The 102,218-nt window shown below is 36.4% G+C and overlaps 8 protein-coding genes and 2 long non-coding RNA genes across 19 annotated transcripts; 8 read left to right on the top strand and 2 right to left on the bottom strand.

Moving 5' to 3' along the window:
• The first annotated feature begins 28,227 nt into the window (after positions 1–28,227).
• On the top strand, positions 28,228–57,116 carry LOC119071570. Of its 2 annotated transcripts, none has more exons than XM_037176509.1 (5): positions 28,228–28,677; positions 30,423–30,730; positions 44,269–44,730; positions 49,530–49,757; positions 56,922–57,116. In XM_037176509.1, the coding sequence occupies exons 2-5, from the start codon at positions 30,444–30,446 to the stop codon at positions 57,112–57,114; spliced, it is 1,170 nt and encodes a 389-aa protein (XP_037032404.1). In that variant the 5' UTR covers positions 28,228–28,677; positions 30,423–30,443; the 3' UTR covers positions 57,115–57,116. The 2 variants fall into 2 exon arrangements, with proteins under 2 accessions (XP_037032404.1, XP_037032405.1); XM_037176510.1 differs by lacking the exon at positions 49,530–49,757 and adding an exon at positions 48,675–48,896 and having other exon boundaries at positions 28,236–28,677.
• LOC119071576 (radical S-adenosyl methionine domain-containing protein 2-like) lies at positions 42,487–43,875 on the top strand. Its single transcript, XM_037176518.1, has 2 exons — positions 42,487–43,026; positions 43,083–43,875. The coding sequence occupies exons 1-2, from the start codon at positions 42,570–42,572 to the stop codon at positions 43,592–43,594; spliced, it is 969 nt and encodes a 322-aa protein (XP_037032413.1). The 5' UTR covers positions 42,487–42,569; the 3' UTR covers positions 43,595–43,875.
• A 731-nt stretch (positions 57,117–57,847) lies between the features above and the next one.
• LOC119071603 lies at positions 57,848–59,111 on the top strand. Its single transcript, XR_005086686.1, has 3 exons — positions 57,848–58,397; positions 58,446–58,745; positions 59,099–59,111. It is a non-coding gene; the product is annotated as an uncharacterized LOC119071603 (long non-coding RNA).
• A 1,303-nt stretch (positions 59,112–60,414) lies between these two features.
• On the top strand, positions 60,415–62,929 carry LOC119071561. 2 transcript variants are annotated; one of them, XM_037176489.1, is made up of 3 exons: positions 60,415–60,707; positions 61,353–62,454; positions 62,559–62,929. In XM_037176489.1, the coding sequence occupies exons 1-3, from the start codon at positions 60,551–60,553 to the stop codon at positions 62,614–62,616; spliced, it is 1,317 nt and encodes a 438-aa protein (XP_037032384.1). In that variant the 5' UTR covers positions 60,415–60,550; the 3' UTR covers positions 62,617–62,929. The 2 variants fall into 2 exon arrangements, with proteins under 2 accessions (XP_037032384.1, XP_037032383.1); XM_037176488.1 differs by having other exon boundaries at positions 60,425–60,707; positions 61,353–62,929.
• Positions 62,930–63,143: 214 nt separating this feature from the next.
• Positions 63,144–64,917, top strand: LOC119071564. 3 transcript variants are annotated; one of them, XM_037176497.1, is made up of 3 exons: positions 63,144–64,368; positions 64,420–64,434; positions 64,539–64,917. In XM_037176497.1, the coding sequence occupies exons 1-3, from the start codon at positions 63,360–63,362 to the stop codon at positions 64,595–64,597; spliced, it is 1,083 nt and encodes a 360-aa protein (XP_037032392.1). In that variant the 5' UTR covers positions 63,144–63,359; the 3' UTR covers positions 64,598–64,917. The 3 variants fall into 3 exon arrangements, with proteins under 3 accessions (XP_037032392.1, XP_037032391.1, XP_037032390.1); XM_037176496.1 differs by having other exon boundaries at positions 63,144–64,435; positions 64,540–64,917; XM_037176495.1 differs by having other exon boundaries at positions 64,420–64,917.
• A 129-nt stretch (positions 64,918–65,046) lies between these two features.
• On the top strand, positions 65,047–66,820 carry LOC119071565. Of its 3 annotated transcripts, XM_037176500.1 has the most exons (3): positions 65,047–66,271; positions 66,323–66,337; positions 66,442–66,820. In XM_037176500.1, exons 1-3 carry the CDS (start codon positions 65,263–65,265, stop codon positions 66,498–66,500), a joined length of 1,083 nt encoding a protein of 360 aa, XP_037032395.1. In that variant the 5' UTR covers positions 65,047–65,262; the 3' UTR covers positions 66,501–66,820. The 3 variants fall into 3 exon arrangements, with proteins under 3 accessions (XP_037032395.1, XP_037032394.1, XP_037032393.1); XM_037176499.1 differs by having other exon boundaries at positions 65,047–66,338; positions 66,443–66,820; XM_037176498.1 differs by having other exon boundaries at positions 66,323–66,820.
• Positions 66,821–66,880: 60 nt separating this feature from the next.
• Positions 66,881–68,661, top strand: LOC119071567. 3 transcript variants are annotated; one of them, XM_037176504.1, is made up of 3 exons: positions 66,881–68,105; positions 68,157–68,171; positions 68,276–68,661. In XM_037176504.1, exons 1-3 carry the CDS (start codon positions 67,097–67,099, stop codon positions 68,332–68,334), a joined length of 1,083 nt encoding a protein of 360 aa, XP_037032399.1. In that variant the 5' UTR covers positions 66,881–67,096; the 3' UTR covers positions 68,335–68,661. The 3 variants fall into 3 exon arrangements, with proteins under 3 accessions (XP_037032399.1, XP_037032398.1, XP_037032397.1); XM_037176503.1 differs by having other exon boundaries at positions 66,881–68,172; positions 68,277–68,661; XM_037176502.1 differs by having other exon boundaries at positions 68,157–68,661.
• Positions 68,662–69,763: 1,102 nt separating this feature from the next.
• Positions 69,764–90,252, top strand: LOC119071599. Its single transcript, XR_005086683.1, has 3 exons — positions 69,764–70,557; positions 79,968–79,971; positions 90,241–90,252. It is a non-coding gene; the product is annotated as an uncharacterized LOC119071599 (long non-coding RNA).
• LOC119071553 (protein HID1) lies at positions 77,689–81,409 on the bottom strand. Its single transcript, XM_037176476.1, has 13 exons — positions 81,201–81,409; positions 80,804–80,981; positions 80,695–80,730; positions 80,471–80,622; positions 79,656–80,415; positions 79,363–79,593; positions 79,140–79,304; positions 78,777–79,082; positions 78,581–78,711; positions 78,461–78,514; positions 78,240–78,403; positions 78,011–78,169; positions 77,689–77,944 (listed from the first exon to the last, which is right to left on the bottom strand). The coding sequence occupies exons 1-13, from the start codon at positions 81,264–81,266 to the stop codon at positions 77,881–77,883; spliced, it is 2,466 nt and encodes an 821-aa protein (XP_037032371.1). The 5' UTR covers positions 81,267–81,409; the 3' UTR covers positions 77,689–77,880.
• LOC119071546 (dynamin-like 120 kDa protein, mitochondrial) lies at positions 85,522–92,160 on the bottom strand. Of its 2 annotated transcripts, XM_037176445.1 has the most exons (18): positions 91,993–92,160; positions 91,650–91,829; positions 91,515–91,590; positions 91,323–91,458; positions 91,143–91,259; positions 90,665–90,709; positions 90,446–90,523; positions 90,221–90,381; positions 89,845–90,143; positions 89,283–89,786; positions 88,934–89,095; positions 88,688–88,875; positions 88,162–88,376; positions 87,841–88,098; positions 87,662–87,780; positions 87,503–87,584; positions 87,232–87,436; positions 85,522–85,914 (listed from the first exon to the last, which is right to left on the bottom strand). In XM_037176445.1, exons 1-18 carry the CDS (start codon positions 92,019–92,021, stop codon positions 85,850–85,852), a joined length of 2,919 nt encoding a protein of 972 aa, XP_037032340.1. In that variant the 5' UTR covers positions 92,022–92,160; the 3' UTR covers positions 85,522–85,849. The 2 variants fall into 2 exon arrangements, with proteins under 2 accessions (XP_037032340.1, XP_037032341.1); XM_037176446.1 differs by lacking the exon at positions 90,665–90,709.
• Between the last annotated feature and the right edge of the window lie 10,058 nt (positions 92,161–102,218).

The following is a 102,218-nucleotide window of genomic DNA, read 5'->3' on the forward strand; positions in this document are numbered from 1 at the left end:
TTGTTTATCGATCTTTCCAAGGCGTTTGACATAGTTGTCCACGTGTCAAAGTGTCTCGGCTTGACTCTTGATCAATTCCTGAGTTGGGATGATCACATTTCCTCTTTGTGCTCGATCATATCTCGACGAGTTGGAGTCCTCAACTGCCATTTGACCTATTGCGTTGGAGTTTGGGGTTCCGCCAGGAAATCATTGATCGAACAGCTTCATGTGTTATACAACCACCGGTTGCCATTGAGGTACCCGACCGAGCAACTGTTTAGTACGCAGTTCCCGAAGATGCTGACCGTGCCGCGTATGTATGAATTTGCAGTTTGTAAATTCGTTTTTTGTTGTGTAAATGAACTGAAACATCACTCGTTGCAGTTCTCTTGCAACCTCAATCGATTTTTTTTTTTAGTATCTGTTTTGGACGATTCATTTTAGGCACTTTCGCACTCGCGAAATTGCCTAAAATCAATCGTCCAAAACAGATACACAAATAACTATAAATGAGTTTTCATGCCTTGCGCATAAATTACGGAATTTTTCTCGTAACTTAGGCCCTCAGCATGAAAAGTTGTATACGCATCTGTGTGGCAATCCTCGAAATTGCCTAAAATATACCGTCCACAACAGATGCGTAAATAACTATTATTAGATGAAACGAAACAGAAAGTAATTTCTATTAGTACTTTCTAGTTTTTCCAGGTAATGAAGTGAGTATTTCCCTTAGGAAATTTTCATATTCATATTCATGGAGACAATATGAAATAATAGACGATAACATTTTTTTTAACCTTTTTACTCGCAACAGCATTTTTTTTGCAGTGCCGAACGATTTGAAAATATGTTACAACATTTCACTGAGATGGGCTTGGATTTAGACACAACTGAAATTAGAAAATTTAATGATACGAATCCGAATAAATAAACAACAACTGTGTGCTACTCATATAGTTTGGATTTTATTAATGTTTCAGTGCAACTAGTTGCTTCTAGAGGGAGCAATCGCCACTGTGTTCACTAATATTACATATACCGACCGACATGTGATGTGTATAGATCAAGGCGCATAATATACAGAGTTAAAACTGAAGAAGCAACTGAAAGGCGTTTATTAAATAAATTCTGTGTTAATAAGTCACTAGGTTCCATTTTTTGGGCGGGTCAGGTACCTTGACTGACAATTTTCGCAATGTTTCACCAATTTTTTTTTTGGGCTGGACATTTTTTTTGTGTACTTAGAAATATTTAAATGTCGGGTAGCTGTGAAATTTTGGTCACTTTCAGGGTATTATTTTTTTTAAATTTTCTCTCTAATTTTTTGTCAACATCTCTGCCAAAGGACCTACATCAGTCGGCGTTCGGCTGACGAAGAGTAAACGTCTCTGCCAAAACAAGGACATGCTTAAGTCGGTAATTGGCTGTCAAAGAGTAAACATCTCTGCCAAAACAAAGATATGCTTTAGTCGGCGTTCAGCTGTCAAACAGTAAACATTTCTGCCAAAACAAGGAAATACTTTAGTCGGTGATTGGCTGTCAAAGAGTAAACATCTCCGGGTGCTGTGGGAATTGGTCCACTTAGAACTTAGAAACGATGGAAATTATTTTGTGAGTGTTATTCCAAGCATACTCCGTTCCATGGCTCTTTGTGTCACTCTCAATTTATCTTCGGATGCTTTCGTTAAAGTCAACGTTTCCGCTCCATAAGTGAGCACTGGAAGGACACAAGTTTCGAAAACTTTGCGTTTCAGACTATTATTCATTTTGCTTTTGAAAATGAGTCTGAGTTTTCCGAACGCTGCCCATGCAAGACCAATCCTACGTCTTATTTCTCCAGTCTGGTTGTCCAGACCTAACTTCAGTTTATGTCCTAGATATACGTAGCTGTCGACTCGTTCAATGACAGTGTCACCAATTTTGATTTCTCTATCGTCCCCGATGTTGGTCATGACTTTTGTTTTCGATAAGTGAGCACTGGAGCGGAAACGTTAACTTTAACGAAAGCATCCGAAGATAAATTGAGAGTGACACAAAGAGCCATGGAACGCAGTATGCTTGGAATAACACTTAGAGACAGAATGACGAATCAATGGATTCGACAACAAACCAGGGTCGTTGATTTCATGGAAAGAATAGCATCTCTGAAATGGAGCTGGGCAGGACATATTGCAAGAAGGACAGACGAACGTTGGACCAAAAAGATCATGAACTGGCGACCATTTAAAAGACGAGCTATAGGTAGACCACCAGAGAGATGGACAAACGGAATTAAGAATATTGCAGGTACAAACTGGCAGCAAATGGCAATGGATCGTACGAAATGGAAAGAAGAATGGATTTAGTGTCTGAAGTGGTTTATTAGCTAAGAAGAGAATTGTTGAGCTGGTGTGTTTGGTGGTTCTGATATCGTTTGCTATGCTAGTTGAGATTTGTTGTGTGCATACTTAATAATGCGCTTAAGGTTTTAATGTGGCTAAATACCATGCGTCATGTCACATGTTATTTAACGGTCCCAAGCCCGTGAAAACGCAGAGGGGTGGGGTTTAGTTGGGTATAGTTAGTTTAACTAACTTAGTTATGAATTAGGCAAGGATAGATAGGACACATAGTTACGGAAATTGTCACCCATCCGTGTATTACAGCTAATTTTGCAAAAGAATTCGACTGTAATGTGAATTTTCCACTGGTAACATAGATGTCCTTACTTGATCCATTTGCATAGCACATACATGTGTAGGGAATGTGAATTGTTTTACCACTCATTGCCGCCCGTATACGTTGTTGTATATAGGTCGCACTAGTTTTGAATTTCTTTCGGGTATGCGATCACTTAACTCCTTGTAAGACCATGAGAACCGTTGATACGAGATCATTGTTTATCCGTTATAAGTAAACTCTCCTTGAAATTGCCACATTAGGTTGAGGATGGATGCTACGCCACATTAGGGAAATTGTCACCCATCGATGTGTAACAGCTAAGTTTACAAAGAAATTCGAATCTAATGTGAACTTTCCACTGGTAACGTAGATGTACTTTCTTGATCCATTTGCATAGCACATACATGTGTGTAGGAAATGTGCATTGTTTTACCACTCATTGCCGCCCATATACGTTGTAGTATATAGGTCGCACTAGTTTTGAATTTCTTTCGGGTATGCGATCACTTAACTCCTTGTAAGACCATGAGAACCGTTGATACGAGATCATTGTTTATCCGTTATAAGTAAACTCTCCTTGAAATTGCCACATTAGGTTGAGGATGGATGCTACGCCACATTAGGGAAATTGTCACCCATCGATGTGTAACAGCTAAGTTTACAAAGAAATTCGAATCTAATGTGAACTTTCCACTCCACTGGTAAGATAGGTGTCCTTACTTCTTTCGGGTTAGCGATCATTTGACAGGTGATCAATTAACTTAACTCCTTGTAAGGCAATGAGAAACCGTTGATACGATCATTGTGTATCCGTTATAAGCAAACTCTCCTTAAAATTGCCGCATTTCGGACCTAACTCGTCGCCGATTCCTACGGGAAGAAAAGAGGGCACATGCGGGCCTTGGGGCAACTCCTTGTGCCGCTTATGCCGCAACACCTTGTGTTTTAACTTATAAAATAACTCATATCTCTTGGGGTGACGCATTCTGCGTATGATATACATAACGTTAGAAAAAATTGGGACTAAAAGTGTCACTTGTTACGCATTTTATTTTTGTTGATGTTTATTGATCTTAGAAGTAACAGTAGTTCCGGAAAGGACAAATTGAGAACCAATTTTATGTGAAGTTGAAAATGATTTATTCTTTTCTTCTTGAAATTTTATTTTACCAAAAATTAGTTTACAAATAACTTTGAATGATTTAAATATTAGGCGTCGAAAAGGGATTTATAATTAAGGACAATTGATTGAAAGAAGAATTAGTGATTAAACACCAAAACCACATTTTTCTCCGCCATATTTTCTGGCGTAAGACCCTTACTTTCGGTCAAGGCAATTATGAATCAATTACTTACAATCATTAGCCCCGTACGAAGTACGAAGGGGCTTATAGGATTACGATGCCGTGTGTAATTGATGGAATTCGAAGCAGACGGCAGTGTTTGCCTATGTTCATAGATGACGAATCCGCAATAAAAATTTGGGCCGTCTGTCCGTCTGTCCGTCACGGCGATATCTTGAGTAAATCAAATCCGATTTCAAAAAAAAAAAATCTCCTGAAAGATAGTCAAAATAGTGAGGCTGAGTTCGAAGATGGGCATATTCGGGTCGGCCCTTCGTGAGTTAGGGCCGACCTAAGTGATTTAAGGTCTTTTGGTGATATTTATGGCAAAATAAACGATGGAAATGTAAATGACACGGCAAATGATAGGTATTGTCAATACCAATCCAGGAAAAAAAAGTTTTTTAAAATCGGGTGAGTGAACCGTGAGTTAGGGCCTTAGAAGTGAAAAGCTACTAGGGCCCTATGCGTATTTTACATAGAACTCAAGTAAATTTCATTCGTTTTTCGTAATTTTTGTGTCATTTGGAAGGTAATCAAAGGCCGAATAGAATGTTGTTGAAAAAAAGAAAATAAATTTGGGTCCTCGGACTAAGGCCGCTACTAGTGCCCTATGCGTATTTTACATACAACTCGAGTAAATTTCATCCGTTTTTCGTAATTTTTGTTTCATTTGAAAGATAATCGAACACCGAATAGAATGTTGTTGAAAAAAAAAAATTGGGTCCTTGGACTAAGGCCGCTACTAGGGCCCTATGTGTATTTTACATATAACTCGAGCAAATTTCATCCGTTTTCCGTATTTTTTGTTTCATTTGGATGGTAATCAAAGGCCGAATAGAATGTAGTTGAAAAAAAAAATTAAATTTGGATCCTCGGACTGAGGCCGATACTAGGCCCTATGTGTCTTTATACTCAATAAATTAAAATTTTAGGGCTATTTGAAATTTTTGTTTTATTTGAAAGGAACGTCGTACGGGGCTTCGTAATTGCGCTATGCGCAATTTCTAAGATGTACACATTACATAATAATTTTACTTTAACTACTTTAACCGGCGCATAGGCTTACGGTCAAAATAGGGTGACAGACGCACTAGGGTCACGTACGCAATAGATAGGTTTGTACAGGGCTCAGTCGCAGCAAACGCTCCGACTGTTCTGATGGCTCGTTTATAAGTGTGATTGATCAATACTATTATACAAATAAGAATTCAATAAAACTACTAATGGAATTTCTTCTTATGTGAGGTACTGTGAGATTGAGATATAGATATTCTATAACCGATAATGAGGCAATGAGTACAAAAAAAATTCAAGTTAAATAAGGAAATTAGCTGAAGAAAAAAAGAACTTATGGGAGTAAATTTGTCGCGTCACCCATTGATGGCAATACAAGAAAAGCGCCATAAAACACAGCACTTCATATCTGCTTTCTATGGATTTTAAATTCGTTGCCGTAGACCCTTTACGTGTAAAATGTGAAAAGAAGAAAAACTTTTGCAAAACTTTTTTTTTTCATCGTCTACGCCGAATAGGTTATTCAATCGCCGAAATGGTATAATATATTTAATCGTACAGTCATTATCAGATCAGAAATTTTATAAATAATTGCATGTCTGCTGCACTGGAGTAGCACACATTCTCTCTCTCATGGACACAAGCCTCCAACTATGCGAATAAAAACGATAATACCTTCAACTCGATCATTTTAAACAGAAAATAGTTGTGCATCCTTGCGGCTAGTAAATGTGTCATTACTATCTTGCAGGCATTTAACATTTGCAGACACGAAATAATGCACATTGCCTCCATACTTGTTTTCTGTTTGGGTGTATTCTTCTCCAATTAATCGATGATGTGATCTTAGCTAGAGACAAATTGAAATCAGCTCTAACAAATCGGTAATCTACTATTATTTATGTGTGTACAACATAGGTTACGGTGTAGTTTTGAAGTCATTTTTAGCCCCGTACGAAGTACTGGGGGCTTATAAGATTAATATGCCGCTTGTAACACGTCGAATTGGAAGCAGACAGTAAGGGCAAAGCATTTGGTTATGTTCATAGATGACGAATCCGCAATAAAAAAATGTCCGTCCGTCCGTGACCCCACTAGCTTGAGTAAATCACAACCTTTTTTCAAAATTCTTTTTTTCCCCGATTGGTATCGACAAAAGTAAGGTCAAGTTCGAAAATGGGCATGGTAGGGCCGGCCCTTCCAGAGCTAGGGCCTTATAGGTGTTTTTCAGTCTTTCGACGATATCTACCGAAATACGCAGGCAATAGCTGCTTGTGATATATCAAATGGAAGGTATTGACGAGTAGAACATTGTTTTTGGGTAAGATGTAACGTGGGCTTGTTGGGAAGGCTCAAAGGTCGTTACTCGGCCCTAAGTGTTTTTTGCACATAAATCGAGTAAATTTCATCCGATTTTGCTAGTTTTTGTTTCGTTTGAGAGATAATTGAATACCGAAAAGAACGTGGCAAAAAAAGTTTCAAATTTGGGCCCTTGGACTGAGGCTACTACTCGGCCCTAAGTATATTTTGCACAAAAATCGAATAAATCTGAGAGATAATTGAATGCCGAATAGAATGATGGCAAAAAAAGTTTCAAATTTGGGCTCTAGTGCTTTTTGCACATAAGTCGAGTAAATATCAACCTATTTTGCTAGTTTTTGTTTCATTTGAGAGGTAATTGAATACCCAATGGAAAGTTGGCAAAAAATTTTGGGTTTCTAAAATAATGTCGTAAATTGTTGGTTTTATTTGAGAGGTACTTCGTACGGGCTTTCGTAATTGCGCAATTTTAAAAATGAACACTTTCAGTAAATTTGACCATGCCCAACTTGACTTGCATTTTGGTAACAGACGCATTAGAGGGTTGTAGACGTATTAGGGTTCCGGGCGTATTACGCGCGGTTACGGACGTATTATGGTTACGGACGAAATAGGATTACGGGTCGTACGGGGCTAAGTCGCAGCAAACGCTCCGACTGTTCTGATGCCTTGTTTTTTCTTGAAATTATATTGATTGATTAACGATCCGATTGGCTGAAAATTGTGGCGTGACTATGACATCAGAAGTATGCAGCATCTTAAGAAATGACGTGACTTTTAAGAGTTGTAATTTAGAAAGAGTTGAGTGTATTGCAGTTTGAAAGTAGTTGTAAATGAAATGAAACCGATCTTGATGATAATTAAATGTAAGTCACTGCAGAATTATGATGTCCATTCAATGAAAAGACTGCTGACAACGTTTAATTTGTCAATTTATTAGTTAGCGACGAATAAGAACGTAAAATATTTGTCCACAGTTTTTATGATGATTGAAAACCTGATTCGATCGATCGTTCCATAACATATTTGCAGTAGAATGTGCGTTTGGACGGAGGAAAATAATTTCTTCGAATTTAACCAAAGAGAATTTCAAAGAAGAGTGGCTTTGTGTATTATACTGCGTATGAAAGTATATTATATTCCTGCTACGTGTGAGATGATTTATAAAATTTACCTGCAAGATAAAAGGCATTTTTAAAACAGCGAATCAAATTTGCAATCTTTATTGTTTATGCCACACATAATTTTCGTAAGGAAGATACACCAGACCGTGAATATGAGACTTGACAACAGTAATTGACTAATAAATCTCATAAATATAAATTCCCACCAAATTTTGATGTATACAGTCGTTAACGTTAACACAAATTTCGAATTGACCTAAAATTAAGTAAGTATCATTTTCACCGATTTATATTGATTTTACAAAAATCCAAAATGGCGGCCGACGGCCATTTTGTTAGGAGGTGGAAAGTAGTACGGCTGCTTTACATTCGTTAGTACCTTTCAAACAAAAAAAAATTTGAAATTCGGTCAAAGTTTACTCGAGATATTAACAAAAAACACCACCTTCACTGTACGGCCGAGTAGCCACATATAAGCTCACTCCAAGAGACCTAGCTCACGCTCCGGTGAATCGAATTTCATAAACTTTTTTTTCCCTGATTGGTACGGTCAATACCTATCTAATAAAGCAAAATCCATCTAAATATTTTCAAATTTGGCCAACCTACAAGCAAAAACGGCTTGCCGCCCTGTACCTAGTTCACACCAAGGGGTCTAACTCACGAGTCGGTCATCCAATTTTCATCAACTTATTTTTGTCGATCGGTATTGTAAATACCTTTCATTTGACGTTTCACTTACAAGTGTAGTGCTTAAATGTCTGGAGATATCGTCGAAAAACAGTTAGGCACTTATTGGGCCCCAGCTCCGGAAGGGTCGACCCAAAATCGCCCATCTTCGAACTTAGCCTCACTATTTTGACTATCTTTCAGGGGAAAAAAAATTTGAAATCGGATTTGATTTACTCAAGATATCGACGTGACAGACGGACGGACAGACGGACGGACGGACAAAATTTTTATTGCGGATTCGTTATCTATGAACATAGGCAAACACTTTGCCCTTACCGTCTGCTTCGAATTCCATCAATTACACACGGCATCGTAATCCTATAAGCCCCTTCGTACTTCGTACGGGGCTAAAAACTACAAAACTACGAAAAGAAAAATAATTTTTAATTTCAATCCAAATATTAATTGTCCAGAATGCTCACAAAACCATTTTGATATTTAGAGGTATGCGACCAACTTTCATGTAAGACAAATATATCGTTACATGTTCCTGTCTTCTTTTGCTATGCACAAAAATGCGTATGAATCCAAGGCTGTAAACTTTGGGTAAGTTACGCAGACCGCCATTTTATTGTCACCACATAAAGAACATAAAGAGTATAAAGAGTTGAAAAAAAACGGTTATTTTAGCTCGTTTGTATTAAGAGTTTAAAAACGGCTTTAGATTTATCAAAGTTTTAAATGTCATCGATGTTTCCAGCCAATTAAATGTTTCCCAGTCTATGATATTTTGGCGTTAAATTTGAATTCACTAAAGGATTTTTAAATGTTGTGCCCAAATATAATAGCCTAGAAACACTTTATTGACTGGGAACTTCGATGACTTTCAAAACTCTAAAAAATCTCAAATATGTAGCGAACTAAAAAAAGCACTGTAGATCAAATGAAGTAGTAGACTCGATAATTGTATTTATATCATCTTACCATCTGTGAAATAGTAAAATATGTTCCGTTCATTGTTGTAATAAGTACTCTGACAAAACTAGATCTTGTTTATCTCACACTTTACTGGATCGTATGATTTTCGTTTCATTAATTGACTCATGATAAAATCGCGTAATTTTACTTCTTTCGAAATGGCAAAAAACATAAATTTGATGACGAGATAAAGTGATAACAGTTGATATTAGCCGGAAGTTTCGGAATTGATAAGCAATTTAAATGACGCATTTCTTTAGTAGGGAACTTCCCTTATGCGAGTGGTGATGATTGTTGTTTTTCGAAATAGTTGGGCCGATATCACCAAAGTCGTTATTAAGACTCTGTTACTTCTTTTGATCTATTTTCAAGAGTTTATAACAATAGTACATAACCAGGCTTTAAGTACTTTTAAGGAAACATATACGTATACGAGTATTAGTGCTCGTTAAGCATAAGCTCTCCTTTGTCATCTTTGATTGGTTCAAGCTCTTTCACGTAAGGCCAATGACATTGTTTGATAGACTTGCTTAATCTCTTTTCTATTCTATTCTATCGGCACTTCCATTTATTAATAACTATAGCAATAAATAAATTCACTTAGTGTTTGATGCCAAATATTTTACTTCGGTAACTTTAACATGTATTTCTAACAACAGATGATCGCCGTTTCTAATAGGTTAAACGGGCTACAATTTACCTAGAATGTGTACCTCAATTTAATTTGATTTCATGTCACTTTTTCGGTGTTCGTTTGTTTGTTTCGGCATTTAAAATATTTGTGAAAAAATAACAAAAGCAAGTAGCCAAAGTCCTTAGTAAATAAAACACACAGAATGTTTGTAGAAGATAGGTAGAATTTAAAAAAATTTAATGATAAATACACAAACCAATCCAAACAAAATTATGGAATTCTAGAATATAATTTTATGATACTCGGAGTGTGGTTTATTACTTGAGAGCTGAGATGTAGTAATATTCTCTCGTGGCAAGGCAATTAATACAATAAAATACCGGAGCTTTTTAGCACCATAACTTAAGAGGAATCTTTGCTTCGCTAATGTGTTGCCTACATTTGGGCGAAAAGATACGACTGTCCCATTTTTCCAGGAACGACGACTATTTAAACTCAAAAATGTTATATTTTTTATGATCATTTTGCACTCACACTCTCTTTTGAAAAAGCAAAACCATCGATTGGTGTTTAAATGTGAATAGAAAGTAGAACTGTTTGTGATGATGTAACCTAAGTCGGAGACAGACTGGAGAGCCGCCAAATTTCAGCCGCCGAAAAACGGCGGCTGTCCCAAAACGACCCGCCGCCGCCGTCGGAGATTTTGGTCAGCTAATTGCAGCTAGCCGCCGTTAGCCGCCGCCAGAGGTTTAGGTCGGCTAACTCGGCAGCTCGTGCATATTTTATCCATAAAAGACAAAAAGATGACACAAACCAACAAAATTAAATTAATTTTTTGGGACAATACCGTTACTTGAGAATACACCCGTACTTTTAATGTCCCTTGCGATGCCTATCTTTAAGATATTTTCTACTTTGATTTTCGTATTTTTTTTTATTTTTTCTTCTTCCAAGCAAATTGAGAAATTTAAGAAAATTTTCAAGAATTTGTAGAAAATCTTGTTTATGGACATGGTCATTTGTTTGTGAAAATCCCAAATTTTATGAAAATCGTAGGAGATGTGAAATTTCATGAAAAGCGCAAAAATTCGTTAAAACCGCGAAAACTTGTGAACAGAGCGAAAATTCGTAAAAAGCTAGAAAATTCGTAAAAAATCGCAAAAATTCGTGAAAATTACAAAAATTTGACATCCAGCCGCCGCCAGCCGACCTTTTTGGTCGGCGGCTAGGCCCAGTCGCCGCCTGAACTTTTTTAACGGCTAAGCCGTACTTAGCCGCCGCCGCCACTGCTTTTTTGGAAAAATAGACGCCGCCGGCGTATATTTTTCGGCTCTCCACTCTGGTCGGAGAAAACTAAAAACGTGTGTCAATTTTCGTGAACTATTGAATCTTCTCTGACATAGGTTACATCACCACAAACATTTCTACATTTTTTCAAACATTTCCACACCAAACGATTTTTTGACATTTACCAAAAAGTTTGCGAGTGCAATATGAAAATGATGATCAAAATTGCCAAATTGCCAAGGATCATGAAAATTTCGATCGACAAATATTATTATGAAGAATTTCGCAGATCATGTACGGCAGATACTTTCTCTTAGTCGATCAACGAATGACTTGTATCACTTGCACCAGGTTGACTTTATGGAAATGGCTAGTCGTATGCTATCGAGAATAGACATGTGAATTTTTGATAAAAGTGAAGTGATGGAATTTGCATCAATCATAAGATGTACATTACACATTAGAAGTAGTAGATGTAATATTTTGTTAGGGTCATCTTAAGTTGACTGAAGAACATTAGTAACTTATTTGTTTCCATTGGCTTTAATATGAACGCTTTTTAGATCAGTCCGTCTGTTTGTCTGCACAATGACTTGAATAAAACACATCCGATTTCTAAAATTCTTTTTTTTCCCGTTTGGTGATGTCAAAAGACAGGCTAAGTTCGAAGATGGGTGATTTCGAGTCGACCCCTGCCGAGTGCCGAGCTTGGGCCCATTAAGTGCTTTTTAGTTTTTCAAAGATATCTCCCGATATTTAAACGCGACACCTGTAAGTGATACGTCAAATGAAGGGTATTCACAATACCAATCGGCAAAAAAAACATAGCTAACGCCGACCCGTACGAAACACCTATTCGTATCAAGAGCCTTTAATGTGAAACTCTTCATTTCTCTTACTTCATTTTCTTCTCTGCTGAAAAACTATTCTCCCTTTAAAATCAGTTACATTATCCACTCTTTGCCTTGTTATCATATACAACTAAATTGCCGGAGGCAATATAGACAGCCCCGTACGAAGTCAAATTTCAAAAATTCCTATTTAAACAGCTATGTACCGCTATATTTAACTATATTTCACTATAAATAAACATTTCACAGATAAGTATATGCTATTATATAGCTCTATATGCCTGTATATAGCTCAATATAGCTGTATATAGGTATATATAGATGTCTATATATGGAATCCCTGAAACCCCACACACATAACTAATTATTTCCATGTTAACAGAAACTATCTAAGTACAAATTTTCCCACTTTATATCGTTTTTACTAAAATCCAATATGGCCGCCGGCAGCCATTTTGTTAGGAGACCGGAAATAGTACCGACGCTTTACATTCGTTAATACCTTTCAAACAAAAAAAAATTCATGAAATTCGGTCAAAATTTACTCGAGACTCAAAATACACCACGTTCACTGTACTTCCGAGTAGCCAGATAAGAGCTCACTTCAAGAGACCTAGCTCACGCTCCGGAGAACATAATTTCATGAACTTTTTTTTCCCTGATTGGTACGGTCAATACCTATCTAATAAAGTGAAAACAGACGAAATATGTTCAAATTTGGCCGACCTACAAGCAAAAACTGCTTCCCGCCCTGTGCCTGTTTCACACGAAGGGGTCTAACTCACGAGTCGGACATCCGATTTCCATAAACTTTTTTTTTGTCGATCGGTATTGTAAATACCTTTTATTTGACGTATCACTTACAAGTTTAACGTTTAAATGTCCGGAGATATCTTCGAAAAACCGTAAAGCACTTATTGGGCCACAGCTCGGGAGGGGTCGATCCAAAATCACTCATCTTCGAACTTAGCCTGTCTTTTGACATTACCAAACGGGGAAAAAAATAATTTTCAAAATCGGATACGTTTTACTCAAGTTATCGTGCAGACAGACGGACGGACAGACGGACAGACGGACATTTTTTTTTCGCGGATTTGGCATCTCTAGACAACCACAATAGGTTTCCCCTTACTCAGGGAGTCCAATTCGACGTGTTACAAACGTATGCGTAAACCTATAAGACCCCAGTACTTCGTACGGGTCTAAAAATGTTTATAGAAATCGTAGGACCGACTCATGAGTTATTTTCCTTGGTGTGAACCAGGTACAGGACGCCAAGCAGTTTTTCCTTGTAGGTCGGCAAAATTTGAACATATTTGAACTACTTTAGCTTTATTAGATAGGTATTGACCGTACCAATTAGGAAAAAAATGGTTTATGAAATTAGGTTCACCGGAGCGTGAGCTAGGTGTCTTGGAGTGAGCTCTTATCCGGCAACTCGGCCGTACAGCGAACGTGGAGTATTTTGTCAATATCTCGAGTAAATTTTGACAGAATTTCATGATTTTTTTGTTTGTTTGAAAGGTTTTAAGGAATGTAAAGCGTCAGTATGATTTCCGGTCTTTTAACAAAATGGCTGCCGGCGGTCATATTGGATTTTAGTAAAAGTGATATATCTTGGGGAAAATGGTTCTTAGAGAGTTTCTGTTAACAGAGAAGTAATCGGTTATGTGTGTGGGATGTTTCAGGCATTCCATATATGGACATCTATATATAACTATATACAGCTATATTGAGCTATATACAGCTATACTGAGCTATATACAGGTATATAGAGCTATATAATAGCATATTCATCTTTGAAATGTTTATTTATAGGTAAATATAGCAGTATATAGCTGTTTAAATAGTAATTTATGATAGACTTCGTACGGGGCTGTCGATATTGTCTCCGGCAATTTATTTGTTTATTTTTACAAGGCAAATAGGTTTTTAGCAGAGCAGAGAATGAAGGTAGATAGATGATGAGTTTCACTGTACAAGCTTTTGATACGAATAGGTGCTTCGTACGGGTCGGCGTTAGCTATGTTTTATCTCTGACCACCGTCAAAAAAAAAAACGAAAAAATGTACGTAAGTTCATTGCACGTTGAAATTTAAACTAACAGACACTCATGATGTCGAAGCGGTGAATTCAATTCAAATTTAAAATCGATTTGATTTCGATAAGCATGGTTTTTTCTTCATTTAATTAAAATGTCATCATCAAGTTTCGATCATGCGTTTCCCAGTGCTCCGATTTCGACACAGTGCTTTGCATATATATATATACAACACTGGTATGGTAACAACATAACACATGTTTGATAAAAACGAATTTATTTGAAATGGTTTAAGCGTTTATCGAACAAATTAACTTTAATTAATTTCAATAAATGTCTCAATATTATTATTTCGGTTCGATAAAAGTCAATGGGTTTTCAGTTCGATTGTGTGTATTCATAAGAAATAGCAAGCAAATTAGCTAAGATGTGCATGTATGGTACGACTGACTGCCACTTAATTGCTCTTTTGAAAATGAATGGGAAATTTATTTTCAAGTATTGACCGATGATTAGCAATTTAATCAATTGTTGATATGAAACAGAAATTTAAAAAAAACTAGAGATCAACGAAGGGGAAACGACTCGGGTAACGTATTGGCAGAAGGTGAAGTAAATGTCGAGGAAATTGTTAGGAAATATGGGTAAATAAAACTCGTATTATTAAGCGAATTTGCCGATAAATGACGAAGAAAAACAAACTGTAATCTCAGTGGATTTCGATGCAGCGCATCGGGAATTCTTAGGAATTGTAAGATCTTTTTGAGATTTTTTTACAAAAATATGAAGATTGCAGACATAAAATGGAATTTAAAAAATTTGTAGGACTTTTTAGTGACATTCGAGAATTTTTAGGAATTTTTAAGAATTTTTAGGATTTTTTAGAACGTTTAAGAAATTTTTGGGTTTTTAGTACATTTTAGAAATTTTTCAAAAATTTTTAAGAATGTTTTTTGTAATTCTTTAGTAGTTTTCCAGAAATTTTGGGAATTTAGAAGTTTTGGTAATTTCCAAAATTTTTGGAAATTTTTAAGAATTTTTTGGATGTCTTAGGAATTGAAGCTCTAAATAATAAGCCCTGTGTCGCGATGTATAGTAAATGTCTATCAAAATATATCTAAATGTTGTGTCATGTTTGTATAAAATCGTCTCCCCTCGAGACTCGAGATCAGCTTTGGAGTTCATATATTTACCAAATCAATCAAACCGAATTTCAGCCTAAACGATCCGAGAATGGCATTCATTTCCATATACCTATCTAATAACTCAATCCTATACCATCCACGGAGTGCCATGAATACCAGCACAATTAACCTGGTGAGTTTTTCTGTAATATGCTGAAATTCGTACAGTAATTAATGTGTTTTGTTTGTTGTCTTACTTAAATTCCAAGCGATGATAAATTTGATACCATTGTCTGTGTTCAATCCGTAAATAATGCACCTTTGCAACTCTTGTGCCCTTTTAACTTTTTACGAACAACAAATAAATGTAAAAAGTTTTGTTTCTTCAGCATGAAATAGCAAAACAAATAGACTTTATAACACAATGCAGATCATTTCGAAAAAGCGTTTTGTTAATAAGGTGAGGAGTGTCGTGTTTGTGAAAGGGAAATGATTTTTTTTTTCGTTAAAGAACCTTACATGTAATTGTAATATAATACATTGTTCCATTTCCCCATTATGTTATGACATGAAAACCTATTCCACATTCCACATGCTTCTACATAATACCTAGCTACGACATATTACATTCGCAAGTCGTCGTATAAATCAACCAAATCAACGAGAAAAGGATATCGTAAAAATGCTCATTGCTCATGTTTTCAACGGCGATACATACCGCACATCAAGGCGCTTGAATGCCTCTCTATATTATGTGCTTTCAAATTGCAACAATTTGATTGGATAAAAATGCATCAGAAAATACGAAAAAGAAATGTTATATTTTGCGTTACGGTTCTGTTACGCATGTGCTAGAAATTTCAGTTTTTCCTATGAAAACTCTCATGTAGGAAATTTGCGCTTTAACTGGCATGCAAATAATTAGTTTTCCGTTCAGTGAAGGAATTTAATTTTTTTTGTTATTTTTACCAATAATTGAATATGTACATGATATGAGGGTACTTCTAACTTGTGTACCTTTTACGGATGACTTGACTTTGCCACTTGTTATCAACAATGAAAAGAACAAAACCCAGCAAACGATCTCCTGCTTATTAATCGTTCTTATGTAGCAAACTATGTGTTGTACTAATGAAGTAGAAGATTTGACACCAAGTAATATGAGACGAAAATTATCTTAAAATGATTTAAGATTCAAGAAGATCTCTAATCTATTACACCTCCATTACAACTGTCCAAGAAACTGTTATAGACCGTGCCAATGGAATATTAGAGTGTTTCATCATACTCGCGCTATGTTGTGACATCACAGTTATTTATCTAGACGAATAAATCGACTGTCTAGATGGATAAATCGAAATTATTGAAAAGTCCAACTGTTGTTGTCTCGTTTTCGCTCATAAGATAAAATAGGATATCGATACATGAAAGGTCATCTCGGCAAGCCTCGATTGTCCGTCTCATGCATCGATAATCTTACATCACGGTCATAGCAAATTGCTTGATCAAGCCAATGAAGTAAAAGATTTACTGTCAGTCTTTTCAAACGTCTGCTGTTAAAAAGAAGTAATAGACTCTAGAACTGGTGATATGCATGACCTCTGTAACAGGCTAACAAAGATATTCATGAACTGGATTTGGATACCACCTGTTGCGCTGTATGCATTCAAAAAAAATTATAATCCCAGTCTGATAAACAGATTTTGGCAGCTCAAAGTTGGTTAAAAACCATAAAAAATTGATTTTATATAAAAAGAGAACCGAAAAACGACTGACTTCATGCTGGGAATAACTTAATTTTTTTTCACCGAGTTTGTGAATTTCAATTAAACGATTGTGCACTTTTCTTCGATGATCATAAAATATGTTCGTTTATAACGTAACATGCACCACATACACACATAAAAAATTGCGGAGAAGTTAATCTTTCAATCTCTCTGGTTAACCTGATTTAGGAGGTGTGAATTCAATTATCAATTAATCGCGAATGTCGTGTAATAACAAATTATTATCCGATGATTGTTGTGGTGTAAACATGTAACGCATTAACATGTTTCGAAAATGAAAGCAATGGAAATTTTCCGTTTAAAAAAAAATCTTTTTCTAACTTTCTGGGTAAGGGGCCGTTCATAAATTACGTAACGCAAAAGAGGGGGGAGGGGGTATCAGTCTAGCGTTACACAGCGTTACAGGGGGAGGGAGGGGTCTGACAGTAACGTTACGTTACGCAACATATTCAGGGGCGCCGACTTGTGTTTTGGTTGTTGGGTGCGAGATCTCTGTACAGTGATTTTCACGATAGCGAATCTAGCAACTTAATTTAATATCAAGAGAAAGTGCAAGACCTGGTTCTCAGTGATTTGTAAATCTAACAGAGAAATATGTATTCTCCCATCGTAGTAATAATATAGTCGAGAAATCTAAAGCTAAGAACAAATTATAACAAAAGGGCGCATGAGTGCGTACAGAGGTTTTCCTTTAAGAAATTGCCTGTCTAAACCGAACCAAAAACTCTAGTTTTCCAGCAGAACGTCATAAAATAAGGCTACATTCGTCCAAATAGATAGTTGTCTCAATTTTGTTTTGCTTGCATCTAGCCAAATGAAAACACAGAGTTCACTGACTTGGTTTTATTGTTGTTCCATGCATTCGGTCTCTTTCAAGACCATTTTCAAGGCTAAAACAATAAAATTATGAACCGAGTGTTCCACTTTAACATTAGAAGAAAGCTCTTCTGAAACTTACAATTAATTACGTATCGAATATCACAGCAGTAAATCGTTTAAACTTAATTTCTGTTCCTTAAATTGTATCTTGTTTTTGTGTTGCGATTTCGATTGTTATTGTTGACACCACCAGTGTCAACCGCCAAAACATCTGTTGCATTTGCCATTCCACTTGTTCCATACGAAGGTTGTAACGGAGGGTTTATCGTGGCAGGTTTTGAATTCGATTTAATGATGTTGTAGAAAACCGGGCTGATGTGTGCTGCATCGGATTTGAAATTGACCGTTTGATTGCCGTGTAAAATGATTTGATTAGCTTCATGAACCTTGAGAGCGCCTTTCTTCCTTACTTTCTTCAAGATTTCTTTTCGAATGAAATCAAATTCGTGGTGATTCGGACCAGTGTCAACCACATGCTTAACCAATGCCGTTTTCTTTGGATATTTTTCACCATGTCGTTTCTCCAATGTAGAACTTTCCGCATATTTTGCATTGCACTCTGTACACTACGAACGACTGTTGGTCTGTGGTGAGTTTCTGCTTCAAATCCGTGAACATTTCACCAACTTTAGCCATTGGACGCGGAGCTACCACTACGTTGGGTGCTATTCTGGTGATCTTTTTCGACAGTTTTTCCGATAGCTCTGCAACATACGTCATGCCAACGAATTGTTTCGGTTTTGCAGTTACAAAGGCTGTCGAATTGGCATTCGGCTCAGTAGCGGTATTGTCCAGTTGGGAAATATCAGGCGATTCATTAACAACGATGATCGCCGATTCATTCGCCACTCTGCTTTGGGCGGTAGTTGTGTGATTAATGAATAACTCACCATGTTGCTGGAGCCGTTGCGTTGCACTGAGCTGTATACTTTTCCGATCAAGTCATCAATGGTTTTCCCCGGAAAATTGTTCTTTTTCAGAATTCGGTGGATGGTCTCTTTGTTTTCTTTGTGAAACGATGAATGACTGAAGCTAAATACACGTCTCACCAAGGCCATTGCCGTATTCAGGATCATATTTCTCGGGTGTTTGGAATAGTAATTCAGAAGCCGGTTTGATGCGATGGGTTTGTGGAACCATTTTGTTTTGATTTTACTGCCACAGTTGTAGACAGTTGTGTCCAAAAATTCGATAGATTTGTCGTCTTTCTGAATTTCGACAGTGAATTGCACCAATGGATCGAACGAGTTCAGCTTATCTTGGACCATTTGAATGGATTCTCTTTTTATGGCGGTCAGATGATCATCGACGTAGGTAAACCAGAAATCGTGTTGGACATCCAAATCCTGCAATGTTAGTTCCACAATGTGTTCGACAACTCTCTCCACAAGAATCGGTGCAAGTGACGACCCCATAAACATGCCACGTTTCTGTCTGTAGAATTTGTCTTCGTAAACAAAGTAGTTGGCTTCGTTCAAACATAGTCTCAGCATTTTCATATAGATAGGGTTCGCCAAAAAACTAAAATGAAGTGATCGTATTGCAATCCAGATTGAGTCAATAATGTCTAAGTCGTACTTGTAGAACATACTTCTTCATGAAAATATTACGGAATAACTACATTCACTTACTTTTGTTCAAGCCTTCTTTTGACAATCTAACTTCATTTTATATAATATTTTGGTGGAAAATTTGAGTTGAAATTTCCGGTTTTTCATCTCTATTCTGGACATGTATATCGACATTAGAGAAAAATTGCTCGAATGCATGTTTTCCATTTTTTATGCAACTGTCGTCTAATGGTCGGAGTGGTTCAGGTAAAGTAAAACTTGAATCGGAATCTCATTTACCTGATCTTGACAGGGTGGCTTCCGGTTAAAGAAAATGAAACTGGCCTGAAAAATCAGGTTGGCTCGAAAGTAGTTTCAGGTTGACTTCCATTTTGACAACAAGTCAAAAAGTTAACATTTCAGGTTTCAGCTTATACTTACAAGTCGTACTCGTACCCAATCCAGGTCGCCCTCGCCCTGACCAAAAGTCCTGACATACTATTTCTTTTTCATGCTTGCTATGGGAACCGAAAGTAAAAATGTCAATTTTGAGGGGCGAAAGTAAACATTTTTCTACTTTCGGTTCGGTTTTCGGTACTTTCGGACCTTTGTCCTTGTGACGTAAATGACTATTTCTACAAAAGTATTCTTCATAGCCTTTGTCATATTCCTCGTATGATTTTATTTTTAAACATATCGTCTGTAATATAGATGACTATTTCTGCACGTTTCTTCTCGGTTCTACATTAGGAAAGTGCTGAAGTTGGTGTTCCACTAAAGCTAAGACAAAACTAATACAAAAACTACAATTCCAGACAACTCACACAGAAACGTTATTATTATTGCTTGTGAAGGTTCGAAAAATGTCTGAAGGCTTTTTTTGTTTCAATTCAGAAACAGTGGCAATAATGTTAGTTTATTTAATTAAGAAAAATATCAAATATCTGTTGGGTGCTACGCACCCAACGAATCTTGGTGTCGGGTGCTTGAGCACCCAACGCCACCTAGAAGTCGGCGCCCCTGAACATATTTCGTACTAAAAAGTCTGTGCAGCGAATCGAGTTTCAAATACATGGTTTGTAACATAAAAAAATCAAATTAAAACATTTTCATTTAAAATAAATTAAAATGTGCTTAAAAACTTGCACATTGCAACATTATTTTTCAGTAGGTGACGCCCGAAACTTATCACCATGGACATGTCTGTCTAAATTGTAAAAAAAAGATCCGAAGCAATCGTATACATACAATTCGTGTAGTTTTTTTGTAATTACTGTAAGAAAAATATCAATTTTTTCATGAGTTGTGTTACGTAACAAACCGGGGGAGGGGGGGGGGGGGGGGGGGGGGGTATGACCTTGCGTTACACTAGCGTTACAGGAGGGGGGGAGGGGGTCTTGAAAATGTCAATTTTTGCGTTACGTAATTTATGAACGGCCCCAACTGGTAACATTGTGGAATAAGTACAGTTAGAGGAAGGGAAATTTCAGCATTAGTTTCTTTCAGCTGTTTTTAGCTAATTCACAAACAATAAAAACTGTTTATAGGGTTTTACCACTACCACGTGAGTGCGTGAAGCAGCTTCAACCGTATGAACAAGTATAAAAGATAGCTAACGCCGACCCGTACGAAACACCTATTCGTATCAAAAGCCTTTAATGTGAAACTCTTTATTTCTCTTACTTCATACTCTTCTCTACTGAAAAGCTATTCGCCCTTTGAATTCACTTACATTATCTTTCTTTGCCTTGTTATCATATACAAATAAATTGCCGGAGGCAATATAGACAACCCCGTACGAAGCCAACTTTCATAAATTCCTATTTAAACAGCTATATACCGCTATATTTACCTATATTTTACTATAAATAAACATTTCACAGATGAATATGCTACTATATAGCTCTATAAGCCTGTATATAGCTCAATATAGCTGTATATAATTATATGTTGATGTCTATATATGGAATGCCTGAAACACACCACACACATAACCATTTACTTCTATGTTAACAGAAACTCTCTAAGTACAATTTTCCCCACTTTATATCACTTTTCCTAAAATCCAATATGGCCGCTGGCAGCCATTTTGTTAGGATACCGGATATCGTACTTTCAAATAAACAAAAATTCATGAAATTCGGTCAAAATTTACTCGAGATATTGACAAAATACTCCACGTTCACTGTACGGTTGAGTTGCCGGATAAGAGCTCACTCCAAGAGACCCAGCTCACGCTCAGGTGAATTTCATAAACTTTTTTGTCCCTGATTGGTACAGTCAATACCTATCTAATAAAGCGAAAGTAGACGAAATATGTTCAAATTTGGGCGCTCTACAAGCAAAAACTGCCCGAAAGGGATCGACCCAAAATCACCCATCTTCGAACTTAGCCTGTCTTTAGACATTACCAAACCGGAAACAAAAAGAATTTTCAAAATCGGATGCGTTTTACTCTAGTTAGAGAACGGACAGACAGACATTTTTAGGTAGCCAAATTCAAAGTGTTACAAACGTATTCCTAAACCTATAAGACCCCAGTACTTCGTACTGTATTCCAAGTTTGTGAATTTTATATTTTCTTTTTTTGGCGATTTAAACTTTATTTTCAAAAGGTAAATATAAATTTGCCCGGTACACCCAGTACACCATTCTATTAAAATGTTCATTTTAAATTGCTATTATCCATTTAACACCTCGCCAGTGATTATAGTGCATTTCATTATCGTCGTTAACAAGGAGACAACACAAGAAACGGAAAACAATAATAAAAGAAGGCCAGCAACCATACACGGTGAATTATACTACACAGCAAAATAAATACGAATTTTTACTTGAAATTTTTTATGTTGCATGTTTTAAGATGGCATGTCATACTTTTCTCTCCTGTTGATGTACGGGTATACCGTGCCGACTCAGCCGAAGGGAGAGAATTAATGATGTGTGCAATAAAGATAACTGCAAATCAGTTAGTTCTGCGCTTATATTTACGACTATTACTTTTGATTTTTATGGTAAATAATCTCATTTATTACCATTTCTTCGATAAAAGTACGATCATACAAGCAAATGGAATGTTATAAATGTTCCTTATACCATCCGACCTCTTCTGTTGTTATTTTTCTTTTCTTTTTTGAATTTAAATCAATATTGACGGTATGATCTATGCGAAGTTCATTTCAATGATGCGATGTATGCTGGCCAATCGAGCTTTAGATTCATACATCACGTACAACGAGGCCAGTATAGACCTAAAACAAGAATAGACCGCCTAAAGCCTGGTGAGGTCTTTTTTCTAATTTCTGTTTGGAACTACCAACTACCAACTATTTGACCTACCAAAACTACCACATTTTCGAATTGCAATGTTAACTGTGAGCTATCGGTGACCAGATAACAAATAATTATTATTTGCCTGGTGTCGATATGCTCATGGTGGCTTTGCAATTTTGAATGTCAATCCATCTCGCAACTACCAACTACCAAAGCTACCGACTACCAAATTTCCGATTTATAAATAGTCGAGCATGTAGAATAATTTCGTCAGTCGGTGCGTAGTTCTCGAATAGTAAACATCTCTTCCCCAAAAATTACGTTTGGTAGTCAATTATAGCCTTGGTAGTCCAACTACCAACTACCAAATTTTCGAATTGCAATGTTAACTGTGAGCTATCGGTGATCAGATAACAAATAATTATTATTTGCCTGGTGTCGATATGCTCATGGTAGCTTTGCAATTTTGAATGTCAATCCATCTCGCAACTACCAACTACCAAAGCTACCGACTACCAAATTTCCGATTTATAAATAGTCGAGCATGTAGAATAATTTCATCAGTCGGTGCGTAGTTCTCGAATAGTAAACATCTCTTCCCCAAAAATTACGTTTGGTAGTCAATTATAGCCTTGGTAGTCCAACTACCAACTACCAAATTTTCGAATTGCAATGTTAACTGTGATCTATCGGTGATCAGATAACAAATAATTATTATTTGCCTGGTGTCGATATGCTCATGGTAGCTTTGCAATTTTGAATGTCAATCCATCTCGCAACTACCAACTACCAAAGCTACCGACTACCAAATTTCCGATTTATAAATAGTCGAGCATGTAGAATAATTTCGTCAGTCGGTGCGTAGTTCTCGAATAGTAAACATCTCTTCCCCAAAAATTACGTTTGGAAGTCAATTATAGCCTTGGTAGTCCAACTACCAACTACCAAATTTTCGAATTGCAATGTTAACTGTGAGCTATCGGTGATCAGATAACAAATAATTATTATTTGCCTGGTGTCGATATGCTCATGGTGGCTTTGCAATTTTGAATGTTAATCCAGCTCGAAACTACCAACCACCAAAAATACCAACTACCGACTGAGAGCTACCAAAAGTACCAAATTTGTGGAACAGACAGACGGACAGACAGACAGACAGACAGACAAACAAACCGGCCATAATAGGGTATTTTTTCTAGAAGAAAAAAGACCTAAAAAGCTCTGTACCTATTGAGCGTCGAGGTTCCACTAGTTTGCAATGTAGCGATCAGAGCTGGTTTTTAATGAAAAGATTCATACTGCCCTGGGGACCACTCGAGAAACTTGCACTTATATGTCATAGTATTTCACTAACTAACTAACAACTGTCGCGCCAATCAGTCTTGCCTAGACATAACCCAAATACGATGAATTTTTGTTCATAGTCTAGGCGAGATATCAAAACGAATTTTACAATCTACATCATCAATGCTGTCGAACGTTCGTTTAACTTTAATGTTTTCCTGGCTGTATTTCTGGGTGTTCTGTAGTGTTAATGTTAGTGAAACCTATTGGCAGAGATTTACGTTGCGACGTAATACAAATGTTAAAACTGGTGAAGTAAAAGATTTTGTTTCATTTCATTTCATTTATTTCAGTTTCAGGTGATTACAAATACAAAAACATCTGCGTAGCTCTAGTGTGACGAAGTCAATTCGAAAGAGCTACGAAAAGATTTTGTTTCTGAAATTTCTTTAGTCAAACGAAGCAGTAGACTGAAAATTACGCCAGTGAAATGGCCGTCGTCTGTGAAACGTTATAATCTCTTTCACTATTTTATTCGAACAAAATTTAGCCAGCAAATTATGCAGTCGAACTATTTATGACAAGCCCAGATCCATGAATAATATTGAATTCAACATTTAATGCATTAACCACCATACGAACTGTAAGACTCGCGTTTTCATTTAATCCAAAAAGATATTGCAGATATCCATCATAAATTCCGGCATCAAAATTTACATTTTACGCTTCATTATCATCTTACGATGTTACGTAGGCAATAACAAGTGATTCATATAAATAAATCGTTTTGGAAATTAGTTGTCTCTGAGGTAAATACATTTTTTTTTAGACGAATCCATCAGTCACAATATATACCTGCTCTTACACCTAATCAAATATTATGTCACTTAAAAGCGAAGAAATCAGAGAAGAATAAACTGAACTGTGTTCTCTAATGACATTATTTTTGGGCATTTAAATTGGGTGGACTGATAGTGCAAGTGGTCAAATTTAGAATGGTTGAGTATTTGTCACCTACTTCAGGTTTCAAACGACAGAAATAAAAAAAAAACTTTGTTATACGGAGAAGTTTCGTTGATATATTTTCAAATAATGAAGTAAGTTGTAAACAAATCACTTGTTGTGCATAATTCTGTTGATGTTTGTAAACATGTACAAATATGTACTACGTATGCGCACATATTGATTTAAAATAAAAAAATAAAAACTTCATTTTAATAAACTCCATGTAAAACAACAACGTTTTGTTATTTACATTGTGCAATTTGTTGCATATTGTGCAATGTTTTTCTATTTCAGCTATCGGCTATAATTTATAGTACGTCTAACAAGTCAATTATTGGCCTCTTTTAAAAGTTGTATTAATTGCTAAGTTGTAAATGAAAATAATTATTATTTTATAGTTCATAACGTTTCTTCTCAATTGATTTATTTTTCAAACGTTTGTGTGTTTAGGAGGCAAACTGTAATTTTTTTTTTCCTTAGATAACACAAAGTGCACAGCTTATTTTCGTAGTTTTTCAAGGATTTCCTCTTTCCCGATTGTTATTGTTTTTGCAAACTCTGTCTAATACGAAACGTCTCCACAGATCACAGATCCCGAATAAAGATGGTATGTAGATATGAAGATACTATTTCACGCTGAGCGATTCCATTCTGATGTTTTTCACAATAGTTATTTGTTCACAGAGGAAAAAAGGTGTTGAAGTAGTAGACTTAGACATCATCTTTAATTCTCAGTTGATTATGTGTGAATAACCATCACGTTTTGTACAACTGCATCTATTGCTCACCACAAATTTGAACTTCTAACAGGTTATGGGCCCAGACAAAGATAGGACAGTGGAGTGTGCAAGAGTTAAAGTTGGATTATGATTTGGAATGTGAAGCAGAAGAACTAGAGAACGTTGACAACAAGAAAGAAAAATAAACCAAGGTTTGGATTGCGATTGAAATACGAGCAATGATTGAGGTTTAACGGACGAAAGTAAAGAAAGAAAAAGACAAGATGAATTGAAACAGAATTTGAGCAACAGAGCTTGGGCGGGCGCGGACAATTATACATCGAGTACCTGCAACATAATTTGAGTGGAGAGCAATGAAGTAGTAGATGATGAAGAAGAAGATGATGAACAAGAAGTAGAAGTAGATTAAGAAAAGTAAAGATGAAGTTGGTGATATAAGAAAATGACGATGATGATATTCAGGAAAAAAAAGTAGAAGGAGATGACGGTGGTAAATGGAAGAAGAAGGTGCAAGACAAGAGAGGAAGGAATAATTCAACAATGAAGACGATTTTTTTTGCTGCTAATCAGGAGAATATTTTTTCAATTGCAATTTGTGGTAATGAGAAGAAATGTTGAAGTAGTAGACTTAGCATTGTCATCAATTCTAATTGAGTCAATTGAGTCCAATCAACAAAAAATTGGAAATTTCATTTCGAGTGTATTATTTGTACACACAACAAAGGCTCTGAAAGTTTCAGCTGAGGTGAGAAAATAATTATAAATGACTGTGCTCTCGATACCATAGACAACAAGTGGTTCCATCGAGTTAATTGGAATTGTTACTGGATAATAACACCTCTAGAATTGCTGTTGGTCTTCGACTAGGTTCTCAATTATGCGAAGAACATAAATGTATTTGTGGTGAGATTGTTGCAAAAGATGGTTTAAATGGTCTATCATGTGCTAAATGTGAAGAAGGAAAATTCGCTAGACATGACAGTATGAATATGATTTTCTCTCATGGTTTTTCTAGTGCAGGTATTCCTAACATAATACAGCCACCTGGTATCTCACGACATGATGGTAAAAGACCTGATGGAGTGACTTTGATACCATGGAGTCATGCTAGATCATTGTTGTGGGATGTAACTGTGAGAGATACAATGGCTGCATCCTATATTACTGATTCATCAAAGAAAGCACGGTCAATTGCTGACAAAGCGGAGAGGCATAAACATAATCATTATATGAAATTAAAGCAAAATTATTTATTCACTCCGCTTGCTTTCGAGACGTTAGGTTGCATGGGTCCTGAAACGAAGAAATTTGTGGATAAATTGGGATCATTAATGAAAAAGGCAACTGGTGAGGTTAGATCAAAGGACTATCTTTTGCAACGAATTTCAATCGCTATCCAACGTGGAAACGCTGCCTGTATTTTGGGCACATTAGGGAAAAGCAGGATAGATGATTTTTATTTATTGCAAATTTAATTTTTTTTAGAAAAGATCGCTTTTTTACTGGCTGCGTCATTATTGTGAGCAGTTTTTTTTTGCGTAGTTAATAAAATTTCAAATAGACAACATATACTCTTACTAATAAAGTTATAGTAAATCATATTTCAAAACTAATGAAGTATTAGATCTTGTGTACATCTGTTAAAAATACTTAGACCAAACGAAGTAGTAGATTCAGTAATAATATTACCATACTCTCCGTTTGTTATACTAATTAAATGTACACAAGCTTATCATTTCATCTATTAGTAAAGCAACGGTTCTTTACTCTCACTATCGGTACTTAAATTACAAAATGATGACGATTGATAGTTCTGATAACAGTTCTGAATAATCAGAACGATCAGTTGTCAATAGTTTCACGAATTTCAATTTTTTTCTATTGACAATGATGAACTGACGATAGAGATGACGCATATCTATAAATTGTAAACAAATTTCTTTGAATATTCAATGACTTAAGCAAAATCGGCGGTTGTGTTTGCGAAAATCGTATGATTTTTTTCCTCTTAAACTTTTTATTTCACACAAGCAAACATTTTCGGTATAAATTCGAACAAACAACCACAGTCAACAAAAAAAAATGTTAAAAATGTACGTCAGTCTTTGGCAGAACCCGTAAATCATTCTTTTATATAGGTGTAGTTGCTGCATCATATCACCTGATACAATTTTTCGTTGGAAAATTTTGTGGTTTAGAGTCTCACGAAATTGTCTCGCCAATTACGAAAGGAACGTGTGGCTACTTTTATGCAACACCTATAGCTACTCACACCTGATAGGTGAATTTTTATTGGATGTTTTCTTGTGGGTAATCAGAGATTTGTGAGAAATAGTAACCTATAAATTATGAATCGGATAATGAAGGTTCAAAAGTAATCCATAATAATGACCGATTTCAAATGCACTTTAGGACATTTCCCTAAGCAAAAAAAAAGTCGTTCGACTAAGAGCCTGAACTACATCAGTGAAACATCCGTAAAGTTTCCCGTATGTTATATTTACATGAAATATGTGTACATTATGCTGTATAGTTGACTCGCACATCCATATATACAACTTCACTATTTTGCTGCTCCGAGAAATATATTCATCGCTCAACTACTATTATATATATATACGTCACACAACATGTACACATGCCTATGTTTATAGCACTCAACGAACAGGCTAAGGTAGTCGACAAGTAAAGTTGAAGCTGATTATTATTTGCCTTTTGACTGGCAACGCAATCGGTCGGTTTTTCATGTTTTGAAACATTTCTTCTTTTGATATAAAAATTCGGTTACGAACACGGCAACTGGTTTAGCTGCATTTTGAAAGAGCCGATTTGCGAATAAAAAAGTTCAGCAGAAATTTAAACGACGAATTGTGTTGGGATTATAGTAGTTTTTGAGTGAAATTGTTTTTTTTTTGTGGATTATACCTTACGTTGTGTGCACCAAAAATTGGACGACAAAATATACTCGGACGTTTTTAAAAAGATCAATTCGTTAAAAATTGTGTCGTGCCATTAATTGAATTGAGGAATTGATAGTGGAAACAGACTAAGCAAGTGAAATTCTAAAATTTTGTCAATTATTTCGGATATCATCGAATCGGAATTAAATCGAAAATATAAATAAGGTGAGTGTTGACCCGACGTATTATACCATTGAGTGAACGTTTTATTTTCTTTTTTTGATGCTAAATTTTTAATAAATCGGTTATTGAATGTTACTAAAACCGGAAGACTGTAATTTGCCAAGGTGTTATATAGATTGACTGAGAGTGTTGTACTTGAAGCTCGATTGCCAAATTTATTTATTTTTTACCTTACAATTCAATCCGCAATTTTTTTACAAAAATTATTTTTAAATGAGACGGCTCCAAAATGATTTATCTTGGTACCCGATACCACTCAAGGAGTTATTGTAATTTCTTTAACGATTTCGCTTTTATCAGCAAAACATTCATTCAAACAACGTAATTGATTCAAATTTATCGATAATTTTCAATCAAATAACCGGCTATCAAGTACTTGATCTTATCAATGAATACGTCAGTTCATTCATAATGAAAATTATTTTCGTTTTTACTCTCAAGATGATTATAATCAACGGAGATAAATAATTAAACATTTCATTCATTAAAGATCGCTTTTACTATCTATATGTGATGGAGTAGGGTCTCCTCGCAGCATCTATTTACTATCGAGACCTTTTAATTTTACAGAACAATTTCAATTTATTTATTTTGCATTGAAATTCATCTACACAAATTTATTAAAATACGGAATAATAAAACGATTTGTATCTTACCAGTACATTCAAAACGATTAAAACAATTGCTACCAGCCCAATACTTTTGTCTAATTAATTATTTACCGTCAATTTGAATTATTCATTTAAATCGGGTATATAATACGTGTACTTGTTACGATCAGGTGATGTAGAACGATTTAAAAAAAATTAAAATTGTTTAATTGAACAATTAGCTGAATATAGACGACGCGACATGACAGGACATTCAACGCAGTCAGTCGTAGGAATTTTTATTGGCTGTCTTATCGTATACGTTTATTTAATGATATTATCAGTATGTACACATAAGTTAAATGATGTAACCAAAGTATCCGTCCGTCGTCACGACCATTCAACTCTTCAAGTTCAATTCGATATCGACGATTTGGATAATTCTGATGTCCGGTTTCAATTTGTTTTTTTCTTATCCAATTTAGTTGCGGTAAATCACACCATACCCATCCTTTTGGGTAGGCCAGGTCCCTTGACTGACTGATTTTCTCGATCTATTTTTATAACAAACATATCAAAAAAGGTCTTTCTTTCGTAAAAGATTTCGTCTTGAACAAAAATGTTACTCGTGTGGATTATTGCCCTCGCTTCGCTCTGTTCGTTAGTTGCAATTTTATACTTTATGAGCCTTCTTCAGTAAGTGAATATTCAGCTGAAAAGCTGTGCCATTTGTCTATTTGCATATGAATTAAGGAGGCTACTCTTGTGAATTACGGCACTCGCTTCGCTCGTTCACATTCGTTGAATTTTATTTTATAACGCAACTACCAAGAAATCACACAAAATATTCCTCGTCAAATAAAATGACATTTTTGGAGAATTCCTCAAGTTATCGTGTTATCAGCGAGGTTATCAGGGAATTTCCAAAGTGTGACAAATATTTTTGAGTGTTTATCATCCGTACGACCCATGACTTCCAGTCAAGCGAATTACATTTATCTTTCAGACGTACTAAGACTCTGTTTGTAAAGTGATTCCCGTGACGAATTTTCGTTAAAGCAAACCATACAATAATTTCACGCCGTAGAATTGTGAGTTAACAATTTTTTTTCATCTTTAACGTCTATTTTGTTCCAGGTGTAATTGCAATTAACAGCCATGAAGTTCGAATTACAAAGTACTCTGTCGGTAGTGTTTCTATCAATAATAAACATGTGCGTATGTTTACAAGACATTGCTGAAAAAACATTTAACAGTTTAAACAATGAAGTGCAGCATACAAAGCGCCATCAGCATAATCAAAATAATCATCATCACCATCCACATCCACATCGATGGGGTCATGAAAATTTCTTGCTAATTGATTATTTAGCTGACGGTGAAATGGAACGACGAATCAGTTATAATGGAGTTACAGCCAAAGAAACGAGTATCGGGAATAGCAGGTAATAAAATTGTTGTAAATTTATTGATGCTTTTAAGCAATTACAAGTAAATAAAACGAAGAAGAGCAACACAATCGCCAAGACGTTGAAGAAGAGTGATTGCTCTGGATTGACACGATGTTAAAAACGATGTGAATAGTGTTACGATGGACACAACTTGCTTGTTAATGAGTTTTGTTATCTTTTTCTGAACACTAAATTTTTTTACCACCTGTCCCGTGCGAAAGTTGACCATTACATAGCTATTTGTCCCAGTGAAAATGATCCATTACATGTGGACTGTTTTCGGTTCATTTTTCGTTAGTTTTTAAGTAAAATTCAACTTTCGCGTGTGGTAGGGAGTAAAGCAGAATACATTGGATGCTGCTACGTCCTTCATTACGTCGCGTCGGGAAGAACTTTGTGATACTAGCAAACTAACTCGTGTGTTTCTGGCCAACAAGCTTCGGCAACAGTTTTTCGACAAGTGTATTTGTATACCTTGCCGTCGACTTGGACATTCAAATTGTACACTTGCCGAAAGCACAGTTACCGAAGCCTGTTGCTCAAAACCACACTTTTGAGTTCGCTTTTAATACAAACTCATCACCTCAAGCAATGAATTACTTTCGCAGCATCCGATGTAACCTACCTTTTTTCTGAATTAAATTCTTTTACGCTGTCTATTTAGTACCTTACCATGTTACAGTGAGCAAGGTAAGATCAGTAATTCATTAGCATGTAACGGATAATTACAGCCAGCTAAACAGAATTATTGTGTATTTGACTTCCGCTAAATAGTTGTATTGGTATCTGAAGACTTCACCTGTAGCGATTTCATTCAGCTTTATTATTTAGTTTGTTTAAAGTGGTTCGCTAATAGTTTGCGTAGAGCTGATAGTCTGATAGACAAGAAGCTACATCAACAAAATATTCAAATGTTGTCCTTATATTGTATTTCCAACGAGCATTTCATTCCGATACCAATTATCATAATAAAGGTTTTCCATGATTTAATTCCCATATGGGTGCTTGCAATTTAGTGCAGCCTGTAAGCATTTTCTATATATATAATCATCATCCCTGTTCTCTCATCCATTGCATATAAGTCATTTTCATTTATTATTCATACGAATTACGATTTTGAATTTTGAGAACTCCGATCTATTGACTTAGTTTAATGTTTTGGACATTTAAAGGATAATTGGTTGGTGCGGTTTAAATTCTTCTATTTTCCAGTTTGTTTTAGTATAATTTAGAGATTTAATCGATGTTTTCATGTTTATACATGAGTATGGTTATGTGAATAGGTTGCAACGGAACGTGTGTGTATATAGATAATTGAAGTAGCTGGCTGGTTGGTTGTATGGTTTTAGGAACTTTAAACTTTAACTTATACAATGAAACAATTTTACAGTGGACATGTAATTGGAATGTGCATTGGGACGAAAATTGCACCAAAAAAAAAATTGAATTTTCATTCGAATGCAAAGTTTCAGAAATTGGTTTGGAAGACTTTATTCCAGTAGCCATAAAAGAATGGGATTACTAAACTGTTTCTGAAGCTGTCCAGTTCGACTTAGTTCAGTATTTTTGGCTTGAATAAAGTTGATAATTTCTGCGAAACAGGTGTGGCGTCGACATTTACGAAAAACGATCTAGCAGTTTCATCCTACGCATAAACTTCTTAGAACTAGATGGAATATCAGCTTTTACTAAACGAATTCAGTTTGCTCAAATAGATTGCGTTCGTTGGGCTGGTTTATTTTCTATGAATCGAATTTAAATTGCCATTTGTCATGGTGTCCCGTCTGAGAGTGTAACACTTTAATGAAAATTGTTCAGTTGCTCAGTTTTTTTTAATTCAATGCAGATTATGTAGCGCTCGGGGCATTTTAATGTTTTTTTTATGAGATTTATTTGATTTGCATTTTATGTTTGATAACTGTGCAAGAGTCGCGGCAATAAGAGGAAGAAAAAAAAAACAATTTTGATTGGTATTCCATTTCCTCTTTCTCGTATTTGCGATACGGACATTAAATATAATGACAATTCAATAAAATTATTCAAATTACTTTAACAATCACTCAACGCGTATCGTACCGTGTTCATCTACGAGAATATATTTGAACAAGTGAAGACGTTAGCCCCGTACGAACCCGTATACCAAATTTAGCAAAAACCGCTGAGGAATCTTGCGAACCAACCTGAACCATCCCAAAAGTACAGAGGAATTCAAAAAAAAACTCGGAAATGCTTTGAATCCCTCCGAATTCTACAACTGGAGAGATGGTAGACATGGAAATTTTGGGAACCAATACAATATAATTTCAATGATCCCAAAAGTCCAGAAGACAACCCAGAAAAACCTCAGAAATCCTTCAAAATCCTAGTTTTAGAACTGCGAAGATGGTGCCACTTTGGGAACCAACACCAATTAAATCGAAAGGCTAAGATTTTTTGAAAATCGTTTTTTTTTGTTCACCTAAATACACAAACAATCACCTATCATCCTCCGGCCGAGGAGCACGATTTACTCTCACTCTGAGGGCTCTAGCTGATTCGGTGAACCGATTTTCGTAAACTTTTTTCCCTGATTGGTCGGGTCAGTACCTCTCACTTTGTGCGAAAAGCTTGACGAGCCTTTCAGGGAAAATAAGAATTTTCACAACGCAGGCAAATAAATAGTCATTTTGGAATAGTACCTAGGACTAAAAGTTTTTTTTAGCGTGTGAGAAGTTTCCAGGCAGAGCCGAAGGCGAGGTCTGGAATCGAATACGCTAAAAAAGACTTTTAGTCCGTGGTACGAATAGTATTTTTCATATTGGACGGAGAAAAAGTGCCACTAAGTCCTAGGGTCCTAGGTATGAAAAAACGTTTACAACAAGCAAAAGTTGGAAATTGCCTTTTCTCTGATGACTTGTGGTCAACTGTAACCATACAGGAAAGTACTTAGCTCTTGCCGTCTGTTTCGAATTCGACATGTTACAAAGCGTTTCTATAAGCCCACAGTACTTCGTACGGGGCTGCAAATGAGGTATAATTCATTTAAACATTTGAAGAGACAAAACAAAATAAAAATGAAAAATCCAAGATCGAGCTCAAGATCATTCACTTACAAACATATATGTATCGTGTGAGTTCTTTTCATATTTTCTTTTTAACATCATCTTCGTTGTAACGCATTCTGAGACTGCGTTAATTAATATCATTTTCTCTGCAGGTATTTTATAATTACAAACTATATCAAGCCCCTGGGGTTTTATGTTTCAAACGATGACAATTTTTATTGTTAAACAAAAATTTATTTCGCATTTTTATCGTCTTGGTCTTGATTCAAATAAGCGCATTTCGTCAAATCCGCCGTTTATGCCATCCAACATCAAAATGCGTATTCTATCTAAAGTATACCTAGAGAATGATTCGTTTCTAAATTGAAATTTAATGTTATTACAGAATGCTTCATGTGTATGTCAAAGACTACACACTATACTTAGCTGAGTGAATAAAATCACAAATAATTCGGCTTTGATACAGATTTTTATTTGCCAAATGTATTTCTGAAATTATAGTAAATGCATAACGTGGATTTTTAAAAGAAAAAAATGTCCTACGAAATATCTCCCCGTACACCACTATTATTCCCCTTATATATTTCAATTTTGAATGCGATGCATTATTTCGATTTATGGTTGGTTAAACACATCGCATCATCAGAAGATAACATAATTTTTATTGATGGTGAGAATGTACAGTGTTGATAGTCATCGGAAACGAAATGGTTTATTTTAGAGACGAATTCAATGGAAGAAATGCGAAATCTAATTTCAATGTTACTGACGTCATGTCAGTTAGTCTGATGATAGTGCTACTACTGTACCAATGCTAGAAACGAAAAAAAATGAGAGAAAATTAGAAGATGAACAAAAAAAAAAACGAAATATGAAAATAGACTCGCAACGAAACACAATTAAAATGTTTGTATAGTTCGTGCATCAAGTTCGTGGTCATTATGTACACATTTTTTTAGCATTCGTTTCGCATTTTTCATTGAAAATGATTGGATGGACGATATTTTTGGACAGTTAATCTTTGCTGAACGAATTAACTAAAAATTGAGAGAAATGATTCATGTAGATTGTAGTCTATTAATGAAACGGGAATCGTATGAAGGCCTTTTATAGTACTAGATGTCGATACCGTGTGCGATAAAATACCACCATACGATTCGTGTATCATAATAAATATTATGCACGTATGACAAAGCGGCCGAGGCTTGCCGAGACGGCTTGTCATACGTGCATATTCTTTTTTATCGCATAAGCGAAAACGAGACAACAAGATATGCGAATGACACTTTGACAATTTACAGAAGTATAATGTTTGTTTATATATCCTAGGTGAATAATTTTTTCGGGGAATCACACCGCGTATGCGATAAAACATTTTACTATGCTGGTGCATGTAATAAGGCTATTACATGTATAGGCTATAACCTTTACATCACTCGCATAGTAAAACGCCGTACTACACACGGAAAATAAAGTGATATCTCGTATCACGATGAGTAAATGTACCTCGGGCTAAAGCCCTCGGTTACTTTTACTCATCTGGATACGAGATATCACTTTACTTCCCTTGCATAGTAATGTACTATTATGCAATTATTTGATATAATGAACTGTTTCTATGCGAAAACGTGGAACAATACATTATACGACACAAAAATATTACCTTGACACTGTAGAAAGAGACTATATTGGCCCAATAGTAAGCAATTCAAATATTGACGACAACATTTGACACTTCCTAACGAGCAGTGGCTGAAATGTTTACAACGTAAGAAGACTGGTCTTAGCTTTATGCATGGGTATGTTTAGCGAATCGTAAGGAAAATGTCATGATTCACTCAACGTGCTATGACTAGTCCCCTGTCCTCACACAAAGCAGATAATATATTCTCTATCTTTATTTACGAAATATTTATGTTCTTGGTATGAATATGAGATATTACTGATAGTTTCAGAGTGTGAAAATAGCTATTTCGTTAACTAGTTCGAGTGCAAAGTACTTTATTAGGCTCAAGATGTGTAACTATGGCACGTGGTAGTACGTTCGCAAATTTTGCACATTATGATGCCGAGTTGTATAAAAGTGTTTTTGACACTGCACAATCGACCATTTCAAACAATTACAATCATTCATTCCACATGCTATTAATTCTTTATTGACAAGCGAAAAAAAAGACTGCTCACAGTGGCGCAGCCAGTAAAAAATCGATCTTTTACACATGCTCTTTCACGTTTTTTATAATTTTTGTTTTCACAATTTTCAAGACAGAGTTTACGTTCTTATATTCCACAACAAGAGTTTCAAATTAGACTAACGCACAGCTCATGTAAATCGAATATGTTCTAGTCATTTTAACTCAATGTTTTATTGAATCCGACAGAAGTTTTAATTGATAGAAATAAAATTGTTGCTCAAATTTCGAATCTTTGGTTCAGTAGCTGTCCTGAAACACTGTGACAATCCATTAGCGTCTACAGTTTATTGCACAACTTTGCTACATAAAAAATCACTTTTTAACTTTTTATTGTTCTGAATATTAAACTAAAAGGCCAGAGTCTATAAAGTTCCTAATGAAAACTACGGCCTTTACCGTCAATTCTAAATGGTTCTTTGATTAAGCTCTCATTTTTGTGTTATTAAGTACCATCAAATCCAACGAGTTCTATCTTTGTATTGTCACAAGAGTGTTTCGAAATTGTGTAGCAATAAAATTAATTTAAATTAATTGTGAAAGAATTTCTCTTAACTATGACAGAGAATGTAGAAATGGTCAAACGCTACCTCCTAGAAAGAAACCATTTTCGACTAAAAATTCATTGGAAAACTATAAATTCAGTGAAAGTGATGGAATGATTTACAAAATAGATATCACCACACCATTAACGTGACAACCAAAAGTACATAAATTTTAATGAAAGTTACATCTTTCTTAGAATGAAACAAAAACGAAAATAATTAACACAAAGTCCTACAACCTCTGACAGAAAAAAAAACCGAAGTTCTCAGCATTACTTGCAGCCAGTTGTTAAAAACAAATATTATTTGATTAGTCTATCTCGCTTCCAAAGGAATTGAATATTATTAAAGAAAACAACTCCACTCACTATCTACAAAGAAAAAATGTGTTTAAAGTGTATCAGAAATAATCATTTTTAGATTAATGTCTTTGATATGTCAGCGGTAACACTACCGATCCCAGAAATATTTATTTGTTTCGGGTTTTTTTTTCTTCGTAATTTTAAATTAAGCCAATAAATTTAAGTGGTTTCAGAATGAAGCCATCGAGTGCGACAAATCAGAGACAAGCTTAGAAAAGCGTTGAAATTCGATTTTACATTTTTTTTTTCAAATGCCAAGAAGTTTTACATTTCTTTGTCGTTACGTAGGTAGATGGTAAAAAAGAGTGATTGTCGTCTCTAATTCAAGCGGAAAGACCAAGCTAAGATCTAATTATCTTACATAAACTAATTGAAATTCTATTAGATCGACGCATAAGCCATACAAACGTTGGCTTTGTGAAGCTTTCGTGGGCTTTCATATTATTTTTGGAAAAGATTTCGTTGGAATCGAAGAGAAGCTTAAAGCTCTCCAAAGCTAACAAAAAAGTGGGGAGCTGCGGGAATGGACCACGAAAACCACAATCAAATTATCCATTTTCTGGACAATTCGTGAGGGAAATGGATAGTTTGGTGGAAATTTGGGAGACCATACCGCAACCTACATGTGTCCAATTTCATCCTATTTCCTAGTTTTAATCGAGTACTAGGAAATAAGATGAAATTTAGTCAATCCAATTGCGCTGCAGAGCCGCATAAAACGAGAGATTTGGAATAGAATTTCCTCAAATTTCATCTAAAAGTATTCGGGAAGTAGATATTGTACCTTAATTATGTGAGTTCGAGTTCAGATGGTTTGTCATAAATCGGCGTGGGGGAATCTGGCACACCATACAAATTGATGATGTGCCAGATTCACCTCTAAGGGGCGAATCTGGCGCAGTCATGACTTTTTGTTAGATGTAGTAAAAGGACGCATACTATGATCGCGTGTGCCAGATTCCCCGTTGCCCATAAATCGCTTTCAGTTTAATTTTTTTCTCCACTTTATTGACTCTTTTATGCATCAATTTGTCAGATAAATCAAAATTCGTTTTTTTTTCTAAACAATATCAATTGTAAATCAGAACTTTAAGCACAAATATCTTGGTAGGTTTATTGCTATTGATGACATTAGTCATATATTATTACGGGTTTTACCAATATAATTCTAAAAACTTGCATTATATAGGTGCAACGGAATATTTATAGTTCGGTCGGAATCAATAAATCGACGATCTTTTGCATGTTAATGTAAATAACGACACTCATAACTCTTGTTCCAACAAAACAGCCTACAAATCACCAATAAAAATTCGAACGAAAAAAGAGAGTTAAAATCTAAACAAATTTTGAAATTTATTGCATGCCGTAATTTGTAGTTGTACTTATTTATAGCCCACTTCTGGACATGCATCTGAAACTGTCGTTTCTTTACCATTTTCAATTTAATGAAATGTCGTGGGTGATGCATCTCGAAACGTTTTAAACGTTCGATTAGTTTCATGTGCATTAATTTCTGTTCGAGTCAATAAATTTTACTAGTTCCCACTATAATCGGTTCCAATAAAACGATTTGCCACCAAGAACGGTCTCCGAAACCGAAACGAAATAGAGGAATCCAGCGCCAGAGTGAAGATTTTTTTAAAAGTCTCAGCGCGAGTTTCTCGAATTTTTATTTTTAACTCAAAAGCTCAGTAACTGCCTAAATAATGTAGTACGAGAGTAACTTATGTACTGTTCTAGTGAAAGATGTAAATAACGTTTTTGACGATCATTAGCGCGGAAGTAATTTGTTGTTCCAATTTCTTGATTCTTACCACTAAGACAACAATCGTCTGCAGATAAACATTGAACCGAAATTAAAATACAAACCTCTTGAAGCACCTCGTATACCTCTTCGATCCTTTATATTTATGTCGGGATGATGACCCAACCATTTGTTGAATCGTATGATCTACAATTTATCATTTATACATTATGTGAACAACACCACAAAATCTGCGGTGCTGCTTGCCAAGAAACCTAATAATAGCGTAATGTAATTGTTGGAATTCTTCTTGTTTCATTATACGAATTTAAATTTAGTTTTTTTTTCACAATTTTTACTAAACGACTAATGTCATCTACAACATACACGCAAAGTGCGTATATGCGTTATCTCATATTTATTTTGATAAGTTTTGATAAAAATATTCCGATGTCAGGTAATAATAAATAAAATGAAGTTCAGAGAGAGATTAGGCAACTATATCACTGCAACGTGCTCTATGTGCGTAACGTTTATCACCAATTCAATGCAGATAATACTTTTTTGTGGGTCTTGAGCTTGACATTGTCAATCTTAGGCGCCACAGAGTGAAGTATTTTAAAGAAAATCTTGTTTGACAAATTATTCAAAAGAAATTATTATTTAATCGATTAAGAGCAACGATTTCTTAAACTTGTCGTTGTACCTGTTATTAATATTTTCGTACAATTAACTAGGTCCCGTCTATTGGGTGGGTCAGATACCTTTATTGAAAATGTTTTCAATAGAGTTTTGAATTTAAAAATAGTTATTTATCCAACACGACACAAATTTGTAGGTTTTTCGACGTTGGAAAAACGAGTGTTCGTGCTAGTTTAAGTGCTATTTTTCCTTACCGCTGCCGCCTGATTTTGGCAAAAATCATTCATTAAAACTTTTGAGGAAGTATGAAATTGCATTGCACTGTCTCTCAGATCGAAACAGTGGCAGAAAGCATGTCGCTAATATTCTATGGTTTCGGACGTTTTCTGTATTTAATATTGGTACCAATCCTAGAAAATTTTCGAAAAATCATAGCGGACTTAGCCTTAGAGACATTTCAAATAATTTTCTGTCATAAGACCCTGACTTTAAGTCAAGGCATAGCATTGTTCCTACCACATAGAAAATATTCGAAGGCTGATGAAGCCGTAGTATCATTAAAGCCTTCAAATTTAACACTTGTCAATTCAGTGTTCGTGGTAGGATGAGTGCAACTGTGGTCAATGGAATAAATGCAAGCAGTTGAATAGTTTTGCAAACAATAAAACTAGCGCCGAAAGAACCCTTTTACTTTTTCTCATGGTCCATGACTCGACAGAGGGAACCACACTATAATAAGTAACCGTACCAAATGCATAAATATTACAAAACTTTAAAAATCGATTAATATGCAAATGAAGAGCTTTTTTTTCTTCTTCTTGATCTGCTCATAAACCATATTTAATGAAGTAATGGATCTTATGAACTGAAACATGTTAAATGTAATGGCACTGCACTTTCTCAACATAATTAATCAAAGATATTACAAGCATTCTGCATACCCATACATTTATTATACAACGGCAGACGGATGGTGGTTTCGACAGTTCGACAGAATATAAATGCACGAGCATCAAATTAAGCGAAATGCTATACGGCTTGTGTTATTTCGGGTTCAATAAAATTAAACCAAAAATTTATTTGCCAATTTTTATGAGCTCATTTTACACGCTGAAATTCAATACACTCTCAATATATCCAACAACATCCAATAGCTGACCTCTAAAAATAAATTCTAAACATCACCGTCATAATATAACTGAAGCTAAAATGTCTCGTATAACACAAACCAAAAAAAAAATTGATTTGTCATCGTCTTTCGATAGCACCCAAAAGACTTTCTATACACAACACTCGCTATATGCTATTATCATGCCACTTGTGGCGTGTTTTTCATTCAGCCAACCAATGGCATTGTTGTTATATACCTTACCTCATTTACCTCTCGTATTGCAAATAACATAACAGATTCTCATGAAAAAAAAGTCGTTAAAAAACCAACACATCGTACGATCGACAGAAATATAACGATCGTCTGATGACCACGTGGTCCAAATGGATCTACAAAGTATATGCGAAAAGCGCCAACTCTTCAACTTATACCTGTATGACTGTAGCAACCAGTTGTTATGCACTATACTCTCTATAATTTACCTTGGAAAAAAATTAAAGAAAATTTACACTAAATCTAAACAATATCAAAGTCGCGAGTCATAGATAGTACACCGTTTAGAATATACCTCTAAGTTGCATGAATAACACCTAATAAATGGTGTACGTACCTACCTACATTCATAAAGACATTAGACCGTATACATATTGTAATAGTAATTTCATTAACGTTACGGCATTTTATACGTACAAATATATGTTTTACGTCTGTTGACTTTATGACGTTGTTGACTTCACAAACATGACGTCTACGCTTCATATCGTACGATATTATTTTATAACAAGGTAACTGACCACTTTTTTTGCTCGCGAAAATCTTGTGCGCACAGGTGTATGTGTCACTGTACCAACAAGAGCGGTATATGTGTTCTCCCAGTCAACAATGCAATGACAGAAATATAAACATGAAGCCACTAAAAATACCTTTAGAAACGGAAAAAGATCATCGAAAGTGAACCGTTTTTTGATGCGGAAACTCTAAGGGGCAAGAGATCATTGTCAAGTATCCTCCAAAAAATTGAAATTTCAAATAAATTTTTAAAATTTTGAGGTTAGTTCGATTCACAACGATTTTGACATATCAAACGACATTGACAATAGGTTTGTTCCAAGGCCATACGAATTGTCAAATTATTGTCATATGATGAAATTTTCATCCATAGAGACATAACCTCATCAATATTTATGTGAAAACCGATTTATATGGATGAAATCGTGTTCGTTCGGCCAGGGAAAATTCGTGTTATCAGATCCTTTGAACAAACCAATGTTCTATTCACAAATTACGAGCAATTTCTCAAAATTTCAAAAAGGTAGAACCTCTAAACAACATTCTAAAAAAAAGTTTCTCTGCTGATAGCGACCCTGGGAATTTGATTTGTTTTGTTTGGAGACTTCACTAACAACCTTTTACGGCCAATAGCATCAAGAGCAGTCTGGACATCGACTTAACGTGGTGACAACCACTCCTCGAAGTTGGCAAATACTTGGCTGCTTAATTGATATCTAGCCTTAATGTAGACTTTACATATAGATGTGAAGTACACTGAGAAAAAAGATTACATCTGACACGTATAAAGTGTGGTATGGAAGTTATACGCCAGACACGTATGCGTGCTAGCGTACGACGCATATTGTTGTACATACGTCTTGTATAAAATACGAGTGGCATCTTTCTTACGTATGTTATACAATGACTTACCACACTTTATACGTGTCAGACGTAATCTTTTTTCTCAGTGTAACGCCATCTCGGTAAAATGACTCTGCAACATATGCTAGGTTTATCTCACCTTATGCAATCCCTAACACAGAACGAATATACAATATGTTGTGGCTACTGATTATAGCTTACGACTGACTGTACATTTTATGATATGTGCTTATGATTGCTCGACTGCAAATGCTTGAATATCTATATCAAATATCCGATAGCAATGATAACTACATTTGTATAACGTTTTCTGTTAAAATTTTATACCAAATACTTAGGGGAAACCCACATAACATATGAACGGCAACTGAAGGAAAATAAAAAGCAAGGCATCCAATATATCAGACTTAATATTTATACTAAAATCCGTCATAATGCAACACGTATACCTCCAAGTCAATTGTGATTCGTTAGAGTTAGTAGTGAGTTGAGGAAGATTTGAATTCTGTTCTCTTGCAACGAAATATCGAATAAAAAATGTTTCTACAAGAAACACTTAGCACAATAGTCAACTATTTGTGGTTGCTTCTGACCTACTTTCGATTAGTTAAACGCAAAAGAAATGAAATTGTGCCCGTATCCGTCAACTATCACTTTACCAGGAAGTGCAACTACTCGTGCGGATTTTGTTTTCACACTGCTAAGACTTCATATGTGGCCCAACTGAACGATATTCGAATCGCACTGCGTAAACTAATGCTGAAAGGAATGAAGAAAATTAATTTGTCGGGTGGAGAACCCTTTCTGTATCCGGTGCTTTTGGGCGAAATTTGCAAGTTTTGTAAAGTTGATTTGAATTTGGAATCGGTGTCGATTGTCACAAACGGATCGAAAGTGAGCGAGAGGTTCTTCAAGAAGTATGGCGTATATGTGGACATAATAGCAGTGTCTGTGGACTCGTTCGACGAAGAAACGAATGTAACAATCGGAAGGGGTACGATAGGCGTTATACTAAGTATTATTGTAAACTCATTGATTCGACATCGTTAGGTAAAGGAAATCACCTCAAGCAGTTGCATTGTGTGTCCAAATGGTGTCAGTCGTACAACGTTAAATTTAAGTTAAACACAGTGGTCAACCGGTTCAACCATTTGGAAGACTTATCGCAAAACATTGCTCTACTGAACCCGTTCCGTTGGAAATGTTTTCAAGTACTGCAAGTGGACACCGAGAATGTCGGAGAGATTGCGAAACGAAACTGTGCCGAATTTCTCATCACTGATGAACAGTTTGAAGCATTCTGTCGACGACATGAACATCTACCGTGTTTTGTTCCGGAATCGAATTTTTTAATGAAAAGCTCGTACATTATCGTGGACGAGTATCTGCGCTTTTTGAGCAAGGGCGATGTGTACAGAGAGTCAGCATCGATTCTGGATGTTGACGATATTGGTTCGCTACTTGAGTCAACCGACTATGAACATAATACGTTCATAGAAAGGGGTGGCAAATACGATTGGACGAAAGAGTCTGCTTGTGGTTCGTCTGATCTTGAATTTTGACAGAACATGCTTTGGAAGCAGTTTCATTTCTTATAAATTTGTAACATTTCAATTCGATTTCAATTCAAAAGGCTCTGTCTTGTCGAAGGTTGTATATGTGGAGGTTACGCTGATCAGCATTATTTCCCTGGGCAGTATCGCAAAAAAAACAAACATGGCCGCTGTCGGTAACTCAAACTGTTCAAAATTTCAACTGAATTGCGCTATAATTTTGTAATTGCAGCACAGTTCAGGTGTTTTTTTTTGCGATTAGCGTTACCTCATCATATACAACCTTGGTCTTGTTGTGTCTATAATGTATAATAACTGCTAAAGAATGTAACTTTAAGGTGAACGATTAGTTCCTAAATAAATCCAAATCCATTTTTAAAGGAATTTTGTTTTGTTCTCCACTGATGCGGGACTGAACAATATTCAAAATAACAACAACACAAAACACTCAACATTTTGCGACTAAGCGATAATCGGTCCACCAATTTAATATGCGAGAAAAGTCTGTTCAAAGTCCGGATTAGCTGAGCAATCTTTTATTGTTGTTTTACATACCGAAAAGTGATGACTGTTACCATTAGCGTAAAATGAAAACGAAATTGAGATAACCTCCTCTCGTCAAATCATTGCTTTCGATGTTTAACGACCGTCTTAACCTTTGATTACTTTTTTTGTCTTTGCAGCAAGTCTCTAAGTCTGTGGCAGTTATCAAACGGAATGGCATTTATTCAAATGATCTATTCACGCGACGATGAGCTCATCGACTGCGAATATGTGCGTGAGAGAAGTTTCGTCAAAGGTTTCCTTAATAAATTCTACGACGAAGTGGAAACAGCACGATCGAGAAACTTTTCATCGCCGCAACATTACGATATCAAACAGTCAATGATGTCCGGTGATCATGGATTGCCTTTCGATTTTCAAGAAGCCGATGAAAGTGACAACGATGCGTTTGGAATGAGGAATTTGGAATACAAACAATTAAGACAGAACGCTGATGTACCCGATGATATGCTGCCGCTGATGAATTACAAAAATTTAAAACTTCAATGTGATGAACGACACCGTCAGATGAAACGTATTGTTTACGATTTGAATAGTGATCATGAGGAGAGCCGAAGAAATGCCACCGATCAGTTGGAAAGGTGAGATTTGATTGAGTTTTTGGAAAACTTATTTTCTTTGTTTGGTATTTGGTACCGCGTCTCGATCATTTCCATTTTACATTAGAAATGAGTCCGTGTGTATTACACTTGTACCCAATGCCATACAGAGTCATTAGATTTAATTGAACATAAGAAATCAAAAGCAGAAAAACTACTAACCCCCCTTGTAACTCTAACTCTGGCTTCCTCACCCAATCACCCAATCAAATGGTTGCACTTTACACGGAAAACATTTGTGTTACTTGAAGTCATTAGCGATGAGATGGGGAATTTTCCTCTTACACATCATCATCACATTTGACTGTAAATAATGTTAACAAATCCGTTTTCCACTTAACAACCTTTTTTTTCGTCTTCTCTTCCTTACATAACTTCCTTACATTTGTATTGTATATCACTTCCTCATTGTCCATTCACGTTCAAGTTATCCTCAAGTAAACAAACACACCAAGCACGAGACTGCGCACAAATCAACACATTTTCTATTTGCACCCCCATTTGTCATATGAATGAAAATACACCCACTTTCAGTTTATGTTACTACTACGTCTATTTAAGTTGATGGATTATTAGATACAATGTGAGAAACGAACGAATACTTCACAGCGTTTCACGAAAAAGCTTACAACTTGTGATGGATTTCTCACCTACATTTCCTCGGATAGCGACGAGTATCACACACAAAACACACTTCTTCACACTACTTTTTTTTGTTTTTTCTTGTTCATTCTTTTTTCCCTCTCATTCTTCATAAATATCATAAACTACATCTGCTTAACTTCATTAATTTTCTGCAGCTTATCATTAATAAAATTTTCTGTTAATACACGACACACACGTACTAAAGAGATCATTTTATTGTAATGTCTTTCATTATGTTACTGTAACCGATATTGAATTTCATTGACTTCATTTATTCGAATGGGTTACAATGAAAATAGCCATTTACAATACATGTATCGAAAAGGGTTTTCTGAACGATAATATCGTTTTCTGAACGATAATATCGTTTTCTGAACGATAATATCGTTTTCTGAACGATAATATCGTTTTCTGAACGATAATATCGTTTTCTGAACGATAATATCGTTTTCTGAACGATAATATCGTTTTCTGAACGATAATATCGTTTTCTGAACGATAATATCGTTTTCTGAACGATAATATCGTTTTCTGAACGATAATATCGTTTTCTGAACGATAATATCGTTTTCTGAACGATAATATCGTTTTCTGAACGATAATGTCGTTTTCTGAACGATAATGTCGTTTTCTGAACGATAATATCGTTTTCTGAACGATAATATCGTTTTCTGAATGATAGTATCGTTACTGACGATATTGACTGTGTAGAACTGTCACCTCTCCATTTTCAATCGAAAAATGGTATTACTTTAGGCATCAAATGTTAAGTTGTACCAGGGCTTATTAATCGTTTTTATTGGTAATTCTTAAGAATTTTAAGGCTGAAAACAAACGAGACATTGAAAACGTGTGTTGGTCCTAGTTTTCATTGACAAATAGAGCAATCGCAATTTTCGATAGAGAAATTTCTAACTTTATTTGACAGTTGCGACCATTTCGTCATGAAAACAAGGACCTAAACGCGTTTTGAATGCCTCGTTTGTTTTCAGCATAAGGAATCCTAAGAATTAAATTCTGAGTTCTTCTTAAAAATTCTTGAAAGTTCATAAATGTAAGGAGATATTGTTCACTTCAAAATTCATAAAATTTAAAAAATTTCAGAACTTTTTCGAAATTTTAAAAATTTTAAAATTGAAAATCGGAATAATAAGCTCTGAGTTGTATACCGAATTGAGCCGTGAAGTTGGTAAAATATCTTGAGCCTTAAACATCTTTATGTACACTAGTGCGATCAAAATCTTGCGTAAGTGGATTTTCATAGGTCCACGCACTAGTGTATAAAAGTGACATTTTTATATATGAAGATATTGTTCCTAACATGGGCATAAACTGCAGTTTTGACAGTATGATGTGTTGTCAACCTTAATTTTACCTCGAATTTTCCATTTTTACATCTACTGCACAAAGTGTCCCTTTAGGCACATGTTATGAAAATAGCTATTTTTGATACAAGTATCGGAACACATATTTTGCACTCTGATGTCGATACTTTCGATATCAACGTACCTAACGTCACATTCATTCATTCATTTTTTTTGTTTTCGTTCTTTGGTTTTTTGAACTGTTTCATTTGTTTCTTTTGTGCCAAGCTATAATATCTCTTTTAACAAAAAAATTTAGTTGTAAAATTGTTCAATAAAGACATAACAAAAACAAAAATACTTAGAACTAGGGACTACGTGGATATGAATTGTTCTTTTCCACTGCAATTTGTGTTAGTTATGCTGAGAACAAGATTCATTTATTGAAGTAGTTGACAAGATAGTTGATTTATACCTCTCATTGGCGTAGTCTACCATTTCCTTTCATTTTGATCAGTCAGAACAGAGTTCTTTGCATCGAATAGAAGAGGTAGCGACATGATCAATTCTTACTTCTTTTGTTTAAAGAGTCATCTAGAGGTTGAATTAAAATCTTTCACTTTTCTGATGTAGGAGGTGTTGTGGATTGTAAATGATTCCAAACAAATTTTGTTTAACCAGTGAAAACCTAGATTTTTTGAGTTTAGACCTTATTCTTGTTGAAAGCGCGTACCTAACCAAAATTCAGAAAATAAAAATCTAGATTTTCATTTGTTCAACAAAATTCTTGTGGAATCCATTACGAACCACAACAGCTTCCAAATTAGAAAACATGACGAATTTCACATGTCTCTCCCTATTTTGGTATAAAATCGTTTATTTTAGTCATCATTGTCGATCACAGATGACTAACCATTTCGATACGATTCCCATCAGTTTAGGATTTTTATTCGGAATACCATCGATAGTCGAATGAAATTAATTGATTTTTATATTTCATACTAATTGATTGATGGTATTGATGGAAAAACGGATATCATTCAGTGATAGGTATGATAACTCTCCAATAATTAAAACTTGTTAATGGCAATCGTTGAAACGTTCGTAATAAAAAGATCACGAATGTGAAAATGTGCAATAGTTTCGCTAACGAAAATAGATAAATTACTTCGAAGTTATGATGGGTGTTGTTATGTACGTGCAGATACGCAAAGCATCGAATCTAATTTGCATTTGAATTTAATGCGTCTAAAGTTGGTATACGATGATCGATAAATTTTATTGCTTAGATCGAATTATTGCCATTAGCCGTATTACCTTTTGTGGACAGTTTTACTACGAATAACTAAACTTTTACGATCGATAAACTGTGGGCATTCCATCGTTGAATGATTGGAAATTATGCACTTGGTTTTATGTATTATTGAACAATTTTCAACTGGTAATAGTAGACATTGCATGCTGAGATAGTAATTCATTACGTGAGGTAACCATTTTGTGATGAAAGCAAACTGATAAGTGTGTTTTTTAGCAACAAGACTGTCTTTTCGAGCCGAAGTTGAGCTTTACAACTACACTTGTCGAAAAGACAGTTACCGAAGCTTGTTGCTCAAAGCACACTTGGGAGTTTGCTTTCATCACAAAATTGTTTCCGAACTAATGACGTACGTATCATCCAATGTATTCTCTCTTACTACCTGTCCCATGCGAAAGTTCATTTCCACTCGAGAAAATGAAAATCGTCCACATGTAATGGTTCATTTTCGCAGCGGGCAAATTGCTATGCAATGGTCAACTTTCGCTTGGGGCAGGTAGTAAAATCTACACATTCATTTCATACTCATTTTTTTGAGAGGCCACGCACTACCTAGGTACTAATGAATCCAAGTAGTGCACCTCTAGTAAAATTCTCATTTTTGTTGATTTTTTTGTTTGATTTTTTTTTCTTTTCTTTTTTTATTATTTTCGACACGTTAGGAAAAAACGTTCACTATCTGATTGGTTAATAGCGCCGAACACCAAATGGTGTGGAAGGGGACAAAGTGCAGGCAGATACAATGAACTTGGTGGGGCTTCTAAAGCTGACAAATGTTGTCGACGACATGACCATTGTAGAATGAACATTCAAGCAATGTCCACAAAATGGCACTTGTTCAATTACCGTCCATTTACAATCAGTCATTGTAGCTGCGATATGAGGTTAGCCAAACATTCAGTCAAATTTTACATTTTGGGATTTTTATTAGATTAGGCATAAAGGGTAAAGCCATATAAATTCAGTCGGATCGAGATGAAAAGAAAAACAACAAACCAAAGTCGAAGATGCCCAATTTATCGTGAAACAATAAAAAGGGTTGCGATTTGGCAAGGTAAGGATAAGCGAATGACTTTTGTCAGGACACCCAAGACGAAATAAGCTTAAAAGCTTCTCTGTTTATTCAAATGTCTTCCCACATTCCGTTCTATTTTCAATGCAACCTTAATCCGAAAACAAAACACTTACCAGTCCGACCACTTTTGCAACATTATTATGCATATACTTTCTCAGACACCCAACGTTGGATGGTATATATTCCACCTTGAACTTATTACACTAGACTCAAGCGTAATCTCAAAACAGTAAAATCAGTTTTCGATGTATACGTACCTCCTCGACGCTCCTCTTCTAAATCCTTTTTACCGTTAAATCCACACAAATCACTTTATCCCATCGACATTTCCCAGCCATCCGAAAAATAACACAAAATAAAATTCCCTCTTGCAAACGAGAAAATATTCTCCGGTCGTTATACGAAAATGAAACGACTTTAAAACGAAAAAGGACAATTGCAGAAAACGCAGAGATTTATCAAGCGAATTTCTAAGAGTCCCCGGCACAAAGTGGTGTGGCAAAGGATGGTCAGCTAAAAGATACACCGATTTGGGTGGTTTCTCGAAAGCTGACCGTTGCTGTCGACAGCATGACAAATCATGTCCATTTTGGATTATGGGTTTTGAGACAAAGTACGGATTCTTTAACTGGCGAATTAACACGATAATGCACTGCAAATGTGATGAAAGGTAAAAAATGAACAGAATTTGTTGGTGTGATGGTTTGTTCTGGTTATTTGATAATTTAGACTGTAAGTAGAAATGGGTCGATTAGTATTTTGTGTGTGCAATGATTGTCTTGACACAAGAAAATATCGTTGCACAATCAAAATATGTGTTGTACACACTGGAAACATCATAGGTGAGTGTAAGGTAAGTACTTTGTTACATTTTTACGATATACTACTTAGGAATGATTGGAGTGTTGCGGGAAAATGCTGAGAGTGACTGTGACACATTTTCTCATCTTAACCAAGGCTGTTAGCCCCAAAGTTTACAGTTTTGAACTTAACATTCAAATTATCTTTTTTCGAAATGAATAAACTCTGTCTGTACAAGACCTTCCATTCTGACAAGCAAAACAACTAAACTCACCTTGGAGTAGTAATGTTGCTCCAGCCATCCGCTTTGTAACCATCATTATCTGTAATCTCTTGGAACGTTCATGAATCAATACACCCAAAAGAAAGAAATATTCATACCGCACATGTTCTTCCAAATCACACATATCGCACCCATATAGCCCGGTATTTATAGATTCCCGTAGAATATATCAATTTTTGTTTGTATACACAAAATACAACAGAATTTATAGTATCTGATTTTGGTGTTTATTTATCTTTTACGCATCGTCGCACTATACGATTGAAGAAGAGAAGAAGGAAAAAAAACCCACTCTCGAATCCAATTTTTTTTATGATTCTTCTGAACGCAACAAGAAATTGTGAAAATGTGCATCGATCGTACAACCGTACACACAGACAAAAGGAGCTTCTTTGAAGATTCTGTTTAGGTTTCAATTCGATAAATATGTTCGAACCGCTAAGGAAACTGAAAGAATTTCAATTTTTTTTTTTCGAACATTTTTCGACAAAACTAAGAAAAATGTTTCCCTCGGATGGCAACCGTATACAAGTTTTTCGTATGCAATTTGTCTTATTTGATTTCAATCTAGAGTCTGCAGGCGTTATGGCAACTAACAAAACATTTTTTTTGTTTATAATGGAAAGATGCATTTTTTAACGGAATTTTTATCATCTCAGGTAAAATTCATGGAAATGAGGTGATGACATATTTCGTTTCGTTTTCATGTTTTTATTATCTATCGTCTGTGTGTCATTCGTCTGATTGATTTACCGTCTATAGTAAGCAGCATCACGTAAAGTTGAGTAGTGTAATGTTACTCAACATACTTTTGTTTTCCCTATGATCGAAAGTTGCTTATTACAACCCTAGGGATGAAAACATGCTACATACGTCAAAAAGCGTACTTTCGATGCCCTCCCTGAAGCAAGTAAAATCCATTACAGAACACGGGATAAAAATGAAAAGTCTCGTTTTAGTGTGTTTATTGACCTCGGTTACGCCTCGGATCAACAAAATTCACATGAAAACTTATAACACTCGGGAAACGAGTGAAAAGTCTGGTTTTCGTGTGTATTGTTGATCCGAGGCGACGTCGAGTCAACGTTTTATCCATTGTCATGTAAAAGACTATTTCTTCCCCATTCCACCACGACACAAATAGCATTATAAAATGTTACCATTCTGCAATATTAGCCCTATTTTGTTATTTAACATACTTTCCAACCGAACACACATTCATGTGACTCTTTACCCATTTATCGCAGGGTATACATTACATAAACCACAGTATTGATTGACTGTATGAATATAATAACACCTTCGGCGTATTCACATAGTATAGAATGGTTAAGCCAGCTAAAACATACATACTTGCTGTGGTCATAACAATGGAAAACAAATGACTCTCTATTTGACAATATTATTACAAGAAACACATAAAAATTAGAAACCCGAAAAAAATCCGTCTCTCAACAAACACACTTTACTCAAACAGACTTTTACAATTTTTTTTTGAATTGTGACCTACCCTAACGAAAATCATAAATTATAACCCGCAAATCGTTTTTGTGACATTTCTTTCGGATTTAAGGGAAAGTTTCGGTTTCGAGGATTTTTTTTCTCTTCTATCTTGTGCTTGAAAATTGAAATAGAGGACATTATTATGTCGAGAAGAGGTTGAATGGAATGGGACATAAATTCGCCCCAGCCATACAAACCTATAACAATAATAAAATTATTGACATCTGAATTAAAGGAGAGTATAGATGTGAGCAGATGCGTTTTGCGGTTGAAATTATTTGCACCTAATTTATATAATAACACTGAAGTGAAGTGTGAAATTGATTGTACGAAATTAGTCGTACAAATAAATAGACATCAACGCTGCTTATGGTTTGTTGTTGACCGTATAGATAAACAAAAATGTATTTCGGTGGCTGTTGACAGTTTTATTGTTCATTTGTTTTCCACAGATGCGAAAGAAAGATCAGTAGAACAATCAATGAGTCTATTACTTCATTTGATCTTACTTGAAAACATCATCTTTTACTTCATTCGTTTTGCCGAGGTTGTTACATCGTTTGCATATTTAATAAGACCAAATAAGCTAGAGCAAAGCACCATGACTTAGAAGTCTCAGCTCAAAGGATTGAATTAATCCTTAGGTTTCACGAGCAGAAATCCGATCGCCAAATTGTCAATCTATTATTTCTTTTTTTTCACTGATGCCCTGTAGCAATAGACAACATCATTATGTTGCCAGTACTGCTCGTTTGATTTATAAGAAACAATATTTTTACTAATGAGTGAAGTTGGTTCACAAAAAATAGAGCGCTGACATTAGAAACTTTATGCCGTATTGTATTAGAACTCTAACAGAATTCTATAAAAACCTATCATATTTGAGCGTTAGTTTTCAAACAGCATTTCCTCCCTATAAGTAAGACTTTTCATTTTTTAACGACAACGATGATGACAAATGACGAACTGTAATCAATGTTCTCCTTTAGCAAAAAATAACATCAAATGAAGTAATAGATTTTGTACCAAAGGTTTTAATAGAAAGAAAAAGTTAGGAGTTGACCTTCGAACAATAATAAAACTGAAATCATACCTTTTACTACTTCAGCTGTTTCTGGAAACAAAATTCTTCTTCATTGTTATGACTTGCGCCACACACATCCCATATTTCGATAAATTCAATCAACACTACACTTGTCTCTCGATGTAATGTTTTACCTCGGATATATTTCAAGTTATAAAAAGTTTCTATCTTTTCAGACACTTTTCATCTTTATTTTATGACTTATTTATCCAATTTATAATCCAGCTATTTAAGAACGGTCGGAATAATTAAAATTCGTGTCTGTTAATTTACGAATGCAGTGCAGTACACAGTTTTATAGAGGTGCAATGGAACAGATTTTTTTCATTTTTTTTTAATTGAATCATGTAGAATAATAATGTTTTCGTTCTCTTTTAAATTATGGTCATATTTTATTGGCGTTGTTATAATTATGATGTTGTGAAGGTCTCCTATATCTTCGTTGATACTAAACGTTATACAAGCCGTTGTAAACGTGCAAATTTTTATACATTTTTATTATTATTAATCATTTCGTTTTCGTATAATTATTCCGTTTAACGATTACAAGCAATCAAACGTCGTAATACCAATAAATTTGCCGTTTATTGAATGTTCCCTGTAAATTGTGGATTTATCCACAATTCAGCTTAACGAAGAGAAAATCGCTTAATTGGCGAAATCCCTAAAAGAACTGACATTTTCATCCACTGATTGAAGTTTGCTTCTTTGTGTTTTTTCACAATATAAACGTATATACCACACTTACGGCGTATGGATATGGATATAATATAAAAACGTCCAGACACACAATGCCACCAGTTATTTCGAGTAGTGGTAGTTTCCCGTTGATGGTGAATTTAATATTTAATTTGAAATTTGTTGATGGTAGTTCCTTGATCGCTCACCAATTCTAACAACACAAAATGACGTTCAAAACAAAGTTTCAACCAAACATTGGTCTACCAATAGTAGGTTACATTGGGGTGTTTTTAATCAACAATCTTCGTTAACTGTCTCGCATTCGGCTCGGATATGGAAACTATTCACTAGTCGAAAAACAGTTACAGAAGGAAGTTGCTCATACACTTGGAGTTTGCGAGTATCACAAAGTTCTCTCTGAATTTATTATTTACGTAGCATCATCCAATGTATTCTGTTGTACTTCCTACCACATGCGAAAGTCGAATTTCACATAAAAATTCTTGAAAAATAAGCCGAAAATATTCCAAATTCGGAGGGTGTAAAGTACTATGTAATGGTCAACTTTCGCATAGGACAGGCAGTAAAAACATAAAATTGAAACTTTCCTTTTTCAAAATGCTGCACAAAGGATAAAACCTGTCATTTTGTACAAGGAAAATGTTTTTGGTCGAATAAAGTTTGGTCGAAACTGCATTGTAATCTGTTATCAAAGGTACTAGTTATACCAGTGGTACCATAGGCAGATAGATATGGTATGTTAATAGACAAGAAGTTATTTTTCACGTGGAACAATTAAATGAAAACTATCAATTGAAGTGACACGAAACAACGACGAAAATTTCATTTAATTGTAATATAAGACGACAAACATCGAACCGAGTCGTACACATAATTAATTATCCTTGGCTAAAAGGGAATTGATACGAGGCGTCATCAGATAAACATATAATATTTCATCGAACAACAACGGGAAAAAAGGTTTACAACAAATTGTTGTCCCAGTCTCATGTCTTGTAATCCGAAATTTATCTATTCGGTTAATTGAACGTTTCTTCACCGTAAATTGACAGATGAAGAAGAGAGAGACGAAAAAATTTATTTGTTCATCAAATCAAGGCTCGTCGTTTATTTCAATTTTTTTTTTTACTTTTTTTCTCGTCTCAAACTCAAAGACTTGCGCGCGTATCAGTCGGTAAACGATGTTTTATTCCACCAGAAAAAAAAGACGAAATCTAGTTTCAAATAATCATTTTACGAAATTAAATCATCATTTTGTAATAGGTCGATCAGAAATGTATATATGTGCCGTAGGTAGATCCATATCTATACGTTCTCATCAAGTTGATATGAAAATGTTCCTTCACACATGTTTGAAGATATTCTAATGATCTGATGTAAAAACTAATATAAATATTTATTCGAGCGTTATGGGCCAGAGAGCGACACACATTCCCATGTATCAGCACACGGACAAATCAGAATCTGAAATCTGTATTGAATTGGTTTGATGAGACTTTCATAATTGTGCCTCTTAATTAAACAAAAAAAAAAAAATTGGGTAAAATAGTATCTATGTCCAAAACTCCAGTCTGTGTGCAGCAACGACATAAAACTTTTATGTCATTGGTGGACAGTGACACTCTGGTAGTGAGGGATTTTTTTCAAAAACAACCTACCAAAATAGTACACATTTTCCAATAATGTACCACGCATGGTCTGATGTAACCGCGTAATCAATTTTGAAAACAGACTCAAATGCACTCATTTTCATAGTATTTTGACATAAATAATGAACCAAAGCACTGTCAAGCACCGAAGCTGACTTTAACATCACTCAATTAGTAGTTTAAAAGACACAGTCAGCTTTGGCACTAGACAGTGCGTTGAATGAACGCATTCAAGATAAAGCGACCGATTATGAGGAATCGGCCATACCTGGTTATTCACCTTCATTGGCATTTTCCAGTTGAATTTTTCATGTGTGCCCGAGAGGTGTTCTTCCTAGAAGCCAAAATCACTTCCAAAAAAATTATTTGAGGCTTGTGAGAAAACATGCACTTTTCTCATGGAAATTTCTCCAGTTACACGAAACATACAAGGTTGTGAGGGGTGTCATAAGAAAGGTAATTTCATATTCTTTCAGGGTCTTTTAAGGGGATTTCGCTTTTTGAATGTTTTTGAAAAGAATCCTCAGTGTAATATCGTTAGCTATTGATGCATCGATATCAAAGTGGAATAGAACAATGTGACTACGACATGGGGGTGGCGTTAAAGTTTAAAAACAAAGAAAGAGAAAAAATGCTGATCGAAGCAATAAATCTTCCACAATTTGTTGATTGTTTCATTTACGCATTTTCTTTCATTTAACTGCACTGAGAGGCCATAACATATACATTTCGTCATACCCCATCAAAATGTCATCACCAGTTCTCGCTGATGGGGTGATAAAATAACGATAAATAACATTTACCATCCAGCACATTAATGGCAAACTTGATAAAATAAAAGAATTGACTAAGCCAATAGATTCGGTGTAACCGCACTGTGTGTAACCGTTAAAAGAATTAAAGTCCCTTTCATCCCAGTTGTTATTGTTTACTGGGGTGTAAACATACGTATATCAAACGTGCATTTTCCCAGATTATGCTAGTTTTCCATTATTTGATTCGTCAACGGTGGAAAACGATTTTCTTTTTTGTGAAATTTTTCAAAATTGTTGTTGTATCGATTGATACCGTAAATATGTAGGGCGGTTGTGCGGATTAAATTTCCCACATTTTACTTTCTAGTTTGTTGATCTCTACAAAGTCCTCCAAACCCATTCCGTTCCCCAATAAAATTCCAATTATGATTAGTCGTCAATCGTCGTTGGTTTTTTCATCGAACCAACCACTTATAATGACAATTATTCGCTTAATTGATTATCACAAAAATAATGAACGGAACATTCTCCCGAATCACCAGTAAAAGATACTGTTTCCGATATGGATGGACATCAATATTTTTATTCAGAAACGTATGCTGCCTGAAATCGTAGTCAGTCCCGTACATATAACTATATGGCCAATATATTTAACTGGATCCCATATCTTTATCATCCATAACTTACAATGCGGTAATATAATCAAACGACCATGACAAATCCTCTACAAAAGGGAATCAATTGATTGCCAGTAAATACTTGAGTCGATTTGCTTGACCATTTTCAATATTCTATCAGGAAAAGGCATATTATATGAATGGTGTGTGTATGTGAGCCAAAGGCGATATATTACATTGTTCGTTTGGAAATGTTGTCTATATATAACCGAAACGTCTTTTAAGCATTTAAACGCATAAGAATGTGTGAGATTGATTGGTTTTATTATTATAATAGCTGTAATAGAGCTGGGATATTGAAATTGTGTTTTATATTGTATGGCAAAATGGGATTTTATTAATTTCTGTCTTTTCTCTTCTTTTCCATTGAAATGGACTAGGTTTCGGACATGCCTGAAAATGGCTGATTCATCAGACGCAACAATGGTCGGTAAACTGTTCTTTAACATCGTACAGACAAAGTGTTTCGTTTTAAAGCCAGAACGAATTTGCAAGAAACGATCGTGGTGGGGCAAATGTGAGAAGAAAGTGGTGAGAAAGCGGGCACACTTAAGGGACAACCGAAAGTTTTGAATTTAAGCAAAGTGACTTGGGACTCCCAAGCTGGGAGTGATAGTCTGGTGCGAGTTGTTCTTTCGCTCATAGAGGATGTAAAAAAGCGATATTTTTTGATGATTATAGCAGATTGAGGTTACCACGACTTCAGCATCTCATGTTGCCAAGCATCTCATGTTACAAAAATACGAAATAAATGCAAAAGTTGTAGATGGCGCTGTTATTCAAGATTACATCCGATATGATACAGGCATGTGATAGCTCAAAATTGGTCGAAATTGACAACTCTACAAAAGTCTGTCAGAAAACCTTTGAGATGACGTCTAATATGGCCGCCACAAAAAATGAAAATATGCTTAGCTCGGCCAAATTACTTCATATATGTTGCGTGTGATGAGAAACGAGTAATTTATCTCAATCTCAACATCCAATATGAGCGAAACGGTTTCTTTTTTTTGACAACTCGAACCAGACTACGAATGCAAGAAATGAAAATTAGAATTTATTTATTGCAATGAAAAAAATGTTTCCTAAAATTGAATCAAATTATTTATTGACGAGATGTACATAATTATAGGCTAATGATTAAATAGATATATTATACATCGCTATGTAGGCTATATGAATGCTGTATACACTTAACTTCTTGTTAATGTTCATAGCAAAAATGTGATGTGTCGTGTCAAAGTTAAATTAGATTGTCGTCTGCTCAGACGATTCAGCAATGAACTGAATACTTTAATTTAAAAAAAAGTTACAGATGCGCTTGCCGATTGTCAAAGGTCAGAAACCTTTAAATTATTATGAGTTTAGTGTTGCTATGAGAGATGTTTGCCCGCTTATGCCAGCAATACAATACCTTCAACATTTCAAAGGTTAAATTGCTTTTGCATTCGAATTTGTTGAAGCTATAACTCACGACATTTCGATCGGGAGAAATTTGCATGAATTAAGTGGTTAAACAAAGTGAAGTAAAAGATTTTGTGACATGAAGCAACACTTTATAGATCATCTTCAAGGCTGTTTGAAATGCCATCCACGTCAAAAGATCCCATCCACGTTAACAAAAATCTCATAAAAATGAACGAAACTTAAGTGAGGTTACGTCTGAAAGTACCGTATCTTGAAAATGATCAGTAAACAATTCGGCAAAAGCCGATTTGTTCCTTCGTCTAAAAATGATTTATCTTTATTGAGACTCCAGCAACTGCATTACTTTTGCAATATTTTATTAAGAACTTCGAGCTAGACCGTCATCATCACATAAAAATTAAATTTATTTTTACGGGTAACGAACTTATGTATAAATTAAGAATGTTAAATATTTCATTTAAAATTGCGGAAATTAGTATAAGATTATGACTCTGTAAATAGATAGGCGATAAGGTGAAAATTTCGTTAAAACCAACCATGACAACTAGCTGTAAGGTTACTCTCAGAAAAATGGGGAAATTCAGTGACGACAATATAAAATATGAAAAATTGAAAATGTATCACGATTAGTCAAAACGAATTAAATTTTGAGAATCTAAGCAGGGACTCACGTATACAATAAGTTAAAACAAAAATATTTAATGTTCTATGCGTCCATCCATCATAGTGATTCTGAATCCAGTTTTATGATGAAATACCAACGCACCTACTAGTGCGTTGTGATATAGATGTGACATCGTACTAATATGATCGATTTTGAACATATATGAAATTAGAAATTGCATTTAATTTGAATGTAAAAGTCAATGTTTTATATGGGAAGGTTACGCCTGTCACTGGGGCCGTAAAAGTCTATTGAACTTTCATAAAAAATTGTAGCGCGATTTCCATTCTGTTGAAATTGCGTGCTGAAATGCAGTTGAAGTTACCGATAGCCACCATGTTTTTTTTCACAGTGAAATAATGGCGATCAACGTACCTTCTCATACACAACCTTGGTAAAAGTGATGTGGGCGCTTACGTTTCTTTCTACTTTTTTTTAACTCTGCATTCTGTGCGAAGAAAGAAGTGGAAATCAATTTCATGTATCGGTTGATGTCAGTGCGTGCATTGAAGTCTAAACAAGCTTAATTTTTGCCAATATAAATAAGAGGAATGGAAACCAATCAGTGTTTCGAGATACTTAATTTATGTAAATAGAATTTATAATAGGGTGTGTCGATTTCAATTATTTTTTTTAGTCATTCCGGGTTCCGCCCTACCGCGATTCACCCTCGCACTAGCAATAATAATCAGCAATTTTTTTTTTCTAAGTCAATATAAGCTTGCACCGTTACTTTTTCAAAAATTTTCGAGCTTTTGCAAAGTTTTCACTCTGTACGGCATCTAGAGGGTCTACTAGAACATACAAAAATTAAAAAAAGTTAAAAAAATGTTTTACCGTCATTTTGGTATAGCATCAAGTTTCACCGAGGTGGAATTTTCAAGAATTTTGTAAGTGGAAAAGTCATCTCACCTGGGTGAATTTTTTTCAAGCTATTGTTGTGATAGCTCATTTTGTAGGTATTTCAATAGCGCATCCAGTAAACGTACAGTTTCGATAGGTAAATTTAAATATTTTTTGGTTTCACTGTTGGAAGGCCCAAAAATGGGGCATTTCTTTGGGTATTTTCGAAAACATAACAAATTGGCTTCTCTTAAAAAACGAAATCTTACTATTTTCAGCTTTTAAATGTGTTATTCATGAATAATATTTGAATTTCTGTCAAAATTTTTCATTTACTTGCTGTATTTAAAATGTTAATTGTCTCCATACTCGAAGAAATGCCCAATTTTTGGGCCTTCCAACAGCGAAACCAAAAAATATTTAAATTTATCTATCTAAACTGTATGTTTGCTGGATGCGCTATTGAAATACCTACAAAATGAGCTATCACAACAATAGCTTGAAAAAAATTCACCCAGGTGAGATGACTTTTCCACTTACAAAATTCTTGAAAATTCCACCTCGGTGAAACTTGATGCTATACCGAAATGACGGTAAAACATTTTTTTAACTTTTTTTAATTTTTGTATGTTCTAGTAGACCCTCTAGATGCCGTACAGAGTGAAAACTTTGCAAAAGCATCTGTAGATTTTTTTTGGTTCGGACCCATAATCCAGCTATCTCGTGTAGCTCGAAAATTTTTGAAAAAGTGACGGTGCAAGCTTATATTGACTTAGAAAAAAAAAATTTTTGCTGATTATTATTGCTAGTGCGAGGGTGAATCGCGGTAGGGCGGAACCCGGAATGACTAAAAAAAATAATTGAAATCGACATGTTCAGACCAATCTGAACTTTTGTTTATCTTAATAGTTGGCACAGTCAATTAAGTTTCTAAATTATGTAATGTCAAGCATTGTACTGTGCAATTTAGTTCATATTATAACGTTGATCTATAAACAACAGTCTTTTGATTCGACATAAAATAATTGAACCTGAGAAACCGATATTCCTTAAACATTTGGGGGCTCAACCGGGATGTCGGTTGCTCAACCGTTTGTTTATTTAATTCGCGTTGTAGTTGTGAGAGAAATCGGCTGTTTTTTTATCAAATTATCGGTCGATGAAAGTTTATGTTCCGACAAGTGCGAACAATCGCGTTCTAAGACAATAGACATTTTTGTGAATCATTCAAATTTGTATGTTTGTGAAAAGAATCAAATGGTTCTAGTTGTTTCATCGAAAAGATACGATTAAAAGAGTCAAGTGTTCAGCGAGTTGGAAGTTTTACGATTTGTGCCCATTTTCTCAATGTTCATTTGTGAGAAAAACGTGGATGGAAACAAAAGGTCGCTGGTTAACAAAAGATCCACGTTGTCTCAAAAAGACGCTTCGAGAATAATCATCGAATTGCAGTTTCATGTAGTGGCTCATGGATTGGCTTCGTGCTCTACTGTCTTTCAGTGTTCAATAATGACAGAGAAGCTGATTTTCGACTACAAATTGGTGCATTCGAGTATCACTATGCAATTAGTGTATGCCAGTACAGCTTGGTTGACGTCACCATTTCTTTGTTTCAAAGTTATCGTGTGCAATAATCGTCTACCAAAGACAATCAATGGAGTAGAGCAGTGGTCATTTTATGGTTTCATCAACGTTATAATATGAACTAAATTGCACAGTACAATGCTTGACATTACATAATTTAGAAACTTAATTGACTGTGCCAACTATTAAGATAAACAAAAGTTCAGATTGGTCTGAACATACTCCCGGCCATGTTCCGACAAGTGCGAACAATCGCGTTCTAAGACAATAGACATTTTTGTGAATCATTCAAATTTGTATGTTTGTGAAAAGAATCAAATGGTTCTAGTTGTTTCATCGAAAAGATACGATTTAAAGAGTCAAGTGTTCAGCGAGTTGGAAGTTTTACGATTTGTGCCCATTCTCTCAATGTTCATTTGTGAGAAAAACGTGGATGGAAACAAAAGGTCGCTGGTTAACAAAAGATCCACGTTGTCTCAAAAAGACGCTTCGAGAATAATCATCGAATTGCAGTTTCATGTAGTGGCTCATGGATTGGCTTCGTGCTCTACTGTCTTTCAGTGTTCAATAATGACAGAGAAGCTGATTTTCGACTACAAATTGCATTCCAGTATCATTATGCAATTAGTGTATGCCAGTACAGCTTGGTTGACGTCACCATTTCTTTGTTTCAATTGTGGTGATATGCAACGCACATATGATCGGAGTTTCAAAGTTATTGTGTGCAATAATCGTCTACCAAAGACAATCAATGGAGTAGAGCAGTGGTCATTTTATGGTTTCAATTTTGGTCAACTGCGATCCGTACAGCGAAAACCGGAATTTACAATTTTGACTTTATGTGTTTCAATAGTCAAACATCATCGAGTATTCCACATTTCAATCGTTTGTTCGATTAAAGTTTCATTTCGAGCATTGGTTTCGGCGTCTCATAACGGATCAAGCAATCATTCCAGTTCGTCTTTAAGCGTGTCAAAGGCCGAACGAGTCGGAAGTTGCAAGGCTGACAGATCAGCTGGATTTATTCATCTTGCAGTAATTGTTCCAACTGCCGTTTCTTCGTATTATTGTGGTCAATTGCAGACAGTCAATGGAGTATCAATGTGTGAACAATTAGCGGAATGTTTCTCGACTTGTTTATGGAACATGAGTAGTCTTCAACATCGTTCGCTGGAGAATGAAGCGCTCCATGGTATCCGAAAACGATTATCCAAGAGATTCATCAGTCGTCGGGCAAAACCTGCCATTATGTACAACAAAAATGCTGCGAATTTTGTGGACTGGATAACAGAGCTTTCTAAGGCACAGCAGAGCGCACTGAGAGAACAAATGGACGAAATAGTCGCTTTATTTACCAACGACGGCGTCGATTGGGAATTCAATCCTACAACAGCAAGTAATTTCGGAGGAATTTGGGAAGCAGCAGTGCAATCAATGAAGTTTCACCTCAAACAAATTGTTGGGTCGTCACATCTCACGTTTAAGGAGCTGACAATTCTTTTTTGTCAAATCGAGTGCGCATTTATTTCGAGACCAATGTGCAGCCTGACCGATGAGGATTTGAATTTGAGTTTATTTTTGAGTAAATTTTTCCGTTTCATTCATTTTATCTTCCGAGCCAATTTCATTTCATTTTGAATTTTTTGTGTTAGTTTTATTTGAAGACGATTTATAATGTCTTGGCCGGGAGTATGTTCAGACCAATCTGAACTTTTGTTTATCTTAATAGTTGGCACAGTCAATTAAGTTTCTAAATTATGTAATGTCAAGCATTGTACTGTGCAATTTAGTTCATATTATAACGTTGATCTATAAACAACAGTCTTTTGATTCGACATAAAATAATTGAACCTGAGAAACCGATATTCCCTAAACAGTTTTTTTTTTTTTTTTTTTTTTTTTTTTTTTTTTTTTTTTTTTTTTTTTTTTTTTTTTTTTTTTTTTTTTTTTTTTTTTTTTTTTTTTTTTTTTTTTTTTTTTTTTGTTTTTTTTTTTTTTTTTTTTTTTTTTTTTTTTTTTTTTTTTTTTTTTTTTTTTTTTTTTTTTTTTTTTTTTTTTTTTTTTTTTTTTTTTTTTTTTATAGATCAACGTTATAATATGAACTAAATTGCACAGTACAATGCTTGACATTACATAATTTAGAAACTTAATTGACTGTGCCAACTATTAAGATAAACAAAAGTTCAGATTGGTCTGAACATACTCCCGGCCATGTTCCGACAAGTGCGAACAATCGCGTTCTAAGACAATAGACATTTTTGTGAATCATTCAAATTTGTATGTTTGTGAAAAGAATCAAATGGTTCTAGTTGTTTCATCGAAAAGATACGATTTAAAGAGTCAAGTGTTCAGCGAGTTGGAAGTTTTACGATTTGTGCCCATTCTCTCAATGTTCATTTGTGAGAAAAACGTGGATGGAAACAAAAGGTCGCTGGTTAACAAAAGATCCACGTTGTCTCAAAAAGACGCTTCGAGAATAATCATCGAATTGCAGTTTCATGTAGTGGCTCATGGATTGGCTTCGTGCTCTACTGTCTTTCAGTGTTCAATAATGACAGAGAAGCTGATTTTCGACTACAAATTGCATTCCAGTATCATTATGCAATTAGTGTATGCCAGTACAGCTTGGTTGACGTCACCATTTCTTTGTTTCAATTGTGGTGATATGCAACGCACATATGATCGGAGTTTCAAAGTTATTGTGTGCAATAATCGTCTACCAAAGACAATCAATGGAGTAGAGCAGTGGTCATTTTATGGTTTCAATTTTGGTCAACTGCGATCCGTACAGCGAAAACCGGAATTTACAATTTTGACTTTATGTGTTTCAATAGTCAAACATCATCGAGTATTCCACATTTCAATCGTTTGTTCGATTAAAGTTTCATTTCGAGCATTGGTTTCGGCGTCTCATAACGGATCAAGCAATCATTCCAGTTCGTCTTTAAGCGTGTCAAAGGCCGAACGAGTCGGAAGTTGCAAGGCTGACAGATCAGCTGGATTTATTCATCTTGCAGTAATTGTTCCAACTGCCGTTTCTTCGTATTATTGTGGTCAATTGCAGACAGTCAATGGAGTATCAATGTGTGAACAATTAGCGGAATGTTTCTCGACTTGTTTATGGAACATGAGTAGTCTTCAACATCGTTCGCTGGAGAATGAAGCGCTCCATGGTATCCGAAAACGATTATCCAAGAGATTCATCAGTCGTCGGGCAAAACCTGCCATTATGTACAACAAAAATGCTGCGAATTTTGTGGACTGGATAACAGAGCTTTCTAAGGCACAGCAGAGCGCACTGAGAGAACAAATGGACGAAATAGTCGCTTTATTTACCAACGACGGCGTCGATTGGGAATTCAATCCTACAACAGCAAGTAATTTCGGAGGAATTTGGGAAGCAGCAGTGCAATCAATGAAGTTTCACCTCAAACAAATTGTTGGGTCGTCACATCTCACGTTTAAGGAGCTGACAATTCTTTTTTGTCAAATCGAGTGCGCATTTATTTCGAGACCAATGTGCAGCCTGACCGATGAGGATTTGAATTTGAGTTTATTTTTGAGTAAATTTTTCCGTTTCATTCATTTTATCTTCCGAGCCAATTTCATTTCATTTTGAATTTTTTGTGTTAGTTTTATTTGAAGACGATTTATAATGTCTTGGCCGGGAGTATGTTCAGACCAATCTGAACTTTTGTTTATCTTAATAGTTGGCACAGTCAATTAAGTTTCTAAATTATGTAATGTCAAGCATTGTACTGTGCAATTTAGTTCATATTATAACGTTGATCTATAAACAACAGTCTTTTGATTCGACATAAAATAATTGAACCTGAGAAACCGATATTCCCTAAACATTTGTTTTTTTTTTTTTTTTTTTTTTTTTTTTTTTTTTTTTTTTTGTTTTTTTTTTTTTTTTTTTTTTTTTTTTTTTTTTTTTTTTTTTTTTTTTTTTTTTTTTTTTTTTTTTTTTTTTTTTTTTATAGATCAACGTTATAATATGAACTAAATTGCACAGTACAATGCTTGACATTACATAATTTAGAAACTTAATTGACTGTGCCAACTATTAAGATAAACAAAAGTTCAGATTGGTCTGAACATACTCCCGGCCATGTTCCGACAAGTGCGAACAATCGCGTTCTAAGACAATAGACATTTTTGTGAATCATTCAAATTTGTATGTTTGTGAAAAGAATCAAATGGTTCTAGTTGTTTCATCGAAAAGATACGATTTAAAGAGTCAAGTGTTCAGCGAGTTGGAAGTTTTACGATTTGTGCCCATTCTCTCAATGTTCATTTGTGAGAAAAACGTGGATGGAAACAAAAGGTCGCTGGTTAACAAAAGATCCACGTTGTCTCAAAAAGACGCTTCGAGAATAATCATCGAATTGCAGTTTCATGTAGTGGCTCATGGATTGGCTTCGTGCTCTACTGTCTTTCAGTGTTCAATAATGACAGAGAAGCTGATTTTCGACTACAAATTGCATTCCAGTATCATTATGCAATTAGTGTATGCCAGTACAGCTTGGTTGACGTCACCATTTCTTTGTTTCAATTGTGGTGATATGCAACGCACATATGATCGGAGTTTCAAAGTTATTGTGTGCAATAATCGTCTACCAAAGACAATCAATGGAGTAGAGCAGTGGTCATTTTATGGTTTCAATTTTGGTCAACTGCGATCCGTACAGCGAAAACCGGAATTTACAATTTTGACTTTATGTGTTTCAATAGTCAAACATCATCGAGTATTCCACATTTCAATCGTTTGTTCGATTAAAGTTTCATTTCGAGCATTGGTTTCGGCGTCTCATAACGGATCAAGCAATCATTCCAGTTCGTCTTTAAGCGTGTCAAAGGCCGAACGAGTCGGAAGTTGCAAGGCTGACAGATCAGCTGGATTTATTCATCTTGCAGTAATTGTTCCAACTGCCGTTTCTTCGTATTATTGTGGTCAATTGCAGACAGTCAATGGAGTATCAATGTGTGAACAATTAGCGGAATGTTTCTCGACTTGTTTATGGAACATGAGTAGTCTTCAACATCGTTCGCTGGAGAATGAAGCGCTCCATGGTATCCGAAAACGATTATCCAAGAGATTCATCAGTCGTCGGGCAAAACCTGCCATTATGTACAACAAAAATGCTGCGAATTTTGTGGACTGGATAACAGAGCTTTCTAAGGCACAGCAGAGCGCACTGAGAGAACAAATGGACGAAATAGTCGCTTTATTTACCAACGACGGCGTCGATTGGGAATTCAATCCTACAACAGCAAGTAATTTCGGAGGAATTTGGGAAGCAGCAGTGCAATCAATGAAGTTTCACCTCAAACAAATTGTTGGGTCGTCACATCTCACGTTTAAGGAGCTGACAATTCTTTTTTGTCAAATCGAGTGCGCATTTATTTCGAGACCAATGTGCAGCCTGACCGATGAGGATTTGAATTTGAGTTTATTTTTGAGTAAATTTTTCCGTTTCATTCATTTTATCTTCCGAGCCAATTTCATTTCATTTTGAATTTTTTGTGTTAGTTTTATTTGAAGACGATTTATAATGTCTTGGCCGGGAGTATGTTCAGACCAATCTGAACTTTTGTTTATCTTAATAGTTGGCACAGTCAATTAAGTTTCTAAATTATGTAATGTCAAGCATTGTACTGTGCAATTTAGTTCATATTATAACGTTGATCTATAAACAACAGTCTTTTGATTCGACATAAAATAATTGAACCTGAGAAACCGATATTCCCTAAACATTTGTTTTTTTTTTTTTTTTTTTTTTTTTTTTTTTTTTTTTTTTTTTTTTTTTTTTATAGATCAACGTTATAATATGAACTAAATTGCACAGTACAATGCTTGACATTACATAATTTAGAAACTTAATTGACTGTGCCAACTATTAAGATAAACAAAAGTTCAGATTGGTCTGAACATACTCCCGGCCATGTTCCGACAAGTGCGAACAATCGCGTTCTAAGACAATAGACATTTTTGTGAATCATTCAAATTTGTATGTTTGTGAAAAGAATCAAATGGTTCTAGTTGTTTCATCGAAAAGATACGATTTAAAGAGTCAAGTGTTCAGCGAGTTGGAAGTTTTACGATTTGTGCCCATTCTCTCAATGTTCATTTGTGAGAAAAACGTGGATGGAAACAAAAGGTCGCTGGTTAACAAAAGATCCACGTTGTCTCAAAAAGACGCTTCGAGAATAATCATCGAATTGCAGTTTCATGTAGTGGCTCATGGATTGGCTTCGTGCTCTACTGTCTTTCAGTGTTCAATAATGACAGAGAAGCTGATTTTCGACTACAAATTGCATTCCAGTATCATTATGCAATTAGTGTATGCCAGTACAGCTTGGTTGACGTCACCATTTCTTTGTTTCAATTGTGGTGATATGCAACGCACATATGATCGGAGTTTCAAAGTTATTGTGTGCAATAATCGTCTACCAAAGACAATCAATGGAGTAGAGCAGTGGTCATTTTATGGTTTCAATTTTGGTCAACTGCGATCCGTACAGCGAAAACCGGAATTTACAATTTTGACTTTATGTGTTTCAATAGTCAAACATCATCGAGTATTCCACATTTCAATCGTTTGTTCGATTAAAGTTTCATTTCGAGCATTGGTTTCGGCGTCTCATAACGGATCAAGCAATCATTCCAGTTCGTCTTTAAGCGTGTCAAAGGCCGAACGAGTCGGAAGTTGCAAGGCTGACAGATCAGCTGGATTTATTCATCTTGCAGTAATTGTTCCAACTGCCGTTTCTTCGTATTATTGTGGTCAATTGCAGACAGTCAATGGAGTATCAATGTGTGAACAATTAGCGGAATGTTTCTCGACTTGTTTATGGAACATGAGTAGTCTTCAACATCGTTCGCTGGAGAATGAAGCGCTCCATGGTATCCGAAAACGATTATCCAAGAGATTCATCAGTCGTCGGGCAAAACCTGCCATTATGTACAACAAAAATGCTGCGAATTTTGTGGACTGGATAACAGAGCTTTCTAAGGCACAGCAGAGCGCACTGAGAGAACAAATGGACGAAATAGTCGCTTTATTTACCAACGACGGCGTCGATTGGGAATTCAATCCTACAACAGCAAGTAATTTCGGAGGAATTTGGGAAGCAGCAGTGCAATCAATGAAGTTTCACCTCAAACAAATTGTTGGGTCGTCACATCTCACGTTTAAGGAGCTGACAATTCTTTTTTGTCAAATCGAGTGCGCATTTATTTCGAGACCAATGTGCAGCCTGACCGATGAGGATTTGAATTTGAGTTTATTTTTGAGTAAATTTTTCCGTTTCATTCATTTTATCTTCCGAGCCAATTTCATTTCATTTTGAATTTTTTGTGTTAGTTTTATTTGAAGACGATTTATAATGTCTTGGCCGGGAGTATGTTCAGACCAATCTGAACTTTTGTTTATCTTAATAGTTGGCACAGTCAATTAAGTTTCTAAATTATGTAATGTCAAGCATTGTACTGTGCAATTTAGTTCATATTATAACGTTGATCTATAAACAACAGTCTTTTGATTCGACATAAAATAATTGAACCTGAGAAACCGATATTCCTTAAACACGACACACCCTAATTTATAACTGTAAGCTCCATCGATTTAATTTGTAGAAAGTGTGATAAAAAGTACAGTAAAATGAAAATATATTTGTGAATAGCATCTAGAATCGATAAGTAAAACCATAAATTTAATAAAATTTTGAAAATTGTAAATTTTATCTGAGCCAATCAATGAAATAAAACAAAAGCAAAATTCGATGTTTCGTTGTTTTTTCCACAGAGAGACAAACACTCAGAAGTGACGCAATCGCAAGTGTGCTACCACGACAGAGTAAATTTAACCAGGCCGCAGCGCCGATTTGACTAGGGAGCTGAATAATCTATATCCCTAATTTTTTTGCGAATAAAATTTTTCACTTTATGTCAGTGTTCATTTGAGTTCATTTTCATACAGTGTATTAGGTCCCTTATTTGACGTTTCGAAAATGAACCCCTCCTGCCAGGTTTATTTTACTCTGCCGAGGTGCTGCAAAAAAATTCCAAAACTTTTCTTATGGATATATTCTCGGCCATTATACCCGAGAAATGGCATAGTGGCGCTGTCGATCAAAGGAAACTCCAAAAATAATATGGGAATATAATGGTAATGGTAACTCTATCTCCACTGCTGCACGAAGGCGTCCCCAATTCTTTTCCATTCCAAACGATTAGTGGCCACTTGTTGCCAATTTGCGCCTGCAATTCTCTTTATACCATTATTCCATCTCTCTGGTGGTCTACCTCTAGGTCGTGTTTTAGGTGGTCTACAATTCATGATCTTTTTGGTCCAACGTTCGTCCGTCCTTCTTGATATATGTCCCGCCCAGTTCCACTTTAAAGATGCTATACTTTCCGTGACATCAACGACTTTTGTTTGTTGTCGAATCCATTGATTTGTCATTCTGTCTCTGAGCGTACCTAGCACGGCAGAGTAAAAGTAACCCAGGCAGGAGCGCTTGTTTGACTAGGGACCTGAATAATCTAGTAGGCCTATGTTTTTTGCGAATTAAATTTTTTAACTTATGTCAGTGTTCATTTGAGTTCATTTTCATACAAAGGATTAGGTCCCTCATTTTACGTTTCCATAATGAACCGCTCCTGCCAGGTTTACTTTTACTCTGCCGTGGACCTAGGTACACATAACTGTCGACTCGTTCAATGACAGTATGACCAATTTTAATGTCTCTGTCGTCGTCAATGTTTGTCATGATTTTCGTATTCGACAAATTCATCTTGATGCCGACTTTGTTTGACTGCTCATTCAGCTGTTGTAACATAATTTGCGCCTGATCTAGATCAGCTGGTACTCAGGTACTCTCCATTTATGTTGATACCCATTTCACTCCAGTCTAATTTCTTAAAAATACTCTCCAGAATCGATGTGAATAACTTAGGTGATATGGGGCCATTCACAAATTATGCACGCTCTTAAGGGGGGAGGGGGGGTCTGAAATTTCGAATTTGGTGCGTGCGTACTTTGTGAATGGCCCCTATGGTGTCAGCCTGTCGTGCACCTCTGCCAATTCTGAATTTTTCCGTGCTTTTATGGAGTTTTATACACGACGTAGCGTTTTTATAGACGTATCGAATTGTGTTTGAGTATCTTGAGTCTACTCTGCACTCGTCTAATGAGTCCAATATCGACCATGTTTCCATTGAATCAAAAGCTTTTTCAAAGTCTATGAATAGCAAGACCTCAGCAATCTTGTATTCATTGCATTTCTCAATTAGCGTTCTCATCACATGTAAGTGGTCGTTTGTGCTGAATCCTGATCTAAATGCAGCTTGTTCAACAGGTTGGTAGAAGTCGAGCTTCTTGGTGTCCCTCTTCGTAACTATTTTCATGAACAACTTGTAGAGTGTTGATAAGATACTTATGGGTCGATAGTTTTCCAACTTTGTTATGTCTCCTTTTTTATGCAGCAATGTTATCACTGCATTTTCCCTCTCTATGCTGTTTGGAGATAGAGCTACACATATTTCTTTTTATATGTTCGAGTAGATGATATTGTGCCCATCATTTGTGTATATGTAATTAGGGATGTCCCAAGTCATCCAAGGCGTCGGTCGAGTGTCAAAAAATTAACTTTGAATATGATGTTGTAGGTAGAGGTAGCTGTGGCGATCATTTTTGTCTTTATTTGAATGTATGAATTTGTGCTACCTCCAGGGCCGGACTGGCTACCGAAAGGCGCATCGGGCGTTTCGAACAAAGGCGCTGTGTTGTGATAGTTCGATAAATGAGCTAAATTATATGAGTTAGACCTATATACAGTGACACTATCGTATAAGTGAAACACTTGACTGTTAAATAAGTAATGAATTAAGAACGCGAGCGAAGCAAGCGAGAAAAATCATTCATTTTCCGCTTCAGTTGAAACATTCTTATTTGCCGTGATAAAGCATATTTTCTGGAACTGTTCATACATGTGGGTGAAAGGTGAAAGATCAGGGATGAATATAAAATAAAAAATTAATCACAGCTCTTTTGCAACGTAACTGTTAATTGTTCTACCGAACAAGGGATTTTCTCATACATTTTCTTGATTAGTTATTACGACCACGACCGCTCTGTAGGATCCATACCAAGCCAAACTTTATATTGTTTTGAAGTAAGAATCAGAGGCTATGACATTATGCTATAAGCAAGACTATAAGTTTTTTTTAAAGATCGCTGGTAATATCCTACAGACCATCACGCAAATGTTCAATTTTTGAGAATAAAAAATTCTAGAAGGCAAATTGCAATCAAAAATAAGTTATTCCCTTGACTGTAAGTCATGGGTTTTACCGTGACCGTGACATATCAAGAGCTTGTGCCTGTGCACATAACCAGTAGAGTTTGAACGTTGAACCACTGACAGTGGGAGTTATCCACTTGGATCCCCCTTTTTACTCTCCATTTCATAGTAAGCGTGCATTGTATATTAAACAAATCACGTTTACCGTGAACAGCGCTGGATCGCTACTCGAGGTATGTTGAAACTTAATCTAACAACAATCACCGTCGCTCGACAAAGTGATCGGACTAGCTACAAATTTTGTTGTAATTATCAATTTCATCGTCCAATTACCTGGGTACTCGTCACAATTATTTACCTGTACGTTCAGTTCTCTGACTATTTACCTGTAGGCGCTGCGATATATATACCGATCCTGCATTACACCTTTACTACCTGTACATTCAGACTCGTCGGTATTTCATCATAGGACAATTTTCATGCGTTGGTGGTAATCATTCTTTTGACTTTCGTATTCTTCAAAAAAGCTTCCTCCAATAAACCATTAGTGCGTGAAAGTAGAGAGATAACATTAAAGTCAGACATACACATCTCTAGCGGAAGATAACACAGCCAAATCTTAATATAAAATCATTCACATCGTCGCTAGTCAAAGAAAACAATTAAACTTGACATCAGAAACCGACGCTGAAAACGAAATGACAAACTGGCTTTCGGCAATGACTGGTCCCAAGTTTCTGGCAGCTACAACAATCAAATCGGATTGCGGGAGCAAGTCTGCCGGCGAAGTAGCAGCAAGGCAGGCGCTACTCACCCGGCTACAAAAGTGGCTCTGGTCAGCAACAGACTGACAGCGAGGTAATCTCAGACTACGAGCAAAACGTTAACACAAAAGCTAAGTATCATCTAGTGACACAACCCTGCGTTAACATCGGTGATTCCGTCAAGCTTGGCGCTGTGTCCTACAAGCGAAACAACGTCAAAAACCCCACAAATTCAATCAAATCCATCTAAAAGGGGACTTTAATTCACCGGGAAGAGTAATAACTCCTATCACAAGGAAAGCCGGAAAGCACATACCGCTCACTGTCGGCATGGCATCGACATGCAAGCGACAACGACCAGCGAAAGCCAAGGCACTCAAAGCTTTGAAGTGTCAATTTTTTCAAAAATGGTCACTTAAAACTTCAAACTTGACAGGAAGCCCAAACGCTTTGAAGCACGCGGAAAATGCGATCTCAAAACTTCGTCTGCCGCTCATCTAAGCAATATCTTCCCAACGACTGCACTCAAATTCGGAGGACCGACCAGCGAGAACCTTCACAGCTTCCTAAAAACGAACACTTTGCGACGCAAAGTTTGCGTCAAGAAAACAGTCTGCATGAGGCAAAGAAAAAACTCCACCTAAGTGGAAGCAGAAAAACTGTCGCATCCGGCATCACTTTCGGCTTCACATTCCGCGGACTGTGCCGTTCAGGTACATCACGTCTCTACCATGCACATCAAAGGGACAGCACTCATCCTGGTATCGCGGACTTTCAAACTCCTTATAAAGCGCCTTTACCTCCTTCATATCCGAGAAATTCATCCATCGGATTGATGAAACGATGAAACCAGGCCCAATTCCATTCAGAAAACCAAAGGTGCACACTAGCATCTGCTTCTCGTACTTTCCGAGCCGTCAGCCTTTGTCCCTCGATCCTGAACACCTTTGCAAGAAACTCTCAGATCTCGCCAGCTAGCAGCACATCAAGAGATGCAAGACACACATACCTCTTCACGGACGAGCAGTTTTCAACTGCAAGAAGAGATCCGTCTCACCTATTTACAAAACGTCCAAGGTATCAGACCGTTGCGTTCTACATCCTAATCTTAACCACACACTAGCCCAAGGGAGTCGAAAACAAGAAGAACAAACTAAATTAACCCTCTTACGTAACCTACGCAGTCATCCGCACGGTAAGGGCAGATCCGCATCGTCAGACCACATTTACCTTCACAAAACCACTCACCTGCCGCTCAAAGGTTAAAACAGATTCATCATCTCACGTACCAAATACACTCATTCCCCCAAGACTAAAGCAAATTCACCCTTTTACGTAACCTTCACACTATGCTGCCACTTTACAGCCCCATCGCGCGTCTAACATTCTAAAACAAATTTGTACTCACATTTACAGCGTACACCAATTTCAGGCCAGACTATACTTACAAATGTTGGTCAGGAGTTTCTCACATTTTCAAGGGCTCAATTAAAGTGTGGGAAGTGGCATTAATTAATTCATTTGGTTTCTCCTTGTATTTCTTCCTTCACGAGCAGATCGGGGGGTTCAATTGCAATTCTGTTTTCGCTAACTTCATACGGTCCATTCAGTAGAAATTTTCATTCATTCGCACCACCACGTCCTCCGCTGGTGTCTCATTCACCTTCAATCAATTATTTCGCATTGTAAGTCATGGGTTTTACGAAAACAAATACACCGTACATATTCACTATGATTAAAAATGTATGGAAATGTGATGAAAAAACGTTAAATGTAAAATTTTGTGCCCTTTGTTAACACGATAACTTGAGTAAATCTCAACTGATTTTCAAAAACTTTTTTTTTTATTCGACGAAGTATTGAAATCCTCAGGTCAAGTTCGAAAATGGGTGGTATCGGTTCAACCATCTGGTCGTAGTTCTCGAAAGAAGCCTTTTCTGCTCTTTGTTAACACGATAACTGGAGTAATTCTCAACCGATTTAAAAAAAATGTTTGGTGGAGAATTAATTCCTGAGGTTAGGTTCTAAGATAGATTATGTTGGTCTAACGAACAAGCTGATGTTGCTAACAGAATTTTTGTATCTATTTCAATAGTATTTTTCTTGTTATGTGACTTTGCCTTGTAAACAAAACCGAATAAATAGAACAAAAATTAACGAGTGTGAACAGAGCGAAGCGAGGGCCGCAAATCACACGAGTTCAAGTAACAGTTTGACAAATAGGTACATTTTGTTGAACACATTCATTACATTGAAATGTCAACTTGAAGAAAAAAAAGTTTTTATCAATCTGTAATGAGTCTGTTCAATAAAAAGCAACTGCGTGTCACCGCCTTAGTGATCAACTTAGAAGTGTCTTAACCTGTTCTTTCAGAACCTTGCGAGAATGGGTGGTGTCGGTTCAACCATCTGGGAGTAGTTCTAAAAAGAAGCCGGTTCTACTCTTTGTTAAAACGATCTGGAGTCTTGTTATTTGATTTTGCCTTGTAAACAAAACCGAATAAACAGAACCAAAATTAAAGAGTGTGAAGTTTGCGGCCGGAGCGAAGCGAGGGTCGCAATTCACACGAAGTTAAATTTTATTGATACGTCATTTTTTACCAGGGCATTTTATATACAAAGTTTCGAAGATTTTCAGTGAAACTAAACAGAATTAAATCATCAATGAGAGATTTATTAGACCGTTCTAGTAGTTCTTCTTCTAAATGCGTTTTTGTGGCCATCAACATTCAAAATTACATTTAATTGAAATAAATCAATAAATCATTGCCAATAAAAATCCTATTGAGAAGCTCAGACAAACAGTTAAGGGATCTGATCCACTCAACAGGTGGGACCTAGTTGTAAAATGTGTGACTTTTAGGACCTACAAATGACCATAAACACACTCCGTCCGGATTTACTTTTCGGAAGTTATAATAACAAGAATAGTACCGGCTAACGCCTAGTGAGTCTTTTTTATTTTTGAATCTCACCATCGTTTTTGAATCTCCTGTTTATTGCCAGCTTGGTATTCATTCAAGTACCACTTTGGTATTCAACTACCAAATTTTCGATTTATAAATAAGCAAGCGAGCCGATTAATATCATCAGTCGGTGTGCAGCTTTCAAACATTAAACATCTCTACAACCTCCGTATGAGTTTGGTAGTCAACTACCACTTTGGTAGTCAACTACCACTTTGGTAGTCAATTACTACTTTGGTTAGCAACTACCACTTTGATGGTCAACTACCAAATACTCGATTTACAAATAGACCAGCAGGCAGAATAATTTCATCAGTCGGTGTGCATCTTTCGAGGAAGAAACATCTTTGCTACTAAATATTTTGGGGGTCCAACTACCAACAACTACCAAACTTTCAAATTGCAATGTCTGCTATGAGCGATCGGTTACCAGATAACAAATAATAATTGATTTGCCTGGTGTTGGTTTGCTCATAGTAGCATTGCAATTTACCAACATGGTAGTCAACTACCAAATATTTGAGTTATAAAAAGGCAAGCAGGCAGAATAATTTCGTCATTCGGTGCGTAGCTCTCAAATGGTAAACATCTTTGCTGCTAAATATTTTGGGGGTCCAACTACCAAACTTTCAAATTGCTATGTCTGCTATGAGCGATTGGTTACCAGATAACAAATAATAATTGATTTGCCTGGTGTTGGTTTGTTCATAGTAGCATTGCAATTTTAACTTTTATCAATCACATTTTATTTGTGACACAGACGGACGGACGGACAGATGAAGTGCCCACAATAGGTCTTTTTTTCCTATGGAAAAAAGACCTAAAAACACGTTTTCCGAGCTGCACGCGCAGACGTGTTTTTAGAGGTCTCCAGGGCGAACACGAACGGCACGAAAGAAAAAAGTTGTTCTACAAATTACTCAGGAAAGTCCAATGAGCCATAGCTGTGTATATTTCTCAAACCGTACTTAACACCCTTGAATTATAATATAATTATTATATTTTCATATAAACTTTCGCTAATTCACTTATAAAATAGAAAGTCTTTTTATGCACTAAGTGTACTGCACTTACATTCTTTGGACTTTCGAGTACGGAGACTTCCCCCTACTTTTTTCGTTTCTTAACGTTTCTGTTAAGGTTTTAAAGGTTTTTGTTTGTTTAAAAAAAGCGATGAAATCCCAGGGGCGCTGGAAGTGAAAGGCGCATCGGGCTTCGCCCGATCGCCCAGTATGGCCAGCCGCGCCTGGCTAGCTTGCTAATTCAAGAAATGTAACCATACTTCCAAAAGAAGTGATATCAGTCCAAAAACTGTTAGTGAAGGTGATGCAAGGCAATCTCAATCAAGAACGCTCAGCAGTTGTAGATCGTTCCATTTTTTAAAAAATCAAATCGTTCTCTCTGAACGAAATTATTCGAGTCTCAAATTTACACTTCAAAATATTCATCGTGTCACCCATACCCATGCATGTTTATTGTCATTAAAAAGCTCAGACCAGCATAGGCCAGGGAAAACAGTTTATTGATGTTTTAGTTGTGTTTGGGAAGCAGGTGAACCGATAAAAATTCACCGAAGTAGTCCAATCTTTCCCATTTTTTCAGCTGCTCATATCTCAGTGTGGATGAATTTAATGTTTTCGGTTTTCGATCACCTACCACTTGCCAGACAAGCTTCGAAAATATTTTTTTAAAAGCAGTTCTTGCTTCTAGGGGACGAGCACCTTTCTAGGCTGCAAAATGCGTCCGATCCTATTTTCCAAAAGAATGCCTCAATGGAACTTAAGAATTTTTTATTGGACGACCTTTCGAAGCCTATCCGATATCTGAAAGTACACCACGAGCCAAAAAGAAAGAAAGAAAAGCTGCACACGTGTCCTTAGGTAGTCAATAAATATTTTTATTTCAAAGTTTGATTAAATTGTTTTTTTTTTACACTTGTTACGTTGTGTTGTAGTTCCAGTTTCATTTCAAAAGCAAAATAAAATCTCGCGCCCTATTTTTTACATTTATCATGAAATTTACATTAATTCACGGAATGTGAGCAGAGCACGTCGTGTTATGCGGCGGCTTATAAGTAGAAATGCAAATCAAATATATCGGGCATACACATAACTGTGTCGCTCTCGCACACGTTTGAACACTTTTAAAAGAATCAGTTTAAAGAAGCAACGTTCGCCCCTTTGATATTTTTGCTTAATGGATTAATGTTTGATTTCCACTTACCGAAAAAGTGCTCCGTGTAAGAGACAAAATAGATTTTTTTTAATTTTAGCTCTTTTGACAGCTCTCTCTCTCTCTCTCTCACGGTGTACTTTTTGTTGAGTGGAAACCATACTTAACACATTGAATGTTCCAGTAGTTTACACTAAAATAGTTCGACGAACAAAATGCCGTGCGTCAACCGTTTCGGTATGCAACGTCAATGCTTTCATATCCCGCCAGTAAGCTTATTGGTTTTGGTATAAAATTGTTAAGCAAATTGAGCAGAACTATGGCGATAGAAGGAGAAGAAGATGAAAACTTAACTTAATCATGAACAATGGAACATATGTCTACGAGTGTTTTGAATGACGAATGGATGCATTTAGGTCTAACGGTCTGTCTCTTCCAGTGCAATAAATAAATTAACAAAAATTTGATAAATCTTTAAAAACAAACAAAACAAAAAAAAAACGAAAATTCAAATTCCCCGAGAGAAACTCAGACTCTAACTTCATCAGTTGACATTGCCTTAAATCAAATGGGTACCAGTACAGCATTCGTCCATCTCGTCGTCGCCTTAAACCCGTTGTATTTCAAACAATTTGACCTCTGTGTCGTACCAAATAGCCGGATCAACGTTTCTGTGACGAAAAAAAGGAAATTCCAAACTTTATCACTCAACTGTGCCTCTGACTCATTCAACAAACCTCAAGTATATCACTCCCCACATATAAGTACGAAACCATGCTGTCGTTCCGCTGTTCGCTTGATACTTTCGAATCAGAATCGGATGAGGAACCGGTAACAGGCCGACCAGAGTGCCATGCTGCAAAAATTTCAAAATTTCCGACTCGTCCGTCAGGCCTCTGAAAGATGAAATTGGGAGACAAATTGTATTTTCGCAGAGCACGGCAACAACGCTTAGCGGTTACACACTTGTCGATGCAAATCTTTTCCACTTGTGGTACTAGGACTTGAAGTAGTCTCATTATGGTTTGCAGTGGTAACTTGACGCGCCACGATGACACCCATTCCGGCGATGGATTCCACATTGGCGATGATACTGGTAAATTGGCCGGAGTGACCCGTATGCTACCGCGCTGAAATGATAAACAGAATGAGTTTGAATGACACATCAGCATGATAAGAGAACATACCTGCGCAACGGATCGTTTGAATGAAGATGGTTCCTGCAGTGAGTTTTTCGATGGCTATAACATACAAAGAGAAAGAAAGTCAAATCGTCGGTCTTGTCAAACCAACCACAGATTGATTACCGATTCAGCAGCTTTCAATGTTCTCTCGTCGGAATCTTGTATCAATTCAGTTTCGTCAACCGGTGCAAATTCTGCAAATTCTGGCTGACTACTCGGGTGCGCTGACTCACTTTCCGTCATCAAACCGAGATCTAAACAGGACAGAAAAATGAATCAGAGCCGCCTGTAAATCCCCATCTGTTCATTCGAATCCTACCAGGTGTGTCCAACAACGAAACTTTTAAAGTTCCCGGTTCTGCCGGTTGAGCCGGTGTCGAACCTTCCATGGAATTTTCAATGATTTCGCTTTTCGTATCGCCATCCGACGATTCTGCTTCGCCTTCCGGTGACGGAGTTCTTTCTAGTCGTTCTTCGGGTGGTGGCGCAACGATATGACTTTGAGTGCGTATTCCTTTGCGACTGTTCAAACACTTTGAGATGCCGTGGTAGTCGGATGGAAGATTGGCTAGCGCATGGAAAACGTGCCGTTTTCGAATGATGGTGTAGACTAAGTTCGAATTTCCTGAGGAGAAGAACTAGTTGAAATGAATCTGGCACCTCATTCATGTCATTCCCTTACCGTCGAATTGATATTGGATGATGTTGTTGAAGATTTCCAGCAAGAAGAATACCAAATGGTGATTTGACGGGGCAGAGAACAGAAACCAGGGAGTGCTAAACGCTTCCAGTAAATGCAGTAGTTTAATCGCCGCCACCATCGACAATGTCTTGAGGTACGGTGATACTGAAAAAACGACCAAAATCAGTTTTCGCCGAGTAGAAAGACTCCGTCGAGCATTTACCGTTGACTAAAATTGTAAGCAGACAATCGAACAACGGCTGGAGACGCTGATGACCAGTCGCAATGATTTTATGAAATACCGTGACCAATAAGTCGGCATGCGAACCAGTGAAAACGGGAATGTCCATGGGAACCGTTGCAGTGTACGGCTTGTTCAAACGCACTCCAAAGTTTCGTTCACCGGACAGCAGCAGCAGTATGAAAACTCCGATATGCATTAGGCCAACGCGAGCTGAAAGTGAAAGGAATTTTAAGCCTCAACTGGCCACACAACCAACTGCATCAAGTACATACATTGATCGGCTCTGGAATCGTTCAGATGATACAAAATAGGAACTAGAATGTCCAGAACGTCGCTGCTCTTCAGCACGTAGTACAAGAACTTTTTGTTGTAATCGCAAATCTTCCAGAAGAACACCAGCAATTCCTGATGGCAGTGCAGGCGTTTCGTCGAATTAGGCAAATAGCTCTGCACCAATGGATTGTTCAACAATCGCGTGATTCCCTTGAGAATAAACTGGAAATCTTCGTCCCGATGAACGCGCGACAAGTAATTGATGAACAGATTGTCGCCGACACTCGCTTCCTCGAATGTAGCCGAGGTAGGACTGTGCACCGTCATGTCGTGATCCAATGTGACGATCAATATCTGCAGACAAACTTCGACCAGGGGTTCCATCGTATCGGTGAAAATGATGTGATTGTACGGCAAGCCCAGTCCAACGGGATCGTATGCACTGACGGTGTTCAGAAGTGACGTGAACAGTGGTAACGCATGCCGATTCTCGGCGCTTGTAAAGTGAACGATCCATTTGTTTGCTTCCTCACTCTGAGTGGGTGATCGGTACATCGTTTCCGAGAAGCAGGTCAGCAACAGTTTCAACAGTTCCGTACGCCGCTGCTCTAAGATAGCATTTTTGGGTGGTGATTGGGCGAATCCGACTCCAGCTTCCCATATGTATTCACAGCTGTCAATGTTTGCCAGCTCTTCAGCTTTATCGGGACCGGAACGTCTCGTTGCGACGACGGTAAAGTCAGGACAAAACAGCAAATCCTGAAGAGAAATGGAAAGTTAAAGTGAACGAGATAGAGGTCGTTGAATCACTTACACAAATAGCATTCAGCAAGCTATGGGCCAACGGTGTCGTAGAATCATCATTTTCCACTCCAGATGGCAATGACGACCAGAAGAAATTCTTCCATTCAGCATCCTCGAGAATATAAGGCAGGATTCTTGATAGTAATCGTACGCAATTTAAGGCTGTAAAATCAGAAAACCGTTACAACAACCGCCCACCCATATCAACTGACAACATTTATCAATATTACTTACCAGCTTGTTGCTCAGTCTGGGTTCGACAGGATGAGTCTGAAACGATTATGTTCAATGTGAAAGAAGACCACTCAGACATTACGGTTCACGCGGTCGTAGTTACACTTACCGACGCAACGCACTAATCTCTCTGTGGCTTTGTAACACAGAGTCGCTAAATTGGCTGGATTATTTTCACGCAACGTTCTTATCTCACTGGCAGGTATAAGTGCAAACACATCCTGAACGGTTGTAGAGTGATCGGTCCAAAATTGTTCCCAAAACTGGTCATCGCTGGCTTCGATTTGCTATTGCAGTAAATGAACACAAATTCAATTCAATTCAATCAAAATTGACCATTCCATCTTATCGCCGTAAAAGTAACACGAAAGACTCTTATCTCAACACACAAAAAAAGTGCCACACCGATACACATACACAAGGGGACTAGGAAAATTGATTTTCATGTAGGTGTTTTGTTTTGTGGAAGTTTTGATATTTTTTTTTCCTAAAAGCAATATGTTCACCTGATTCTTGGTTCCCAGTTGAATGACGGTTTTCCGGAAATTTAGCTTTGTGTCAGTGTTACCCATTGTTTCGAATGTCTTCGACGTTGATATCAATTGAGTTTCCTTTTAGTTTTTCATTAAAACAAATTTTAAGTTAGTTTTTACACTCTACTTGTACAATGTACACTCTATACGCGTAAAAAGTGACATAGGTATTTCATCGAAATGTCATATCATCGCAAATGCTGCCAATGTAACGGTCATAATAGCAGCAGACATTCGGAGGTTGTTCAGTACCGGTAGAAATGTTTGAATTTTTCGCAGAACTTTTTTGGTTTGTAGCCCCGTACGAAGTACAAAGGGGTTACGATGCTGTGTGTGATGGAATTCGAAGCAGACGGTAAGGGCAAAGTGTTTGCCTATGTTCACAGATTACGAATCCGCAATAAACATTTTGTCTGTCCGTCTGTCAGTCTGTCGGTCACGTCGACATCTTGAGTATTTTTTTTTCCTGAAAGGTAGTCGAAATAGTGAGGCTAAGTTCGAAGATGGGCATATTCGGGTCGGCCCTTCGTGAATTAGAGCCGCCAAAGTGTTTTAAGGTCCTTTGGGGATATTTACGGCAAAAAATGATGAAAATGTAAATGAAACGGCAAAAGACAATTAATTGTCGATACCGATCCAGGAAAAAAAAGTTTTTTTTTTTTTTTAAATCGGTTGAGTGGACCGTGAGTTAGGGCGCTAGAAGTGAAAGGTTACTCGTCCCTAAGTGTATTTTGCATATAAATCGAGTAAATCTCATCCAATTTTGCTAGTTTTTGTCTTAAATGGAAGGTAATTGAATACCGAATAGTATGTGGTGAGAAAAATGTTAGAAATTTGGGTCCTTGGACTAAGGCCGCTACTCGGCCCTAAAAGTGTATTTTGCATATAACTCGAGTAAATTTCCTCAGTTTTTCCTAATTTTAGTTTCAGTTAGAAGATAAGAGAACAACAAATAGAATGTTGTTGAAAATTTTTTTAAATTAGGGTCCTTGGACGAAGGGCACTACAAGAATGACCCTATGTGTATTTTTTAATCGAAGGTCGAATAGAATGTTGTTGAAAAAATTGTTAAATTTGGGTCCTTGGACTAAGGCCGATATGTGTAGTGTTTGTACTCAATAAATTAAAATTTTAGGGCTATTTGAAATCTATGTTACATTTGAAAGGAACATCGTACGGGGCTTCATAATTGCGCTATGCGCAATTTCTAAGACATATCATAATAATTTTACTTTACCTACATTTACGGGCGCAATGGGCTTACGGTCAAAGTAGGGCGACAGACGCTTTAGGGTCACGTACGCAATAGATATATGGGTTCATACGGGGGTGATGATGTGGTGATTTTTTTTGCATGTGAAATCATCATTTTAGTTCACTTTACTTTAAATAACACTTTTATTGAAAATAAATATTGAATAGCCACAAAAAACATAGCTAACGCCGACCCGTACGAAACACCTGTTCGTATCAAAAGCCTTTAATGTAAAACTCTTCATTTCTCTTACTTCAATCTCTTCTCTGATGAAAAGCTATTCGCCCTTTAAAATCACTTACATTATCTTTCTTTGCCTTGTTATCATATACAAATAAATTGCCGGAGGCAATATAGACAGCCCCGTACGAAGTCAACTTTCATAAATTCCTATTTAAACAGCTATATACCGCTATATTTACCTATATTTTCCTATAAATAAACATTTCACAGATGAATATGCTATTATATAGCTCTATATGCCTGTATATAGCTCAATATAGGTGAATATAGATATATATATAGATGTCCATATATGGAATGCCTGAAACACCACACACACATAACAAATTATTTCCATGTTAACAGAAACTCTCTAAGTACCATTTTCCCCAAGATATATCACTTTTATTAAAATCCAATATGGCCACCGGCAGCCATTTTGTTAGGAGACCGGAAATTTTACCGACGCTTTACATTCGTTAATACCTTTCTAACAAAAAAAAAATCATGAAATTTACTCGAGATATTGACAAAATACTCCACGTTCACTGTACGGCCAAGTAGCCAGATAAGAGCTCACTCCAAGAGACCTAGCTCACGCTCCGGTGAACATAATTTCATAAACTTTTTTCCCTGATTGGTACGGTCAATACGGACACCTACCTAATAAAGCGAAAACAGACGAAATATGTTCAAATTTGGCCGACCTACAAGCAAAAACTGCTTGCCGTCCTGTGCCTGGTTCACACCAAGGGGTCTAACTCACGAGTCGGTCATCCGATTTCCATAACCTTTTTTTTGTCGATCGGTATTGCAAAAACCTTTCATTTGACGTATCACTGACAAGTGTAGTGCTTAAATGTTTGGAGATATCGTCGAAAAACACTTAGACACTTATTGGGCCCCAGCTCCGGAGAGGTCGATCCGAAATCACCCATCTTCGAATTTAGCCTGTCTTTTGATAATACCAAAGGGGAAAAAAAGAATTTTAGAAATCGGATGTGTTTTACTCAAGTTAGAGAACGGACAGACAGACAGACAGACGGACAGACAGACAGACGGACATTTTTTTTCACTGATTTGGCATCTCTAGACAACCACAATAGGTTTCCCCTTACTCAGGGAGTCCAATTCGACGTGTTACAAACGTATGCGTAAACCTATAAGACCCCAGTAATTCGTACGGGTCTAAAAAAAGTCCGAAAATGCTTCATATACCACTTTTATATAGAAAATAGTCCAAATAGATTGAAATTTGGGTTCCAAGAGTATAATAACAACGTGAATACATCGAAAAATTCTTTATTTTAGTTGATCTCACTCTTGTCAGCAATAAATAATGAATAGCCGCACAAAAAACCTCATGAAAGCGAAAAACAAACGAAAGAAAGGGATAAAATTTCGTCGACTTGGGGTGGACTTCCGCTAAAGTCGCTCCAACCCTTTGCAGTGAAACTTATCCAAGGATGTTTGTACATGTTATGGTACTACAGAGGCTAGGCTCTCTCACCATACATACCATGTCTCGGGCTTATGTCACTGCAGCCGGTTAGGGACTTGGGAAAATCACCTATTTTTTCACCTAAAATGATTGATATCACCAACAGGTCAACATGGACCTGGTGGTGTGTATACTCAAAATGTGAGTCTGTTCAAGGCCTACAAGGCTAGCTAAAAAAGTTTTTTTTTCCCCAAAATGGTTTTACTCGACTAATCGCTAGAAAACGATTTTGGGCCCCTTTTGGCAGACCCTTACTTCATGACCTCGAGCGTCGACAACAAAATATATGACACCAAACGTAGTACCACGTTTTACAAGCAACAGTTCAACGAATCGAATGAGCTACAAGTCAATAATATCCGTGGCCCCTTGTCCCAAAGTTGTTCGAAGATTTCGCGATATCACTCTTAAAGCAACATACACATGTGAATCCTCCTTAACGTTCCTGAAAACATAGAGCATTTCATTTCATAAGTTTTCGATAACGCTGACATACAATGTTGTTCTTCATAGAACAAGCGAAATATTATGTGGATGAATGAAAATGTACCAAAAATAGCATGAGCGGAGCGAGTGAAAAAAAAAATTGACTAGTAAATGTCTAGACGTTTGAATTCTGCTCTTTTGAAAGGAAGCGAGTACAGAGGGAAAAAGTTTATTGACTAAAGCTAAAGTATGGCAAGTTAGAAAGACTCGCGTGAGAAAGATTTTAAATTTCGACCGGACCTACGGCTTGAATTACGACATTTCCGAAGTGAAGAAAATCGATTCACGATGTTTTGAAGTCTGAAATTCCGAGCGAAGCGAGCTATAATTTGACGTTTGATCACTATTACAAGACAAGACAAGGCTTTTCCTATTTTCCTATAAAAGATCTCGATTCGTTTCCCGATACATACTCACCTGTTATCATCGAGTCACTTTAATTCCTCATTTCTATTCGTTGTTACGATTTTCTAGGTTTTCAATCAATTCTCGATTACATGGACCGATTTTCCGTTTTTTGATAATTTTCTGACTTTAGTCGGTTTACAGCCATTTCCCGACTTCCAGTCATTTTCCGATTTAGAGGATTTTTATTGTGTTCGGAAGATATCTGAATTCCATTTTAGAAATAACTTCATGAACATCAATTGGTATATGCCAGCGCTAAGGACCACGGTCTAATCGATACCTATGAAAATGCGCCATCTCCAAAAATAAAAGATCCAAAATTTTCCGGAAACAATGCCCGAAATTACTACGACCCAAAATTTTGTTGAACGACTGAAGAATGAACAGCATGTGAATTACGAAAAATCACAACAAACGTCCGGTTCTATAATTACGTTTTATTTAAACAAAATTCCATTTTGATTGTAATGACAAAGACTAAATTTTCGATTTTAAAATGCACAGTCCTGTGAAATGACTTAAGGGAAATGAAAATTAATTTAATTTTTGTTTTTAAATAACATTCTGGCACTGCATCAAAATCAAAACCTAATAATGCCATACGACAATTAAAAACTGAATTGAACAACTTCGTTTCTCGCTCACTTTGAATTCAATTAAAATTAGATTTTCCTCACACTTTGTAAGCAACAACAACAAAAAAGAAATTATTTTTTTACAATAAAAGCATTCCAGTATCCAGAGCCGATTTTACTTCTCCTGATTCAGAGCATTAATGAATTCTTCCAGCTTCTCCTGAATCTGACGAACTCGAACTGTTTTGAAGAAGAAGAAAAAAAAAACAAAATTTTCCTGTTAGCTCAGTCTCAGTTAAAACCACTAAAAAAACATAGCTAACGCCGACCCGTACGAAACACCTATTCGTATCAAAAGCCTTTAATGTGAAACTCTTCATTTCTCTTACTTCATTTTCTTCTCTGCTGAAAAACTATTCTTCCTTTTAAATCACTTACATTATCCACTCTTTGCCTTGTTATCATATACAATTAAATTGCCGGAGGCAATATAGACAGCCCCGTACGAAGTCAAATTTCATAAATTCCTATTTAAACAGCTATATACCGCTATATTTTCCTATATTTTCCTATAAATAAACATTTCACAGATGAACATGCTATTATATAGCTCTATATGCCTGTATATAGCTCAATATAGGTGAATATAGATATATATAGATGTCCCTCACACTGAAACCCCTCACACTTAACACATTATTTCCATGTTAACAGAAACTCTCTAAGCATCATTTTTTCCACTTTATATCACTTTTAATAAAATCCAATATGGCCGCCGGCAGCCATTTTGTTAGGAAACCGAAAATAGTACCGACGCTTTACATTTGTTAATACCTTTCAAACAAAAAAAAAATTCATGAAATTCGGTCAAAATTTACTCGAGATATTGACAAAATACTCCACGTTCACTGTACGGCCGAGTAGCCAGATAAGAGCTCACTCCAAGAGACCTAGCTCACGCTCCGGAGAACATAATTTCATAAACTTTTTTTTCCCTGATTGGTACGGTCAATACCTATCTAATAAAGCTAAATCAAACGAAATATGTTCAAATTTGGCCGACCTACAAGCAAAAACTGCTTGCCGCCCTGTGCCTGTTCCACACCAAGGGGTCTAACTCACGAGTCGGTCATCCGATTTCCATAAACTTTTTTTTTGTCGATCGGTATTGTAAATACCTTTTATTTAACGTATCACTTACAAGTTTAACGTTTAAATGTCCGGAGATATCTTCGAAAAACCGTAAAGCACTTATTGGGCCACAGCTCGGGAGGGGTCGATCCAAAATCACTCATCTTCGAACTTAGCCTGTCTTTTGACATTACCAAACGGGAAAAAAAAGAATTTTCAAAATCGGATGCGTTTTACTCAAAATATCGTGCAGACAGACAGACGGACAGACAGACGGACATTTTTTTTTCGCGGATTTGGCATCTCTAGACAACCACAATAGGTTTCCCCTTACTCAGGGAGTCCAATTCGACGTGTTACAAACGTATGCGTAAACCTATAAGACCCCATTACTTCGTACGGGTCTAAACAACCGCAGAAACTTACTCAGTTCCTCAGCTAATGTAACCCGTTTGCCAACCAACAATTGAACTTTCTTATCTTCATCGTCACTGAATTCGTCCAGCACAGCTTTGATCTCCTTGTCCAAGCGTCGTGCTTCACGATTGATAATTTGTTGCCGTAACGCGTTTGCGGTCACCTTGATAACTTGTTGTATGCGCCAGAACAGAACAATGTCACTGCAGTTTATCTGGAAATTTTGTCAGTTCGTTAAGAGTAATGACAACATTTGATAGAATGAATAGGATGATCTTACCACATTTTCGCTACCTTGTGAGTAGAGGTAATAAGCTTTACGACAATCATAAGCTCGTAGGAGAGATTGTTTGAGAAAGTGTCTGAAAGAAAGAAAAAAAATGAAAAATTTGTTGGATGTGGATACGAGTGGAGTCGTTTTCTTTCGAGGTGCACCTACCTTCTATAGATAGGATACCACGTTTCACGAATATAATCCGTTTCCACTTCTACATTGGAACGTTGCAGATTTTTCCGAACTGTTGTCAATTCATCGTAACTGAGAACCGGCGAATGTTTCTGAAACCGAACAAACCCATAAAATTCCACAATAAAGCAAAAAGTGGCCGAAACACCAACCGTATCACTCTGAATGATTTTATCCAATTCCGATTTTACCCAACTCCGTTTACTTTGATCTTCCGTTGAACTTGTCCAACGCAACCACTTCTGTGTCGTCGACGGTCCCAACATTTCCGTCAGCGTTTGTTCGGTGTGCGCTAATTTATCCTTGACGGATGATTCGAAAAACTTGACCGCCTGATCCCATTCCTGTTTGTCGTGCACGGAACGATCTTCCAACGTGTTCAGCTGAATTACTCTTAACATATCGATGGCCTGTCAAGAAACAGATGTGATTATTCGAGGCCATAAAGCAAGTGCAACAAAAAAATTAGTCACCTTGTCCTCCCAGGTGTGTCGCTTCACCGATTCATCAACCACGCATGCTTTTAGATTATCAAAAATTCCGTCATGGTCGGGAAGTTTTTTGGCTTTCTGTATGAGTTCGTTGAATTCGGCCTGCAGTGCTTCCCATCCGGATTCCACCGATTTTGCCGGTAATGCTTGTTCGGCCCATTGTCTCAGTTTGATGTCGACCATTGTGTTGAATGAATCTGGCCGAGCGAAAATGTAATTAATTAGTAAACTCAGTGTTCGCATGTCCAGTCAACCCCAACCAAATTTGTGTGACGCAATTTGCTTCAGCTGTCCACTCGTACAACTGTACTGTATTATAACGTGTCTATATGGTTTTACCCCTACCACCCGCACATATTACTATTAGACTCGTATAGGGCAGTGAAGCTGTATGAGTGGACCAGCTGCGTCACAAATTTGATCAGAATTGACTGTACAATCATCGTTGAAAGAATCAAGAAAACGTTCTACGCTAAGAAATAGATTAAAAGGAGAAAGTTCAAATTACTTTCAGAACCTGACTGAGCGGCCGGTAGATAAATATTCTCAAACACGTAATTGGACAGCTTTTCCCACAACTTGTCCGTCAGCAAATCTTCCCATTTTTTGGCCGACGTTTGTGACAGGTTTACCACTTCGTCTAGGATTTCGCCCTTGGCCTTTTCGAATAATTCGTCACGACCAGATTCGCGTAGCCTATGAATGGACGACATTGACAATGGTAACGAAACATTGGAAACGACGAACGAATTACCTCGGAAAATTGTTCTTCCACTCCGTTTCGAGGTTAAATCTTGTGGCCTTAAAAGCATCCGCCTGCTGTTCAATGGTCTCTCTGACCATTTTCCAAAAACGATCGGACACAGCTAAACTTAAATTGCGGGACGTAACCTGGTGAGGCATTATCACACCACTCCTGTAAGAAGAATGGTTGCGATGAGTTAGGACATTCGTCGATTTGGCGCGCCCTAGGGACGGTACATCAATGACGTCACGCTATTGAATTTATGACTCCAGTCAAATAAAAAGGGTCAGAATTGACCCAAATTTGTTAGACATGACGTGACGTCATTGGAGTACAGCGTCCCCATTCACATTCTTACTGGAACAACTTCGAATTTTTGAAGAAACGCTCCTCGTAATCCTTAATACTTTCGATAGTGTCGTCTTTCCGGCCTCGTCCAGTTACAACAGCAAAGTAACCCAACGCTCTCATCGGAAACAATTTGCCGGCCAAAATTTTTCGTATCCGATCCGGATTGGCCAACTCTTCCGCCAAATCCACCTTAGTCAATACGAAAATGGTTCGCTTTCCCGTTGGATCACACTGGCTCACCAGATCGGTAACGTTGCTACGCTCAGCGTCAACGGAACCGTCTTGAATGCAAAGAATGATAGCATTCGGATTGCTCATGTAATGCTTGGTCATCTGATGAATGGAGTCTTTGGTATCGGCAGCCATATCAACCGTCATCGTTGAAATGATTCCGGGAAGATCCACCAAAACCATACGCTGCAGACCGGGACCTTTTACCGTCATCGAAATAACATCGTTGCTAACTGTCTTACCACCTCGAACCGACGCTCTCATGCGAAGTTCCACTTCTCTGGAAGGACACGTAATGCATGACCGACCAGCTACGAATTATGAAGCAATTGACTCACCTTCTTAGTTCGGCCAATTCAGTTTCTTTCGTCAGATCGTATTCTCTGTCCGAGCCTCTAAACTGAGCCACATGATACGGTCCTTCAGATAATGTTACCTTGACCGGTGCTCTTGTCATCATTTCACCACTACCACGCGGAAAGATTCTCGCTCGAGCTACGGATTCCAATACTGACGTCTTACCACTGCTTTGATCACCGACAACGACGACACGCGGTAAGTGATCGGCTGTGGAATAGGTGGTGTCGTAGCCGGACAACTCATCCAACACTTCCGAATACATGTCGATCAAAGATTTCTAAAAAAACAAAATTCCGTCGAAAGACAAAGACAGGTAAGAATACCATCCACACTATGATCGGAAGCCATTGTTACCTTGATCTTCTTAGTGCCAGTTTTGCGATTCGTTTTCATGATCAGAAACTGTTGCCTCAGATCCCGATTCTCCTTTTCCAGTTTTTCCATTTCCTTTTGGTATTTGATTTGCACGTTCATGATCTCCGTTTGCAGTGCCTCGTTTTGCTGTTGCAGGGTTTCTGTAAAATCGATTTGGGAAACAATTCGAATCACAAACATTTGTTAACTTCTGTGCCAACTGACCGTATTTCCGGCGCGAGTCATCGGTGTTCAGGGTCTTCGCGTTCACAATATTTTTGATCCGAATCTCGTCCTTGGCAACTGAAATGGATAAAAAAATTGCTGTTAAACAGTCAAGACCGACACGCACCCAGGCTCGTCATTCAAGAATGATAAAAAACATTTTCCGAATTGCTCTTGTGAAAATGGGAGAATATTTTCCAATTCTTGTTCGAATTTTACCTCCATAGACTTGGGACACAAGTTCCGATAAACTCTGGAACGAACCTAAAGGAAACGAAACGTTTCGCATTAATCATCAGTGGCAATTTTTGGTTTACAAATGGCAATGTGGAATAGATAATGCTTGATCACTCTTGAATGAAGAAGGTACACACACACACTTAGTTCTCGACACATACACACACTCACGCCTGGCATGGAAATAATGTTCTCCTCTCGGTAACAGAGTCAAAATTTCCCGGTAACCAAAAATGAAAAACTGACTTCCCGGTCCATACATTTCTCGGTGTTTCGTTCAGCGAAGGTTTGATTTCCCAATTTTTTTCACAAAACAAAATTTTCCGGTAACTGGTCTACCAGGATACCAGATTACTTTCATGCCCGACTCAAATTCCCTTCACCGCAACCTTAAAACGACACCATCACCGAGATCGATATTTCCACTCATTGTTACACTGAACATACGTTCGGAAATTACCTTCAAGTTGTTGATTTTCCTTTGTAGCTGCAGCTTCGATAGCGTCGTCCAATCGACTATCGAACCAGGTTCTCCATTCAGCCACTTTTTGCTCGCCCAATTGCTTGAGTCTCGGATCTGGAATTCAATCAAATTTTTGTAACCATTCCGCCCACATCCTTCCTGCCGGTACAATCTCACCGATTTCAATTGTTTCGGCAACGGATTTTGTAACCACAGCCAAATCTTTGGAGAACTGTTTCCACTGTTGATTGTCTGGGAAAATATCTTCCAGCCATTTCATGTCCGGCAATCCGTCTTTCCATTCCTCGTATCTCTATATGGGTATGAAATGGTCAATTTCAAGTCGTTTATTCAACCGATTCCACTTACTTTGTTCAATGTAACACCGCCGGTTATAGCTCCACCCAAGACTAGATATCGAAGTCTCAATGCACCACGAATAACTCTGCAACAAAATTGCTGATGATTATGTCGGTTGTTTCAATTGATTTCCGAAAACGTTACCTTGCAACAATCATCCCGTAACTCCTTACACCGACATTAAATGTCCCGCCCGGCGGTACAGCATGCAAGAAACTTCGACTCTTAAATTTGGTATTCACCGTTCCTCCATTGAGTGATGAGAAATTCAGCCGCGGCACATTAAGTAAAGCCGGTCGGAGCACAGCATGTTTTAGGTTAAACCTGCGAACGAACAATATTATTCGTCAAATTATGTGGGATCACTGTTCCTTGCGCAACCCGAAAAAAAATCAATAATTTACATAATCAATGTCAATATTACTTCATTCATTCGGACACGGAATGGAATATTCGAGGTTATGGACGAAATCGAATCGACACTTACCCATATGAGCCACGCAGCAATTGTGCCATTGTGGTTTGAATTTATTAAAAACTATTTTTCATTCTTTAAAAAAGTATTAAAATTTCAGCTTTTCCGAGTAATTTCACTGTTTTTCTAAAGGAAGCAATTTTTCGTGTGTATGTGATTGCGCGACTGTCAAAATTTGGATTTTTTTTGTTTTACCGATAGAATCGGTAATCGTTTTTCAGGGTTAGGGTTGTATGCAATTGTTAGGGTTCACCATGGCTTAGAAAATTTACCGTGTCACAGTCAATGAACGTCAACACATTTGTACATTCATTGGTCACAGCCTTGGTTTGTATGTGACTTTCCATAATAAACGCATGATATCATAGTCGGATAGGCTTGTTCCATCCGAATTGTCAAATTGCAACCATAGAGACATGGAGAAATTGCGAGGGGTAACCGACTCGGGTAATTGACTACACACCCTCAAAAGAATTGCCGGAGTATCCGGTAAATAATTGGAATTGATGGAATTGACCGGAATTGATCGGAATTGGCAGGAATTGATCGGAATTGATAGGAATTGACTGGAAATATGTGGAATTGTAAGGAATTGAAAGTAAATGAGAGTAAATGCTGATAAGTGTGATTATCGGAAAAAAGGGCCAGCGAATGCAAAACCACATTATTTCCTTTTTGTTTTAATTTTAAAGGCTCCCGCACAATAAATAACAGTGTACAGTGTTGATCAGTTCCATTTTAGAACAGGTCCAACGTCCTTTTATGTTCAAAATATGCACACTGAAGGATTCTTCTTCAGAGGATTCTTGTGAGTCAGATACGGAAGAGTTTGATCCGCAACAAACAAGTGAATATTCGTCGGGGGAATGTTAGGCTGGGGCATTGCCGATTAGAAATGCTCCAGTTTCAAACCAAATTTACAAAAAAATGCATCACCGACAATATCATCTATTCCATCAACTTTTCAAAAGCCTAAAATCTTACGATGTCGATCACTTGAACGAAACAAAAAATTGAGTGCTTTGACTTTTGCTGACGTGTGCTGAACAAATCCATTTCCTGTCGAGGTACGAACAACGTTTTGTGCATCGGACAACTGAAACCGACAAAACACAGCAATTTACTTGAAAACATACACATTTCACATTCACCATATTAATCAGTCGTATAGTCATGAATTTTTTTTCATGGCTTGGGCATAAATTACGGAATTTTTCTCGTAACTTAGGCCCTCAGCATGAAAAGTTGTATACGCATCTGTTGTGGACGATTTATTTTAGGCACTTTCGCTTGTCGCCCTCACTTCGTTCGCGCTACAATCCGCGAAATTGCCTAAAATATACCGTACACAACATATACGAAAATAACTATTCCTGCACTATATATTCGGGAAAAACTGACATTTCTTAATGAAAAATCATGGCAAAATATGTCATATTTCAGTTGTCGGATGCACAAAAGTTTTTCGTCATTTCCTGACTTGGTACGAAAAATACTATTTATCTAAAATAAACAATGATGTGCGATGTGAAATCATTTTAAACAAAACTGCAGTCAATAGACTAAGCCAAAATGATTTTTCTTCTCAATTTTTTTACATAAAACAGCTAAAAATTGAAAATAAAGTTACCTGTGTCTCGTCTTTTGACGAAAAAACTTGAAACCGGAAAGATTTTTCACTTTATAAATTCCTGAAATATGTGATTTGCGCCATTTTCCACCCAAATTCCACATAAGGTCTTAAGTTTGCCACTTTGCAATTACAGTAGTATGAGTAGTATTGTTCACTCAGTTCATCCAGTTTTGACTGATTCACTGAATTTTGTTTTGATGAAATGTCAAATCGGGACAGTAAATTTTAAATCTCAAACAAGTTTGTGTCGAAAATTTGTAGTATTTCGCGTAAAACAAAGTGATTCAGTTTAAATTTCGCACAGAAAATAGTTCCGAGTGTGCTCATGCTAGTGTCTTAAACAGAATTTAGGACAAATTCTCCGAAATACTTTTAAAGACAAATTAATTTGGTCAAACATTGTGGGTGTTGTGAAAATCTCATTTTTAAAAGTAATTTGGTGTGAATTGTGCCATTCAGTGTTCAATTCCTTAATTTTATGTGCCTAGAAATTGCCTGCAATACGTTTCGTGCTAATTCAGTCGGTAAAATGTGAAGAAAACATACAAAAATATGTTGCCATTCAGGTAAACGAAATTCTTGACATGTCTGTTGTGAAGTTAGTTGTAAGTGACACCACAAAACTGAAATTATTTTGACCGTTAATTTAAAAAATGATTTTTTTGGCGGAAATGCTTTTATTTGAATGTGTGCATGATTCCGGTAAAATAAAATAGTGATAAAGTCACCACTATTGATGACCTTTAAAATGGCATCATTGGATAAATATGATTGGCATAGTCTATTGGACGGTTTAATCTAAATTGAAATTGAAAAATCTCTTCTAAAAAGTATGAGTAAAAAGTAAAGATTCTAACAAAATGAGTCTCAAATGTAGGACAACATAGTTGTTCCAAATTTTATCTTGATATAGTCTGACGATTCTTTTTCCGAATGCTTAAGGGTTTAACTTTGACTTTAAATTTATATCTATTTGAAAATATCGATCAATTATTTCGAAAATTCGTGGAATTGAAGGAATTGTTTGGAATTATAGGAATTGAAGGGCGAATCCGGCAAGTAGTGGTGTTAATCCGTTAATTAAAGAAATAAAAGGAATTAAGAGCAATTAAAAGGAATTGACAGGGAGTAACTTTAGAAATTGAAAGGGAATTGAAAGGGAATTGAAAGGGAATTGAAAGGGAATTGAAAGGGAATTAAAAGGAATTGAAAGGAATTGAACGGAATTGAAAGGAATTGAAAGGAAATAGAGCGAATCCGGCAATTAGACGAGTTGGTCCGGTAATTGAAGTAATTAAACGGAATTGAAAGGAATTAGAAATTGATTTGCCACCATTTTGGCCAGTCGGTTACCCCTCGAGAAATTGGGTCAGATTCATCTATCCGTTTTTCAAATGTAAAAGGTTTAAAAAAAGGATAAAGAAAAATCCAAAAACGAGGAAGTGAGTTGTTTGTACCTCAAATGTACATTTTCAGTGTTTGAAGATATTAGAGCAATGAAGCAACCAATAAAGAATCTCTCGGTTAACACTCTACAAAAAACCATTGTTGAAAAGATGTGGACATATTGATAGATGAAACCTTATGGAAAGGGGAGTTTCTCTGTATGTGTACGTAGACTAAAGTAGTGAACAATTTCACACTATCCTTTCAGATAATTATATTCTGGAGGACTGTTCGTGTTCCACAGTAAATTCCTATTAGTAGCTCCTCGGGAGTTATGAAACTTCAGGAATTACAAAGTTTTCAGAGCTAAAAATTTTCGAAAATTATAAGTCACTCGACTTATAGTGATAGTAGTGCTAATGTAAATAACATTTTCTCTCAAGGTTTCTGTATGGCAGGTATTCCGAATATAACACAGCCGCCTGGTATATCAAGAGATGATGGAAAAAGACCAGATGGTTTGACTTTGATACCATGGAGTCATGGTAGGTCTCTCTTGTGGGATGTAATATTAAGAGATACTATGGCTGCATCATATATTCGTGATTCATCGAAGAAAGCACGCTCAGTTGTTGAAAAAGCAGAGAGACATAAACATAACCATTATATTTCTTTGAAGCAAAATTATTTATTAACACCGATCGCTTTTGAGACTTTAGGTTGCATGGGTCCAGAAACAAAGAAATTTGTTGATAAATTAGGTTCTTTGATGAAGAGAGTAACTGGTGAAGTTAAATCAAAGGAATTTCTTTTACAACGGATTTGGATCGCGATACAACGTGGAAACGCAGCTTGCATTTTGGGTACATTGGGGACGAATAAGATAGATGACTTTTATTTATTGTAATTTTATTTGTGGAAATAAAAGAACGATTTTTTACTGGCTGCGTCATTATTGTGAGCAGTCTTTTTTTTCGTTCAATAAACGTTACTGATAGTAGTGCTGGAAGACTTACAAAAGTGTTAGACAGTTTAAACGTAAAGAGATTGATTGAGCGAGGTTCCCGGGTAAAAAAAAAGTGGTCGTGAGACGTCTTTTCGATACAGCTTTTTTGTATGGAGGCGAGACGTCTCTTTTTCGACCTTTGAGACTGGTTTAGTTCTCATAATTCATCCGAAATTCATCAGAATTCATCCGAAACTGTGGAGAAGTCTCGTTTTAAATATTTTTCAAAGATGTTTGAGGTTGGATGAGTAGTCTATTTTCAACTTTTTACGAGTCTGTTTGAGACTGTAAGAGTAGTCTTCTTTCTAATATGTTGCGAGACTTTCTGAGATTGTCAGAGTAGTCTCATTTACAATATTTTTCGAGAATCTGTAAGACTGACAGAGAAGTCTCATTTGGAATAATTTTTTTGGACTTCAAGAGACTGCCGAGTAGTCTCATTCAGACTTGTTTGTGTGAGACTGACAGAGTAGTCTCATTTCTGCTTTACGAGACGGTAAGAGACTGAACGAGTAGTCTCATTTCGACTTTTTGAGACGGTATGAGACTGGATGAGTAGTCTCATTTCGACTTTTTGAGACGGTATGAGACTGGATGAGTAGTCTCATTTCGACTTTTTGAGATGGTATGAGACTGAACGAGTAGTCTCATTTCGACTTTTTGAGACGGTGTGAGACTGGATGAGTTGTCTCATTTCCACTTTCTGAGATGGTATGAGACTGGATGAGTAGTCTCATTTCCACTTTCTGAGACGGTATGAGACTAGATGAGCAGTCTCATTTTGACTTTTTGAGACGGTATGAGACTAGATGAGCAGTGTCATTTCGACTTTTTGAGACGGTGGTCTGATGATAATTTTTCAAGTTAAAAAAGACTGTTTGAGACGTCTCACATTTTGAGTTTTTTTATTGTTTTCGAGTTTTTTTTTAACTTTTTGAGTTTTTTTTATTCATTTTGAGAGGTCTCACATTTTGAGTTTTTTTTATTCTCTTTGAGACGTCTCACATTTTGAGTTTTTTTTATTCTCTTTGAGACGTCTCACATTTTGAGTTTTTTTATTCTCTTTGAGACGTCTCACATTTTGAGTTTTTTTTATTCTCTTTGAGACGTCTCACATTTTGAGTTTTTTTTATTCTCTTTAAGACGTCTCACATTTTGAGTTTTTTCTATTCTTTTTGAGAGGTCTCACATTTTTGAGTTTTTTTTATTATTTTTGAGACGTCTCACATTTTGAGTATGTAAGACTGTCTCATATTCTCTGTCCCGTTTTTTGTCATTTGTTACTTCTCTGTTGAGTTCATAGATGGCCACAACTTTTCATTTCTCTTACAATTCACTAGATCCAATTTGTACCGAAGAAGTTGACTGAAATGATTGTAATAATGTTAGTAACATTTTGATTTTTTTTAACCTTTTTTTTTATTTTGTGATGTATTTTGCGGTCACCCATCCAAGTACTAACAACCGCGACCAATGATGCTTAACTTTCGGATCGGACCACCAACGACGTTACGCTTGCTGCTAAATCTGATATATCTATTGGCAGTTTTATTTTTGAACCGTTGTTACAATTTCCGAGACTAAACGAGTGGTCTCTTTTCGAATAATTTTTCTTTGCACCTTCCGAGACTGACCGAGTAGTCTCGTTTCGAATATTTTCCGAGAATGTTTGAAGATGAACGAGTAGTCTTTTCGGACTTTTTTTTTGTTAGATGTGATGAGGCTGACCGAGTGGTCTCCGATTTAATACTTTTCGAGACTAAACGAGTGGTCTCTTTTCGAATAATTTTTCTTTGCACCTTCCGAGACTGACCGAGTAGTCTCGTTTCAAATATTTTCCGAGAATGTTTGAAGATGAACGAGTAGTCTTTTCGGACTTTTTTTGTTAGATGTGATGAGGCTGACCGAGTGGTCTCCGATTTAATACTTTTCGAGACTGAACGAGTGGTCTCTTTGCTAACATTTACGGGTGTGCGAGACTGGAAGAGTGGTCTCAAAATTGACATTTTTTCACTTTCGGTTCCCATAGCAAGCATGAAAAACTCAATACATCACACGGAAAAGTACTTTCGGACCTTTGTCCTTGTGACGTAAATGACTATTTCTTAGACTTTTGAGAACGGAAAAGTGTTCTCATTTCGACAAAATATTTTCTTAGACTTTTGAGAACGGAAAAGTGTTCTCATTTCGACAAAATATTTTCTTGGACTTTTGAGAACGGAAAAGTGTTCTCATTTCGACAAAATGTTTTCTTGGACTTTTTAGAACCAAAAAGTGGTCTCATTTGGCAAAAATATTTTCTTAGACTTTTGAGAACGGAAAAGTGTTCTCATTTCGACAAAATATTTTCTTGGACTTTTGAGAACGGAAAAGTGATCTCATTTCGACAAAATGTTTTCTTGGACTTTTGAGAACCAAAAAGTGGTCTCATTTGGCAAAAATGATTTCTTAGACTTTTGAGAACGGCAAAGTGTTCTCATTTCGACAAAATATTTTGGCCGATGCTATTGGACACCGGTGTCAAATAGCATGCATTGTGTTGTGTGGCTATTCGACACCGGATGCGAATAGCTGAGCAACACAGTGCATGCTATTTGACACCGGTGTCGAATAGCCAGACAACACAGTGAATGCTATTTGCATCTGGTGTCGATTAGCCACACAACACAGTCAATACTAATTGACACTGGTGTCGATTAGCCAGGCAACACAGCGGATGCTATTCGACACCCACCTTTGAGAGCCAGAAATAAATTTCGCGCGCGCGAAATTTATTTCTGGCTCTCAAAGGTGGGTGTCGAATAGCATCCGCTGTAAAGCCTGGCTATTAAAAATCACAGGTTAAGTAGTAACGAAAATTTGACTCACAAGCTTTGGGGCTCTACTTTTGGATCACATATTTTTAAGGAATAAAACTTAAACCGGACAATGATTTAAGTTCGAAATAGTGATAGATGCAGCAATCCATCATGACCTGTCCTATCACGAACGAAACTTCAAACTCAAATATATGGAAACTATTAAACTTTTCTTAAGCATCTTCGATTCTCCTGATTTCGGTCCACTAGTGATGATTGTCCCATAATACAGCCACCTGGTATCTCAAGAGATGATGGCAAAAGACCTGATGGAGTGACTTTAATACCATGGAGTCATGGTAGGTCGTTGTTGTGGGATGTAACTGTTAGAGATACAATGGTTGCATCGTATATTAACGAGTCATCAAAGAAAGCACGCTCAATTGCTGACAAAGCGGAGAGACATAAACATAATCATTATATGAAATTAAAGCAAAATTATTTATTCACCCCGCTTGCTTTTGAGACTTTAGGTTGCATGGGTCCTGAGACGAAGAAATTTGTAGAAAAATTGGGATCATTAATGAAAAAGGCAACTGGTGAGGCTAAATCAAAGGACTATCTTTTGCAACGAATTTCAATCGCTATACAACGTGGAAACGCCGCCTGCATTTTGGGCACATTAGGGAAAAATAGAATAGATGATTTTTATTTATTGTAAATTTAATATTTTTTTTGGAAAAGATCGCTTTTTTACAGGCTGCGTCATTATTGTGAGCTGCCTTTTTTTGCGCATTATGATTGTCCCAAACATGGACCGAAATATAGCGAAATTATAAATTTACAGCTTTTTGGGGCAACCTTCATCTGATCTGATCTAGGCTGGTAATTAAAAAAAATCCACGGCGAAAACTAAAAATAAACCATTACGATATCGCTGGAAGTATTTCAATGATAGATTTGCATATCTGATGTATGGAAGATGTGAAAATGGTTTCCATGAAAAGATTTTTGAGTGCGAAATTGTTTCATTTTTTGTTTTCTCTACACCCGATGAACTTAGTTTAGAAATTTGTTTCTGTTTTCAACGTTTATTCAATCCACATATACAATCCAATACAAATTCATTTGAAATCACACAGCAGTATCAGCATGAATGTGCGTAAAATGTACGAATAATATGTACGAGGTTTTTTTTTATGTGGATTGAGAAAATGTGGTATGTAAGTACACAGCACTGCTACTATTCGGAGGCTAAAAAATCACCGTAGGTCATGTGTTTCTTTTAGGATGGTAATAAATGACCGATAAATTAATTCACTACTACCGATAAAAAATAATAAAATACCGATAGAAAAAAGGTACAAGTCGATGGCACCTCCACTATTTATGGCTGAGTATTTCTGAGTCTGTGGAATTTTTTGAGAGTGCTATTTTGTAAAAGGGCTAATTATTAGACGATGCGAGAAAAAAAAAATAACTCCTAAGTTACCGACACCGTTCCGGCGCCCGGCTCGCATTGCGGCCCTCCGCTTCGCTCCAGGGCAATGGGTCGGATCGCTCGGCGTGTTAAAACGCTTTTTATGTACAATCAAAATTTGTATTCTTTTCGTAAAAAGTTGAATTCTGTTGGGACGAACTTAACTCCTTTACGTTACATTTTATCAACACCTTTTGGCCTTCTTACACGAAATACCAACCTGGCGTAAACAACAACTTATTGACGTCAATCTTTATTTGAATATATGCATTACAATTTCGCCTATAAATAAATGAGTGTGAAAGGTGTCAATTAGCATGCCGTGTGTTGTTTGGCTATTCGACACCAGTGTCAAATAGCATGAACTGTGTTGCTTGGCTATTCGACACTGGTGTCAAATAGCATGCACTGTGTTGTGTGGCTATTCGACACTGGTGTCGAATAGTCACTCCGAAATATTTTCTTAGAACACTTTTCCGTTCTCAAAAGTCCAAGAAAACATTTTGTCGAAATGAGAACACTTTTCCGTTCTCAAAAGTCCAAGAAAATATTTTGTCGAAATGAGAACACTTTTCCGTTCTCAAAAGTCTAAGAAAATATTTTTGCCAAATGAGAACACTTTTCCGTTCTCAAAAGTCCAAGAAAACATTTTGTCGAAATAAGAACCCTTTTCCGTTCTCAAAAGTCCAAGAAAATATTTTGTCGAAATGAGAACACTTTTCCGTTCTCAAAAGTCTAAGAAAATATTTTTGCCAAATGAGAACACTTTTCCGTTCTCAAAAGTCTAAGAATTTTTTTTGTCGAAATGAGAACACTCTTCCGTTCTCAAAAGTCTAAGAAAATATTTTTGCCAAATGAGACCACTCTTCCAGTCTCGCACACCCGTAAATGTTAGCAAAGAGACCACTCGTTAATTTCAGTCTCGAAAAGTATTAAATCGGAGACCACTCGGTCAGCCTCATCACGTCTAACAAATAAAAGTCCAAAAAAGACTTCTCGTTCATCCTCAAACATTCTCGAAAAGTAGTCGAAACGAGACCACTCAGCTTCTCTCGTTCATTCTTGTTCATTTACAGAAAATAAATTAAAATTGAGACTTCTCGTAAACTGAAAAAGTCAATGAGACCGAAATGAGACCCTTGAGACTACGTATTTTATGGTCTCACTGAGACTGAAATTTTTACCCGGGTTTAAAAGGTCAACTTCAAACATTTGACAAATAAAAAGGAAATTACCTCATTTTGACATTGCCTCCAAGCCGAACAAAATACTATTTAAACATCTCTTCGTTTGTAGTGATATGAATCTTCAACAATGTATGACTCGAATGCACGCTCACAATAATTCGAAACAGAATTTTTATCCACACTTGAATAGGATTGTGCCATACGAATTGTCAAATTTCATCCCTACAGACATAGCTTATCAATATTTATATGAAAACCGATCTCTATAACTGGATAATGAATCCAATGAAAGTATAAACCAGGTATGGTCTGTTCATACAAACCAAACGACATTGAGATTTCATATAAACAAACTCACCTCTCATGAAAGGTGAGTTTGTTTATATGAAATCGCTATGTTGTACACAAGTCAAATTCACTTTGTTAGGTTGCAACACATGCCAACACGCAATACTAAACAACGCAGTTCCAACAACATGATCATGCCAAATGTCACGGATGCAACATAACAAATCTTATATTCACCCAAAACTTTGCATCCGTATTTCTTGCTATTCCCTGAGGGTCTGCGTTACCTTCAGTATAGGTTTGTTCCAAGGTCATTTCGAAATGTCAAATTTCATCCACAGAAGGCAACTTAACCTCAACTTTCAGGTTGACGAAAATATTAACGAAAAAATTTCAAAGAAATTGGTTGACGTTTAGGTTATGTTCATCTCTGTGGATGAAATCGTCGGCGTTCGTATTG

This window comes from Bradysia coprophila, assembly GCF_014529535.1.
Source record: "Bradysia coprophila strain Holo2 chromosome IV unlocalized genomic scaffold, BU_Bcop_v1 contig_5, whole genome shotgun sequence".
In the NCBI taxonomy this organism is placed as follows: Eukaryota; Metazoa; Arthropoda; class Insecta; order Diptera; family Sciaridae; genus Bradysia; species Bradysia coprophila.

Bases quoted from the DNA above. Each gene is read 5' to 3' on its own strand.
- LOC119071570 (XM_037176509.1), top strand. From the start codon at position 30,444: ATGAAGTTCGAATTACAAAGTACTCTGTCGGTAGTGTTTCTATCAATA. The intron at 30,731-44,268 runs GTAATAAAATTG...TTGTCTTTGCAG, and splicing joins ACGAGTATCGGGAATAGCAG to CAAGTCTCTAAGTCTGTGGC. The intron at 49,758-56,921 runs GTAAAAAATGAA...GAAATGGACTAG, and splicing joins CACTGCAAATGTGATGAAAG to GTTTCGGACATGCCTGAAAA.
- LOC119071576 (XM_037176518.1), top strand. From the start codon at position 42,570: ATGTTTCTACAAGAAACACTTAGCACAATAGTCAACTATTTGTGGTTG. The intron at 43,027-43,082 runs GTACGATAGGCG...CGACATCGTTAG, and splicing joins GAATGTAACAATCGGAAGGG to GTAAAGGAAATCACCTCAAG.
- LOC119071553 (XM_037176476.1), bottom strand. From the start codon at position 81,266: ATGGGTAACACTGACACAAAGCTAAATTTCCGGAAAACCGTCATTCAA. The intron at 80,623-80,694 runs GTAAGTAATATT...CTGATTTTACAG, and splicing joins CCAGACTGAGCAACAAGCTG to CCTTAAATTGCGTACGATTA. The intron at 79,594-79,655 runs GTATGTACTTGA...TTTCACTTTCAG, and splicing joins CGATTCCAGAGCCGATCAAT to CTCGCGTTGGCCTAATGCAT.
- LOC119071565 (XM_037176498.1), top strand. From the start codon at position 65,263: ATGGTTCTAGTTGTTTCATCGAAAAGATACGATTTAAAGAGTCAAGTG. The intron at 66,272-66,322 runs AAATGGACGAAA...TCGATTGGGAAT, and splicing joins GCAGAGCGCACTGAGAGAAC to TCAATCCTACAACAGCAAGT.
- LOC119071561 (XM_037176488.1), top strand. From the start codon at position 60,551: ATGTCGGTTGCTCAACCGTTTGTTTATTTAATTCGCGTTGTAGTTGTG. The intron at 60,708-61,352 runs ATTTGTATGTTT...TGAATCATTCAA, and splicing joins CATTTTTGTGAATCATTCAA to ATTTGTATGTTTGTGAAAAG.
- LOC119071546 (XM_037176445.1), bottom strand. From the start codon at position 92,021: ATGGCACAATTGCTGCGTGGCTCATATGG. The intron at 90,710-91,142 runs GTAATTTCCGAA...CGTTTCCTTTAG, and splicing joins GGAAAATCAACAACTTGAAG to GTTCGTTCCAGAGTTTATCG. The intron at 87,585-87,661 runs GTAGGTGCACCT...TCTTTCTTTCAG, and splicing joins TGGTATCCTATCTATAGAAG to ACACTTTCTCAAACAATCTC.
- LOC119071564 (XM_037176495.1), top strand. From the start codon at position 63,360: ATGGTTCTAGTTGTTTCATCGAAAAGATACGATTTAAAGAGTCAAGTG. The intron at 64,369-64,419 runs AAATGGACGAAA...TCGATTGGGAAT, and splicing joins GCAGAGCGCACTGAGAGAAC to TCAATCCTACAACAGCAAGT.
- LOC119071567 (XM_037176502.1), top strand. From the start codon at position 67,097: ATGGTTCTAGTTGTTTCATCGAAAAGATACGATTTAAAGAGTCAAGTG. The intron at 68,106-68,156 runs AAATGGACGAAA...TCGATTGGGAAT, and splicing joins GCAGAGCGCACTGAGAGAAC to TCAATCCTACAACAGCAAGT.